The 140588-nt window shown below is 40.6% G+C and overlaps 2 protein-coding genes across 2 annotated transcripts; both read left to right on the top strand.

Moving 5' to 3' along the window:
• The first annotated feature begins 20396 nt into the window (after nucleotides 1-20396).
• On the top strand, nucleotides 20397-123146 carry TMEFF1 (transmembrane protein with EGF like and two follistatin like domains 1). Its single transcript, XM_069575557.1, has 10 exons — nucleotides 20397-21076; nucleotides 48519-48628; nucleotides 64898-65027; nucleotides 69907-69933; nucleotides 72524-72620; nucleotides 92028-92176; nucleotides 93920-93985; nucleotides 107758-107881; nucleotides 117984-118142; nucleotides 122027-123146. Exons 1-10 carry the CDS (start codon nucleotides 20878-20880, stop codon nucleotides 122109-122111), a joined length of 1146 nt encoding a protein of 381 aa, XP_069431658.1. The 5' UTR covers nucleotides 20397-20877; the 3' UTR covers nucleotides 122112-123146.
• A 9-nt stretch (nucleotides 123147-123155) lies between these two features.
• CAVIN4 (caveolae associated protein 4) lies at nucleotides 123156-136422 on the top strand. Its single transcript, XM_069575558.1, has 2 exons — nucleotides 123156-124066; nucleotides 133666-136422. Exons 1-2 carry the CDS (start codon nucleotides 123659-123661, stop codon nucleotides 134341-134343), a joined length of 1086 nt encoding a protein of 361 aa, XP_069431659.1. The 5' UTR covers nucleotides 123156-123658; the 3' UTR covers nucleotides 134344-136422.
• The last annotated feature ends 4166 nt before the right edge of the window (nucleotides 136423-140588 follow it).

The raw sequence follows: 140588 nt of genomic DNA, 5'->3' as shown, positions 1-140588 counted from the left end.
CACAGTCTTGGACAATGGCTGCTAACATCATAATTGTCCGTAGGACGTGAGTCAACGGGGCTCAGCTCAGTGGCTAAGCTTCCTTTCATCATTTTGGAATTTGGGTCTCAGGGTCTGTAAATGCAGTAAAGTACATATGTACTCATATATGCATATGCACTGCATAAAACGTAAATGGATATCAATTTATTATATGCACTGAGCATATTTTAAATACCTTAGAGGAACCAATTATTAAAGGGAACCCATGAAGACTCGTCTTCTTTCAAAGGAAGGATGCTTTTGTAAGGATTTGTGTTCTTAGTTGTTTTTTTTTTTTTAACCAAATGGACCCTTTAGAGAAGCAGCATCTGGAAAAAGTCTCAAGCTTCATGGATTTATGGGAGACAAATTAGGCCAGAGAATGGCAGGTCCTCAACACAGATGTGAACCGACAAAAGTTTGATTCGCTTCATCTATTGGTCCACCTGAAAATCTCCTTAACATGCTGATTCTGGCATAGGGCTTGAGACTGTGCATTTCTTACAAGCTTCCAGGTTATGCCAGTTTTGCTTGTCTGATCACCATGATTCTGTGCAGCAAGGTTTTAGAGGACCCTGGTCTTAAAAAAAAAAAAAAGCACCACCATTGGGTTAGGTACATTTTTGTATACAGCACTGTGCCATATATTATTATTCTCTCAGAATTTGCCACCTAATCACACAAATAACAATGTGGAACAACACAAAAAGAGCTCACACTTATAATGGAATTGTAAAAGGATTGAACTAATTCCTAACTGAACAAATAAAGGATAATTAAACCAGCAGGCTAAAGCACGTGTTCTACTGTTAATGGTATTTAAGAGTTTATAACAGTTTTCAACCTTGAGTTGCATTAGAAGCAGTGTTTTATAAAAAAATTTGTCTCCACGGGTTCCATTCCCAGGAGATTCAGTTTACCTGGTTTGAGGCCTGGTCTTCTATATTTTGGGAAGCTTTGCAAAGGATGATGATGCCCAATTGAGACTGAGACCCACTGGTGTCGAGTTCACAAATGTGTATGATTTGGTCCTTAGTCCTGTGAAATCCAGCAGGAGTGAGGAAATGATGCTCAGAAGAAACACTTGCACCAGGCTGAAACTAGTGAATGGCAAAACAGAACCTCAGTGCTAGGTCTCTTGACTTAAATAGCCCCACCTGCCTGCTCCCACCCCATCCCTCAAAAGCTCTGTCATGGAATTGCTTTATCCTGAGAGCCAGATGACATCTACAGCTTACTCGTAAGGCCTCCACTTATGAACAGGTATATCCCAATGCATTCCACTTTTGAGTAGTTCTTTACCTGAGGTGGAAATGCAATAAACATCTCTTGGCAGGTGCTGTAGAGAATTGATAGATGAATACTAATACATCCCCTGCCCTGCAAAATCATGGACATAGCCCGGTAGGAGAGCTTGTACACAGCTGTCATGTATTTGATCAGTGCACATCTAGAGCATTTGTAGCTCAGCAGAGAGTGAAGAAGCTTGAAGGAAGGCCGCCTGGAGGAGGTAGCATTTGAGCTAAATTTTTAGAGCTGGTATTTTGGTAGGTGGAGATTCAGAAAGGAGAGCAAATTCACTAGATGTAAGATCCTGTTGAAGATTCGTGCAGTGAGACATGTAATTGGGAGGATGTGGGGCAATTTCCAAATTTGGCAGTAACATGATCAAAACGGTGCTCCAGGAGGAAGATTAGAAGATGGAACTGAGTTTAGAGAAGACGAGTCCAGAAGACAAGGTAGGAGGGCTTGGCTGTAGTTAGGATGAGATGATAGGAGGACCTAGAGGAGGCTGTAATGCAAAACGAGGGAGACCAATGTGAAGGGCGGGAGTGGAATCACTCAGGCTTGGCAGCAGATTTCTTTTGTTGAAGCAGATGACTAAGGTTTTGAAGTCGATGCCTGAAAGAATGATGTTGATTGAAAGCCTGGGCACAAACTAGTGCAGTTGCTGCCACTCACCCTGGAACACCAGCTCCTCCTATCATCTCCTATTTGGCTGTCACCTCTTTGCACTGACTTCTGCCACTTCAGCTGCCCGTGCTGCCCCTTGCACCTGTTCAGCTGACATTTTAACCCCTCCCCACTGGGTCCTCATCACCCGACTCATTTGGTGCTGTCTCTGCCATCAGTACCTCCACTGCAGCTAGTGGTGTTATCAGTCACCATCTCTTATAAAGGCTTCACACTTGAAAGGTCAGGAAAGACTGTCATTGACCCTTAACAACTGGGGGGCTAAGGGCACCAACACACCCAGCTGTGGAAAATCCGCCTGTAACTTTACAGTCAGCTCTCTGTATCTGCAATTCTGCATCTGGGGATTCAACCAACCGCAGATGGTGTCGTATTATGGTACCCAGCTATTGAAAACAATTTGAGTATGAGTGAACCTGCACAGTTCAAACCTGTGTTGTTCAAGGGTCAACTGATTTCTTTTATCTTGGGCTTCAGTTCTCTCCTAGTTGGCACCCACAAATTTCAGGGTATTTTTAAGTGTCCCTTGTTGTGTAAAGATGCACTGATTGAGAGGCTAATTCCCACGTATGCCTGTTACAGCCACTTTACAATAATCAAACATAGAATCCTACATTATGCATTAAAAATTAGGAAATATTGTAGGAACTTTTCAGGGAGAATCTTAAAATACATTGTTTTTATTTTTATTTTTTTTTTAAGACAAGAGCCAACAGAAGGAAAGAGGCATGGTGGGGCAGTGTATTTGAGTTGTCAACAGCTTCTGCAGTGTCAGGTCAATTACATCAGCACTTGGTCTGGACCAGGGGAGAGGAATGGTTCTGCCTCCTGGGAATGTCAGAAGGACCTGATAATTATATTTGGCAAAGCCATGAAGAGTGACTCTGTAATGTCATTGGAAAGAATTACTCCCTTAATAGCATCTCTAGATGTCCGAGCTGTTCAGATGGCATAGCACTTCTTTTCTGCTGCGACTTTCCTTTCCGCTGGGCTGCTTCCCAGCTGCTCCTCTTGTTCTTCTTTGCCCTTTTCTATCTTCTGCCTTCCCAGCCCTGTTTCTGCAGCCCCTCCTTCTGCACCCATGACAGTCTCCGCTGACCCTGTTTTAGAGTTGGAGTCACCTGAGAATGTGTGTGAGGGAGACGCTTGCCAACACCCAGCATATTGAACGTGTGGTATCAATAAGGTGAAGTGTGTAGCCTTACACTACCCATAATATCGACCATCTGCTTCCTTGCGGCATCCGCTACTTCTGTGTTGGTGGAACTCAGATGTCACGGGAAAGGTCACCGGTGATTCATGACTGCAACAAATTCTTTTCTTAATTGTGCCATATGTTATGCCCTTTAACACAACTTACTAATCTCTGCCTCGGTTTCTCCATCTGTGAAAGTGGTGTAATACTTATCTACCTCCCTTGAATGTTGTAAAGATTAGTCTCTGTTAGTAAAGCACTTTTGAAATAAAGAGTGATGTAAAGCGTTTTAACATTATTGTTGTCATTGTGACATGGATGCAACCCTATAGAGATGCTGCTCTGTAGGGGAAGAACCCCAAGGATACCCTGCTTTAGGAATACCCACTATAGAAAAGTTCCATAACAGATACCAGAGTGATTTGGGGGGGGGTATATGAAAAATTTCACCATACCGTTTCTTTAAACAGTGCTTTGGTTCATTTAGAATGAGATGTGATTATAGAAGAGTGATTTATGTAAGATTTTTAAAGAACATATCTATTGAACCTCTATTACCTCATATAATAGTAGGGTTTGCAAGCTGATTATTAACCTAACAGTGCAGTTTATCATCATTAGGTGGGAAACTTCTATTTGTACATTCTCCAGATGTCCAGATTTTGTGCGTGAAGGTTTTTTCACTGTTGCCACTGATTAGAGTAGACAGAATGGGGCTCCTGCTACTCCTGAGTGAGGGGATCAACAACTCCAGTTTCACTTGAAAAATATTCTCACAACACTGCCAGTGTGGAGGGAAGACTAACCATGTATGTTCATCAGAGTGGGGGGTTCTCTAGCCATAAATTTGAGTTCCCTGTCATAACTCCCAGTAACTGTCAAGAGATTTAATTAGGTTCTGGTCTGAGTTTTCTCTTTTATGGGTTTGTTGGGAGAAAAAAATTACAAACCCTGCTGTTTAAGAAATTGGTTGTTTTTAATCAAAAGGACCTGTTATAATGGAACTACTGTAAGTAGCAGAAGTTAAGGTACCAGGGAAATCCCTGGTGGTCCAGTTAAGATTCTACGCTTCCACTGCCTGGTGCCTAAGTTTGATCCCTAGTAAAGGAACTAAGATCCCACAGGCTGTGCAGTGCAGCAAAAAAAAAAAAAAGAAGAAGAAGAAGTTAAGGTTCCAGTTCTTTTTCGCCTCATCATCTGGTTTAGCTTCTAGAACAACCAAGAAGGAAACTTTGCCCTGCTGGGAGGTGCATGTGGTTCTGGATTTTTATCCTTGAACCTCAGAGAGTTTTTGGGTGGGCTAGTGTTATACTTTCTGCAGGAATGGAAGGTGGTCACTCTAGTCACTCAGCCTTTGGGAAGTGTAGGGGCACTGCTGGGGTCACTTGGAGCCCCAAGCTGCAGGGGTAGGAGCTGTCCAGGGGAAGTCCTTCTCCAGGAGACGGCAGAAGGACGAGAGGGCAAGCCCACCTGGGAAAGCACGTTTCAAGTGTCAGTGTGATAGCTGCTAATATCTCCTTGGCCAAGGCAAGTCATGTGATTGAGCCAAAAGAGATGGGGAGGGAAGCAGACGCCTCTTAAGCAGGTGAGGGGGAGGACTCCCTGGTGGCTCGGATGGTAAGGAATCTGCCTGCAATGCAGGAGACCCAGGTTTGATCCCTGGGTCAAGAACATCCCCTGGAGAAGGGAATGACAACCCACTCCAGTATTCTTGCCTGGAGAATTCCATGGACAGAGGAGCCTGGTGGGCTAAAGCCCACAGCATTGCAGAGAGTGAGACATGACTGAGCAACTAAGCATGAAGCTGGTGAGGGGAGGAGGTGAAAAATTTGAATGGTAATCTTATCTACCACAGAGACACAAGTGGGGAGGCTATGAGTGGAATACCAAGGAGTTGACATTAGATGATAAGCTGAGAACAGAGAATTTAGGGGAGAAATGCATCCCAGTTCCTACCTCTTTTTCTTTTTTGGAGGGAGAAGCTTTAAAATAGTGATAATAATAGAATACATATCCTAGGGCTGTTGTATTAAATGAGTACTTGTATGTATTTAGAACAAAGCTTGGCACACAGACACTTTTTTCTCTCTCTCTCTCTCTCTCAAGATCATATGGCTTCTAAATGGGGCCAGAGAGATTTGAACCCAAGTGGCCTCGCTCTGGAGCTCATGCTTTTAAGAATCAGGATATAGTCTTTCTTTTCAGAGCCTGCATTCGAGTCTTTGCTTTACAAAGAACTTTCCTGAACTTCCCTGGTGGGTCAGATGGTAAAGCATCTGCCTACAATATGGGAGACCCAGTTCAATCCCTGGGTCAGGAAGATCTCCTGGAGAAGGAAATGGCAACCCACTCCAGTATTCTTGCTTGGAAAATCCCATGGACGTAGGAGCCTGGTAGCTACAGTCCATGGGGTCACAAAGAGTTGGACACGACTGAGCAACTCCACTTTCACTTTCACTTACAAAGAACATGCCCTCCTGAATATTAGACCATCATCTGTAAAAAACCTGCTTTCCAAAATGATTACATGAGAATATAAACATGAAAGGGCCACACAAACTATACAACCCCCCCCCCAAAAAAAAACCCTGCACCTTTCTTCTGATATTCTGTGTCATAGGGCAATCCAAGACTCTCTTCTTCCATCATGAAACTTCATCTTAATTTCTCCCTCCAGCCTTCCCACTCTGTGACAATCCCTGAACACATTCATCACCTCTAGGTTTCAGAGCCGGGTTCTGTGAAATTACTTCTGTTGATCCCTCTACCTGGAATGCTGTCAGCCTTTCTACAACCTCTCTCCATCACTTGCTGAAGTGTTACCCATCCTTCAAGGTCAAGTGACACCAGGACACACTCCTGTAACCTGGGCTCTGGACCCATTCATCACTCTCTGGATTAATATAATTCCCTTGTGTGTAAAATAAGGGTGTTGGAGGAGAGGATCTCTAAATTCCCTTCCCCTGTTCTAACTCATCTGATTCTGAAGTTAAACTAATCTTTTCACTTTACTGCATGTAACACAAGTTTTCAATTTACCATTCTCCTTAAAAGATAATGTGTATATGTGTGTGTGTACGCGAAATTGCTTCAGTCGTGTCCAACTCTTTGTGACCCTATGGACCGTAGCCTGGTAGGCTCCTCTGTCCATGGGATTTTCCAGGCAAGAATACTGGAGTGGGTTGCCATTTCCTTCTCCAGGAGATCTTTCCGACCCAGGGATCAAACCCGAATCTCCTGCATTGTAGGCAGACGCTTTACCATCTGAGCTACCAGGAAAGCCTGATAATGTACACATAAATGGAATTAAAATAATCCATTCAAGTAGATCAACTTCAAAGTTGAAAGTGCTATTTGTGAAAGTTATTGAATTAGCATAATGATTATACATAAACTGTTTCTAAAATAAACCAAATACAAGCAATGCAAGAATTTCTATATAAGGTGTACATAAAGGTTGTTGGTTCCCAAAATGTAATTTTCCCAATAAGATGTAATTAGCTGCTGTTTACTTTAGCTCTTTTAAATTGCCCACTTGTATAGATTATAGAATCCTTCTATTTTACAAATTGCCCTGTTCTAAGGCAGTAATATTGGAGAAAGCAATGGCACCCCACTCCAGTACTCTTGCCTGGAAAATCCCATGGATGGAGGAGCCTGGTAGGCTGCAGTGCATGGGCTCGCTAAGAGTCAGACACGACTGAGTGACTTCACTTTCACTTTTCACTATCATGCATTGGAGAAGGCAATGGCAACCCACTCCAGGGTTCTTGCCTGGAGAATCCCAGGGATGGGGGAGCCTAGTGGGCTGCCGTCTCTGGGGTTGCACAGAGTCGGACACGACTGAAGCGACTTAGCAGCAGCAGCAGCAGCAGCAGCAGCAGCAAGGCAGTAATATACCCAGAATGTGTAGATTTTTGTATATGCTTTTAACACTTAATCAGTTGCTTGCAGTAGATGATATCTGGTGTGAACATCCATGGCTGCCTGGAAACCTACTTCCAAGGATGGAAGTTAGCATTCGTTGAATGTCTTTTATGGTCCCTAAGGGTGTTCATATATTATTTTATTCTTAAAATACTCTGTAGGAGTAGGAATATTATCCATATTTTAAAGATAATGAAATGAAGCTTAGAGAGGTTAAGTGTCATTCAAAGTCAGATACCGAAAGTTCTACAGATGGTTACACAACGATGTGAATGTACTTTACATCACTGAACTTTACAGTTAAAAATGGCGAAGATGGTAACTTTTATGGTATTTCACTGCAATAAAAAGATTGCGTATTTAGCTCAACTAGATTTAGATCCTGAGTTAGTATGATTTGATTAGTTTGTTTATGGCTGGTTATGTTTATCAACATCTGTTAGGAATGATGAGCCAGAAACAAAATGAAGCAGAGAGAAGAGCTATACGAGGTTAAAGGTAACAGCAGTCGCAAAGGTGGTACCCAGTGCTTCTGACAGCAAGCTGAGAATCAGTGACCAAGGGGAAAGAGAGGTCACCCATCTGTCTTGTGGTGCTTCTCAAATGTTAACGTGCATTAGAATCACCTGGGCATCTTGCTGAAAATGTAGATTCCGATTCAGTAAGTCTGGAGTAGAGCCAGATTTTGCATTCCCGACAAGTTTGCAGGGGCTCGTGATTTTGCCAATCTATGGACCAAACATTGAGTAGCAAAGATTTTAAATCACAGTAATTTCCATGGCAGGCTTCCCTGGTGGCTCAGTGGTAAAGAATCCGCCTGCCAATACAGGAGACACAGGTTCTATCCCTGGGCTGAGGAGATCCCCTGGAGAAGGAAATGGCAACCCCATCCAGTTTTCTTGCCTGGGAAATCCCATGGACAGAGGAGCCTGTTGGGCTATAGTCCATGGGATCACAAAGAGTTGGACACGACTGAGTGACTAAACAACAACATCCTCGGTGGCTCCCTAAGTGTTTCAGATCTCTTGCATCAGAGAATCTGGTGTGCTTCCCCAAAGCAAGTTCTGGACCAGTACCCAGACCTACTGAAATCAGAATCTCTGAGGGCAAGACTGGCAATCTATGCTTTTAACAAGCTTCCCTGTCGCTTGGTAGGTGTAATAAAGCTCAAGAACCATTGCTAACAGGACATCACAATAGTATGACTTCCATTCCCATTTCCAGTTTGTAAAGTCTTTACCTATCCTGTTTCTCCTGTGCCTGGACCACAGGATGACAAAGGCAATATTATTACCCCTGCTTTGCAGATGAGCAAACAGACACCTCCACAGGTTAAGTGCTATACACAAAGGTCTTCAACTCCCAGAGAGTTTTCTTATTATTTTGTGGCCCTCTCTCCCATTTTACCATATATTCACTTATACTCCTACACAAATTAGAATTTCTTTTATGTCTAAAAGGCTTTGCAGAGCAGTTTTCTTGCTGTGATGCTTTTAAAGATTTCTATCTAATTTAGCATATTAAGAAGCACAAAAAGCTATCCAAGGTCATGGCAAAAAAATATGTTTGAAGTAATGAAATAAATTGCATTGAATTTTTAAAAAATCCTTTTTTTAATCCTTCACCTAGATTCACCAATTGTTAACAGTTTGCTTTTCTTGCTCTTTGAACCACTTGAAAGTTGCAGACTTTGACACTTCACCATTTAATTCTTCAGTGTGCTCCTATATCCGCAATTCCATTATTACATGGAAGAAAATTAATATTAACTTAGTAATATCTTCTGAGTTACCACATAATATCTATATGTAGTCTACATTCACATTTCTCTAGTTGTCTTAAGAATGTCTTTTATTGCTGTTTATTTTCTCAGATCCAATCAAGGTTTATTGCATTTGGTTGTTTTGTGTCTTTAGCCTAATTTAATTTAGAAGAAACCTCTTTCCTTTATTATTTCTCCTGACATTAAATTTCTTTTAAAGTCCAGGCCTCATCAATGTGCCCCATGTTCTGGATTTATTCAATTACTTCCTTGTGATTAGATTCAGGTTAAACTTCTTTGGCAAGACTATCTTCCAGATAATGTCACCTATCTCTCATTACATCCTTTCTGGAGCTGTGTGGTCAAAAGCTGCCCCACTGTTGGTGAGGCTAAATTTGATCACCTGGCAAAGGCAACATCCACTAGATTTCTCCATTATAAAGTTCTCTCCTTTTGTTTATAGTTAATAAGTTGTCTGTGGGGTGATATTTTAAGACTACATGAATATCCTGTCCCCTACAACCTTTCACCCCACAGTTTTAGCACTGATTGGTGATCATTACTCAAATCAGTTATTTCATGGAGATTGCAAAATGGTGATTAAATCACTCTTGACCATTTGCCAGCATTTGAAATGGCAACCCACTCCAGTATTCGTGCCTGGAGAATCCCAGGGACAGAGGAGCCTGGCAGGCTACAGTCCATGGGGTGGAAAAGAGTCAGACACAACTGAGCGATTATCATTTTCACTTCTACAGAATAGAAGGCATGCTAGATTGGAGAGAATCTGAATTTAGGTTACCTCGAGCCACACTGACTACTCAGAAAGCAAAGGATCCACTTTGCCCAGACTTTCTTAAGAGACCATTTCCCTTAGAACTCTAAGTCAGTTTAAAGAAAAAGTAACTTTTTACATAAGAATGAGAGAATGCAACTGCCCACAGTAAAGATGGTAATGCAGATTGGAGTGGAACAGCCTAGAGGGAGCTGATGGGGGAGTGTAGTGGGGCCAAAGGTGCCTTCAGCTACCTTTGGATGCATCAGCCCGCCCCCCGCCCCGCCCCCGCCTGGCAATATCCCACTCCGCCCTGCCCCCTTTTCAGAGAGACAATGAATCCAAGATTCATGATGTTCCTCAGGGTCTCAATACCATATCTACAACCCCCATGTCACCTTCTACTCTTCTATCTTGTTTCAAAGAAGAAAGTGTCTTCCTCAAAAGTCAGTCCCTCCGTCAGCGCTTTGAATTCCACACCTCCTTGTCTTCTCAAGAATCTTACACTCCTGATTATCCTTTTTCCTGTGTTGCACAGTCTACTCCCCAACCCCAGGATCTTTATCATCCTTTTAAATATTTTACAGTCTCATTTCAAAAAGTCCCTCCTCCACCCAGTCACCTCTAGCTTTGTTTATCTTCTCTTCACAGTCAAGCTGTCCAAACGTTCTGTTTCTACTTCCTACTCATTTCTCTGAAGGCTCCAATCTGGATCCTGCCCCTACAATTTCACCAAATGGCTCTTGCTTAGATCACTGATGACTTCAAGTAACTATACCCATTGGACACTATTCAGGACTCATTTTGCTTGAACTTTCAGCAGCATTTGACTAGGTGGGCATGTCCTCCTTCTTGAAACATTTTGTTCCTTGGTCACTGTGATCCTGTTCTTTCCTGGTTTCCTTCTAATTTTCTGGCAGTTTTTTCACAGTTCCCATCATTGGATATCCTCAGGGATTCAGCCTAGACCCTCTTCTTTCTTTATTTAAAATTAATTTTTAATGGAGTATATAGTTGCTTTGTGACCCCATGGGCAGTAGCCTGCCAGGCTCCTCTGCCCATGGGATTTTCCAGACAAGAATACTGGAGTGGGTTGCCATTTCCTTCTCCAGGGGATCTTTCCAACCCAGGGATTGAACCTGGGCCTCCCACGCTGTAGGCAGTCTCTCTACCTTCTGAGCCACCAGGGAAGCCTTATAGGCTTTCCTTTCTCCAGGGGATCTTCCCAACCCAGGGTTGGAACCCAGATCTCCGGCATTGCAGGCATGTTCTTTACCAACTGAGCTACCAGGGAAGCCCAAGAATACTGGAGTGGGTAGCCTATCCCTTCTCCAGTGGATCTTCCTGACCCAGGAATCAAACTGGGGTCTCCTGCATTGCAGGCGGATTCTTTACCAACTGAGCTATCAGGGAAGCCCTCTTTTTTTGTTTTTAATTAATTTTTATTGGAGTATATAGTTGTTTACAATGTTGTGTTAGTTTCTGCTATAGAGCAGTGAATCAGCTATATAAATACATAAATCCCTTGATTTTTGGATTTCCTTCCCATTTAGGTCACCGTAGAACATTGAGTAGGTTTCCCTAACCTGGGACCTCTTCTAATTTTATAGTAAGTCTACCTTTGAACAACATGGGAGCTAGGGGGGATAACGCCCCTCACAGTTGGAAATCTGAATATAACTTTACAGTTGGCCCTCTGTATCCACAGCTCTGCGTGTAAGGAGTCAACCAACCTTTTATGGTGTAGTACCATAGTACCCATTTATTAAAAAACAACAACAACAACTGAGTGGACTCTTGTAGTTCAAACCCATGTTTTTCAAGGGTCAACTGTATCTTATACACTTTAAAGATGTCACATCGACTTCCATGACTTCAGTTAATTTTTATTTGGTGTCTTCCATACTTAATGTGTTCCGTGTAAATCTCTCAGGAGCAACAGACTTATAAATCCAACTGGTATTGGATGTTATAGTGATAGATACCTCACTGGCCCCTCAAACTCAGTGTGCCTACAACTGAGCCCATCATCCTGTCTCCAAACCTGCTTTTTCTTCAGAGTTGGCCGTTTTAGTAAATATCCTTGAACCTAGGGATAACCATGGCTTGACACTTTCTCTCCTTCACTCCCACATCTAGTCAGTCACCAAATTCTGTTGATTTTACCCCCTTCAGTTAATTCCTTTACTTATCCTCATTTTCCCTAGTTTCAAGCCACCATGATCCCTTACCTGCACTACTGCAATTTTTCTCCTGTGGTTTTCTTGGGTACGTTTTGCCTTTCCAATCCATTATGCACACTACAGCCCAAGCTATTTTTCAACAATGTCATTGGGATATAATTAACATACCTTACGGTTCATGCAGATAACCAAGTACTCTTTTTTTTGAAACTGAAGTATAGTTGATTTACAGTGTTTCATAACCAAGTAATCTTTTAAAGACATAAATCTGAGCAGGATGTTCTCCATTCATAATCATAGGATCAAATATGAATCCTAACTCTGGCTTAAAAGGCCCTATGTGGTCTGGTCTCCAACTTCATCCTTTGTGTCATTTGCATCCTCAGTCTTCAGGCTTCAACCACAGCTGCCTTTTCTCTGTTTCTTAAACTTGCCATATTCTTATCATTTGCAGGTTGACCGTCTTTCACAGAATACTGTTCCCTCCCTACTCTATTTTAACTCTTTATCAGCCTTCCAGGAGTGGCTAAATATCCCTTCTTAGGGGCAGCTTTCCTTATACTAGTACCCAGCCCCTTGGAGTTAGGGCCCCTGTCTGATGCTTTCACCCATCCGTCACAAAATCCTTCATTATTGAAATCTGCCATCTAAAATCTGACTTCCTGTTAGACAGTAAGACAGGGACTGTGTCTATCTGGTTTTCCCCTGCCTCTTCACTGCCTAACATGGTTGCCTGGCATGTAATGCGCAATCTCTCTATATTGTTGGATGAATGGCACTACTGTCCTTCCTCTCCATGCCCTACTCTGATCCCTGCTCCCATTGTTGTTGAAATCACCACTATCAGAGCTGCCCAAGGTCTCACCACTCTTGTTCTGCTTTAAGAGAAACAGCTTTAGTGTGGGGTCTTGCTGTTTCACCTTTACAACTCCCTTCAGTAGGAACCCAGACTAAGAGCCAAATCTAACTATGTTGATCCCGATGATGAATTCCAAGGCCATCAGACTGTAGGGAATAATTTTCAACTGGTTGCCAAGGGAGAAAGAGAAAGAAAATCGATGACTTCATTCAAGCTCACATGTACATGTACTGATGAGTTGCTCTATACGGGGATGTGTGCATGGATACACACATGTAAATGTGCATGTACAAACACAGGGTCCAGCTGTCACACTCAAATATGCAAGCATACACACTCTCAGAGGCAACCTTATATATACTCATTCCCTACATATGCACACAGAGAGTAAAAGGACATATGCTTGGCACTTATGCATATATACAGAGGCAAGCTGATATACACTCATTACATATATACACATAGCAAATGACATATGCTCAGTACATATGTGTACATTCAGAATCAAGCTGACATACTTAAACATACACAGTGGTAAAAGAGAATTATTTAGATCCATTGACTCACTCTAATTCCTCCCTGTACTTAGCTCCTTGCCTTACTTCTTTTTCATGAGTCTTCAACCCAGTGGATGCTCTTCTCAAGTTTCCAAGCTCTTGTCCCTTCCCTTTGACCCACATGGCTAATTATCACAACTTTCCCTTCTAGTAGCTGGGCTGCCCCTGCCAGTCACCCAGCTGCATTCTTGCAGGTCTCTCTAGCAGCCAGCCAGATCAGATGAGCTCCTTAGACTGCCAACTTTAAGGGTGCCCGTAGGCTTTGGAGTCAGAGAGACCTCAGTTTGAGTCCCAAGTCCTATTGCCCACTAGCTGTGTGACCTTGGGCAAATAATTAATTTCTCCAAACCTCAGTTTTCTCATCTACAGAATGAGAATAATAATAGCACCTTCCCCATTAGGTTTTTGGGAGCATTACATTATATAATACATGTGGAGTTCTTAGCCTAATTTAGTACATTGTAAATATTTAATAAATAATTGGGTAGAGGTAGCAATAAGGAAATAAATGTTAGCTATTATGAGTGGCAGTAGCCATTAACTGTATTTACATACTAGGCTAAGAGCTCCACATGTATTATATAACGTAATGCTCCCAAAAACCTAATGGGGAAGGTGCTGTTATTATTCTCACTCTGTAGATGAGAAAACTGAGGTTTGGAGAAATTAATTATTTGCCCAAGGTCACACAGCTAGTGGGCAATAGGACTTGGGACTCAAACTGAGGTCTGACTCCAAAGCCTACGGGCACCCTTAAAGTTGGCAGTCTAAGGAGCTCATCTGATCTGGCTGGCTGCTAGAGAGACCTGCAAGAGTGCAGCTGGGTGACTGGCAGGGGCAGCCCAGCTACTAGAAAGGAAAGTTGTGATAATTAGCCATTACTAAACATTGTTCTAAGGACTTCCCTGGTGGCTCAGACGTTAAAGCGTCTTGCTTACAATGCAGGAGACCTAGGTTCGATCCCTGGGTCGGGAAGATCCTCTGGAGAAGGAAATGGCAACCCACTCCAGTACTCTTGCCTGGAAAATCCCATTGACAGAGGAGCATGGTGGGCTACAGTCCACGGGGTTACAAAGAGTCAGACACGACTGAGCCACTTCACTTCACTTCAAATATTGTTCCAAGCACTTTATCTATGCAAACCCATTTTATCCTTACCACAATTCTATGAAGTAACTAAAAAATTTATTTCTGTGTTACAGATTATGAAACTGGGGCCCAGAGAATTGAAGTAACTTGCCCAAGGTCATTAAGCTTGCAAGTGGCAGAGTTAAGATGCAAAACTAGACAGTTTGGTTTCAGAGCTTACACTCTTATTTACTATGCTATAGAGAAGATTCTTGAGAGTCCCTTGGACTGCAAGGAGATCCAACCAGTCCATCCTAAAGGAGATCAGTCCTGGGTGTTCATTGGAAGGACTGATGCTGAAGCTGAAACTTCAATACTTTGGCCACCTCACGCAAAGAGTTGACTCATTTGAAAAGACCCTGATGCTGGGGAGTATTGGGGGCAGGAGGAGAAGGGGACGACAGGCTGGATGGCATCACTGACTCGATGGACATGAGTCTGGGTAAACTCTGGGAGTTGGTGATGGACAGGGAGGCCTGGCGTGCTGTGATTCATGGGATCGCAAAGAGTCGGACACAACTGAGCGACTGAACTGAACACTTACTACAATTTATGGGTGATTGTCCGAGAAGCTATTTTTTGGTACAATCCTTTTATGAGTTAAACCTTTGGAGAAATTTTTGAATTGCAGCTTAACATTTCCATCTGCTGAAAGATGGAGAAAATATGCATTCTGTATTCAGAGCAATCCTGAGCAACTGAATGACAAGAAGACCTTCAGGAAAAATCCAGAGGTGGCTCCTCAGTCTCTTTACCCACTCACAGGGACTGTTTGGGTGAGGAGCCTTTCAAATATACACAATTACAGTGGTGAAGCCTGTTCTCAAGGCAGAGTGATGCTACCTCTGTGGATTCCCACAGCACTTTTTGTTCAAATATCTGTAACCTCAGCCTCCTTGGCTTCTGCCCATCTATAAAACTGAGGGCCATTAAGGCCATGTGGGTAACAAGAATGATACCTTCAACTGGAGTTGTAATTACAAGCAATGTAATCACAATAATCGCTGTTTATGATGACAAGAAGCCCTAACAAAAGTCTCCTGATGCCTGGGCGGGGGCCCAGGATGGCTTGTGCATACCTTTGTACACCCTGCAGTATTGGCACCCTGGTGCCAATCTTTGTGCCATCTTTTATCAGGTGATGGATGATGCTTCTCCACCTGTTCATGCTTGTGACGTGATGGGGCTTTGGAGTCAGAGGAGCCAGGTGACTACAATGTCCTAGCTTTGTGGTTTAGGTAGGTTACTTAACCTCAGGAGCCTCGGTTTCCTCATCTATAAAACGGAACTAATACCTACCAACAGGGTAGATGGGAAAATTAGTGACAAGTAATAGGAAGTGCCTGGCAGTACCTGGGATGTAGCAGGTCTTCAGAGAATTATAGTTACTATTGTTATGGCTCAACCCACCAGTGATATTATGGGGTCTCTGCGCTAGACTATAAGTTCCATGAGAAGCAGCGACTTTGTTTCGTTCAGTACTATTTCACAGCATATAGAACAGTGTGTAATTTATAGTAGGTGCTCAGTGAATATTTGTTGAAGTTTACAACCAGTTGATCTTGTTCTCTGTCCCCACTATGCTGGCTGACATTCAGACGAATTCATAGGCCCTTGCTCTGATTTTTCTTCTGCCTGGAACACTCCCCTCTTCACCTAGTTAACTTATCCTCCTGATCTAAGCACGAGTACAGTTCTTTCAGAGAAACCTCTGACTTTGCCTTCCATAGCCTCTGTTAATACTGTTGCAATTTTACTTTTGTTTGTATAACTGATTAATATTTGATTGTGAACTTCATAAGGAGAGGGACCTTATCTGTTGTACTCATCACTGTAAATTTTCAGGGACCGGGGTAGACCTTCAGTATAAATTTGCTGAATGAATGAATGACTTCCATTGTTGTTGTTTTTGACTGTACCATGCAGCTTGTGGGTTTTCAGTTCCCCCATCAGAGACTGAACCTGGTCCACGGCAGTGATAGCCCGAAATTCTAACCACTAGGCCACTAGGGAACTCCCTATTCTTTTCATTTTTAAAAAATATCCCTCTGTCCAGGAAGTGGTGTCCAATTCCGAGGTGGGTCAGAGGTCAATCCCAGGTTTGCATCGGTGCTGCGCCATAAGTCATTCCAATGTTTTTGAACTGAACTCAAGTACTATGATTCTCTCCTACCAAGGCCAATTTGTCAGTCCCAGAGTTCTCATTACTGCTTATCAGGGCTTTATTATGCTGCTAGACCCTCTAGCATGAGGTCTAGAAAAGTCAGAATTTTGGCTGGGTTAGGAGTGTGAAGTAGGATTTGCCATTTATTCCTCCTTTCCCCACCCCCCTCTATTTCTATCTAGTGTTTATCATACTGTGTTGTAGTGATTGATTAATTTTTTAAATGTATCACCCCCCTCATCCCCTAGCAAGGCAGGACTAGCTCTTGCTCCCAGAGGCTTGAAAGAATGCAATGAGATTTCTTGAAGGAATGCAATGTTTTCCATGAATGAAGTTTTACTGAGGACAAAAATCAGCTCAAAGGAGAGGGCACTACCTCTGTGGTTTTTTTTTTTTTTAAACCTGAGTCAGTAAGTCTCTTTTTGTTTAAGTTAATTTGGGTTCCGTTTTCTGTGACTTGGAACTGAAAACATTCTGATAGAGCATAATCCATGGTGTTCAGGTATAGAATCTGACAGATGATTGTTAAAAAATGTTTATTCCATAGTAACTCCTGCTTACCTCTCTAAGAAGAACAGACTTCTCTACCTCTGTCTCTAGGCTCAGCTATGAGACTTGCTTTAGCCAGTGGCATCATAGCAGACATGTACAAAGAGGGGTGTGAAAAGTGCTTGCACAGTTGGTTATGCCCCTTGTACCTCTGCCACCTCCATAAAAACTGGTTCCCTTAGGTTCTGCCCCTTCAGCTGGGGCCCCAAAGTGCATACGCCTGGAGAAGATCAGAACTCAACCTGCACACAGGAGCCAAGCCCAGCTGGAGCCCAGCCACTCAGCCAAGCCTACAGTCAACCCCCAGACCTATGAGAAATGAATGTTTGCTGTGGCAGGTTGCTGCCATTTTGTGGCTGTTATGGAGCAATCACTGACTGATAGGCCAGAGGTTTCCAAACTGGCAGTGTATGTGAATTACTTAGACAACTTTAAAGTAAATAAGGGATATTTGAGCTTCCCCCAGAATTCCTGGAGTCATATTCAGAAATCTATATTCTTTTAAAACTGACTGGGTGATTAAAAAATATATATATGTATTTTTGGCTGCTCTGGGTCTTAGTGGCAGCATGCAGTGAGCAGGCTGAGTTGCTCTGCAGCATATGGGATCCCAGTTCCAAGACCAGGGATTGAATCTGCACCCTCCCCCCACCCCCCCCCCCTCTTCCACTGGAAGGTGGATTTCTAACCACTGAACCACCAGGGAAGTTTCCTCTGGGTGGTTTTTATGTAGTGAGTTCCCCACTCTTTTGCTGTCTGAGTGGGTCACCAAAGTTAAGGCATGTGATGGGGATTCTATTAGATGACCACTAAGATTTTTTTTAACTTTAAAAATTTATCGGGGTATAGTTGATTTACATGTTAGTTTCAAGTATATAACAGAGATTCAAAATTTTTATAGATTATATTTCATTTAAACTTATTATAAAATGTTGGCTATATTCCCTGTGCTGTTCAATATATCCTTGTAGCTTATTTATTTTATACATGGAAGTTTGTACCTCTTAAGATCTTTTTTCCTCTCTGAGACTGAATGATTGAAGTCAGAGGACTCCTGTTTCTGAAGTACAATCCTTTTCAATTTGAAAACTGAGAAATCTGTGTTAAATTTTTCTTACCTGATTTGGAGAAAGATGCAGAAATAAATGATCTGTGATTTATGGCCATAGGGTTTTTGGTTTTATTTAAGGATTGTCTCCTCATAGTATTTCTTCCTGGACTATGGTTAGCAGTCAAATGAAAATTAAAAGCAGAAGACGGGTTTGGAGAGCCAAAACACATGGCAGGAAAAAATCACTGGGGAGGTCATGTTTAACGGAGTAGCTGTTGAAGGAATGGTCTGAGAAGGAGCCTTTAGCTGTGACTTGGCAGTCAGGAACCCGAGATCACACCTAATGGAGAAGCTGGTTGATTTTCATCTGTAATGACTGCCACGCCACAGCCCAGTTTAGAGGTTTGAGGCAATCTTAGTAAAATGTTTCAAATGTGAATTTATATAAAAAGCATGATGAAAATATAATTTAAAAGAAAATAGCTTTTAAAAGTTTTAACAAAAATTTTCATTGAAAAAAATGAAAAAAAAAAACCCACAGAAAAGTATAAAGGACAGGGGTCTTATTCATAAGCTCACTTTTTAGAGATAACCACTGCTAATATATCGCTGTATATTCTTCTGAACTTTTTTCCTATGTATATGTACACACACATGTCTATTTCATAAAAATAAGATTTTCTTACACATACTCACTGGTATCCTTTATTCCATGTCAGTAAACACTAATCTAATCATCCTTGCTAAAGTGCATAATACTCCACTGCAAAAAGAGGTACCATACTTCAGTTCCCACAGATGGACATTTAGATGATATTTACTATTATAAAAAGGCTGTGATGGATATTCATATAGACATTTTGTGCTCTTGTCCAATTATTTCTTTAGGATAAATTCCAATTCTTGGAATTGCTAGATTAAAGGATAAATGTTTTAAAGGTTTCTGATACATAGTTCAATTGCTCACCTCAAACATAAATTAATAAAGCAAGGTTTTGTCATTTCTTTTGGGCTTCCCCTGTGTCTCAGCTGGATAAAGAATCCGCCTGCAATTCCGGAGACCAGAATTTGATCCCTGGGTTGGGAAGATCCTCTGGAGAAGGGAAGGGCAATCCACTCCAGTATTCTGGCCTGGAGAATTCCATGGACGGTATAGTCCATGGGGTAGCAAAGAGACACGGCTGAGATGCTTTAACTTTGTCATTTCTTTTATCTCTTTTAGTCATCAGGAAAAGAAAGCTTGTCGGCTTAATCTGCCTTTTACTACTTACTGGGTTTAATAAATCTTTTAATATATTTATTGTCTGTATTTAATGTGCATAAGACATTAGCGCCCCACTTTTTTTTTTTTTACTCTATCAACCTTTTATTCCTGATATATATTAAGTGTTGTCTCCTATTTACATTGAAGATATTATCCCTAGTGTGGTTTTGCCTGTGGCAGCTTTCCACACATTAAAAAATTTTATGAGTCAAATTCATCAGTTTTTCAACGAGATTTATAAATTCCTTTTCAGGTGAGAGGCAGCATAATAAAATGAAAAAAGTAGAGGAATTTCAAACAGTTCAGTCCATCATCTTACTGCTGTGGCTGGGTCTCACTCATTTCGCACAATGTGCACTGGGTTGGGAGGCGGATCACTTTTCCTCTTTGACTCTCAACTTCCTCCTCTGTAGAAGAGGGATGAGAGTGAAAACTCCTGTGTAGGGACGTAAGAAAGAACTGGAGGGAATTTGTCCAGGTCTTGTATGTAGCAAATCCTATCTAAATATTAGCTATTCTTAGTGGGAGAGGGCAATACAGAATTTTAAAAACTATTTTAAATTCAGTTGGTGTTTGTGGGAACAGGGTCACGGGTGAGGATCCCGGTAATTCAGCCATTTACCCCCATCTCTAAGAACGACAAAGCTGGAGTCAGAACGTGAGTTCTAATTTTGGGGTCCTGGCCGTTTTCCTCGTAGGTGACCTTGGACAAGTCACCTTCACTTCTCCGCGGCTCAGTTTCTTCACCTAGGCAATAGCTGTATAACAGCCCACCTGCCCCCGGCCAAACTGCTGGGTCAAGGAAACGCTTCAGAAACGCTCACAAAAGGGCGGCAAAAACGTCTGTCAGGGTCACGTCTTCGGAGCCTGCTCGGCGCCCGCCGGCCCCAGGTGGCTGGACCGAAGGGCGGCCGCGCCCCCCAGCCCCCGCCAGTGCTCCCGCCCCGCCGCAGGAACAATAGCTCCCCCGGAGGCGGCGCCGGCCGCGGGCGGGGGCGGGGCTGCGGGCGCGGGCGCCAGGGGTGTGCGCGGGGCGGGGTCGCAGCCACCCCTCCCGCCGGCGGCTCTGTCACGCGCCCCGCACCGGGCGGGCCGGGGTCTTTGTGACGCGGCGGCGACGGCCGCGGACACAAAGGGAAAGCGAGGAGTCGAGCGCGGGGCTGGGCCTGCCCCTGCCCCGCGACCCCCGCCCGCCGCGCGCGCGCGCCCGCTCGTTCCCCGGCATCGGTCTCCCCGCGCGGGCTCGCCCGCTCGCGCGCACTCGCCCCGACCCTCCGACTCCGTCCCGAGCGCGGCTGGCCCGGGCCTGGCGGGCGCTGCGGGTGGGGCGGGGATGCTGAGGGGCCGCTCCCCGGCGCAGCGGCGCGGCTGCTAGGAGGCGCCGAGGCAGCGGCGGGGCTCCCGGCGCGCGGCTGGATGCCCCGGGCCTGCGGCTCCCTGCGCTTCCCGCCGTCCAGGGGCGCCAGCCATGGGCGCCGTGGCCGCTGAGGCGCCGCTCCGGCTGCCGGCCGCGCCTCCGCTCGCCTACTGCTGCTACACGTCGGTGATTCTGCTCTTCGCCTTCTCTCTGCCCGGGAGCCGCGCGTCCAACCAGCTCCCGGGTGGCGGCGGCGGCGGCGGCGGAGGAGACTGTCCCGGCGGCAAAGGCAAGAGCATCAACTGCTCAGGTAGGACCGGCCGGAGCGCGCCTCTGCGGCCCCTCCTTCCTTCCGCCCCCGCGCCTCCTCCCGCCCGGTCCCCGCGACGCGACCCCGCCAGGCCGGGGCGTGCGGGTCCGGGAGCCGGGCCGAGGATGAGCGAGGGCACCGGGCGGGGCGCGAGCGCGCGATGCGGGCTTGGGGACCCGCGTGGGGCCGGGGAGTGGCCGTGCGTGCGTCCGTGTGTGCCAAGTGGCTGGGCGCGGGCGGCCGGGCGTGTGGGGAAGGGATGAGGCCGGGTCGGCAAGTGGGAGGCAGCCGGCTGGGGCTCCCGGTGTGGTCGTGGGTGTGCACGCGGGAGCGCATGTTTGTGTTGTGAAGGCTCAGGGGAGGGAGGGGGGCGGCCCCAGGCAGGGCTTTTCTGTGTGCTTGTGTGACGATGAGGGGCCAGGGGAGTGACCGTGCGCTGGGGAGGTTCCTTCTTCGGGGGCACTGGGGTCTCTAAGGGGTCCTGTGGGAAAGAGGAGCGGCTGGCCCAGAGGTCGCAGATCGGCCATGGAGCGTGACTGTGTGTGTCTTTTGGGTTGAGAGGTGGGCGCTCCGGGCTCAGAGTGACCGCGGGTCTGTGGATAGGAGCAGAGAAAGTCCTGGGGCCATGGAAGTGACCCTCTGTTGTATGCGTTGTGCTGGGTGAAGCCAGGGGCTCAGGGATGTGCCGGGGTATACATTGAGGAGGAAGGAAGCGGGTCCTGGAGTAAACCCCATGTGTGTGGATTCAGAGGGAGGTTAGCTAGGGAATCATCATGCTGTGTAGGATGTGGGTAACAGAAAGAGGTAATTGGGTCCCCGGGAGTGCGTCTGTGTAGAAAGGTGTGCCCCGGGTTAAGGTGGTGTGTGAAGAGGGAACCGGTTCCGAGGGAATGGTCCTGTGCGTGCGTGCAGGAGGGCTTGGAGATTGGCAGCTGCGGGAGCAAGGGAGTGACCTCTCCCCTCTCTCCAAGGCCGTCTGCCCCCCCACAGCTGTTGCAAACAAAGAGCTTGCTGGGGCTGTAATGGACGAGACTGGGGAGGAGGGGATCCTGGCAGTAAAGTTCCCTCTTCCTTTCACGACGGGTCCCAGAGGAGCCCTGGGGCAAGGAGAGGCTTCCAGGTCTCATTTAGGGGTCCGTAGGTCCTCCTGGAACTGGCCTGGCAGATGCTGGTGATCATAAGCCACAGCCTGGCTAACTTGCCCTTCTATCAGTTCTCATTTTCCACTTGTTCTTTAAATCAAGGGTGGGAGAAGAGGCATGGAGGTCGGGGGTGGGGCTGAAGAGAGATTGGAAATCAGTTCACAGAGAATCCTTTGGTTAGCCTGCCAGACAACCTTTGTACCCAAAGGTCTCTTGAAAGGGGCATTGTTCCTGGGGGAGTGAGGGAGCAACTGGGCCTCGGCACAGATGTTTATGCTACCCTAAATCAAAAAAACCTTTGGCTTGCTGTTTAGGTTTGAAGGTCTGAAATCTTTTAGTAATTTTCATAATGGCATATTTTATGATGGGGGAGGGGTTATGAGCACAGTAAACAATAGCATGTCCATTAAAAGCTTTTCCATCCATGTAATAACTTTTTCTTTATTTTTCTAATGTTAAGTAGAATATGGGATAATGCTTTAATATATAAGCACACTTTAATGGTTAAGAATAAAAGTCATTAGTATGTTAGCATGCCCTTTTGTAACAAATATTGGCTATCAAACTTCTAAGTGATCACACCATGTCAAAATATTTTATGGGATAATGTGCTGTGGTTATTTGTTCTTGCTGAGCTAATTTGTCCTTAGCAAAATAAAGTGTGTATTGATGGATGTTTTCTGGGTATGCTTGCTAACTCTGGTGGATAGTACAAGTTTTAAAAAAAAGACATAGAGGGCTGAAAACCCACATGGTGTGGAAAAAAGGAATGATTTGGGGATTGTGGCCCTTGCTATGCAACTATATGATTTGGAGCAAGTTACTTAATTTTCTTAAGTTACTCTTGTTAAAGGGATTTGGATTTAATAGTATCTGAGCCTTATTTAAAGGGTATATTGATATTTTGATATGTATACCAGTAAATTAAGCTTATTAAATAAAATGTTTCTAATGCTAAGATATACTTGAATAACTCTGGGTCTAAAACTGAGAGTTCTAACTAAATGGTATTTGTAGATTCTTGTCCTAATTGTTCCTAGGATGAAGATCTGGGAGTAATTCATATGGAAAATAAATTTTTTAGAGTTGATTAATTAGAGAGCTGTAGTACTGCAGTTTGGACATTTGTTGTTGCCATTTAGTTGCTCAGTCTTGTCTCTTCTGTGACCCCATGGACTGTAGCCTGCCAGGTGCCTCAGTCCATGGGATTTCCCAGGCAAGAATACTGGAGTGGGTTGCTATTTCCTTCTCTACGGGATCTTCCTGACCCAGGGATCAAACCAGTGTCTCCTTCATTGGCAGGTGGATTTTTTCCCCACTGAACCACCAGGGAAGTCAAGTTTAGACATACAGTTCAGTTCAGTTGCTCAGTCGTGTCTGACTCTTTGCAGCTCTGGACTGCAGCACGCCAGACATCCCTGTCCATCACTAACCCCCAGAGTTTACTCAAACTCATGTCCATTGAGTTGGTGATGCCATACAACCATCTCATCCTCTGTTGTCCCCTTCTTCTCCAGTCTTCAATCTTTCCCAGCATCAGGGTCTTTTCAAATGAGTCCCTTCTTCACATCAGGTGGCCAGAGTATTGGAGTTTCAGCTTCAGTATCAGTCCTTCCAATATTCAGGACCGATTTTCTTTAGGATGGACTGGTTGGATCTCCTTGCAGTTCAAGGGACTGTTAAGAGTCTTCTCCAACACCACAATTCAAAAGCATCAATTCTTTGGCACTCAGCTTTCTTTATAATCCAACTCTCATATCCATACATGACTACTGAAAAAACCATAGCTTTGAAAAGATAGACCTTTGTTGGAAAAGTAATGTGTCTGCTTTTTAGCATTCTGTCTAGATTGGTCATAACTTTTCTTCCAAGGAGCAAGTATCTTTTAATTTCATGGCTGCAGTCACCTCTGCAGTGATTTTGGAGCCCCCCAAAATAAAGTCTGTCACTGTTACCACTCAAACTACTGCACAGTTGCACTCATCTCACACGCTAGCAAAGTAATGCTCAAAATTCTCCAAGCCAGGCTTCAACAGTATGTGAACCCTGAACTTCCAGATGTTCAAGCTGGATTTAGAAAAGGCAGAGGAATCAGAAACCAAATTTCCAATATCCGTTGGATCATAGAAAAAGCAAGAGAGTTCCAGAAAAATATCTACGTCTGCTTTATTGTCTATGCCAAAGCCTTTGACTATGTGGATCACAACAAACTGTTGAAAATCCTAAAAGAGGTGGGAATACCAGACCACCTGACCTGCCTCCCGAGAAATCTGTATGCAGGTCAGGAAGCAACAGTTAGAACTGGACATGGGAAAACAGACTGGTTCCAAATGGGAAAAGGAATACGTCAACGCTGTATATTGCCACTCTGCTTATGTAACTTCTATGCAGAGTATATCATGAGAAATGCTGGACTGGATGAAGCACAAGCTGGAATCAAGATTGCCAGGAGAAATATCAATAACCTCAGATATCAGATGACACCACCCTTATGGGAGAAAGTGAAAAAGAACTAAAGAGCCTCTTGATGAAAGTGAAAGATGAAAGTGAAAAAGTTGGCTTAAAACTCAACATTCAGAAAACTAAGATCGTGGCATCTGGTCCCATCACTTCATGGCAAATAGATGGGGAAACAGTGGAAACAGAGACTCTATTTTTTTGGGCTCCAAGATCACTGCAGATGGTGACTGCAGCCATGAAATTAACAGGCACTTACTTGCTCCTTGGAGGAAAAGTTATGACCAACCTAGACAACATGCTAAAAACTGGAGACATTACTTTACCTTTGTTGGTAAAGCTATGGCTTTTCCAGTAGTCATGTATGATGTGAGAGTTGGACTATAAAGAAAGCTGAGTGCTGAAGGATTGATGCTTTTGAACTGTGGTGTTGGAGAAGACTCTTAAGAGCCCCTTGGATAGCAAGGAGATCCAACCAGTCCATTCTAAAGAAAATCAGCCCTGAATATTCATTGAAGGCCTGATGCTGAAGCTGAAACTCCAATACTTTGGCCACTTGATGTGAAGAAAGGACTCATTTGAAAAGACCCTGATGCTGGGAAAGATTGAAGGTGGGAGAAGAAGGGGACAACAGAGGATGAGATGGTTTTATGGCATCACTGACTCAATGGACATGAGTTTGAGTAAACTCTGGGAGTTGATGATGGACAGGGAGGCCTCTCATGCTGCAGTCCATGGGGTTGCAAAGAGCTGGATACGACTAAGCGACTGAACTGAAGTGATGGGACCAGGTTCCATGATCTTAGTTTTCTGAATGTTGCGTTTTAACCCAACATTTTCACTCTCCTTTTTCACTTTCATCAAGGGGCTGTTTAGTTCTTCTTTGCTTTCTGCCATAAGGGTGGTGTCATCTGCATAAGGGTCATCTGCATATCTGAGGTTATTGATATTTCTCCCAGCGATCTTGATTCCAGCTTGTGCTTCATCCAGTGTAGCATTTCTCATGATGTATGCATCTATTAATGCAGCTTGAGATTGTGTATTGATTTTTTTAAAAATAGCTTTATTACCCGGCATTTCCCACATAAACTGGTTTACTCCTCTACATGTTTGAGTTTTAAAATTTAAATACTGGCCTTGACTATCTGTTAATTTTCATTTTGGGTTTTTGACCATTGTTTTAACCTATTCTGACCTTTCTGAAAACTGATTCTGTCAGGCTATGTGAGTTGGCTCACTCACAGCCCTGTGGCCCTTGTAAATGTGAGGAGAAAGTCTGCGGCTTCATTAAATTAATAGAAGTTGTTTAGATCATCGAAAAGTATGGAACTCTGTGATATTTTACTGTAGACTTCTTTCCAAATTGGTTGATGTTGATACATTAATCAGCCAGATGTTCAACCAGCTATGTATCTTCCTGATTGTATATAACAGATTTTTGAGCTTCTGCTGTTAACATTTTCCCAATTTGTTCACCGGTCTATCATTTAAAAGATTCTGTCAGATTGTCTTGTTAGAATCAGTATATATATATATATATATATATATATATATCTGTATCATCCCTTTTCCATTCTTAGTAGTCATATCAAAAAGCAAATGTCCTATAGTCTGCCTTAATCGAGAGCCCATGGTGGCTTTTTCTTTTCATTGTGTTACAAAGCTTATTGACCCATTCTAGAGTTTTTCGGTGGATATGTGGCAGCTTTACCTATGGATGTTTTTTCTGGGTTTGTTTTTTCTTTTTTGAAAATTGAGAATACATTCTTTCCTTTCTGGTCTTCTGGCATCTTGTCAAGATAGCTTAGATAATCAGTAGTCCGATCTTAAAGTTTTTTTTAGCATTATGGAATGTGATTTGTTTGGATCAGAAGCAGATTCCTTTGAACTAGCTCTCTATTCCATTAATGTCTGCTTTCCACGTCGCTTCCCTTAGATGTTAGCTCCATTTTATCAGGGTCTGCCTTCGCAGTTTTTGAAGGTCCTGTTCTTTGGTGAAGATTACTAAAGCAGAGAAGAAACTGAAAGGGTCTGCATGTCCCTGTCGCCTCTTGATGTTACAACATCTTTGCTAAGCAATGAGCCCTTTGTTTATCTCTTGTTCAAAACAAGCCCTTTAAAAAAAAAAAAAAAAAGTTGTTCTCTTGTCTAAGTTTTCTACTTGTTCTTGACTTTATACTTATCGATTGTTGTCTTGTTGTTTGTGCTTGCTATTTTTTAATAATTTTATTTATTGTTTTTATTTTTGGCCGCACTGGGTCTTGGCTGCTGCGCAGGCTTGTCTCTAGCTGCGGTGAGCTGTGGCTGCTCTGTTTGTGGTACATGGGCTTCTTACTGTGGCGACTTCTCTTGTTGCAGAGCGCAGGCTCTAAGCTGTGCAGGCTTCGGTCGTTGCAGCTCCCTGGGTCTAGCACAAATGCAGTAGTTGTGCTGCACGGCTTACTTGCTCCACAGCGTGTGGGATCTTCCCGGATCAGGGATTGAACCTGAGTTTCCTGTGTTAGCAGGCAGATTCTTTACCACTGAGCCACCAGGGAAGCCCTGTACTTATTATTTTTAAAAATCTACCTTACCAGAGAGGTTTCATGTTCATCCAAAGATGAAAATGTTTGGAAATACATGATTTATGTGAAGAAAAATTAACCTTGAGCCCAGGAGACCAGGTGGCCTTAGCCATGCTGCTTTTTTCTTTTTTCATTTGTAATGTGAAGATAATGATAACAGTGCTTTTTGGCTTTAGGGTGTTAGAGAAGAACAAATGAGGCTAAACATGTGAGACATTGCTATTTTAGGGAATGGGGTTAAAGAGAAAGGAAAACGTTTAAAGAGACCAGCAAGCTGCATTGGTGCAAGATGTAAGGTGGAGAATTTGAAATAGGTTTTTAAAATGTCACAGCAATCCAGATCCTCTGGATTGTGGTGTGGTTAAGAATGATATAAATGTATGATATAAACTTCATATTAAGAGAAGTTTCTCATTGAGAAATTAAGGAAATAATCCCATTTACCATCACATCAAAAAGAATAAAAATATCTAGGAATAAATCTACCTAAGGAGACAAAAGACCTGTATTCCAAAAACTCTAAGATGCTAATGAAAGAAATTGAAGATGGCACAGAGGGAAAGATAGATGGTGTTCTTGGGTTGGAAGAATCAATATTGTTAAAATGACCATACTACCCGAGGCAGTCTGCTGTCAAATTACCAATGGTATTTTTCACAGAAATGAAACAAAAATTAAAAAAATCTATATGCAAGGACTTCCCTCGTGGTCCAGTGGTTGGGAATCTGCCTGTCAATGCATGGGACACGTGTTTGATCCCTGGTCTGGGAACTAAAATCTCACATGCCTCAGGGCAGCTGAGCCCCTTGCACCTCAGACCCTGTGCACCACAACAGGAGAACCACTGCAGTGAGTAGCTTGTGCTCGCCCCAGCTAGAGCAAGCCCACGCACAGCAGTGAAGAGCAGTGTTACGAGGACAACCCAGCACGGCCAAAAATAAATAAATAAATACGTAAATAAATAGATGTTTAAAAAATTCTCTATAGAAACATAAAAAGCTCCCAATAGCCAAAACAATGTTTAGAAAAAACAGGGGTGGGGGTGGGGCTGGGGCTGGGGCTGGGGCGGGGTGGGGAGAAAACCAGCTCCCTGACTTCAGACTGTACTACAAAGCTACAGTAATCAAAACTGTATGTTACTGGCACAAAAACAGATATATAGATCCATGGGATAGGATAGAAAGCCCAGAAATAAACCCATACGCTTACGGTCAAATAATCTAGGACAAAGGAGGTGAGAATATACAGTGGAGAAAAGACAGTCATCTTCAGTAAGTGGTGCTGGGAAAACTGGACAGCAACATGTAAAAGAATGAAACTAGAGGGAATTTCCTGGTTTGTCCAGTGGTTAGGACTCAGCGCTTTAACTGCCAGGTTAATCCCAAGTCAGGGAACTAAGATCCTGCAAGCTACACAGTGCTGCAAAAAAAAAAAAAAAAAGAATGAAATTAGAACATTCTCTAATAACCATATACAAAAATAAAAATGGATTAAAGACCTAAATATAAGAGCAGATACTTGGATACTTATAGAGGAAAACATTGGCAGAACACTCTTTGAGATAAATTGAAGCAGTATTTTTTTTGATTCATCTCCTAGAGTAATGGAAATAAAGCAAAAATAAACAAATAAGTAAGTGCCTTGTTAGAGGCAATTCAGGATTTTGGGGAATAAAAAGTGAATTTTTTGTAATTGGTATAATATTTTGATCAGGACACGTCTAATTCCCTGGTATGTAATATGTGAGTGTTGAATCTTGATTGAGTACCCGCTTCAGTTCAGTTCAGTCGCTCACTCTTTGCGACCCCATGAATTGCAGCACGCCAGGCCTCCGCGTCCATCACCAAATCCCGGAGTTTACCCAGACTCACATGCATTGAGTCGGTGATGCCATCCAGCCATCTCATCCTCTGTCGTCCCCTTCTCCTGCTGCCCCCAATCCCTCCCAGCATCGAGTCAACACTTCGCATGAGGTGGCCAAAATATTGGAGTTTCAGCTTTAGAATCAGTCCTTCCAATGAACACCCAGGACTGACCTCCTTTAGGATAGACTGGTTGGATCTCCTTGCAGTCCAAGAGACTCTCAAGAGTCTTCTCCAACAGTTCAAAAGCATCAATTCTTCGGTGCTCAGCTTTCTTCACAGTCCAACTCTCACATCCATACATGACCACTGGAAAAACCATAGCCTTGACTAGATGGACCTTTGTTGGCAAAGTAACATCTCTGCTTTTTACTGTGCTGTCTAGGTTGGTTATAACTTTTCTTCCAAGGGGTAAGTGTCTTTTAATTTCATGGCTGCAATCACATCTGCAGTGATTTTGGAGCCCAGAAAAATAAAGTCAGCCATTGTTTCCACTGTTTCCCCATCTATTTGCCATGAAGTGATGGGACCGGATGCCATGATCTTCGTTTCCTGAATGTTGAGCTTTAAGCCAACTTTTTCAGTCTCCTCTTTCACTTTCATCAAGAGGCTTTTTTAGTTCCTCTTCACTTTCTGCCATAAGGGTGATGTTATCTGCGTATCTGAGATCATTGATATTTCTCCCGGCAATCTTGATTCCAGCTTGTGTTTCTTCCAGCCCAGCATTTCTCTTGATGTACTCTGCATATAAGTTAAATAAGCAGGAGCCTTGATGTACTCCTTTTCCTATTTGGAACCAGTCTGTTGTTCCATGTCCAGTTCTAACTGTTGCTTCCTGACCTGCATATAGGTTTCTCAAGATGCAGGTCAGGTGCTCTGGTATTCCCATCTCTTGAAGAATTTTCCAGTTTATTGTGATCCACACAGTCAAAGGCTTTGGCATAGTCAGTAAAGCAGAAATAGATGTTTTTCTGGAACTCTCTTGCTTTTTCCATGATCCAGCGGATGTTGGCAATTTGATCTCTGGTTCCTCTGCCAGAGGAACCAGCTTGAACATTCTAAAACCAGCTTGAACATCTGGAAGTTCACGGTTCACATATTGCTGAAGTCTGGCTTGGAGAATTTTGAGCATTACTTTACTAGTGTGTGAGATGAGTGCAGTTGTGTGTAGTTTGAGCATTCTCTGGCATTGCCTTTCTATGTTCTAATATACTAGCTATTAAGGGAAATATATTAGAGGTCATCCCTGCCTTCAAAGGCCTTATGTTCCAAAAGAAGTGGTTGGTTAACCTCTTAAAAATATATGCAGGAAATTTGTTTAGTACATCTGGGCTTTCTCCCCTTTTCCCCCACTCCCTCAATAATAAGCATTTATTGAACGCTGACAGCAGCAGCAGCAGCAGCAATGGAGTTTTTAAAAGGTGTACAGTTAAAGTGATTTTTAGTATAATTACAAAGTCATACAACCATCACCACTATCTAATTCCAGAACATTTCACTCCCCCCAAATCCTGTACTTATTAACAGTGATTCCATATTCCTCTTCACCCCGCCCCCTTCCCCCTTCCCCCCAGCCCTTAACAACTACTAATCTTTTTCCTGATGTTATGGATCTGCCTATTTCGAACATTGCATATAAAGGGCATCATATAGTATGTGGCCTTTTGTGATTGACTTCTTTCACTTAGCATGATTTTTTCAGGGGTCATCCATGTTATAGCATGTGTCAGAACTTTATTCTGATACATGCTGAGTAATACTCTGTAGTATGGATATATGTGGCACCTTTTTGCTTTTCCATCAGCTAATGGACGGTGGGCTGTTGCCACATTTTGGCTGTTACGAATAATGCTGCTATGAACATACATGTACAAGTTTTTTTGCGGACCTGTGTTTTCAATTCTCGTTTAACGTTTTGAGAAACTGGCAAACTGGTTCCCAAAGCAGCTGCAACCATTTTAGATTTGCATCAGCAATGTACAAGGACACCAATTTCTCCACATCTTCTCCAGCACTTGCTGCTATCTTTTTTATTAGTTGTTCTAGTTGGAGTCCTAACTGAAGTTGGGGATCAGTGAGGTTTTGATTTGTGTTTCCCTAATGGCATTGAGTACATTTTTATGTGCTTAATGGCTATTTATATATTTTGTTTGGAGGAATTTCTCTTCAGATCCTTTCCTGGGCTTGATTTTATCCAAATCCTACAGCATACAGATGCTCCAGTGGTAAGTTTGCTCTGGTTTGTCTGTGTATTGTTTGATTTCTCTGCTTACCAAGAATCAGTTGTGTTTGTTCTCAAGTTTATTTATACCAGTGGTATAGTGAATATTAATTAATAGGCACAGATGATACAGCAGTGAACAAAACAGACAAATAAATATTAATAAATATTACTCAAATAGATGAAATGTGAATGCAAAAAGCAGCTGTTTTTATGAATTGCTTTGGAAAGACTTGATAAAGGCATGAAGCTGAAAGAATTGCCTTTCAGTGAATTAAATTGTGGTCAGTTCAGCCAAAACAGATTGGGGAAACCTTACAAATCTGGGAGGATTCTACTCCTAGAAAACTTTGCAGATATTTTAAAAGTCTTGTTCTACTGTGAAAGGGAGGAAAATGGACATTGTAGATAATGGATTATGATTGTGGTTTATCCAAGGAAGTGGAGAGCTGCATTTGGCAGACCCATACTCAAAGAAAAGGTCTTGATGCTATAATATATGGGGAAATGAATATCCACTAATACGTTTGAAGTTTAAAATGGTTGTAATATGTATGTGTCATTTAAAAAATGATTCCTTGCTCTACCTGACTTTTATGATTAATTGATCAGTGAAGGTTTCTGCTATATGAGGTGTGCCCTAAGGAAGATACTGATACAGTGTTAAGGGAATGAATAATTCCTATTCCTGGGAATCAAAAAATAATTCCTATTTTCCTGAATTTAGTGGCTCTCGAACTGGGCTTTACAGGCAGAGTAGAATGTCAGCCCCAAACTTTTGCCTGAGGCCTTTGTTGACCTTCCTTTTGCCTGGAACCTTCTTGTCCCATTTATTTATCCCCTAGCTCCTTCTCATCTTCAACTTCACTTTCAAAATGATGCCTTAAAATTGCAGCCTTTTCTGCCTCCCACCTCTTTTCCCCTACTCATACTCGAATCCTCATTTGTGTTTTTTTTTCTGTCTCCAAAACACCTTATTCTCTGTGACCTAATATGAAAAGTTGTGTTAGTTGCTCAATCGTGTCCCACTCATTGTGCGACCCCGTGGATTGTAGCCTACCAGGCTCCTCTCTTCATAGAATTCTCCAGGCAAGAATACTGGCATGGGTAGCCATTCCCTTCTGTAGGGGATCTTCCCAACCCAGGGATAGAACCCAGGTCTCCTGCGTTGCAGGCAGATTCTTTACTGTCTGAGCCCCGAGGGAAGCCTGTGACCTATTACACATGTTATTCTCTGACGACTCTGTGTAGATCCATGAGGGCAGGGAATTTTGTCTTTCGTCCACTGCTGTATCATCTGTGCCTAGAACTATATCTGACACAAAATTAGGTGCCCATCCTATATTTATTTGTGGAGTTAATGACTGAAAGAATGTAGAAACTGAGGAGAGTTGAAAAGAGTGTTCTCTAGGCTATTGGAATGGCGCTGGAATCCAGCTACAAAGATGGGAAAGCAAGGGGACTATTTGGGGATACTGGGCTGTGGGGATGAAGGCAGGAGATGAGTCTAACACAGTTGCCACTGTATTAGAGGAAGGCCTGGAAGGCTGAACTGAAGGTTTGACACTTGCTCTGAAGAGAAAGGAAAGCTTTTAAAGGATTTGAGTCATATCGTGGTTTTAGAAAACAAAGTCTGGAATTGAAAGGGAGAGGAGAGGGGCGTGGTGAAAGATGGCAGTGGAAATGAGAACTCAGAAGATTTGTTTGGCTGCACTTTATGTTTAGAAATTGAATTGGTTGTTAACCATTTGAAAATCTTGAGGTGTCACTTAAAAATCTGGATTTTGGTCTGCCTTTTCTGAACTTATCAGGGCTTCCCTAGTGGCTCAGTTGGTAAAGAATCAACCTGGAACGCAGGAGATCCTGGTTTGATTCCTGGGTCGGGAAGCTCTGCTGGAGAAGGGACAGGCTACCCACTCCAGTATTCTTGGGCTAACCTTGTGGCTCAACTGGTAAAGAATCTGTGTGCAATGCAGGAGGCCTGAGTTCGATCCCCGGATTGGGAAGATCCCCTGGAGAAGGGAAAGGCTACCCACTCCAGTGTTCTGGCCTGGAGAGTTCCATGAACTGTGTAGTCCATGGGGTTGCAAAGAGTCCCTACACAACTGAGCGGCTTTCACTTCAGTTTTTGAACTTGGAGGTATTGATAACATTAGGCTCTTTACACATGGCAAAAATTCTCCAGAGCTGTCTAATAGGGCATCAGCTCTTCAGCTTGTTAGGCCCTACCCAGCCATCCTTTTACTGACCTTTTTCTCCCTTAGCTTCTGGATCACCTCCTATAGGCGGCAGGATGAATTGTGATGCTCTTGATATGGGGTGGAGAACCTGTTTGGAGGAGGGTCAAATTGCTGTGTAATCCTTCCTTCATTGCTGTTGCTCACAACCAAGTTGAATGTAAATCCTTTTTTCTGCAGTTTCTGACCCTTCCCATCTGAGCACCTCTCCTGCCCATAACTCCTTGCAACTTCTGCTTTATTCTGTCCTTTCCCTACTCAAATCTTGCCTTGAATCTGCCTCCTACTTCTTCCTATTTGAAAGCTACCCTGCTATCATCTCTGACTGTATACCAATTTCCTTGAAATGTTCTCTAATGATATTTTAAAATCATATTTAGTTTTCCTTTATCAATTTTATATCTTAGTTTTGGTACTTCCCCTTTTTTAGCTTTCCCTTTTTTTTCTCTTTCTAAATTCTTGAAGAAGAAACAGAACTTTGTTTCTATTTCCTTAAGACCACAGGAATTTATGATAAATTTCCTCTCGTTGTTGTATAGCTTAGGAATTTAGATGTTTCTGATAGATTGTTTTGTGGTTTTGCATTATGGCCTAAGAATGTGTTATATAATTCTAGGTTTTCATATAAGAACTAGGTGGGGAATTCCCTGGTGGTCCAGTGGTTAGGAATCCATGCTTTCAGTGCTGAGAGCATGGTGTCAGTCCCTGAGAGCAAGGTCTGAGAGCAAGGTCTCGCAAGCAGCACAGTGAGGCCAAAAAAACCAACCAACCAAACTAGAAATTAGGTGTGTCTCTGCATTCTAGTATGAAAACATGTTTTGTGAAAGATGCTTATACCTCAGAAAAGAAAGTGTTATTTCCTTAGCTTCTTAGTCCCCTATTATGTAACTATTAATTTTACTTAAAGTTTAAAACATTTTCTGAATTTCAAACTTAGAAATAAATTGTAGTAGTATACCCAGATTTTCCAGTTAAGGTTTCACCACATTTGTGGTATCATAGTCTCTTTATATATATAAATCTGTCTATATCTATATATTTCTATCTACTTACACCTGTATCTATATTTCATCTGTGCTGTGTGTGCTGTGCTTAGTCTCTCCATCATGTCCGACTCTTTGCACCCCATGGACTGTGGCCCGCCAGGCTCCTCTGTCCAAGGGGGTTCTCCAGACAAGAATGAAGTAGGTTGTCATGCCCTCCTCCAGGGGATCTTCTCAACCCAGGGATCAAACCCAAGTCTCCCTCATTGTAAGCGGATTCTTTACCGTCTGAGCCACGAGGGAAGCCTGATATTTTATCTATATCTATCTAAATCTTTCTTTTCTGAACCTGACTCTGCCGAGTTGGCCCCTACTAAAGGAAATGGTTTAATTTATGCTTTATATCAGTTTTATTCTTTTAATACTTTGTGTTGTCATCTATTGTGAATGAAACATTGAAGGCTTCAATTATAATAAAAGTTCATTTTGTATATTTTTGTTATTCTATTTGGGACACATACATTGAATAGTTTTTGTTTCATTTTTTTGTTGTAATTTTTATTTTTGTGTAAGATAGATTTAAAGAATATCCTGAAGTAATAATATTGCCTATTCGGTTTTGGATTTGTGTGTATCTTTTAAATGTTGGGATTCGTTTCACAGTGTAGATAACAGACCATTCTGCTTTCATAGCCCTTTTACATTAAGTGAAGTAATTATGATATTTGTGATAACCCTCTATTATTGTGATTATCTATTAAGATGTAAAATCCAGGTGTTTTTAGTATAGCTGCAAAGTTGTGCAGCTGTCACCGTGATCAGTTTTGGAACATGTTTGTCCTTTCCAAAGAAACCTCATATTCCTTAGCAATCACTCTCCAAACCCCACTCCCGCAGCCCTGGGTAACCACTAATCTATCTTTTGCTGTAGATGTAACAGCTGTGGACGTTGCGTGTAAGTGGAATCACACAATTGTGATTGGCCTCTTTCACTTAGCGGACTGTTTGCAATATTCATGCGTGTTGTAGCATGGATCAGAATGTCATTGGTTTTTATGACCAAATACTATTCCATTGTATGGAGAAGACCATGTTTTGTTTATCCATTCGTCAGCTGATGGACATTTGACTTGTTTCCACTTTCTAGCTATTACGAATAATGCTGCTGTAAACATTCATGTACAGGTTTTCCTGTGGACATATGTTTTCAGTTTTCTTGGGTATATACCTAGGAGTATTAATAGCATTACTGGGTCACATGGTAAGTCTGTGTTTAATATTTTGAGGAACTGCCAAGCTGGTTTGCAAAGTGCTGCATCATTTTACATTTTCAGCAGCAGTGTCTGAGGATTCAAATTTCTCCACATTCTGGCCAACACTTGTTTTTGTCTTTATTATAACCAACCATCTTTTAAGTTCATATGTATTATCCCTCATTTCCTTATGCATGTGATTTCTTTCAGTTCAGTTCAGTCTCTCAGTTGTGTCTAACTCTTTATGACCCCATGGACTGCAGCAAGGCCTCCCTGTCCATCGCCAATTTTGGAGTTTACTCAAACTCATGTCCGTTGAGTCGGTGATGCCATCCAACCATTCTGTCCTCTGTTGTCCCCTTCTCCTCCTGCCTTCAGTCTTTCCCAGCATCAGGGTCTTTTCAAATGAGTCAGTTCTTTGCATCAGGTGGCCAGAGTACTGGAGTTTCAGCCTCAGCATCAGTCCTTCCAATGAATATTCAGGACTGATTTCCTTCAGGATGGACTGATTGGATCTCCTTGCAGTCCAGGGGACTCTTAAGAGTCTTCTCCAACACCATAGTTCAAAAGCATCAATTCTTCGGCGATCAGCTTTCTTTATAGTCCAACTCTCACATCCATACAGGCTGGAAAAACCATAGCTTTGACTCCTGCTGCTGCTGCTGCTAAGTCGCTTCAGTCGTGTCCGACTCTGTGCGACCCCATAGACGGCAGCTCACTAGGCTGCTCTTTCCCTGGGATTCTCCAGGCAAGAGTACTGGAGTGGGTTGCCATTGCCTTTTCCAGTGCATGGAAGTGAAAAGTGAAAGGGAAGTCACTCAGTCGTGCCCGACTCTTAGCGACCCGATGGACTGCGACCAACCAGGCTCCTCCGTCCATGGGATTTTCCAGGCAAGAGTATTGGTGTGGGTTGCCATTGCCTCCTCCATAGCTTTGACTAGACGGACCTTTGTTGGCAAAGTAACGACTCTGCTTTTTACCATGCTGTCTAGGTTGGTCATAACTTTTCTTTCAAGGAGCAAGTATCTTTTAATTTCATGGCTGCAGTCACCTCTGCAGTGATTTTGGAACCTCCCCACAAAATAAAGTCTCACTATTTCCCCATCTATTTCCCATGAAGTGATGGGACCAGATGCCATGATCTTAGTTTTCTGAATGATGAGCCTTAAGTGAACTTTTGCACTCTCCTCTTTCACTTTCATCAAGAGGTGCTTTAGTTCCTCTTCACTTTCTGCCATAAGGGTGGTGTCATCTGCATATCTGAGGTTATTGATATTTCTCTTGGCAATCTTGATTCCAGCTTGCGCTTCTTCCAGCCCAGCGTTTCTCTTGATGTACTCTGCATAAGTTAAATAAGCAGGGTGACAATATACAGCCTTGACGGACTCCTTTTCCTATTTGGAACCAGTTTGTTGTTCCATATCCACTTCTAACTGTTGCTTCCTGACCTGCATACAGATTTCTCAAGAGGCAGGTCAGGTGGTCTGGTATTCCCATCTCCTGAAGAATTTTCCAGTTTATTGTGATCCACACAGTCAAAGGCTTTGGCATAGTCAATAAGGCAGAAGTAGATATTTTTCTGGAATTCTCTTGCTTTTTTGATGATCCAACGGATGTTGGCAATTTGATCTCTGGTTCTTCTGCCTTTTCTAAAACCAGCTTGAACATCTGGAAGTTCATGGTTCACATACTGTTGAAGCCTGGCTTGGAGAATTTTGAGTGTTACTTTGCTAGCGTGTGAGATGAATGCAATTGTGCAGTAGTTTGAACATTCTTTAGCATTGCCTTTCTTTGGGATTGGAATGAAAACTAACCTTTCCCAGTCCTGTGGCCACTGCTGAGTTTTCCAAATTTGCTGGCATATTGAGTGCAGCCCTTTCACCATCAGCATCATCTTTAAGATTTGAAATAGCTCAACTGGAATTCTATCACCTCCACTAGCTTTGTTCGTAGTGATGCTTCCCTAGGCCCACTTGACTTCACATTCCAGGATATCTGGCTCTAGGTGAGTGATCACACCATCGTGATTATCTGGGTTGTGAAGATCTTTTTTGTACAGTTCTTCTGTGTATTCTTGCCACCTCTTCTTAATATCTTCTGCTTCTGTTAGGTCCATACCATTTCTGTCCTTTATTGAACCCATCTTTGCATGCAGTGTTCCCTTGGTATCTCTAATTTTCTTGAAGAGATCTCTAGACTTTCTTTCAGTTCAGTTCAGTTCAGTCGCTCAGTCGTGTCTGACTCTTAGCGACCCCGTGAATCGCAGCACGCCAGGCCTCCCTGTCCATCACCAACTCCTGGAGTTCACTCAAGCTCACATCCATCGAGTCAGTGATGCCATCCAGCCATCTCATCCTCTGTTGTCCCCTTCTCCTCCTGCCCCCAATCCCTCCCAGCATCAGAGTCTTTTCCAATGAGTCAGCTCTTTGCATGAGGTGGCCAAAGTACTGGAGTTTCAGCTTTAGCATCATTCCTTCCAAAGAAATCCCAGGGCTGATTTCCTTCAGAATGGACTGGTTGGATCTTCTTGCAGTCCAAGGGACTCTCAAGAGTCTTCTCCAACACCACAGTTCAAAAGCATCAATTCTTCGGCACTCAGCTTTCTTCATAGTCCAACTCTCACATCCATACATGACCACAGGAAAAGACTTTCTTTAGTAGCATGTAAATTTCAGTTTTTATAAAAGCCGGTTTGGGAAAAGCCGGTTTGGGAGATAATGTCAACCCATTTACCTTCTCCTGCTCATCCTCCCCTTTTTTTTTGCATTGTTAGAAACATTGTTTTAACAGAACTGTTTTCATTATTCCTACTATTAGTTCCTTTATTAGCTTCTCTCATGGGAGAACTGAAACATTTAGCAGTTGGCATACTACTCTTCTTGTAGGCTGTGAAATTCTATTTAAATTTAATCTTAAAACTCTATTTACTTTTATTGTATTAGATGATTTACTGTTCACCTTTTGCTACTGTTTGCATCTATTCCTTGTTCACAAGTGTCATGTATTTTTCATGGCTCAGTAGTTTAATCATTTTTTGAAAAGTCATTTTCGGTTCTAAAGTTCTTAACGTATTCTTCTGCCTTCAGAAACTTTGGCAGGTATTACATTTTCAACCATGCCTCCATTCCTCCTATTGTTTGTGCAGGTATTCTCCGAGTCTTTTCCATGGTTAAAAAAAGGAAAAGGGAAAAACCCCACACCTTTTTTCTTTATTATAAAAGTAGTATTTGTTTGATGGAAGAAATTTGAGGAATATGAAAAATTGTACAGAGATATCTGTGATGATTGCCATTCTCCTCTTGATGTATCTTATAATGTTAGTGCTGAAATTATTTCATTTATACCAGAAAGTTTGAACTTTTTTATTTTTAAAATATTTATTTTTATTTCACTGCATAGGCTCTTTGTTGTGGCACTAGGGGTCTAGTTCCCTGACCAGCGATCGAACTCAAGCCCCCTGTATTGGAAGTGCAGTCTTAGCCACTGGACCACCAGGGAATTCCTTGAACTTTTTTCTTGATGTTAATGTTTGCTTTGGCATGTTCTGTTTAACCTGGAGCCACTACTGTTCACAGATCAGATCTTATGGAATTTTAAGTTCAGCTTATTTTTTGGTCAGCTTTTATATAACATTATTTTACAAGTGAACCTTAACTGCTGATATTTCTGTTTCAGTTCTGTTGTTCATAGCCTTGTCGTATATTTAGATACTCTATTGTTCACATGTCAGCTCAGTCTTTGTTTATTATTTTTTTCATAGATGTTTTTTCCTCTGTAAAGTGGTTTGAGATGTTTCTTAGGTTGTGCAATTATATTTACTATTGTTTCCTTCAAGTTCAGACCATAAGTGCTTCCTGAGTGAGTGAAAGTCGTGTCCGGCTTGACTCAGTCGTGTCTGACTCTTTGCGACTCTTTTCTCTAGGCCTGAATACTGGAGTGGGTAGCCTTTCCCTTCTCCAGGGGATCTTCCCAACCCAGGGATGGGACCCAGGTCTCCCACATAGCAGGTGGATTCTTTTACCAGCTGAGCCACAAGGGAAGTCCAAGAATACTGGAGTGGGTAGCCTATCCGTTCTCCAGTGGATCTTCCTAACCCAGGAACTGAACCGGGGTCTCCTGTATTGCAGGCGGATTCTTTACCAACTGAGCTATGAGGGAAACAAGTGCTTCCTAATTACCATTTAATTAAACTTAGTTTTTTAAAAAAGATTATTCCCTGTTTTATAAAATGGGGTTTAAGGTTGGGGTTGTGTCATAGTTTTGGTTTTGATGGTTTTATCCAATGGGGAGAAGTATCCTTGGTAGTTTCCGGTGGTCTTTTGTAAAGATGTCTTTTAATCTTTTTTATCCCTTGAGGGATTATTATACCCATTTTTACTCTAGGGAACTGGGGTTTCTCAGATTTAGTGCTTGGCCAGTTTCCTGTAGTTACTTAATCAAATACTTAAAACTCCAAATCTGGGACTCTTTCTATGAATAATAATGCCCCAGAGTTTGTGAAGTCCTTTTAAAATAGTTAACATCGGGCTCTTTAGTGATAACTTGCAAGTTCTTTTGTAGATTTTTGTCTCTGTGGGTGACATCTGGGTTCTGGCTACCTCCCATTCCATTTGGTATTGCAGACAGTAAGCAATAGTGGTTAGAATTAGAACTAGAAATGGGAATTACCTGGTGGTCCTGTAGTTAAGACTCAGTGCTTTCACTGCTTTGGGCCCCGGTTTGATCTCTTGTAATGAAACTAAAATCCCGCAAGTTATGTGGAGTAACAGAAAAAAAGAAATAGAAATAGAAGGGTGTTTTCTTGTGTTTAGATTTATTTGTTGATATTTCAAAATTTTTAATATAGGAACTGTACTGAATGTACTTTGAAAAGTTAAAAATACTTACATAAACATGTATATTTGCAAAATATAAATTGTGTTATAACTCTATGGTTTGTTTTTTAATTTTAGTTATTTTAAATTATGAAAGCATGATAACACATTTACAGGAGACTTGGAAAATACAGAACAAGGTTACATGTAGTTCTATTAATTATGTAGTTTTATAACCTGCTTTTTCACTACACAATGGATCTCAGTCTTTCCATATCAGTAGGTGTATTTCTGTCACATACTTTCATGGCTGCATAGTATTTCATCAGTAATTTATGTAATTAATTGCCAACAGGTGGACCCGTAGGTTGTTTTCCACTTTGCTATTATATAAAAAAGCTGATGTTACCAGTCTTGCAGGTACACTTTTGTATGTTTTGTCTTCTATCCCTATCATAATTTCCTAGTAATGGAGTTGTGAGGTTAAGACATAGAGACAGTTTAAACTTCCATATATACTGCCACATTTTCCTCCCAGAGGTTCTGTCAGTTTATGCTCTTAAAGTCGGTTTGAATGCTCAATTTCCCCGTCTTCTCCAGAGCTGATATTTAAAAAAAAAAACAGCAGCAAACACTTAACATAGCACTTCTGATGTGTCATGCACTGCTGAGTGCTTTCCCTATCTTTATTTTAATCCTTCATCAGCATTATGAGATGGGTGCTGTTGTTGTCCCTATTTTGCAGATGAAGGAATGGAGGCTCAAAGTGGTAAATTACTAAGGTGTTATGTACTTGATAAGTGACAGAGGCAGCAGAGGCAGGATGCTGATCTGGGAGGTCTGATTCTAGAGTCTGCCTGTTAAACAGCAAATTATATTCCTTGTTCTTTTTTCAAAATTTAGATGACATGATTATTTTCTCCTGTTTTTGAAGTTTTTTTGTTCTTTATTGAGATATAATCCACATAACATAAAGGTCACCATTTTAAAGTATACAACTCAGTGGTTTTTAATATATTTAGTGTGTTATGCAACCATCACTGCTACTTACAATATAATTGCAAAGTGTTTCCGTCGCTCCCAAAATAATTTCCATACCTGTTAACAGCCCCAGTACTCCTCTGTCCTTGTCCCCTGGCAGCTGTATAGAGGCTTCAGTTTGTGGATCTGTGAGAGGGAAGCACCCAGGTTTGCCAAGCCAGCCAAAAATAGGAGTAAGGGAGAGAGTGTCCAAATTTGAGATCTTTCGTAGGGCTAGAAAGTCCCTGGGTACCATTAATACCCAGCTTGAGATCTAGGTATTTCTTTTTTATCCTGGAATAGATTGTCCTCCCCATCACCTTGCCTGAAGCATCCTGACATACAGGTGTTTAGAACTGAAATAGGCAGCAGGGAATGACTGTAGGTGTTTGATTGGAGGACTGACATGACCAGAATGGTGTTTAACAAAGGGTGGTTTGGCAGTAGTGTGCAGAATCGGATGAAAAACATTGGAGTCAGATAAACTGTATGGCACGTGTGAATTTCTTTTGTTTTATATAGCTTAGAGATCTTTGTCATCTCTTCTGTGAATGCTGTTTAATATTAATGTAAACTGCTTTTGGTTTTATATCGTGAACTATTGAGCAGTTTATTTTCCCCCAATATCTTTATAGCAGAAGATAACTCATGTAATAGCGTTAATTTAGTAAACAAGTCGAAGAGAACTTAATTCCTAGTTCATCTCACTTGCTGAGACTGAAGTCAACATTAACTGGACAGATCTGCTGTTTCAGTTTTCAATGACTTGTGTCATTACAGGTATCTCTAAGATCGGTCTGGGAAAGGAAAGGAAGTGAATCTTTGTTGTATACCTTCTTGTTCTAGGCACTGTTGCTCTTTAATGCATGATCTCATCTAACCATTACAACATCTAGGGAAGGTGATTTACTCTAAAATATGAAGCACTAGCCTGTGAACCTGGCCTGTATTGGCCCTCAAACTCATGCTCTGTTCATTGTATGGCAAACTGTGTCTGGGCTTGTTTGAAATCACATCGACTCTTTTTCTCCCGTGCTCAGTTGTGTCCAGCTCTTTGCAACCACATGGACTGTAGCCAGCCAGGCTCCTTTGTGCATGGAACTTTCCAGGCAAGAATATTGGAGTGGGTTGCCATTTCCTTTTCCAGGGAATCTTCCTGACCCAGGGATTGAACCTACATCTCTTGTGTCTCCTGCATTGGCAGGTGGATTCTTTACTAGCTGAGCCACCAGGGAAGCTCCCCCTTTAAATATAACTGGTATAAAAACTTGAAAAGAGAGGAAAAAAAAATCCATGTTCCATTGGTGCAAACACAGTTGGATTTTCCTATATATGTTTTTTTAATACATTATATTGGTATATGTATAGCTTTGTCTTCTACCTTACTTAACATTCATCAGCATATTTCCATATTGTTATATAATATATACAACCTTTTAAATAGCTGTGTAATATTCCATGTCTGTGTCACACTATTTCCTGGTGTGGGATATTTTAAATGTTTAACTATTCTTAATATTTCCACTGTTTTCAGCGTAGAGATTGTGGAACTGTCATGTAGGCAGTTGGACACAGTGTCAAGAACAAACAGGGCATCTTTTGGGAGTGAAACCATCCAGCAGGGGTCATGTCAGGTTGGATTGGTGTGTAGGTTTTCCCAAATACTATTTTTTTTTCTCTTCATTTTTTTCCAAATACTATTAACATCTAGGCAATGAGAATAAACCCACTGAAATTTTCTTAAGAACATGGTACAAAGTTTGAACATGTCCTGAAAGAGAGTCAATAAGGAATCACCTAGAGATAAACTGAGTATTTCCACATGTTGTAAAGTACTTAAAGAATACTTATCATTAAATCCTATTTAAGTATTAATTTATAGGACTTTGCTCAGCAGTGCTCTGAAGACTGGAAATAGCACTGGCAAAAGCAGATGAGAATGGCTTTAATAAGGTTGGGGAAAACCAGCTCTGAAGACTTGAGTCGTGGGAGTGGAAGAGTGCTGAAAGAAGTAAGATGAGATATTACAGTGGGATGGCCAAGGACAGAATATTTTTATACATAGTAGGAGCTCTCTTGTCTCAGTGCCGTAAGATTCTGGTAGTTGGTTAATCAAGAAAGTTTTTAAAGTGAGGAGTCACAAAATGATTTGTAAATGTATTTTAACTTAAAGATATATATTTATTAAACAATATTTTGAAAGAGAGCCCCGAGTTTTTCTTTGAGAATAACTAGAGTTTCCCCATTCTTGAATAAACCACATTCATAATGCATTGAGTACACATTCCAGTTTTAATGTCTTTAAAAAGGAATTTAAAGACTTGCAGATACAAAAACCTAGATTTTTATCTTGCCTCCACCTAAGGCAACAGCTGTTTTTAAAAAGGGACTCGTCCTAAGTCTTTCTGTAGCATCCAGTTTTATTTTCATAGAAAACTTATTTTCTTTCTTATGAAGAGTTGAAACCACATAATTACAGTAATGAATACAGTTGGTGATCAGACTGTGTGACATACATAACCAACTCTTGCAGCACAAGAGGAGCTCTCCTGATTGGAGCTCAGGTACTCATGAGTGTTCTAGAGAGTGACCTAGTAGCTTTGAGGATTCACTGAGCCATGGGCATTGGTTGGCATGTTTTACAGACAAAAGCACACTTGGGTTAATCTGGAGTGTTGATTAAGTCGGGGATAAATTCTAAGAGTGACGTGGATTGAGCAGCAGCAGAAGGAAAAAGGAGTGACTGAGAAGTGGTCAGAGAGTTAGTTGGGGGAATAATTAAGATTACCAGGTTGGAGTGGGGGAGGCCAGGTGTGTCAGCTCCAGTAGACAGGTCAAGAAAAGAGCTGGAAGACTTAAGAAGAAAGGTGTGGGATCTTTAGAATAGAGTGATTTTGACCTTTGATAGAATTTTGATATGAAAGGGGAAAGAAGCCAGGCTGATGAGAGGTTAAAACATTCTTAAAGGAGGACACCCACTCTGAGCCTCCTGTTGCAATGAAAAATAACTGTAGTAATGTGCAGAGATTTTGCAGATTGCTGCTGTTTGACTCATTTTCTTTATAATGATTGTGTTGGAGAATTAAACATAAAGCCTTTTATTTCATCTTTTACAGTGGGTCTCGCCTGGTGGTGAGTTTGTTCCCTGGGGGATGTTTTGTAGTGTTGAGACATTTTTGGTTACAGCTGGTCCTACTGGCTTCTAGTGGGTGGAGGCCAGGGATGTTGCTGAGCATCCTGCAGTGAACAGGGTGGCCCCCTCCAACAAAGAACTATCTTACCCAAAATGTCAGTAGTGCTGAGATGGAGAAACCCACAATTCTGTCATAACATCTTGCAAAGTTAATTCACTTTCTGTCTCCCATAATTACTAGCTAACTCATAAGATCCCCCAGTTACCTTCTGTTTAATTGGAATGGTGGTAGGAAAGTCGCATCATTCTGGAATGCTAATGGATCTCATTTTGAACTGCAGCCTGAACCTAGTTAGTGGTGCCAAAAGTTGGGGGTTCTGGCAGTTCACGTTCATAGTAAATAGGATTTCTTCCCTTCTGGTATATTGTTCCCCAGCCTTGGAAAGTTGATGAAAATTGAGACAAGTTTTACATTTAGAGAATTATATGATGGGCACATTTACAACTAGAACTAAATATTTCTGTTTTGAATCCACTTTTCTGAGTGATTCTGTGTGTAAAATATTTCTGTTTGGAGAACTGATTTTTGGCCTTAGAAATGACTCATCCTTCTGAATTCCCACTTGGGGCTCAGGAAGGCAGGTGTGTTATCATCGTTATTATTGATAGGTAGTAGAGTGCCCTCCTGATGCCCGGTACTGAACAGAAGATGACCCCAATTCAGAATTCTTTCTTAACTGATTTTGCACTAAGGCCATAGTTCTCAAATTTGTGAGGAGTCAGGGCACTGGAAAGTCATGATACTCTTGATAAACTAATTTTTATCAAACTATGATGTAGCACCCAATTATTTAAGACTTTGCCTGGACTTCTCCTGTCCAACCAAGACTTTGTTTATCAGGCTGAGCTTTTCTGTTATACCTTGTGGTTTAGTTGCTAAGTCCTGTCCGACTCTTGTGACCCCATGGACTGTAGCCTGCCAGGCTGCTCTGTCAATGGGATTCTCCATTGGCTAGAGTACTGGAGTGGGTTGCCATTTCCTTCTCCAGAGGATCTTCCCGACCCAGGAATCGAACCCAGGTCTCCTGCACTGTAGGTAGATTCTTTACCAACTGAGATACCAGGGAAGCTTCACCTTAGTATGAATGATTATTCTCCCAAGGTGTTGTTTGGTCTGTCATGCAAACAGGTGCGTGTGAACATCTTCGTGGCAGGGAGGGTTTAGGCTCTTGATTGCAGTTCCATTGTGCTTTTAAAATACAACAGATGAAGTATTACAACTCAAAAGAATCTGAAGCCAAGATAGCAAGTCTTAAAGTGTGATCTTGACCCATGGACAAAATAAAAATTTTATTTATTGTTGTTTGATATGTCTGATTTCATTGGAACCCAGTGTGAATCTTGAAGCTACAAAGAAGTAAGAGAAATACACTAAAATTTATTTCTCAAATCTTGCAATTCTTTTTATTTCTATGGTCCCTAAAATTGATTAAGCCTGTGGTTGAGCAGAGATGTCTTGCTTTCTTATCTTCTTTTCTAGAGCAGTTCTTTATGAACATTTAGTTATGTTCCTTGGGTTTGAATGTGTACGTAAGACAGTAACTGGAACCTGGAGACCTTGTGCGAGTTCCCTGCAGGAATATAAGTAGACAGAAAAAAGCAAACCCTCCACTTAGTATTGAGCCTCAGGAGCTAGTGTGAATGTTTAAGGGGGGAAAGGGAAGAATGAGCGAAAATTGAAAGATGAGGCAAACCAAGAACATAAAGCCTCCAGAGCCAAGGTGAAAGGAATCGAAGGATGGTCACCTCTGCCTTGAGTGCTATGTGAAACATTGAGAGCGGCGAAACAACGGCATTAGTTTCCTGTAGTTTTTGTTTCTGCTGATCTTCTAAAAATTTTTTTTACACATATGCTTGAACTTTAGAGCAATCCAATTCTGTGCACCTGAGATCCATTTAAGGAAAAGAAAAAAAATTTTTTTGTAACCTATAGTTACATAGACATGCTTGCTTTAGTGCAATGCTTGGTTCAGGGTGGTTACTCAAATAAGTACCCTGACTCTCCACTCCTTGGGTGTTTAGGTACTAGACTATCCGTTCCTCAGAGGGTCAGCTGGGAGTGGGAGCCGTGAGACAAATGGCAGAGACATATTGCAGAGCCCTGAGGACAAATGGGGCTGAGAGCGGCAATGGTCAACCAGGGGCGCCTGTCCCTAGATAGAGAAATAGAACCTCCTCACGTCAGTCCACTGAGGCCTGCTTTGCCATTTAGAAGTAGAAAACAACCAGGGATGAGGGACTGCAGGAGAAATGCTTTCTGAGATATGCTTGCCAAGACCTCATGTCCATCTAGAGCTGCAGGAAGGAGGTCTTGTGTTCTTCGCAGAGTGTCTCAGCTGTTGAGCCACAGAGTCAGGAGCTAACCTGGGCTTCTCTGCTTCCAGACTCATGAATTCACCTCCTCATTGGGATGAGTTGTCTTTTTTTTTTTTTTTTTTAATAATGTTGCTTGTTTATTTTTTGGCTTTGTTGGATCTTTGTTGCTGCGTGGGCGTTTCTCTAGTGGTGGTGAACCAGGGCTGCTGTCTAGTGGTGGTGTGTAGGCTTCTCATTGCAGGGCTTCTCCTGTTGGGGAGCACAGGCTCTAGGGGGTGCAAGCTTCAGCAGCTGCAGCGCGCAGACTCAGTAGTTGTGGTTCTTGGGCTCTGGAGCACAGGCTCAGTAGTTGTGCCACGTGGGCTTAGTTGCTCTGCCGCACGTGGGATCTTCCTAGATCAGGGATCGAACCTGTGTCTCCTGCATTGGCAGGCAGATTCTTCACCAATGAGCCACCAGGGAGGCCCTGGGATGAGTTTTTAAACAACCATTTGTTGATTGTTTATATAAGTGCATTTGTTGTTGTAGCTCTCATTCCCACTAGGGAGGATATGAAAATTGGCTTTGTAGTGGTTTTCACCCAGTTCCATGTGATTGGCAGCTTTTCTGTAACCTGGAAGCAATTTATTAGGTTTCCTAGAGAGATTATTTTGATCGTTCCAGAATAAGACTGACAGTCTTGGAATAAGCACAGAATGACTGCAGAATACTTGTATTGTTGATAGGCTCTGCTTCCTGTGGTAGTAAAATTATATCAATCATTTAAAAATTTTAAATCTATGAAGATTTTGAACCTCTTTCTTTGCATATAAATGCCCCATATATACTTATGGTGTGAACTACTGTATATATCTATTATGTGAAATTCAAGCTTACTTACTGTATCATTCTTTTGTAATTGAAACTGTTTATCTGTCTAGAGTGAATAATGATCACCCAAAACTTTTTCTGAGTGCCAAAAAAGTCAAGATTTTTTTTCAGTTATTCTTATTGGCTGCCCTTAAAAGTAACTCAGTCACTAGAAAAATAATCTAAATTATTAAGATAATAATAGTAAGAAGACTGTCTTAAGCTCTTGGCAGGCAAAATAAAAAAATTCTATGGATTTCCCTTTTGAGAATTATGTGAAATCCTGACATTTTGAGCTTTATTTTGCTTTGCTTTATGTGATTTTAGGCACATTACTATGCACAACTTTTTTTGGGGAATCTTGAACATTTTGTGTCCCGTAGAACTTAATTTTTGTATGTTGTGACTTATTATACTTGTCGATGAGATATAAGGATTTTTTTCTTTTATTTATAAATGCACATTTGGATAAAAGGGACACACACACACACACACATATATATATATGAAACAATTTTTGCTCTTTTACAGAATTAAATGTGAGGGAATCTGATCTAAGAGTTTGTGATGAATCGTCATGTAAATACGGAGGAGTCTGTAAAGAAGATGGAGATGGTTTGAAATGTGCATGTCAGTTTCAGGTAAGAAAATCAAACCTTTTCTCAAAAGTTTTAACATTTGTCATATTTTGTAATTCTACATTTTTTAAAATTAAAAAGCTTATTAAAACACCCTGAACCCTACAATAAATTTGGGTTCACAGCCCACCGATTCTTGTCAAATGAAATGCCACTGTTTGTACCTTCCATTCTTTTCTTGAATGATAAGGACAGACTGGCTCTCATAGAATGTGAAAATGCCTTGAAAAAAATACTAAAAGTTTTATTCAAATGTAAGGTATAATCGTCACTGAAAGGAAGTAAGGTACAGATTGCAGTAGAGTCACTTATTTAAAATGTTGGTCTTTTTATCCTCTTTCCTTCTCTTGTCTTTCTCTTTCCCTTATTTGCTTATTTCCCTTATTTGCTGCTGTCTCACCCTAACCCTGGAGAAGGAAATGGCAACCCACTCCAGTATTCTTGCCTGGAGAATCCCATGGACAGAGGAGCTTGGTGGGCTACAGTCTACTGGTTGCAAAGAGTCGGACACGACTGAGCGACTTCACTTTCACTTTCACTTTCACCTTATTTTGGCCAAAGAACATGACTGCCTCAGGGTAGATCTGAGTTAGAGATGGACTAGAAAGGGGGAATCTCAGACTAAGAGTGCGAATATCTTTATTTTTCAGATGCTGTTTTAGTTGTGAGTTTGTTGTCCAAAAACAACAAAAAGAATGGAAGTGAAATGTGCTACATTTTTTTTTTCTTCTTTTGATTGTGTCACATGGCTTTCGGGGTGTTAGTTCCCCTGACCAGGGACCATTGTTCACAAAGTGGTCCCTTATTCAGAATTTGTGATGAAACAAAAAAGGGACTGGAAATTTTAAAATTCATTATCTTATTCTAATTGTACCTACCATTTTGGATTTTAAAGGGAAGAAAGGGAACAGAGATTAGGAATAAAAGCAAAGGATAGTCAGTATTTCTAGAAACCCTATACAGCTTCAGGCATAATTCTGTATGATCCATCTGAAAATAGATAGCATATTTCCCAACCTTTCTTAGGATAGTGTAATGAGAATCAGAATCAGAAAGAGACCTTGATTATGAAGCCTTTTTGAAAACTGTTAACTGTCAAGTTTATTTTCATTAAAAGAAGTAGGAAGTTTAAGTAAAGGAGGAAGGGGTGGGGAGTATACTGATGACCAGCAAAAAATGTTCCTCTTGGTCAGAAGGGACTTTATAATCCACTGGTTATTGACAATAGCCACCTTTGAAGTGGCTTAGCTAACCTTGTGCCCACCCCTCCATGGTTCCTCATGTAACAGTAGGCAGGCCAGTGTAACTGCTGTATATAAAATAAATAATCAGCATGGGCCCACTGTATAGCACAGGGAACCCTACTCAATATTCTGTAATAACTTACATGGGAAAAGAGTCTTAAAAAGAATGGATATATGCACATATAACTGAATCACTTTGTTGTACACCTGAATTAACACAGCATTGTACATCAACTATAATAAAAAATAAAAATTAAATTTAAAAAATAGGCAGTGTTATGTCTGCCTGCCCTCTTGCTCCCTAAACCTTCTTAAGAAGGACAGTAACTAAAGTGGGCTTCTTTCCTTAAAAGGAGGTGTTGATGTACATGGTATATACCAAGCCCTCATGTACTTTTATTTCTTCTTGTTCTTCATGTTAGATACATTTTACTTACCTACATCAGGGTTCACTGATCCTTTTTTCTGTCATCACCATTCTTCCATTCAGTGAATCTCTACTTTCAGATACTTTATTCTTAGAATTTATATTTTCTGTTTGAGATTTCTTGTTTTTTCATTCCTTACAAGCTTATTTTCCTTGCGCATAGATATTGATGCTTAAAAAATCTTTGCCAGTTTCAACATCTGGGACATCTCAGGGATCATTTCTATTGATTGTGTTTTCATTTGAGAATGGATTGTGTTTTCTTTTTTTTCCTATTTATTCTGACTGTATCCTACACATTGTGAATGATGTGTTTTCTAGTGTTTGAATTACATTGCTCTGAGTATTGTCATTTTTGAAACAGTTGAATTGACTGAAAAACAGCAGACTTTGTCCTTCCTGTTTGAGCAGCAACACAAATATTGTTTATTTCAGGCTTAGCTGGTCTGCTTGGAGTGTGCCCCATGAGTGCTTGGTTCAAAAGTCAGCCACAGAATCTGGGGCTCCCTGCTTTCTCTCTCCTTTCTGGGACTTTCTCACTCACTTCCCAGTGGCTTTGGTTGCTCTGAATTCTATCCTCTGGGTCTTCATGCAACAAAGATTGCAGGTTTTCGCTGGATATTTTAGCTGTCCTGGGTGGGGAAAACTGGGGCTATTCCCCTCTTCCAACTGGTTTTTATTTCTTTAGGTTAAGGTCCTTGATGTGGAGTTGTCGGGCCAATGGAATGCTCATGTACAGATTAGCATTCTCACCAAGAGCAGTGTTACCAGGCTGCTTGTTTCGTTTCAGCCTCTTGGTAGTGAATTTTGTCAGTCCTTTTAAATTATATAAATCTGAAAGGCAAAGAAACTTTTTGCATTTGATTACTGGAGAAATTGGAAATGTGCCATAGATTTATTTGCCATTTTTTTGAATTAATATTTCATATTCTTTCTATTTTGGGGAGTATTTCCTTTTTCCCTGTGTTGATCTGTAAAGATACATGTGTATACTGTATCAATAAAATATAATGTACTGTTTGTGGTATTCTTATGATATTGCTTACTGTGCTGAATATTTTATATCCATTAACTCCTAAATATTTTATATATATTTATATATAAAAATTAACGTAACTTAAACTCTTATGAGAACCTATGATGTAGGTATCATTTTGATACATTTTTTAAAAGTGTGGTATTTGCCATAGTAAACAACTTGAACATTATATAAGGAAAAAATGTCTTCCACTCCAGACTACCAGTTGCTCTTCTCAGAGGCAACATCTGTTAATTCTTACATTTCCTTCTAAAAATATTCTGTGTTTTACTAATACATAATTGTTTTAATTTCTTTTAAGTACTAAGTCACTTAGGCATGCATGGTAAGTCACTTTAGTCTTTTCCGACTCTTTGCAGTCCTATGGACTGTATCCTACCAGGCTTCTCTGTCTATGGGATTCTCCACGCAAGAATACTGGAGTGGGCTGCCATGCCCTCCTCCAGGGGATCTTCCCAACCCAGGGCTCAAACCCACATCTCTTATGTCTCCTGATTTGGCAGGCGGGTTCTTTATCGCTAGAGCCACCTGGGATATATGTAATCCATATAAACTAAAGTACCTTAGAGATGGTTACTTTTTAGTTTATATGGATTACAAAGAAAGCTTTATATATTTTAAAGAAGTTATCCTAGTGTTATTTTCATTTTATGTTTTTTTTATATAAAGTTTTACATTTTCACTTCTTGTTTATCTTTGTCTTCATGATTTTCATTCTCAAAGTCTTTCCTTGCAACTCTAAGGTTATAAAGCCTTTTGATCTTTTTAACTTACTTGAACAGCTAGAGAACCTTCTCATGATCTGTCTGAATCCCTTGTATTCTCACCTTGTGGCAAAGCAAGAAAGGAAAAGAAAAGTTAGGGGTTTAGATCGCTAGACATTTACCCAGAGCTTACTTAGTGGTAGGTGCTAGGAATATAAAGATATTTAAAGACAAACTACTTACCTTGCAGGAGCAAACTGCCTAAGGGCTAACAGCGTGACTTGATCCTGCTGCTGAGTGAAACTTTGACTCCTCTTCTTTATAAGCTTTTACGTCTCTTCAACTTAGACTTCCGTTCTTGCTAGTTTAAGAACAATGACCTCATGTGCCCATTAAACACTTTTCTGTGGATGCTTTAGAAGTATCTTTCAATTCATTTAAAAACCTTGGCTTATGATTCATCATGCTTTCAGTGTCAAGCTTTTGGGGAGGCATAATTGAAACACATTTTAACAGATAATAATAGAATTTTAAATTCTAAAATTGTTTTGTTTAGCCTGTTAATAGGAGCTATTACATCTTGCCACATACATAAACAAAATTGCTTTTATTAATTTTGAACAAAGAAAAATGATCAGTGTTGCATCTTTTCATTAAAACCTGAATAATGTGTAAAGAGGAATGCCTGTGGCTTTTCCTGTTTTCTTTCTTCCCCTTTGTTCTTCTGACTGGAGTTCTCAGGCTGATATCTTTTTTTTCCCTGAGTTTCATAGTATTTTCTCTAGCTAAGTACTCTGTCCTCTTATTAGACTTTTGTATTAGTCAGGATTCTCCTGAGAAACAGAGCCAACAAGGTATATAGAGAGAGAAGAGAGAAAGAAATTACAAGGAATGGGCTCACTCATTTATGGACACAAAGTGCCATGATCTGCAGCCTGCAGGTTGGGGGCCCAAAAAGGCTGGTAATGTGGTTCCAGTGTGGGTCTGAAGGCCGGAGGATCAGAGGAACTGATATGTAAGTCTCAGTCTGAGTCCATAGGCCTGAGAACCAGGAGAAAACCAAGGTCCCAGCTCAACCAAGGTCAGGAGCTCATTCTCCCTTCATTTGCCTTTTTCTGTTTAGGACCTCAGTGGGTTGGATGATCCCACCCTCATTGGAGAGGGTATTTATTCAGTTCACCCAGTTTAAATGCCAATGCCATCGAGAAATACCCTCGACAGATACATCCAGAAATATTTAATCTAGGCACCCTGGAGCCCAGTCAAGTTAATACTTAAAATTAACCATCACAGCCTTGTTAATATCATTGTATTCAGCACAGTTCCTGACACACAGTAGGTACATAATAAATGCTGGAATGGATGTGGCTGCAGAGTTGTACACCGCTGCATCTTTGTAAACTGCTTCAAATCCCTCTCCAAGTAAAGAGTAGGTATGGGGGAGAGTTCTTTCCCCTAGCAAGAGTGACAGCAAAGAGGAGGCAAACCTTAAGATAGACTCATGCCTGAGTCAGAAGTTGCATGTTGTTAAAATTGCCCAAATCATTTAATTTTTCTATAGCATAATAATAAGCTCCTAAAAGCAACTCCTGGAAACCGACCGAGGACCTGCAGTCTGCTTTTCCATCATGCTCACTCCTTGGTATGTGCTTGTTAGGTTGCATTTCAAGGACATTGCCTATCTGTTTTAAGCTCCTTGCTCACTACCACCAAGTGACGTAATAGTGAGATCCTGCTGAAAAACTGGAACATGTAGTGGTTAGTGTTAGGAATTAGCTGTGACCCTAGACAATTACTTAAAACTCAGAAATGATAATATCTATAGCAGAACCAGTGAATGTATGTTGAAAATTTAGTATGGCCAGATATAAATGCTAAAGATGGATTTCTTGTATTTAATCCTCATAACAGTTTTGTTAGGTAGATACTATTATAATTACCATTTTACACATGGGAAAAAAAATGGCATTGGTGCTAACCCATAGTTATATGAATAGTTGACCCAAGAAATGAACTTAGCATTTGACTTCAGAGCTCTGGCCCTAAGCACTAAGTAGAGTACTGGAGTGGGTTGCCGTTTCCTTCTCCACATGTGCTTTGCAGGACTGTTATATTTAAGTTAGTTTAGGACATTTAAAGTTGCAGCCAATATTTACTAGATAGAAACTCTTCATTAAATGTTTGCTATTACCATATAGATTCTCAGCCCTATCAGACTTAATAACCCTTTTTTATAACCAATAATTTGTATTCCATTTCTTTCCTAAAATGAAATTTGTAGATAATGTAGTTTACATAAACATGTAATTAAAGAAACCAATATAATGTATAATTGAAATGTAAAGGAGAAATAAAAGTAATTTATAATAAAATAAGTATTTCAAAATGTAAATGCTGGGACATGATTATATTGGAAGACAATGTAGGGGTCCATTGCTTATATCTACTTAAATGAATATTTGGATTTTTAAAAAGATCATCATCAGCACTTTCATACCAATAGTACTAGAAAATGAAAAGTAGAAGTATGGTGAATGCTAGAATAAAAACTATTAGGAGAAGCTAGAACAGTCTTATGATCTTACCGTAGTTCCTACATGAATGGCTAGAGATGCATTCAGAAATTGTATGGTGTATATAAAAAGAAATTGTATGGTATATAAACAAAAAGAAATTGTATGATATGTATGGAACCGCCCTTTCCTTTGTGGTACTTTGAGCACCCTTAGAATCCATCTGCTAAATGACAGTAATGTCCTCTTGTCATCAGTTCAGTTCAGTCCACTCAGTCGGGTCCAATTCTTTGTGACCCCGTGGATTGCAGCACGCCAGGCCTCCCTGTCCATTGCCAACTCCTGGAGCTTACCCAAACTTACGTTCATTGAGTCGGTGATACCATCCAACCATCTCATTCTCTGTCATCCCCTTCTCCTCTGCCTTCAGTCTTCCCCAGCATCAGAGTCTTTTTGAAATGAGTCAGTTCTTCTTATCAGGTGGCCAAAGTATTGGAGTTTCAGCTTCAGTATCAGTCCTTCCAATGAATATGCAGGACTGATTCCCTTTAGGATGGACTGGTTGGATCTCCTTGCAGTCCAACAGACTCTCAAGAGTCTTCTCCAACACCACAGTTCAAAAGCATCAATTCTTCAGTGCTCAGCTTTCTTCACAGTCCAACTCTCACATCCATACATGACTATTGGAAAAACCATAGCCTTGACTAGATGGACTTTTCTTGGCAAAGTAATGTCTCTGCTTTTTAATATGTGTCTAGGTTGGTCATAACTTTTCTTATAAGGAGCAAGTGTCTTTTAATTTCATGGCTGCAGTCACCATCTACATTGATTTTGGAGCCCCCAAAATAAAGTCTCTCATTGTTTCCATTATTTCCCCATCTATTTGCCATGAACCAATGGGACCAGATGCCATGATCTTAGTTTTCTGAATGTTGAGTTTTAAGCCAAATTTTTCACTCTCCTCTTTCACTTTCATTTGTCATGGTGACAACCAAAAATGCCTCCATGGGGCACCCACCCCTAAGGGGCATGAGCACCTTTGTGAGCACTGTATTAGACAGTTGTTAAGCATTGCTGAGTGAAGAGTTACTTGGCTTGAAAAATCCATAGACTTGTATTTGACATCTTGGAGCTTATGGTCTTTTTTGTTGTGTTGTTGCTAATGATACATTGTATAATTATAGAGTAACATTGACTCTTGCAGACATCATGTAAGTTTTATTGTGTACATGTTGCTGCTGCTGCTGCGTCGCTTCAGTTCAGTTCAGTTCAGTCACTCAGTTGTGTCTGAGTCTTTGCGACCCCATGAATCGCAGCACGCCAGGCCTCCCTGTCCATCACCAACTCCCGGAGTTCACTCAGACTCCTGTCCATTGAGTCAGTGATGCCATCCAGCCATCTCATCCTCGGTCGTCCCCTTCTCCTCCAGCCCCCAATCCCTCCCAGCATCAGAGTCTTTTCCAATGAGTCAACTCTTCGCATGAGGTGGCCAAAGTACTGGAGCTTCAGCTTTAGCATCATTCCTTCCAAAGAAACCCCAGGGCTGATCTCCTTCAGAATGGACTGGTTGGATCTCCTTGCAGTCCAAGGGACTCTCAAGAGTCTTCTCCAACACCGCAGTTCAAAAGCATTAATTCTTTGATGCTCAGCCTACTTCACAGTCCAACTCTCACATCCATACATGACTACTGGAAAAACCAAAGCCTTGACTAGACGGACCTTAGTTGGCAAAGTAATGTCTCTGCTTTTGAATATGCTATATATGTTGATCATAACTTTTCTTCCAAGGAGTAAGCGTCTTTTAATTTCATGGCTGCAGTCACCATCTGCAGTGATTTTGGAGCCCCCCAAAATAGTCTCCCACTGTTTCCACTGTTTCCCCATCTATTTGCCATGAAGTGATGGGACCAGATGCCATGATCTTCGTTTTCTGAATGTTGAGCTTTAAGCCAACTTTTTCACTCTCCTCTTTCACTTTCTTTTTTTTTTTTTTTTCTTTATGAGTATTAACATTTTATTTTATTTATTTTTTTTTAATTTTAAAATCTTTAATTCTTACATGCATTCCCAAACATGAACCCCCCTCCCACCTCCCTCCCCATAACATCTTTCTGGGTCATCCCCATGCACCAGCCCCAAGCATGCTGCATCCTGCGTCAGACATAGACTGGCGATTCAATTCACATGATAGTATACATGTTAGAATGTCATTCTCCCAAATCATCCCACCCTCTCCCTCTCCCTCTGAGTCCAAAAGTCCATTATACACATCTGTGTCTCTTTCCCTGTCTTGCATACAGGGTCGTCATTGCCATCTTCCTAAATTCCATATATATGTGTTAGTATACTGTATTGGTGTTTTTCTTTCTGGCTTACTTCACTCTGTATAATCGGCTCCAGTTTCATCCATCTCAACAGAACTGATTCAAATGAATTCTTTTTAACGGCTGAGTAATACTCCATTGTGTATATGTACCACAGCTTGCTTATCCATTCATCTGCTGATGGACATCTAGGTTGTTTCCATGTCCTGGCTATTATAAACAGTGCTGCGATGAACATTGGGGTACATGTGTCTCTTTCAATTCTGGTTTCCTCGGTGTGTATGCCCAGAAGTGGGATTGCTGGGTCATAAGGTAGTTCTATTTGCAATTTTTTAAGGAATCTCCACACTGTTCTCCATAGTGGCTGTACTAGTTTGCATTCCCACCAACAGTGTAGGAGGGTTCCCTTTTCTCCACACCCTCTCCAGCATTTATTGCTTGCAGATTTTTGGATCGCAGCCATTCTGACTGGTGTGAAGTGGTACCTCATTGTGGTTTTGATTTGCATTTCTCTAATAATGAGTGATGTTGAGCATCTTTTCATGTGTTTGTTAGCCATCCGTATGTCTTCTTTGGAGAAATGTCTATTTAGTTCTTTGGCCCATTTTTTGATTGGGTCGTTTATTTTTCTGGAGTTGAGCTGCATAAGTTGCTTGTATATTTTTGAGATTAGTTGTTTGTCAGTTGCTTCATTTGCTATTATTTTCTCCCACTCAGAAGGCTGTCTTTTCACCTTGCTTATAGTTTCCTTTGTTGTGCAGAAGCTTTTAATTTTAATTAGATCCCATTTGTTTATTTTTGCTTTTATTTCCAGAATTCTGGGAGGTGGATCATAGAGGATCCTGCTGTGATTTATGTCTGAGAGTGTTTTGCCTATGTTCTCCTCTAGGAGTTTTATAGTTTCTGATCTTACATTTAGATCTTTAATCCATTTTGAGTTTATTTTTGTGTGCGGTGTTAGAAAGTGATCTAGTTTCATTCTTTTACAAGTGGTTGACCAGTTTTCCCAGCACCACTTGTTAAAGAGATTGTCTTTACTCCATTGTATATTCTTGCCTCCTTTGTCAAAGATAAGGTGTCCATATGTGTGTGGATTTATCTCTGGGCTTTCTATTTTGTTCCATTGATCTATATGTCTGTCTTTGTGCCAGTACCATACTGTCTTGATGACTGTGGCTTTGTAGTAGAGCCTGAAGTCAGGCAAGTTGATTCCTCCAGTTCCATTCTTCTTTCTCAAGATTGCTTTGGCTATTCGAGGTTTTTTGTATTTCCATACAAATCTTGAAATTATTTGTTCTAGTTCTGTGAAAAATGTGGCTGGTAGCTTGATAGGGATTGCATTGAATTTGTAAATTGCTTTGGGTAGTATACTCATTTTCACTATATTGATTCTTCCAATCCATGAACATGGTATATTTCTCCATCTATTAGTGTCCTCTTTGATTTCTTTCATCAGTGTTTTATAGTTTTCTATATATAGGTCTTTAGTTTCTTTAGGAAGATATATTCCTAAGTATTTTATTCTTTTCGTTGCAATGGTGAATGGAATTGTTTCCTTAATTTCTTTTTCTACTTTCTCATTATTCGTGTATAGGAATGCAAGGGATTTCTGTGTGTTGATTTTATATCCTGCAACTTTACTATATTCATTGATGAGCTCTAGTAATTTTCTGGTGGAGTCTTTAGGGTTTTCCATGTAGAGGATCATGTCATCTGCAAACAGTGAGAGTTTTACTTCTTCTTTTCCAATTTGGATTCCTTTTATTTCTTTTTCTGCTCTGATTGCTGTGGCCAAAACTTCCAGAACTATGTTGAATAGTAGCGGTGAAAGTGGACACCCTTGTCTTGTTCCTGACTTTAGGGGAAATGCTTTCAATTTTTCACCATTGAGGATAATGTTTGCTGTGGGTTTGTCATAGATAGCTTTTATTATGTTGAGGTATGTTCCTTCTATTCCTGCTTTCTGGAGAGTTTTTATCATAAATGGATGTTGAATTTTGTCAAAGGCCTTCTCTGCATCTATTGAGATAATCATATGGTTTTTATTTTTCAATTTGTTAATGTGGTGAATTACATTGATTGATTTGCGGATATTGAAGAATCCTTGCATCCCTGGGATAAAGCCCACTTGGTCATGGTGTATGATCTTTTTAATGTGTTGTTGGATTCTGATTGCTAGAATTTTGTTGAGGATTTTTGCATCTATGTTCATCAGAGATATTGGCCTGTAGTTTTCTCTTTTTGTGACATCTTTGTCAGGTTTTGGTATTAGGGTGATGGTGGCCTCATAGAATGAGTTTGGAAGTTTACCTTCCTCTGCAATTTTCTGGAAGAGTTTGAGTAGGATAGGTGTTAGCTCTTCTCGAAATTTTTGGTAGAATTCAGCTGTGAAGCCATCTGGACCTGGGCTTTTGTTTGCTGGAAGATTTCTGATTACAGTATCAATTTCCGTGCTTGTGATGGGTCTGTTAAGATTTTCTATTTCTTCCTGGTTCAGTTTTGGAAAATTGTACTTTTCTAAGAATTTGTCCATTTCTTCCACGTTGTCCATTTTATTGGCATACAACTGCTGATAGTAGTCTCTTATGATCCTTTGTATTTCTGTGTTGTCTGTTGTGATCTCTCCATTTTCATTTCTAATTTTATTGATCTGATTTTTCTCTCTTTGCTTCTTGATGAGTCTGGCTAATGGTTTGTCAATTTTATTTATCCTTTCAAAGAACCAGCTTTTGGCTTTGTTGATTTTTGCTATGGTCTCTTTTGTTTCTTTTGCATTTATTTCTGCCCTAATTTTTAAGATTTCTTTCCTTCTACTAACTCTGGGGTTCTCCAACTCTTCCTTTTCTAGTTGCTTTAGTTGTAGAGTTAGGTTATTTATTTGACTTTTTTCTTGTTTCTTGAGGTATGCCTGTATTGCTATGAACTTTCCTCTTAGCACTGCTACCTCTTTCACTTTCATCAAGAGGCTTTTTAGTTCCTCTTCACTTTCTGCCATAAGGGTGGTGTCATCTGCATATCTGAGGTTATTGATATTTCTCCCGGCAGTCTTGATTCCAGCTTGTGTTTCTTCCAGTCCAGCATTTCTCATGATGTACTCTGCATCTAAGTTAAATAAGCAGGGTGACAGTATACAGCCTTGACGTACTCCTTTTACTATTTGGAACCAGTCTGTTCCATGTCCAGTTCTAACTATTGCTTCCTGACCTGCATTACAGATTTCTCAAGAGGCAGGTCAGGTGGTCTGATATTCCCATCTGTCTCAGAATTTTCAGCAGTTTATTGTGATCCACACAGTCAAAGGCTTTGGCATAGTAAATAAAGCAGAAATAGATGTTTTTCTGGAACTTTCTTGCTTTTTCCATGATCCAGCGGATGTTGGCAATTTAATCTCTGGTTCCTCTGCCTTTTCTAAAACCAGCTTGAACATCAATCAGGAAGTTCACGGTTCACGTATTGCTGAAGCCTGGCTTGGAGAATTTTGAGCATTACTTTATTAGCATGTGAGATGAGTGCAATTGTGCGGTAGTTTGAACATTCTTTGGCATTGCCTTTCTTTGGAATTGGAATGAAAACTGACCTTTTCCAGTCCTGTGGCCACTGCTGAGTTTTCCAAATTTGCTGGCATATTGAGTGCAGCACTTTCACAGCATCATCTTTCAGGATTTGAGATAGCTCAACTGGAATTCCATCACCTCCACTCGCTTTGTTCGTAGTGATGCTTTCTAAGGCCCACTTGACTTCACATTCCAGGATGTCTGGCTCTAGGTGAGTGATCACACCGTTGTGATTATCTGGGTCGTGACGATGTTTTTTGTACAGTTCTTCTGTGTATTCTTGCCACCTCTTCTTAATATCTTCTGCTTCTGTTAGGTCCAGACTGTTTCTGTCCTTTATCGAGCCCATCTTTGCATGAAATGTTCCCTTGGTATGTCTAATTTTCTTGAAGAGATCTTTAGTCTTTCCCATTCTGTTGTTTTCCTTCTCTTTCTTTGCATTGATCACTGAAGAAGGCTTTCTTATCTCTCTTTGCTATTCTTTGGAACTCTGCATTCAGATGCTTATATCTTTCCTTTTCTCCTTTTCTTTTCACTTCTCTTCTTTTCACAGCTATTTGTAAGGCCTCCCCAGACAGCCATTTTGCTTTTTTGCATTTCTTTTCCATGGGGATGGTCTTGATCCCTGTCCCCTGTACAGTGTCACAAACCTCATTCCATAGTTCATGAGGCACTCTTATCTATCAGATCTAGGCCCTTAAATCTATTTCTCACTTCCACTGTATGATCATAAGGGATTTGAGTTAGGTCATACCTGAATGGTCTAGCGGTTTTCCCTACTTTCTTCAATTTAAGTCTGAATTTGGCAATAGGGAGGTCATGATCTGAGCCACAGTCAGCTCCTGGTCTTGTTTTTGTTGACTGTATAGAGCTTCTCCATCTTTGGCTGCAAAGAATATAATCAATCTGATTTCGGTGTTGACCATCTGGTGATGTCCATGTGTAGAGTCTTCTCTTGTGTTGTTGGAAGAAGGTGTTTGCTATAACCAGTGCATTTTCTTAGCAAAACTCTATTAGTCTTTGCCCTGCTTCATTCCGCATTCCAAGACCAAATTTGCCTGTTACTCCAGGTGTTTCTTGACTTCCTACTTTTTCATTCCAGTCCCCTATAATGAAAAGGACATCTTTTTGGGGTGTTAGTTCTAAAAGGTTTTGTAGGTCTTCATAGAACCGTTCAACTTCAGCTTCTTCAGCATTACTGGTTGGGGCATAGACTTGGATTACCGTGGTATTGCATGGTTTGCCTTGGAGACGAACAGAGATCATTGCGTCATTTTTGAGGTTGCATCCAAGTACTGCATTTCGGACTCTCTTGTTGCCCATGACGGCTACTCCATTTCTTCTGAGCGATTCCTGCCTGCAGTAATCGATATAATGGTCATCTGAGTTAAATTCACCCATTCCAGTCCATTTAAGTTCGCTGATTCTTAGAATGTCGACGTTCACTCTTGCCCTCTCTTGTTTGACCACTTCCAATACTTTGATTCATGGACCTGACATTCCAGGTTCCTATGCAATATTGCTCTTTATAGCACTGGACCTTGCTTCTATCACCAGTCACTTCCACAGCTGGGTATTGTTTTTGCTTTGGCTCCATCCCTTCATTCTTTCTAGAGTTATTTCTCCACTGATCTCCAGTAGCATATTGGGCACCTACTGACCTGGAGAGTTCCTCTTTCAGTATCCTATCATTTTCCCTTTCCATACTGTTCATGGGGTTCTCAAGGCAAGAATACTGAAGTGGTTTGCCATTCCCTTCTCCAGTGGACCACATTCTGTCAGATTTCTCCACCATGACCCACCTGTCTTGGGTTGCCCGGCGGCATGGCTTAGTTTCATTGAGTTAGACAAGGCTGTGGTCCTAGTGTGATTAGATTGACTAGTTTTCTGTGAGTATGGTTTCAGTGTGTCTGCCTTCTGATGCCCTCTTGCAACAGCTGCCATCTTACTTGGGTTTTTCTTACCTTGGGTGTGGGGTATCTCTTCACGGCTGCTCCAGCAACTTGCAGCCGCTGCTCCTTACCTGGATAAGGGGTATCTCCTCACTGCAGCCCTTCCTGACCTTCAACGTGGGATGGCTCCTCTAGGCCTTCCTGCGCCATCGCAGCCACCGCTCCTTGGACATGGGGTTGCTCCTCCCGGCTGCTGCCCCTGCCCTCGGGTGTGGGGTTGCTCCTCCTTGTCGCTGCCTTGGCCTCGGGCGTGGGGTTGCTCCTCTCGGCCGCCGTCCCTGGCCTCGGACACGGGGAGCTCCTCTCGGCCGTTCCTGCGCCGTTGCAGCCTGGCACTCTAGGCTGCTGCCCCTGACTGTCCAACTCTGTGCGACTCCATAGACGGCAGCCCACCAGGCTCCGCCATCCCTGGGATTCTCCAGGCAAGAACACTGGAGTGGGTTGCCATTTCTTTCTCCTATGTATGAAAGTGAAAAGTGAAAGTGAAGTCACTCAGTCGTGTCCAACTCTTCACCACCCCATGGACTGCAGCCTACTGGGCTTCTCCGTACGTGGGATTTTCCAGGCAAGAGTACTGGAGAATGTTAGGGGAAGAGAATAAAGGAATGTGATCCTTGGAAGAACTGGAGGAATATAGGAAGGCATCCTAAAGTAAAATTTGAGTTTTAACTAAAGTTGATGTAGGAATCTGGTGATAGTGTATAGCAAGTCAACTTGGTTATAAAATATTTTATTAAAAATGGTTTTTACCAGTGCTTTACCTGAGGTAGTGTGCCAAATTCATGGTTCATAAAATAAGTTGACCACTTTTTAAAAAGTAAATGAATGATGAAAGTAAGCCTTGCTCATTGCAGAAAGATTGAGAAAAACAAAATCATAAACATGGAAATAAAAAAATATGGTGACGAGTAATGTGAAAAATTTATTGACATTTTCTTCTAGGATTTACTCTCTGAATATTTATTTTTATAAATAATTCAGATATATGTATAATTTATCTTCTTGCTACATTTTTATTTTATATTATCATATAATTTAAGAAATTTGCATTCTGTTTTGTGGACTAGATAATGCATTTAAAAATGGCACAAAATTCTCGGAAGTTATATACATGGTATTATCACTTGCTTTTCATCTAGCATCATGTTTTTATGTCACACAGTATTCTTATAAAGGGTAATGCTCAGTGACTCTTTGAATATATATAGCGTGCTTCAAAATGAACATTACCTTATTGGATACTTAGATGTTTTTCCTGTATGTTTTTCTTATGAATACATTTCTATTTGAAATGACTGTAATAACTTTTCATCTATCGTAGTTTCCTTCAGATAGATCCTTAAATGTGTAATTCTAGATCAAAAGCCTCAGTGCTTTTTTAGAACTCTTAAAATGTGTTATTAAATTGCATTCTTAAAAGATTAAGCCAGTTTAAATTACAGCAGGGCTATTGGTATGCAACTAAATTGAATTTTTTGTTTGTCTAATAGCCAGTTTTATAAGGTTAAAGTAGCATCTTATTTTTGTGTACAACTCTATCTTTCTGTAAATTTGTCTTTTGTCCATTTTGTATTAATTGGTACTGTCTCTGTTTTAATGATGATAACTTGTATCATGTTATACTATTTTCTCCCAGATTTTAAAACTTTAGTCCTATATATTTTTTTTTTTTTTATTTTTAGTTTTTTATTTTTTACATTATATTTTTGAAATATAGAAGTTTTAAAGTTTTTTAAACATACCAATTCAGTGTCATTTCTCAAATCTGTATCATCTTTTTTCTTTTCATCTACCAATTCTTCAAGGTCCAATTCACGTTTCACCTTCTCTGAGGAGGCTTTCTTAAATACCTTATGTCTTACAGTAATAGGTGTTAGATATTTTACTTATTATCTGTACTTTTGATTTAGTTCAGTTCAGTTCAGTTTGCTCAGTCTTGTCCGACTCTGCGATCTCATGAATCGCAGCACGCCAGGACTCCCTGTCCATCACCAACTCCCCGAGTTCACCCAAGCTCATGTCCATCGAGTCGGTGATTACATGATCGTATATATACACACACACATATATTTCCTCTTTATATGGCTCTCCAATAAGATTGTACAGTCTCAGAGAACAGAGCTCATGTGTCTTCTATAGCATTTACCTTGAAGCCTTTTACACTAGAGGTGTTGAATAAGTGAATTTTGATAGTTTACATCATTAGTGCTTATTCCAACCATTGGAAAGAATCTCCTCTGATATTATCTCCTTGGATCGCTAGCAAATGATGTAGATATGATAGAGATTTTCATTCTCATTTTTATGGGTAGTTGATAGTTAAAATATTTTCATTATAAATGTGAAAAAAGGTATGAGAAAGTAGCACAGTTCTTCTTTTTAAAAACCAAATAAAAGAACAAACTTCTGTAGTAGAAGTGTGTTGCAATACTATAGCACTGCATTCGTGAATATGAAACAAACTGTCAAATAATTCATGTGTCGTTCTGAGAATTTATTTTTGTTTCTTTTGCAGTGCCATACGAATTACATTCCTGTCTGTGGATCAAATGGGGACACGTACCAAAATGAATGCTTTCTCCGAAGGGCTGCTTGTAAGCACCAGAAAGAGATAACAGTAGTAGCAAGAGGACCGTGCTACTCTGGTATGGGTGATACTCTTCTGAAGAAATGTTAGAAGTGGTTCCGCGTACTAAGATGAAGTTTCCAGTCAGAGGTTTATTCCCAAGAGTGCTGTGTGGATTGGGATGATAATGTGGGAAGTGGGCGGGGGGTTCTTTTTGCCCCCATTTCATGTTGCTTTTTAACTCCGGGTGGTTTCTCTTATTACCTCTTCTGTGGTACTTCTCAGGATGTTTTTAATGCTTAATACTATTTTTGGTGGAGACTTTGCATATCAGTTTTGCCTTATGGTTGAACATTAGGCAGAATAAGATTTGGGAGGGTAAATGCTATGAGATCCATTTTGTTAATTTTTATTTTGGTGCGAGGTAGAGTGGGGAATATTGTGGAAACTCAGTGGCATCCCAGAAAGTGTTTGTCCAAGCTCTTCTCTTTGTGTCTTTTCTGTTTGCCAGCCTTTGTTACCAACTTCCTCCCAGTTTTTGTGTTTACTTCTCTCTTCCTTCCTGAATTATTTGTTGTTGTTGTTACTTAGTTGTGTCTGACTTTTGTGACACCAAGAACTGCTGCATGCCAGGCTTCCTTGTGCTTCACTATCTCCCGGAGTTTGCTCAAATTCATGTCCATTGAGTCAGTAATGCTATCTAACCATCTCATCCTCTGTTATCCCCTTCTCCTCCTGCCTTCAATCTTTCCAGCATCAGGATCTTCTCTGGCAAGTCAGCTCTTTGCATCAGGTGGCCAAAGTATTGGAGCTTCAGCTTCAGCATCAGTCCTTCCTATAAATATTTAGGGTTGATTTTGTTTAGGATTGACTGATTAGATCTCCTTTCTGTCAAGGGATTCTCAAGAGTCTTCTACAGCATCACAGTTCAAAAGCATCAATTCTCCAATGCTCAGCCTTCTTTATGTCTTCCTAAATTGGTAGTGGTTAATTTTGGAAGGCATTACTGTAAGAAACCAGCAGTAATGCCTTGGTTTCTTACTTGTGTTTGTATTTGGGAGCAGGGATGCTGGTGAGATATTATACTAGAATTATTGTATGAAGGTTAGCAGTAAATGTGGAGGCTGTTCTTTATATGACTACTCCATTTCCTTTCTTTTCCTGTATACTACAGTGCCTGTGTTGAGAGTTTTTATTGAGGCTCCATTACATAAGTGTGACTGATTAATTGTCCATGTGGTTGATCTCAAACTTGGTCTATTAACACCACATGACTCAAAGCCTCTACTCTGAACTATGTGGTTGATCTTTCTGGTGTGAGCCAGCCCCTACCCTAAGAATATTGAGTGTGGCCAGCCCCACCCTAAGATCTGATGTGGTCAGCTTCCTTCCTAAACATCAGTTGCCTTCTAGAAGCTGTGGGCCAAGGCCAGATCTCTCTTTGGGAAAGGCCAAATTCTTTTCCATACCCTAAATAATTAGGTTCCTTTAGGCCAGTAGACTGTCATTTGGTATGGTTCTCACATACTTTTCTAGGTACATTATATTTCAGACTTGATTTAGAAACTAAAAAGGAATATGGAGTTCTTTATAATCCCAAATTAATTATGCATCATTTATGAGGAGTTTAAGATGCCAACTGCTTTGATAAACAATGAATGTTAAACATGGGGAGGCAGAGTGTTAGGCTGGAAAGAGCACTGCACTAGGCTTAGAAAGTCTAACTTAAATTAACTTCATCTCTGGTTTGCTGAATGACCTTGCTCAAGTCACTTAGCTGCTCTGAGCCCCAGTTACATACCTATATGGTTAGATAGTTATCATTTCCTGCAGTTAAGTGAGGGTCGAATGAGCTAAGCTGTAAGGTGCTACTTTGATCTTGTTATCTGCTAGGTGGGGGTCTGTGTTCTGTCATTTAGTCTGGTGTAGGTCCTGTTTGCTATGTTAGAAATAGCATTCTCCTTTGCTTATTTGAGAACTCCTTTTTTTAATGCTTTAATATTGAGCTTAAATCTTTTCTCCTCTCTGAAATCTTTCTCCTTTGGCATCTCCTGGCAGTTTGTTCATGCTTTGTGCATATGTCTGTGTATACATCATACTTCATTTATCCAACACAGATGAATGTGTTTATCCTTTAGCCAAATCCTGTTTCTGAACAGGAAAGTACTATGTCTTCCCTAGAGAGGATGTCATAATTCCAGGGTTGGAGTCGGGGAAAGCGTGTGTCTAGTGAAAATCTAATCTACAGAAAGAGCTCAACCTCATTATCAGAGTAGTCACAATATATTTATTTCAAAATTTTAAATGACCCTTATGGGAGGCAGTGAGATATTATATTTATTAAAATTGGACATTGGTTGAAAAAAAGGTTGGTAGTGAGTATCTCCTGCACTGTGTCTGTCTTATTTATCAATTTGTACCTATTCCTTTTACTACGTTGTCTAACATATAATATGTACCTACTGCTGCTAAGTCGCTTCAGTTGTGTCCGACTCTGTGCGACCCCGTAGACGGCAGCCCCAGGCTCCCCCATCCCTGGGATTCTCTAGGCAAGAATACTGGAGTGGGTTGCCATTTCCTTCTCCAATGCACAATAGTGAAAAGTCAAGTGAAAAGACTGCAGCCTACCAGGCTCCTCCGTCCATGGGATTTTCCAGGCAAGAGTACTGGAGTGGGGTGCCATACCTAGTCAATGTATATGGAATAGAAGGGAAAAAGAGAGTTTTCCTAAGAAAAATTTGGTAATAAAAATAAGTCAAGTTCCCTTCTTGTCTTTATTCCTGCTCTTTCATCCTTTCTTTTTCTCTGCATAGAGAAGATATTTTTCATGGTTGATCGGTCAGTGAATACACTATAAGGCTTTGTATAAAATCCCATGAAGCATTGAAATTCAGTTCAGGTCAGCCGCTCAGTTGTGTCCAACTCTTTGTGACCCCATGAACTGCAGCATGCCAGTCCTCCCTGTCCGTCACCAACTCCTGGAGTTTACCCAGACTTAATGTCCATTGAGTCAGTGGTCCCATCCAACCGTCTCATCCTCTGTCATCCCCTTCTCCTCCTGCCCTCAATTTTTCCCAGCATCAGGGTCTTTTCAAATGAGTCAGCTCTTTGCATCAGGTGGCCAAAGTATTGGAGTTTCAGCTTCAACATCAGTCCTTCCAGTGAACACTCAGGACTGATCTCCCTTAGGATGGACTTTTTGGATTTCCTTGAAGTCCAAGGGACTCTCAAGAGTCTTCTCCAACACCACAGTTCAAAAGCATCAATTCTTCGGCTCCCAGCCTTCTTTATAGTCCAACTCTCACATCCATACATGACCACTGGAAAAAAAAATAGCCTTGACTAGACGGACCTTTGTTGGCAAAGTAACATCTCTGCTTTTTAATATGCTGTCTAGGTTGGTCATAACTTTCCTTCCAAGGAGTAAGCGTCTTGTAATTTCATGGCTGCAGTCACCATCTGTAGTGATTTTGGAGCCCCCCAAAATAAAGTCAGCCACTGTTTCCCCATCTATTTGCCATGAAGTGATGGGACCAGATGCCATGATCTTCGTTTTCTGAATGTTAAGCTTTAAGCCAACTTTTTCACTCTCTTTTACTTTCATCAAGAGACTCTTTAGTTCCTCTTCACTTTCTGCCACAAGGGTGGTGTCATCTGCATATCTGAGGTGATTGATATTTCTCCCGGCAATCTTGATTCCAGCTTGTGCTTCTTCCAGCCCAGCATTTCTCATGACATACTCTGCTTATAAGTTAAATAAGCAGGGTGACAATATACAGCCTTGACGTACTCCTTTTCCTATTTGGAACCAGTCTGTTGTTCTATGTCCAGTTCTAACTGTTGCTTCCTGACCTGCATACAGATTTCTCAAGAGGCAAGTCAGGTGGTCTGGTATTCCCATCTCTTTCAGAGTTTTCCACAGTTTTTTTGTGATCCACACAGTCAAAGGCTTTGGCATAGTTAATAAAGCAGAAATAGTGTTGAAATGGCTGATAACTAAAAGGTGTATTTTTTCCAATCCCTCTTGTTTCTACCATGATTGGGACTTTGATTATTGTCTTCGAGAGATTGAGGGTGAGGGGGCAAGGGAGAGATATTGTGAAGGATGCCCCCTAATCTCGAGAGCTATCTGATAGACTGGAATGCATTTTCATGTAAATTCTCCCTAGAAAGGGCTGGATAGAGTGTCAAGTTCATTCATCACTTGCTATCTAGGCTCCAGGCTGATGATGCTACAGTCTTGCCCTCTTTTCAACATGCTCTGTGCCATATATTGGTTCTTTAAGGATTATAAAATACATATTTTAAATTAATTACATTTTACACTGGTTTCTTGCTGGTAACTTTGAGGGAGGCTCTTTAATTTGATTAGTAACAAGTTTTTCATCGACACCTTGGTGAGATTCCTTCTGGTAGGGTTTCCTGGAGGAAGTTAATTTCATCAGTATTAAGAAAGCCTCAACCCTGAGGTTCTTTCCTTCTAAACCTTAGGTTTATTCATATCTTTTGGCCTTTATCCACAGCTTTAATTAAGGTTTTTGGAGCAAGACCCAAAGCTTTTCCTCCCTTTGTATTAAAAGCAGTTTACTTATTATTCCTTTAAAGCTTTAGCAAAGTTAAACATTTCTTCTACCTTTTAAGTGAGTTCATTAAAATTATTTTTATTTAGCCATTTACTTTATAATATTTATTGATTTTTACTCTGTACAAAGCACCTGGGTATTTTCTGAATGAGCTGCAAAGATTATGAGGTATAGATTATGTATCCAAGGAATTTATATTTGGAGAAAGGTACAAAATAAGTATATAAGAATAAATTGTTGGATATCGACAAAAATGAGAAAAGGGACTATCTGAGAATGGATATCACAGTTTGATTTTTGATAAGAAATTTTACTATTTGGTAAGATCAGATTCTGGGAAAAGTGTTGATACTCATTCTTTATTTTTCTTCTTAGATAATGGCTCTGGATCTGGAGAAGGAGGTAAGTTTCAAATACCCTTTCAAAGGCCTTTTCTTCTTTTGCATTTTAAAAATGGCTTTACTGAGATAAAATTCACATACCATACAATTTGCCCCTCAGTTCAGTGGCTTTTAGTGTATTCACAGAGTTGTACATTAATCACCACAGCCAACTTTAGAACATTTTCATTACCCCAGAAAGAAACCCAGTACCACTCAGTCATCATCCCAACCCCTCAAGTTCCCCTTAGCCCTAAGCATTCCTTTTTCTCCTGCATTTATTTTTCATTTTAGATTTGTTGTCAGACAAAGGGGAAATGTTGCTTCAGTTAAATTGAAGTTACACCAAAGGGCCCTCTCTGTAGGATCATCCCCAGGTGATTTTAGCTCGGATCAGAGTATTTGTGACTCTCTTCCGTTGCTTGCTTACACGTTTTGTGCTCATAAGGAATTTTCAAGGCACGAAATTAAAAAAAACTAATATTTGGTAATAGCATATAACAGAGTTTACTCTGAATTATTAGAATTGATTAGAACAGATAGCATACTTGGTCTCAGCCATAAAGCCGAGAAATGATGAATTATTAAAATTGAGAATGACTAAACTATCTCATAATCTAATGAGACTGTAATTCTTAATGAGTATCCACTGAATGCAAAATAATGTTTCAGGTGCTCTGTGGATCCACTAAAAGAAAAAACATCTCTGGTAAAATTCACATGTATGCAAATGAAAACCATGGTTATGATCCTTCTAGCACTATCTGAAACCTTACTCCATTCCCCTATGTTTCATAGAACCCTAAAACTGTAGAGTTGGAAGGGACTTTAAAGGTCACCTAGAGAGTAGAAGTTCAGAATGGACTGGTTGGATCTCCTTGCAGTCCAAGATCCAACCAGTCCATTCTGAAGGAGATCAGCCCTGGGATTTCTTTGGAAGGAATGATGCTAAAGCTGAAGCTCCAGTACTTTGGCCACCTCATGCGAAGAGTTGACTCATTGGAAAAGACTCTGATGCTGGGAGGGATTGGGGCCAGGAGGAGAAGGGGACGACTGAGGATGAGATGGCTGGATAGCACCACTGACTCGATGGACGTGAGTCTGAGTGAACTCCGGGAGTTGGTGATGAACAGGGAGGCCTGGCGTGCTGCGATTCATGGGGTCGCAAATAGTCGGACACGACTGAGCGACTGAACTGAACTGAGAGAGTAGAAGAACTGTCCTGAGGAAGAAGTTCAGGGATGATGGTTTTAGCTTAAAAAAAAAAAGATTAAAAGTTGTCTAAAAATAGATTTTAAGTGGACATAGTCAAGCAGAAATTTCGTGATCATGTGTGAAAGATGAGTTCATAAATTCTAGATCTTAGAACTGGAAAGGACTTTAAAGGACCATGTAGTCTAGTCCCTGTGGTCAGATATTCAGTCAGAAAATTGTCATTGTTACTATATGAAAGAAATGGAAGTTGCTCTACATATTTGTTTTATGGTACAAATATTGGATGTCTTGCCCTGAGAATGTTGGTTGTTGGTAAATTTTTTTTTTTTTTCAGGGAGTATGAGTTAGAAATGCTAAGTGGTTTGCTCAGATTAATACACAAATTCTAGTGAGCTCATGGTGGCTGTGTGAATTTTAGATCTCATGGTATTTCTGAGGCTTAGAAATAGTTAAGATTATGCTCCCTGGAATTGTTTGGGAGTATGCATGAGAGTTTGGGTAAAGTGTAGGTAGGTATCCAAAGTGGCAAGTTTAGAAACAGTGCCAAACAGGCACTTAGGTCTGTGTGCTTTCCTTATAACACCTTCTCTGCTGATAGGCACCCCCTCAATAAGATATGCTCTCCCAAACCACACTGGGACATCCTCTAAATAAATCATAATCCCTAAATTGGCTTTAGAACTCATCTCCCTGACCAGTTTGAGATGATCATAATAGGATCCACTATAGCTGAGACCCACAGAAATGAGGTTCCCTAACTGTGAAATATGAGCTGATTTGGGGGCTGGTGGTATGCACTAATCTTGTGCTGGATCATAGGAGACCCATACACTTCAGCATTCTTGTTATTATTGACAGGGCTAGGTGGCAAAGTAGGAAAGGGTAAGTACTTTGTAAATAGACTCTTTTTCTTTTTAAAATTTGGAGACAGTTTTTAAGGCAGGTGTGAAACTGCTGTGAGGACAAGGCAGTGGTTAGACTCTGCTGTGTTGAGTAACTTGTTTGTTGAATCACTTACTGCTAATAGGATTGCACAGGCTGTTTCAGTAGGGTAATCACTGGACTGAATTTATTGCTCATGTTTATTTCCCCTCTCTTATTTCATGTTATGGTAATTCTTTTTAAGAATTAATGAGACCTAGCTTATTGTTCCATGGTACTTAGGCTAAGGGATTATTTTTCTGGCCCCAATATTTGTTTTTTTTCCACAGTATATGTTATACTCTGTATTGACAGCATTTTTGGACTCAAGCATCAATAGCTTTTTAGAACTGATTGTTTTCAAGAGCCTTGCATACATTTTCCCCAGAAATAGGATAATGGCTGCTGAAAACATGAAGCAGGTCTGGAAAGGATCCCAGCTTTTGGTTGAAAATTTAATTTTTCTTTTTAAACAGAAGAGGAAGGGTCAGGGGCAGAAGTTCACAGAAAACACTCCAAGTGTGGACCCTGCAAATATAAAGCTGAGTGTGATGAAGATGCAGAAAATGTTGGGTGAGTTGATTGAGGGAAAGGGATACACTTATTTGGAGGTTAATTGTCAGCATTATTGTGTTATAGAAAGCTTATCTTTTAACCTGCTTTGGTGTATATTGTGTGTGCCTTCTTTTTTGTTCACTGTTAATCTATTGACTTTTAAGTTGATATGATACTATAGCTATTTAAGTCAGTTTAAGTGTTGTAGAGTGGAAATCCACTTGTAACTTTTTTTCATTTTACCACTCCCTTTCTTCACTGATAGTTTTATGCTGTTATAAAACTGATATATTTTATACCAAGTGCTCATTTTATTCATCAGAATTACTCTTACTTGAATTACCTTTTATATCTTCAACTAGAATCATGATAAACAGTTTTTCTTGTATTTTTATACACAAACTTTTAATGCATTAAGAAAACTCCAAAGCTTTGAAAATTTTAAAGACAGTAAGTAAATATAATAAGTAAAAAGTATTTCTGGAAATCTCACCTGGACAGACCGACATTTTGTTTTGTTTTCTCACTCATGTTCAGCTTTCACCAAGGTAGGCTTTGTAGCTGACCTGTATTGTCCATCCAGTTTCCCGTGCACTCCCCCTGAAAAGGTGCAGAGTAGTAACGATACAGACCTCACCAACTCAGCCATGTTTGTTCCTTTCATCAGGTTCCTGTTTGTTTATCCCCAGGCTCAACCTTCCTTCATTTCCCTGTGGTGCTTGCTTTCTGCATAGTTGGTTCTAAAAGCTTTAATACTGTCTTTAGGGCCTTATGTAGCACAAATGGACCCTCTTCACTTCCTCAATTTCCCCTTAGTGCGTATTTTGAAACACTTATAGAGGTTTGCACTTTCTTTCTTACTCATATGTATTTTCACTGTGCATTTCTATGTTTTATTCAGTCCATAAATGCATATTTGAGCCTTTTACTGATCAATGATAATATGGTTTGATTAGCATTTATGCCTGGAGTGACTTTTACAAATCAGGGTCACTGTGTTTTCAGTATTTTGATACAGAATCAGCTATTTGTCTGGCACTTGGTAAAATTAAATGTCTGATAATTTACTTGATATATATTTCAAAGTAGGTGAGAATTGGCAAAAGACAAATTCAATAAAAAGTTGAACAATTCAGCAAACCCTGTTTGCTCTGTTTCTGCATATGAGTCACTTGTTGACATGTCCATCTGTTTCAATCAGAGTGGATTGATTTGTGAGAAGATGTTTCCCAAAGTAGATTTTGGCCTGTAGAACATGAGAGAAATGATAGCAATGTGGACTTGCAGAGAGGACAGGTAATAGATACTATGTTCTTTTTTTCTCTTTTTGTACTAAAGATATGGTATGATGAAACACCTGTGTGTATATATGCGTGCCTGTGTGTGTATTTTTGCAAATATTTAGTTCTTTTCTGTGTTTTTCCTCAGAACTGTTCTAAAATCGTGTTCAGAGTCAGAATAGCTGTCAGTGATCGATCGACGTGGCCTGTGGATCTTTTTTACTCCATTTCAGTGCCTCTCTCCAGTCCTCTTTTACGCATTTCTCTGCTATCATTTTTCATCCCTTAATTGAAAGAGAGAGAGATCTTTTGCTTGGAAGTAGAACTGATTCTGTGTAATCTCAGAGGTAGCCTTTTAAGTATGACATCTGTATAAAATACACATCATTCTGTGTACACCTCCTCTTGATAAGATATGTAGTCTATCCTCAATCAGAGCATGTCTGTTGTATAGAAACACACTAAATTCATTTTGTGTGTGTCTATTTGAGAACTTGTAACTGCTGTCCTTGCAGGTACATGCTCTAAGGAAACGAAAGTGAGTATAGACATGGGAAGGGCTTACCAATAAAAGGAGCAAGCAGGCTGAGGAGCCTCCTCAGGAGCCCATGGATAGATTGGGACAGGCAGCCAAGACCAGGCCAGGAAATTGATGCAATAATAGAAGAACATTAAGGAAGTAATTTGTGCCTCTACCTAGAAAGCAAGTTACATATATACATAGTAATAACAGATATTAAGTGAAACAAAATCCTATAATACTTAACCTTTACTAAAAATAATGTACTCCTATATTTCCTATAGTGATTATGACTTAGAGTTTAAAAAAATATTGCTCTATAATGTAACTATAATAGATACTTTATTTCATGTTACATTTTTAGGTATGGGTATTCACTGAAAAAATATTTTGAGGGCTTCCCGGGTGACTCAGTGGTAAGGAGTCTGCCTGCCAATGCAGAAGACATGGGTTTGATCCCTGATCTGGGAAGATCCCACATGCTTAGGAGAAACTAAGCTCGTTCACCCCAACCATTGGGCCTGTACTCTAGAGCCTGGGAGCCAAAACTGCTGAGCCTGTGCGCCACAACTCCTGAAGCCCTCGAGCCCATGCTCCGCAACAAGAGAAGCCCCTGCAGTGAGACGCCTGCACGCCACACCTGGAGAGCGCCCCCTGCTCTCCGCAACTGGAGGAAAGCCCACGCAGCAGTGAAGACCAAGCACAGCCAAAAATAGAAAATAGATCAAAAATTATTTTTAAAATAAATAAAAAAGTATTTTTTAATCTTCTGTCATTGTGAAATATCTTTCCTGTCAAATAAAATGCTACATATCAATATAATCTATCTGGTTTTCAAAGGGCAGCTAATCTTTTTTTTTCGCTTTTGTACGTGGCTAATTTATTCTTGTTTTTAAAATTTCTTTTTTTATTGAAGTATGGTTGATTTACAATGTTGTGTTAGTTTCAGGTGTACAGCAGAGTGATTCAGTTATACATATATATATTCTTTTTCAGATGCTAAAACCTTTCTCTTGCTTTAAAAGCTCTTTTTTCCTTTGCGAAAAGGGAAAGAAACTTGACCATTTGTGGGAGGGGATAAATGGTACCATGTTAAGTTAATTTTCTTCTGTTAAGAGAGGTGCTAGCGTTTTATTTAGCCATTTAAATGGAAATTGATTTAAATAGATTGTCTTCTTAAACAGATTATACAGAACATAGTCTAACTATTCTTAAAGTCATATATTGTATAATGTGTTACAGTTTTCAAGCATGGCTACCTAAATAATTTTTTCAGCTCTTTATGGCAGTATGTCTGGTTGGTAGGGCAAGGATTTATTACTCTGGTTTTACAGGTGGAGGTGAGTGCAGAAGAACCGGAGTGGCTTGTGATTAAGAACAGAACCAGAACACAGGTCTCGTGACAAGGGATTTATCTACCATGTTGTGATGCATGTGTAATACCATGGTGTTCTCAGAGGCCCCTGATGTTCTTAATGCTACTTGTTCCACCTCTACTTAAGGGTCTGTTCTGCCTTGTTTTTTGGGTTCTACATCTGTTTATAAAAATGATTTTTCTTCTCCCATGTCAGGTTGTTCCCTTGCGTCTGGGTGCTGTCAGTATGCCTAGTCAGTGATTCTGATTGTAGATGACTCCAACTTATTAGTTGCTTCTCTGCTTCCCCAAAATAGGAAACCATGTGCTTATAGGAACGGTATCTAATGTAGGAATAAATTCTAAATGTAAAATCAGAGTAAATAGGTTCTTAGTGAGGTGCATGAACTTCATATATTGTATGACTGTTTTTTCTCTTATCTGCTCAGTGGCTATATTAATTATAATTGAAATGAGTTTTGCTTGTGGGAGGCTTTTTTCGTCTTTCTTCCTGAAGCACAGTGTGACTCTCTGATGGCATTGGAGCTTTTGCATGGGTTTGTGATATCTGTTTTCATTGATGTTTGCCCTTTGAATTTATACCTAGACCTAGATAGTTGAGGTTCCAATAAATTTGATGCCCACATGGAGAGGTTTCAGTATTTCATTGTGACTGTTTTGAAATATAGTGGCTAGATCTTCTCAGTCTTAAAACTTGGGAACAGTATCTGCTTTATAGAAAATTAGATTTCTCCATATTCTTAGCAACTGCACTCCCTCTTTATCTAAACAGTATCTCTTAAAAAAAAACACAAACAACCCAGTATCTCTCATCTGTCCAAGGCTGAGGTTATTGCTCTAAGATAGTCCTCAACTATTTGTACAGTGGGACCAAATAATCATAGAACTCCTTCAGCCAGGTAGACCTTTTATGTACCTGACTTAAATCCCTGCCATGAATGATTTGAGGAGTTTGTAGAATCATCTGGCATAGTGTCAGTATAGGTGAGCTATGAGAATCCTGCAATTACTCCTTTGAACTTTGTCTGCCATGTGCTTTATGGAAATAGTCCCTGCTCTTCTGGCTTTTTGATGTCAGTCACTTTGGAGATGGTGTTTTCCTTTTCCCCTGAGGGACATAAGCTCTCAGAGTTGCTCAGAGAAAGAATCGTGTAGGTGTGCAGTGTGACAGACAATTTGAGAAGCAGGTATTAGTAATTCACCTGATAGACGTCTTTTTGTTATACCATCATTTTCTGTTTGGAGAGTTATTGGCCATAGTCACAGGCTGATGAGTCTCTCCCTCAGAATGTGCAATGAAAATTTTCCCCTCATTTAAACAGAAAGAATAATGTTCTATATCTGTGTTCTCGATCAGTCCTCCTTTCTAGAAACTGCACGTAATTTTTTTTTTAAACAACCAAAGAAGTATTTTCCTACTGTTATCTTCTCCTCACCTCTGATTTCCTCCTAATCAGAGATGACAGTAATTTTTGTCATTTCACATGGCCTGACTATGGATATTTAGAATAGTAGACTTTTAAAGCTATTTAGGTTTAGTAAATTTCTGCCATAGCCCCTTAGACTTTAATGGAAAAATAATTGTATGTTGTCTGTTTTCCTCTGGTAATGGGAAATAAGCACTATTAAACATTATTCTGTGCTGAGTATAACCCAGACGTTAGCAATGATAAACTCCTTTATCCAAAAATATCTTCCTGTATTTCTGCACAGCTGCCAGTAATGGTTTCTTTTGAGAGGTTGGATTTTAAAATGTAGAACACGGTATTCTCCGTGGCCTCCTGCAGTTTTCTGAATGCTCTGTTGCTCTTTGATAATTTGCCTCTGTTATTTTCTCTGCCTAAAGTCCCACCCCTGTATGTCTATTTGTTTAATTCCTGCTCTTCCTTTCAGCTTGGATATAAGCATGACTTCAGCACCTCTTCCTAGCAGCATGCCTTGCTCTTTCTGCAGTCCCTATGAGATAGATGACTAATGCTTGTGTTCAGACAGCCTCCGCATAGCACTTAAATTGTTGGGACTGCTAACAGATTGTGGATTCCCTGAGGACAGGGACTTTGTCTTGCTGGTTTCTACAATGGATGAACTTGCCATGCGGTTCGGTATCTTAGGTTCCCTCTGTAGGTCTTTGAACTGGCAGTTCACACGGGGCTTTCTTATTCACTTGGAGCTGCACAAGGGGTCATAGTGATGGTTTAACGTGTGAGAAGGATTAGTAATATTGTGAGGAACTTGGAGCAGGTGAATTTGTTGCAGGCTTTGTTAGGTGTTTGTGAAATCTACATAACATCACGTGATTTACTTTAAAATGCCAGTGATCATAAAACTTAACCATATCTTGAAGGAATGACACTTTCTATGTACAGTAAGTAGAAAGAAAGAGACAGGATAGATATTTTTCAATAATACCTTTCAGATGTACATAGTATTTGATGATTTCAAAGGGCTTTTTACAGAAGCTTATTTGATTCTGCCACCAGCCTTTGAGGTATTATCCCCATTATTAAAGACTCAGAGTTGTGATTTGCCAAAATCCTCAAGCTAAATCAGAGAAGTCATTGAATGTATTCATTTATTTATGTATGTATGTCTGCATTCATGCCTTTGAAGTTCAGTGTTAGAAATTCAAAAGCTTTACAAGGCTTTATAGGTACAGGTCTGTTTTCCACCCCAGTCCTCAGCTACCCAGTTGTCTTCACTAGAGGCAGTCACTGTGATCAGTTTCTTAATCTCCCAGAAGTATTTTTCCCATGTACAAACAAGTAAGCACATGTATTCTTTCTTTCCTTTTTATAAAGTAATGGCAGCCCACTACACATTCTGCTCTTCAGTTCAGCCGCTCAGTCACGTCTGACTTTGCGAGCCTGTGGACTGCACCATGCCAGGCCTCCCTGGAGTTGGTCCATCACCATCTCGTGGAGTTTACCTAGACTCGTGTCCATTGAGTTGGTGATGCCAACCAACCATCTCATCCTCTGTTGTTCCCTCCTCCTGCCCTCAATTTTCGCAGCATCAGGGTCTGTTCAAATGAGTCAGTTCTTCGCATCAGGTGGCCAAAGTATTGGAGTTTCAGCTTTAGCAACTGTTCTTCCAATGAACACCCAGGACGATCTCCTTTAGAATGGACTAGTTGGATCTCCTTGAAGTCCAAGGGACTCTTAAGAGTCTTCTCCAACACCACAGTTCAAAAACATCAATTCTTTGGCACTCGGCTTTCTTTACAGTCCAACTATCACATCCATACATGACTACTGGAAAAACCAAAGGTTTGACTAGATGGACCATTGTTGGCAAAGTAATATGTCTCTGCTTTTTAATATGCTGTCTAGGTTGATCATAACTTTTCTTCCAAGGAGCAAGTGTCCTTTAATTTCATGGCTGCAGTCACCATCTGTAGTGATTTTGAGCCCCCCAAAATAAAGTCTCCCACTCTTTCCACTGTTTCTCCATCTATTTGCCATGAAGCAGTGGGACCAGATGCCATGATCTTTGTTTTCTGAATGTTGAACTTTAAGCCAACTTTTTCACTCTCCTCTTTCATTTTCATCAAGAGCCTCTTTAGTTCTTCTTCACTTTCTGCGATAAGGGTGGTGTCATCTGCATATCTGAAGTTATTGATATTTCTCCTGGGATCTTGACTCAAGCTTGTGCTTCCCACAGCCCAGCATTTCTCATGATGTACTCTGCATATAAGTGAAATAAGCAGGGTGACACTATACAATGTTGACGTACTCCTTTTCCTGTTTGGAACCAGTATGTTGTTCCATATCCAGTTCTAACTGTTGCTTCCTGACCTGCATACAGGTTTCTTAAGAGGCAGGTCAGGTGGTCTGCTATTCCAATCTCTTTCAGAATTTTCCAGAGTTTGTTGTGGTCCACACAGTCAAAGGCTTTGGTATAGGCAATAAAGCAGAAATAAATGTTTTTCTGGAACTCTCTTGCTCTTTAGATGATCCAGCGGATGTTGGCAATTTAATCTCTGGTTCCTCTGCCTTTTCTAAAACCAGCTTGAACATCTGGAATTTCATGGTTCATGTACTGTTGAAGCCTGGCTTGGAAAATCTTGAGCATTACTTTACTGGTGTGTGAGAAGAGTGCAGTTGTGCAGTGGTTTGAGCATTCTTTGGCATTGCCTTTCTTTGGGATTGGAATGAAAACTGACCTTTTCCAGTCCTGTGGCCACTGCTGAGTTTTCCAAGTTTGCTGGCATATTGAGTGCAGCACTTTCACAGCATCTTCTTTTAGAATTTGAAATAGGTCAACTGGAATTCCATCACCTCCACTAGCTTTGTTTGTAGTGATGCTTTGTAAGGCTCACTTGACTTCACATTCCAGGATGTCTGGCTCTAGGTAAGTGATCACATCATCGTGATTATCTGGGTCACAAAGATCTTTTTTGTACAGTTCTTCTGTGCATTCTTGCCACCTCTTCTTCATATCTTCTGCTTCTGTTAGGTTCATACCATTTCTGTCCTTTATTGAGCCCATCTTTGGACGCAGTGTATCTAGAATTTTCTTGAAGAGATCTCTAGTCTTTCCCATTCTATTGTTTTCCTCTATTTGTTTGCATTGATCACTGAGGAAGGCTTTCTTATCTCTCGTTGCTAGTCTTTGGAACTCTGCAAAAGATACACTCAAATGAGTGTATCTTTACTTTTCTCCTTTGCTTTTTGCTTCTCTTCTTTTCTCAGGAGGTAAGCCCTCCTCAGACAGCCATTGTGCTTTTTTGTATTTCTTTTTCTTGGGGATGGTCTTGATCCCTGTCTCCTGTACAATGTCACAAACCTCCATCCATAGTTCATCAGGCAGTCTATCAGATCTAGTCCCTTAAATCTATCTCTCACTTCCACTGTATAATCATAAGGAATTTGATTTAGGTCATACCTGCATGGTCTAGTGGTTTTCCCTACTTTCTTCAATTTCAGTCTGAATTTGGCAATAAGGAGTTCATGATCTGAGCCACAGTCAGCTCCCAGTCTTGTTTTGCTGACTGTATAGAGCTTCTCCATCTTTGGCTGCAAAGAATATAATCTGTCTGATTTCGGTGTTGACCATCTAGTGATGTCCTTGTGTAGAGTCTTTTTTTTGTATTGTTGGAAGAGGATGTTTGCTACGATCAGTGCGTTCTCTTGGCAAAACTCTATTAATCTTTGCCCTGCTTCATTCTGTACTCCAAGGCCAAATTTGCCTGTTACTCCAGGTGTTTCTTGACTTCCTACTTTTGCCTTCCAGTCCCCTATAATGAAGCATACTGTTCTACTCTTTATTTAAAACTTTTTTTTTTTGGTGAAAAGTACATTTTGCATACAGATGTGTTTAAAATATAAACATGCAGTTTAGAGAATACTTCACATAAGTAGCTAACACTTCGGGTCCAAAATAGAGTATTGCCAAATTCGTAGTACCGAGCATTGACCTAGTTGGCACTGTTAGATGAAGGCTTACCGAAAAAGACACGTTGAACAGTCTCTGTCAGAGTCTGGCTTTTGGCTTCCTGGTTTATAAGAGTCCCTTCTGGGGAAGTTGGTGGGCAAGACCCTGAGAAAGTCATCGGGAATGTCATAGGACTCGTGGTTGAGGCGTCTGGCAGGATTCTAGCGTCACCAAGTGTGGATGATTGGCAGCAATGTCGTCTCAGTGGGCTGCTCTGTGTTTTCTACTTCCTCACTGTAGCTGACCCACGTTCTCAGGAGCATGTCAGTTAGATGAGTGTGCTTGTGTGGTTCAGGCAGTTGCAGGAACTTCATCACGGCAAGTACAGATAAGAATCTGAGCCAGGCTTACTGAGCATTCTGTCCTCTGGCCGAAAAGAGGGCAGTAGGCATCCTGGTAATGGCAGCCAGCAACATGACTGTGCACAGAGTGAAACTGTTTCATTGTGAACTGGTTGCCCTCTTAATATAGCTGTCATCTTACAATCTGCCTTCAACGTTGTGTCTTTTCCCACCACAGTCGATTCTCCAGTTTTCCTGCGCTGAGAGTCTTACAGTTCAGTTTTCCTGCACTAGCTGAGTGTCTTACAGTTCAGTTCTCTTATTCTTTACTTGGAGTCAGCACAGACCCCACAGGTCTTAGACCTGCAAATTGCCCCCTTTTTAGGACACCAGGTGCAAATGAGGTAGGTCCCTTGCACTTCTGCCCGGGATACTAGTAATCTGGATGTTCCTATGACCTTCTTTAAGGTTCCATAGTTTGCTAAAATGACTTTGAATTAAGGAAGGAGCTGAGTCATCTCATTAGCACACAAAAGACGGTTGTCTCTCAAAGTTACAAGGGTTTTAGGAGCTCTGCCAGAAACAGACCTAATAATATTTTTTGTTAAACTAGACGCATCATCCTAGAAATTCCTTTACCTCTCTTCTCCGCAGCATTTTTTTTTTTTTTTCAATTTTGCCTTCTCCCATTTTAGTATATCTTTTAGTAGCTTCTTGAGAAAGGGTACAAAGTGAGACCGTCCTTTTTACTTTTGATAATTTATTTTATTTACTTTTGGTTGCACTGGGTCTTCGTTGCTGTGTGCAGACTCTAGTTGTGGTGATGGTGGTCTCCTCTGCTTGTGGTGCGGTGGCTTCTCTTGTTGTGGAGCACAGTCTCGGGGCATAGGCTCAGTAGTTGCACACGCAGTCTCGGTAGTTACAGTGTACTGGCTGAGTCTCACTGCGGCATGTGGAACCTTCCCGGACCAGGAATCAACCCATGTCCCCTGCATTGGCAGGTGGACTCATATCCACTGGACCACCAGTGGAGTCTGAGACCTTATGTTTAAGGTCTATTTATCCTACACCTAATACTTGACTTAAAACTTGGTGAGTGCATGCTTCTAAGTGTGAGATAATTTTCCCTCAGAATTGTGAAATCATTGCTATATTGTCTTCTAGCTTCCAGTTGAAGTCTGAAGCCACTCTGATTTCTGGTCCTTTGTATACTGTTTTCTCTCTCTCGAAGCATGTAGAATCTCCTATTGGTCCTCAGTATAATGAAATTTCACAGTTCCCAGAAACTTACTGACTTCTGATTTGAGAAAATTTCTTCAGTTATTTCCTTGATGACTTCTTTTCCTCTCTTTTCTAATTTTGCTAGTTCTGTCCTTTGGATGTTGGGCATTCTGCACTAGTCCTGTAATTTTCTTGTCTCTCTTAGTTTCTGTTAATTTTTTTCTTTTTTTTGCTGTCCTTTCTGAGAGATTTCTTGAACTTTTATTTTCCAGTCCTTTTTTGAGTTCATCGTTTCTCGTATACTTTTTATGTTGCTCTTTTTAACAAAAATTATAACATTCTGTTTTTGTTTATGACTATAATACTTTTTTCTGCCGGTTTATTATTGGGATTCTGTCTGCTGTAAGGATGAAATTTTTCTCTTATTCATTTTTATTCAGTGAGTTTTAATCTTTTATTTTTTGCAGTTATATGGCCTTATAAAATGAATTAGAGAATGTTCTTTCTGTTCTCTGGATGATTCTGTGTAAGAATAGAATTACCTGTTTATTCAATGACAGAATGCAGTCCACTGGAAAAGGCAATGGCAGACCACTTTAGTATTGCCTTGAGAACCCCATGAACAGTATGAAAAAGGAAAAAGATAAGACACTGAAACATGAACTCCCCAGGTTGGTATGTGCCCAATATGCTACTGGAGATCAGTGGAGAAATAACTCCAGAAAGAATGAAGGGATGGAGCCAAAGCAAAAATAACACCCATTTGTGAGTGGGACTGGTGATGGAAGCAGGGTCCAATGCTGTAAAGAGCAATATTGCATAGGAACCTGGAATGTTAGGTCCATGAATCAAGGCAAATTGGAAGTGGTCAAACAGGAGGTGACAAGAGTGAACATCAACATTCTAGGAATCAGTGAACTAAGATGGACTGGAATGGGTGAATTTAACTCAGATGACCATTATATCTACTACTGTGGGCAGGAATCCCTTAGAAGAAATGGAGTAGCCATCATAGTCAATAAAAGAGTCTGAAATGCAGTACTTGGATGCAATCTCAAAAATGACAGAATGATCTCTGTTCATTTCCAAGGCAAACCATTCAATATCACATTAACCAAGTCTGTGCCCCAACTAGTAACGCTGAAGAAGCTGAAGTTGAACAGTTCTATGAAGACCTACAAGACCTTCTAGAATTAACACCCCCAAAAGATGTCCTTTTCTTTATAGATGACTGGAATGAAAAAGTAGGAAGTCAAGAAACACCTGGAGTAACAGGCATATTTGGCCTTGGAGTACAGAATGAAGCAGGGCAAAGGCTAATAGAGTTCTGTCAAGAGAACACACTGGTCATAGCAACAACACAAGAGAAGACTCTACACATCAACATCACCACATGGTAGACACCAAAATCAGATTTTTTATATTCTTTGCAGCCAAAGATGGAGAAGCTCTATACAGTCAGCAAAACAAGATGGGGAGCTGACTGTGGCTCAGATCATGAACTCCTTATTGCCAAATTCAGACTGAAATTGAAGAAAGTAGGGAAAACCACTAGACCATGCAGGTATGACCTAAATCAAATCCCTTAGACTATACAGTGGAAGTGAGAGATAGATTTAAGGTATTAGATCTGATAGATAGAGTGCCTGATGAACTATGGAGGTTTGTGACATTGTGTAGGAGACAGGAATCAAGACCATCCCCAAGAAAAAGAAATACAAAAAACCAAAATGGCTTTCTGAGGAAGCCTTACAAATACCTGTGAAAAGAAGAGAAGCAGAAAGCAAAGGAGAAAAGTAAAGATACACCCATTTGAATGCAGAGTTCCAAAGAATAGCAACGAGAGATAAGAAAGCCTTCCTCAGTGATCAGTGCAAAGAAATAGAGGAAAACAATAGAATGGGAAAGACTAGAGATCTCTTCAAGAAATTCTAGACACCAAGGGAACATTTCATCCAAAGATGGGCTCAATAAAGGACAGAAATGGTATGAACCTAACAGAAGCAGAAGATATGAAGAAGAGGTGGCAAGAATGCACAGAAGAACTGTACAAAAATGATCTTCATGACCCGGATAATGACGATGATGTGATCACTTACTTAGAGCCAGACATTCTGGAATGTGAAGTCAAGTGGGCCTTCAGTTCAGTTCAGTTCAGTCGCTCAGTCGTGTCCGACTCTTTGCGACCCCATGAATTGCAGCATGCCAGGCCTCCCTGTCCATCACCAACTCCTGGAGTTCACTCAAACTCACGTCCATCGAGTCAGTGATGCCATCTAGCCATCTCATCCTCTGTCATCCCCTTCTCCCCCTCCCCCAATCCCTCCCAACATCAAAGTCTTTTCCAATGAGTCAACCTCTTAGGAAGCATCATACGGACAAAGCTAGTGGAGGTGATGGAATTCCAGTTGAGCTGTTTCAAATCCTGAAAGATGATGCTGTGCAAGTGCTGCACTCAATATGCCAGCAAATTTGGAAAACTCAGCAGTGGCCACAGGACTGGAAAAGGTCAGTTTTCATTCCAATTCAAAAGAAAGGCATTGCCAAAGAATGCTCAAACTACTGCACAGTTGCACTCATCTCACACGCTAGTAAAGTATTGCTTAAAATTCTCGAAGCCAGACTTCAGCAATACATGAACCGTGAACTTCTAGGTGTTCAAGCTGGTTTTAGAAAAGGCAGAGGAACCAGAGATTAAATTGCCAACATCTGCTGGATCATCTAAAGAACAAGAGAGTTCCAGAAAAACATCTATTTCTGCTTTACTGACTATGCCAAAGCCTTTGACTGTGTGGATCACAATAAACTGTTGAAAATTCTGAAAAAGATGGGAATAGCAGACCACCTGACCTGCCTCTTGAGAAACCTATATGCAGGTCAGGAAGCAACAGTTAGAACTGGACATGGAACAACAAACTGGTTCCAAATAGGAAAAGGAGTACGTCAACATTGTATATTGTCACCCTGCTTATTTAACTTCTATGCAGAGTACATCATGAGAAACGCTGGACTGGAAGAAACACAAGCTGGAATCAAGATTGCTGAGAGAAATATCAGTATCCTCAGATGTGTAGATGACACCACCCTTATGGCAGAAAGTGAAGAGGATCTAAAGACCCTCTTGATGAAAGTGAAAGAGGAGAGTGAAAAAGTTGCCTTAAAGCTCAACTGTCAGAAAACTAAGATCATGGCATCTGGTCCCATCACTTCATGGGAAATAGATGGGGAAACAGTGTTAGACTTTATTTTTTTGGGCTCCAAATCACTGCAGATGGTGATTGCAGGTATGAAATTAAAAGACGCTTACTACTTGGTAGTAAAGTTATGAACCAACCTAGATAGCATATTCAGAAGCAGAAACATTAGTTTGCCAACAAAGGTCTGTCTAGTCAAGGCTATGGTTTTTCTAGTAGTCATGTATGGATGTGAGAGTTGGACTCTAAAGAAAGCTGAACGCCAAAGAATTGATGCTTTTGAACTGTGGTGTTGGAGAAGACTCTTGAGAGTCCCTTGGACTGCAAGGAGATCCAACCAGTACATTCTAAAGGAGATCATCCTGGGTGTTCATTGGAAGGACTGATGTTAAAGCTGAAACTCCCATACTTTGGCCATTGATGTGAAGAGCTGACTCATTTGAAAAGACCCTGATGTTGGGAAAGATTGTGGACAGGAGGAGGAGGGGACAATAGAGGATGAGATAGTTGGATGGCATCACCGTCTTGCTGGACATGGTTTGGGTAGACTCAGGAAGTTGGTGATGGACAGGGAGGCCTCGCGTTCTGCGGTTTATGGGGCTCAAAGAGTCGGATATGACTGAGCAACTGAACTGAATGATTGGAATGAATCATTCATGTGTTCATGCATCCTTTTTAAAAAGATCACCTAGATCTGATAATGTCTTGGAGGACATTTTCAAAATTGATTTTATTTCTTCAATGAATGTATCAGCATTCAGCTTCTATTTCTTTTTTGATCAAATTTTAGTAGTTAATTTGGTTTTATTCATTTCAGTTAAGTTTTCAGATTTGCTGACATAAAGTTGTTCACAATAGAATTCTCTTATTTTTAAAATCACAATCTGTAGTCTGTTCTGGTTTAGATACTTTTTTTTTCACTTTTTCTCATCCTGCTTTGTTGATTTGAAAGTTGATTGTTGATTCTTTTTTTTCCCTTCTTTTTAGTCTTTGTATTTTTGGTCATACCAGATAGCTTGTGGAATTAGAGATCGAACTCAGGCCCTCAGCAGTGGAGGCATGGAGTTCCAGCCTCTGGACAAGCAAGGAATTACCTGAAGGTCTTTTCAGAGGACCAACTTTTAGCTTTATTGATCTTCTCTGTTGTAATTTTGTTTTCTGTTTCTGCTGAAATGTGTCTATAAATCTAATATTAATATCCATGTACTCCGTATTTTCCCCTTCTTTTTTTGTTTTCACTGGGTTTATTCATTTCTCTTTTTGTAATTTCTTAAATGGATGTTTAGTGATTTAACTTTCTACTGTTCCTTCAAGATTTGAGACAAAACTTGAAAACGGTGAGGGATTAAACTAAGTGGTTGTTTGAGGGAAAAGTGTTTCAGGAAGAGGGGAAGCCCTGAGGCAGGAGTGTCCCTGGTGAGTTTGAGAGAAAAGCAGGGCCAATTTAGTGAAAAGATTTTTCATGATATAAATGTGGAAAATAACTACTTAACTCCTTTTATCTGTCGCTTTGCCTGCTGAGATGTCTGTTTCATGTGACAGCTGTGATGAGTGGAGAGAACACCCTCTCAGTCACTCATTCGGTTTGTGATCTTAGGCTTTTTAACTTCTTTCATATTCAACTTCCCTGTTCATAATTTGCTGTCATGATTAAAGAGACAAATATGACTATCCCCGCACAGTAGGTAGGGAATAAATGGTTGTTAAGTGTCTTGAGTTTGGCATGTTTACTGAAGCAATTTCTTTCCACGTTAGTGCACTCCCGTGCTTGGGCATCCTGCCTTCTGCTGCCGTCGCCAGCCTGCATTCCCCAGGAACCACTCCAGTCAGTGGTGTTAGTGGCCGCTAGGGTCTAATGCTGTTCTCCTTGCTCATTGCTTCCCTGAGCTGGACATTCCTTACGATGGGGGTTTCACTTTCTTTCCTCACGTGCTACTGGAAATAGTAGCGGTGGTGGTTCTCACAGCTCTTGGTCTTGTGTGCAGTGTTTCCGTCCCACTGTGGAGTGGACCTTTCCTGCATGTGATCAGGGCACTTCCTGCTGGGCTTCCCTGGCGGCTCTGTGGTAAAGAGCCCACTTGCAGTGCAGACATGTGTGTTCGATCCCTGGGTTGGGAAGATCCCCTGGAGAAGGAAGTGGCAACCCACTCCAGTGTTCTTGCCTGGGAAATCCCATGGACAGAGGATCCTGAATGGGCTCCAGTCCATGGGGTTGCAGAGTCAGATACAACTTAGTGACTGAACACAAGCCTCGGCTGAGTCCCTTGTTTCTCCTCACTCGATTGATATGATATTCTGCCTTTGTTGCTGAGCCTTTTCTCATCCCTGAAACTGTTCTATAATTCTTTCTTTTGTTGGCCACTGTTTCTATTTAATTGCCATCCCAATTTTGCCTACTTTGATCTCTTAAACCTGGAGTTGGCAGTGTTTTTCTGTAAAGGACTAAATGGTAAATATTTTATATTTTGAGGGCCACATACTGTCTCTGTCACGTATTCTCTGTCCCCATCCCTTTAAAAATTATAAGAGCCATTTTTGACTTGTTAGTAAATATTCAAAGTTTTTTTTTTTTTAATTGTGAAACAGAGCATGTATTGAAAAGCTTTTGAAAACTTATACATTTAGTTTAACATACAAAAATGAAACAAACTGTGACACCTACATCCCAAGCCGTGAAATACAGGGTATTGTCAGTACTTTAGAGCTGCTTCCGGTGATCCTCCCCCATTGTGTGTTTGTTCTGCCTGCTCTGCTGCATTTTGTGGAAATCATTCCTTTTATTTTTCTCTATAGTTCTATCACATGATAACCCTCCTAACAATAACTTGGATTGGCCAAAAAGTTTCTGTAAGATGTTACAGAAAAACTCGAATGAACTTTTTGGTCAACCCAATATTATATGGCTTTTGTTTGGATTTGAATTTTGTATAAGTGGAATCATACTATGTGTACCTTCTTTTGGAGACGGCTGTGGCACCCCTCTCCAGTGCTCTTGCCTCTTGAATCCCAGGGATGGGGGAGCCTGGTGGGCTGCTGTCTATGGGGTCGCACAGAGTTGGACATGACTTAAGCGACGCAGCAGCAGCAGCAGTACCTTCTTTTGCTCAGAATTATGTTTTTGAGATTTGTTTGTGTTGGTGCTCGTAGCTGCTTAATTGAATCCAGTTGCTTGACTGTTCCACATCTTTTTATAGTCCATTTTAATGTTAATGGACATTTGGATTGTTTACAGTCTTCTGTTCTCATGAATAATGCTCTGTGACCACTCTTATGCATATCTTCTGGTGCACATATGTAAGAGACTTTCAAGGGCCTCACTCAGTAGTGGGATTATTGGACATACGCAAGTCTGGCTTTGCTGGTAATGCTTGTTTTCCAGAGTGGTTGTACCGGTAAGTTCTCCTTGCAGCAGAACGTAAGAATTCCCTTTGGTTCTCATCCTTGTCAATACTTTGTATTCTCTTAATTTTTGCTGTTTAGTGAATGTGATGGTATCTTGTGGTTTTCATTTACATTTTCTTGATTATTGAACAATTTGAACACTTTTTTACATATATTCATAGATGCTTCCAAGTCCTATATCTTTTTTCAAGTTAATTTATATACGTATTTTGCATATAAGTTTAACATGTATATTTCAATTTATCACAGGCTGAAGTTCATCAATATTTCTGTTCTTAAAACACTGTAATTTCAGTCCCTTCCAATTTGTATGCCATCATTAATTTACTGTTTTTTTTAAATTAGCACAGAGCTTTGATGTCATTGTTTTATATTGTCAGTATTTTGTTAATATTGCTTATGTATTTATACTTTTGTTCTTCATTTCTGTTTTCATATCAGGTCTTTCTTGTAGGATCATTTTTCTACTGACTTTATAATTCCTTTACTGACAGTCAGCAGGTGACAAACTCTAAATTTTTACTTCTTCCACATTACTTTTATTTTACATTTAATCATGAAAGATAGTTCTTTTTATATAAACTCTATTTTATCTCAGCACATTGCAAATATTATTTCACTGTCTTTTGGCTATAAATAAACATTTTGGCTTCAGTATTACCTTTGAAGACACCTGTCTCTCTTCTTGATTCTTTGAAGGTAATCTTTTCTTTTTGGCTGCTTTTAAAATATTATTTTGTTGCTATGTTACAAAAATTCCAGTGATATTTCACTATCTGGATTATTTTTTAATAATCCTGTTTAGAATTTATTAGGCTTCTTGGATATTTAGATTAGTATATTTCTTTAGTTTTAGAAAGTTTGAGAAACTGAGAATATTATTCCTGCCTTATTCTTGTAACTCATCTGAAACTCCAGTCAGATTTTTATTAGATCTTGTAACTGTCTTCCACATCTCTTAATCTTTTTCTTTTAATATATCCTGTCTCTTTGACTCAGCCGTGGTTTGGGCATTTTCTTCTGACCTGTCTTCCAGTTCATGGATTCACCTTTAGTGTATCCACTCTCCTTTTAAATCTGCCCAGTGAGTTTCTTATTTCTAATAATACATTCTTTATTTATTAGAAGCTTTTGTTGGTTCATTTCCGCATCAGCTTGCTCTGTCCATGTGTGTTATTTCTTGTCTGTTGTGGGTGTGGGAGTGAATGAGCGTGTGTGTGACCTACTTGTGCTTCTCACAACTGTATCTTGGAAAATATTTGAGGTCTAGGATAATAAAGTTGGGTTTCTCCAGAGAGGATTGCTTTTACTTTTGTTAGTTGCTTAGGGCCCATTCCAGTCATTGACTCTTAAAATAAATTCTGGGCTTGATTTTTTTCAGAACATCCAAGTTGTAGTTTAACTTGTAATTACTCATGTGAAGACTGGCTTGTAGTTCTCAGGGAGATGGTTTTTTCCCCTCTCTTCAGTACTGTGGCTCAGGGAAAGATTTTTTTACCCCTTTAAACAGTCAATTTGGAATATGGCAACTCACTTCTCCTCTGCCCTCATGCCTTTTTTCCACGGTCTGCAGATTCACCACCTTAGGTAGGTCAGTATTCTTTGTCTTCTGTTCTCAGAGGCCTGCAAAGTCAAAAAGTTGATAACTGAATTTACCTAGTTTGGCACATGCCTTCAAGGTGAAAATCAGCTTTGGCAAAGTTAATTGATCTTTTTCTATTCTTGTCTTCATTTAACTTTTCTTGAATATTGCTTGTTTCTTGACATCTTACAGGTGCATTTGAGAATGTTTTAAAATATATGTTATTTTCATTAGAAGGATTAGTACAGGTTCCGAGTCCACCATATTGCTGGAAAACAGAGAGTCTCTATGGTTTTTAGTTTTGTATTCCCAGTTAAGATTTTACTGTCCTTGAGAGGAGTGACCATGCCTTGTACTTTCTTGGCCTTCTCTAGAAGGCAGTGAGTGTTCAGTGGATATAACTCAGTTATACAGGTGGATGTGTAAGTCAGAAACGTTTTTGAAGGACTTCTATTTTACATGTTTTATATCTGTTTTTTTTAATCTTCCCCATTATTTGGGAAGGTTAGGTGTATTATTACTACTTCTGTTTTATGGATCAGTAAACTGAGTCTTGGAGAATATGGACACAAATCTGGTTATTTGTTGGACTAAGATTTAGATTCATGACTTTTGACTCATAATTCTGTATCCTTTCTGCTATACCATGTTGCTTTTTAATTAATATTATTGATATTTGACATATCTTGATTATTATCTCTAGATATGAAAGTTCTAAAGAAGTGACTCCATTAGTAATAATCTGGATGAAATTATCTCTCGATTCTCACCTGAAAGAAATTGTTGGCTGAGCATTCACTTTGCTTAAACTGTTATCAGTGACTTAAAATAATGTATTGACTTCTGTTATAGAAAGTAGAAAAAAAGAATTGCTTACAAACTACTATATAAGATAAATAAGCTGCAAGGATATATTGTACAGCACAGAGAATATAGCCAATCTTATATAATAACTTGAAGTGTAATAAAAGTATTAAATCACTGCATTGTACACCTGAAACTAATATAATCTTGTAAATCAACTGTACTTCAATAAAAATGTTAAAAAGTTTTAAAAAATTGCTCAGTTTTGCTGTTGCAGCGTTGTGAAAATACCTTTGTTGTAAAACATAAATAGTTTTTTGTTTTTTCCAACAGGTGTGTATGTAATATAGACTGCAGTGGATACAGTTTTAATCCTGTGTGTGCTTCTGATGGGAGTTCCTATAACAATCCCTGTTTTGTTCGAGAAGCATCTTGTATAAAACAAGAACAAATTGATATAAGGCATCTTGGTCATTGCACAGGTAAAATTAATCTAGGGATTTGTCTTTAATATCACATGTCTACAGTCTTATTTGTATATTTTGGTAGTGTTCTGAATATGTAAAATGAAAAATCTTTGATGCTTTATTTTTTATTACTGTGTATTTTAGAACTTCTTTGTTTTGTTACTAACTTAGCTTTTTAAAAATTTGCTTTCACTATCTTAAGACACAAACAATGCTTCTTGATTGCTTAGTTACTAAGCTGATCCTAACGTGAACTTATAGCTATATTTATAGTTCTTAAGAATTGTCTCAAATTTGTAACGATTATAGTTGTTTAGAAATGAGTTTATTTTAATTATAGTAAAACTAAATATTAACATTTTTTTCATCTTTTGTTCTAGAGCGTAATAGTTTGTTTTCATGTTTTCTCTAGGTTTTTACCTCTACATATTTTATACTGTTAAAGATTTTGGGGTGAAGTTATAGAATATAAGGAAAAAGTATTACTTTCAGTTTAAAATTCTTTCCCCCTTCTTGCTTTTTGCCGTAGTTTAAGAACCATGGTACCAACTAAGAATAAGTTTTTGTCTTCTATTCCTGCTAAAAATACCTGGTCACAGAGGCAGAGGTTTTCAATCTTTTTTCCTAGTAAGACACATATAGGCAAGCATAATGTATGATTTCCCAGTAGCAAACAAGTCCAGACGCTTCCTGATGGCCTAGGGTTATGCATCTTTCCTGCTACTAGGTCTAAGTGCCCTCCCTTCTGACCACTTCCCCACCTTTTTGCGTTTATTAAAGGGCTGTGTTTTCATGAGCTTAGGGAAAACATAGCTAAGAGGAAAAGGTTGCAAGCCAGAGTTTGCTGCTTTATACTGATAACAAGCTATTTGTGAAATACTGAACAACTGATTGAAATGTCTGTGGTCTAAGCTACTGAAGAATGCCCAAGAAACTATTCAGAAGATATCTAGGTGTGCATGGCAGCGGAAACTGTTTACTGACAGAGACCCCTTGTAGGTGGAAGTAGTAGTATGGTTTGCTTTTCTTTCTTGGGGTGGCATTTGTAGTGTAGGTTAAAGTGTATTCTTGAGGAAAGCATGTCTTTTCTGAGGAACTGGTTTGTGGTTGAATGGTACTACCTGGAATTTCAAATTCAGAAGAGTTGGTCAAGCTTGAGGATTTTGTTAATTGAAATTCATGCTTTTAGAATCCTGTGGAGTGGTTTATCTTGGTCCCCATTTACACCTGACTGTACCTTCCCTTGCCCCCATTGTGCACTGGGAAAACCGAAGCTTATGCTTCCCAGCAGGTGTTTATGGTTCATGTAGTCTTCCTGTCCTAACATAATTCACCAGTAAGGGGTCATGTTTATAATAAATTTTGTCTGATAACACAGTTGATATTCCACATTTATATTAACGTATATTATATTTCCAAAGAAACAGTGGTGCGAGAAGGTAAATCTTGAAACCATTGTCCCTTGGAGAACCGGCTAATCCTTTCTCTTCAGGGTCTATGTGATTTCAGTCTCACAGGGAAGACTTTTTAAGGAGATCATATTTTAGCTGAAGTTTCAGTGAAGTTAGACTGTTCATGCAGAACGCATTTATATCTGAGTGCTGAGACAGAAGTGTTACAATAGATCAAGTGAGTGGTAGCTCAGGCAAAGTGGACAGAGAATTGGAAAGGACCTGGAGCATTTGGAATATTTAGGAGTTTCATGGTATGACTTAAACATCATATGTATCTTAATTTTCAAATCATTTTCTCTTACAGACACAGATGACACTAGTTTGTTGGGAAAGAAGGATGATGGACTACAGTATCGACCAGATGTGAAAGGTACTGAATCACAATTTCCTGAATTTTGGCCAAGTGTTGAAATATGGTCACTAGCTGTCCTTAGTAGTTCTCGATCCATTATAATGACCTTTCCAGCTTTGCTCTATGGCAATATACATTATGCAGTTAAATTTTAGTAATAATATTGACTGTGCGCTTCTCAGTTTACAGAGTACTCTCACATCTGTGGTTTTTTAATTGAAATTTTCACTGTGAGAATTGTAGATTCACATGCATTTGTAAGAAATTATACAGAAAGATCTCTCATCTTTGCTTTTAAAATCGTCTTTGCCTCTCTAGAATCTACTGTTAACACTTAACCTCTGTGCATGGTCTTTGAACCTAGTTCCCTCTGCCTGGAACTCTTCTTTGCCTAGGAGTCATCCTTTCGGTCACCTTAGAAGTTATTTCTATTTGGGAACTATCCTTGACTCTTAAACCTAGATTGCGTGCCTCTCTTCATACTCTGATGACTAAGCCCTTAACCTGCTCTAAGTATAATTGTCTGTTCTACTCATCTGCATCCCTCTCTGGACTGTGAGCTCTGCCATGTTCACTTTGGGATTCCTAACACTTAGCAGAACGTCTGGCACTTACCTAGGGGCTCCATGCCTGTCAGAAGAATGGATATAGCTTAAAGAAACTGTAGGATTTATTCATACAAAGTCTTTTATTTTAAGGTCAGATCAGAGATTGGATTCTAGTTCCCTTGACTGCAAGTCCAGTGTGCTTTAAGTTCTCATTTTCATATTCATTATTTCATTTGTGTTTTGCAACCACTGTGATGGGTAGGGACCAGTGAAAATATTGAGTCTCATTGATGTTATAGCTAGTGAACCAAAGCAGGTCCTGATCTTAGGATCCTAGACCAGGGTTTCTGTATATTTGCTTTTACATGTATCTTCTATGCCATTTGTTTGGTTATACTAATGGGCAGTTTTTTAAAAAAATGTGTGATCTACCTTTTAGGCCTAATTTCTAAAAAATACATAGAATGAGAATAACAGGCCCTATCTCATAGAGTGTCATAAAGGTCAAATGAGATAATGCATGTCAAGTGCTTTGAATAGTATCTGACATACTCATAAGTGTGTAAGAAGTGGTAGCTGTTATTATCATTGAATAATTTGTATTTCTGTCACTTGAGTCATATTAAACCTGAATCAGTTATATCCCATGAGCCCCTGAAATATCAGTTTCCTATGTTGATACAAAGTGCTGTGTTTAAAATAGGAAATCTTTGTATTCCCATAGGAGATATAATAGATCAATGCTAGTTTCATTCTTTATACTGATAGTACATGACCAGAATAGGAAAGTTCTTTTTCAGTAGGTAGAAGCTCCTGCTTAAGGCAATTTGGGGAATTGTGTATACCCAAAATACTTGTCTGTCTTTGATAATTTTACAGGGATAATTTAGTGCCTAAGCCATTTTTGAGATACTGAACATTCTTTACGCATAAGAATTTGTCTATAATGCAAATGAAATTATCATAATCAGTAGATGTAATTTATTAAGTGCCTTTTTTTACTGGTTGTTTTACCAGAAACTGTTGGTGGATAGAAAGATATGTAATACATGACATCCATCTTTAAAGAACTTGTGACACAATAAGAAATGAACATAACCTTCTTCTAACAAAGTGAAAGTTGGTTATTGTTATGAATGCAGTGCTTTGAAAAAGTTAGGATAAGAACTCAGAAAAAAAGAAATTACTATTTGGTGGGGATTGGTGATGCAGGTGGAGGTGCAGGTTTGATCCCTGGGTCAAGAAGATCCCCTTGAGTAGGAAATAGCAACCCACTCCAGTATTCTTGCCTGGAAAATTCCATAAACAGAGGAGCCTGACAGGCTACAGTCCATGGAGTTGCAAAGAGTCAGACATGACTGAGCATGCATGCAGGAGAGTGGGGAGAATGGTGAAGATCTAAGAAACACATAGAAGAGGTCTTATTTGAGCTGAACCTTGAAGGGTGGTTAGGATTTGAAGAGGTCGAAGGGTATTTAAGGAGGATGGAAGAGCATCAGCAGAAGTATGAATGCAAACATTGGGATAGAATGTATTGGAGAACGATGAGGAATCCTTTTTGGCTGGAGAGAAGGGATGTAAAAGGCAGAAATGGAAGGCAAGTATGGAAAGGTAGCTTGGGGCCAGATTGTGTACAGTCCTTTTTTTTTTTTTCGTCTGAGTCTTCACCACTGCACTGCCAGAGAATTCCCACATGTACAATCTTGAATGCTCTGTTATCCTAGGGCATTTAAACTTCATTTGTAGGCAGTGGGGAAATCATAATATATTTGGAAAGGAAAGGCTACAGTATTAACCAGCTGAATACATTATACCAGGCAGGACTTGTGCTTATTATGTACTTTGGGCTAGAGACAGAGAGATCAGTTAATTAGGCTCAAAAGGAATAGATTCCAACTTAAGATATGGAGGATAAAAGAGTTAAAACTAGGATGACTTAGATGATGGATTCTGTTTATTGAACTAAGAATATTGGGAGGGGAAAGGTGTTTGGGGTAAGTAAGAAAGGAGTTGATGGTGGAGATGATTAATTTTACTTTGGGGTTTGAGTTGCTTGTGAAACTCACCTGGACGACTTTGTTTTTTAGCATAAGTTTACGAGTTAGTCCTTGGATATCTAGGTGGTAACTGAAGTGATGAGAATGAGTGAAAGAGATTATAGAGCTGCATTGTCTAGTAGAGTAGCCACTGGCTACATGTGGCTATTTAAATTTAAATTGGATAAAATGAAATAAAATTAAAGGTTTTTGTTTCTCAGTTATACTAGCCGTATTTTAAATCCTCAGTAGTCCCATGTGACCCATGGTTACCATATTGGACAGCACAGATACAGAACATATCAAGAGCTGCAGAAAATTCTGTTGGACAGCACTCTTATTTTTAAAGGAAAGGAGGCTAGGATGAAGCAGAAAGAAGATCCAGAGGGAAAACATCATAAAGAGACTAGTGGCACAGAAGTTGAAATAGAAAGACTGACTGCTAGTTTAAAATGCTGCATAAAGGAATTAGAGGACAAGCCTCAAATTTGAAGATGTCAGAAATGTAAAGTTGAACTCTTGGAAAAGTGTGCTTTCAAGATGGAGCATTTAAATGTCCAGCATGGTGGTGAGTTAGTGCTTTTTCAGGCTATTGGAAAACCTGTGGTAAATGTTGAAATTGCAGTGTTAGAAGATTTGTTGTAGATATGTCATAAAGGATATAGCTCAGCATAAAGGCTGAGCATGAGGTGTATGGGCTTCCCTAGTAGCTTAGCTGGTAAAGCGTCCACCTGCAATGCTGGAGATCCCGGTTCAATTCCTGGATTGGGAAGATCCCCTGGAGAAGGGATAAGGTTACCCACTCCAGTCTTCAGCTTCTCTGGTGGCTCAGATGGTATAGAGTCCACCTGCAATGCAGGAGACCTGGGTTTGATTCCTGGGTCAGCAAGATCCCCCGGAGGAGGGCATGGCAACCCACTGCAGTATTCTTGTCTGGAGAATCCCCATGGACAGGGGAGCCTGGAGGGCTGCAGTCCATGGGGTAGCAAAGAGTCAGACATGACTGAGTGACTAAGCGTGCACATGTGTGTGTGCACGTGCACACACAGACACACACACCAGGTGTGTGGGAGCTGGGTATGTGACATTTTAAAAACTTGGTTGCAGAAAATTTCAAACATGAACAAACAGGATAGTATAATGAACCCTTATATACTCAACCACTATCAACAGTGAACAGCATTCTGTCATCCTTGTTTTGTCTGTATACCTTTACCCGGTGGATTATCATTATTCTTATTTTACAGATTTTTTTGAACTGTAATTTATATACATGGAAATGCACAAATGTTAGCCACTGACAAATGGATAGACCCCATCTGTACTACACCTTATCACAGTCTTTGCAACGTTTCCATCTACCCAGAAAGTTCCTTTGTGGCAAATGACATTTTAATAAGTGGCCATTTTTATCCAAGGATATTTTCATACAGCCTGAAATCCACTGTAACACCTTTTAATCGCCAACACATTCTCACTGCATTCCTGAGCATCACCTCACCCCAATCCTCACCTCACCTTCAATTTCATCCTCTCAGCCTCTCTGCTGATCAAGGATACCAGACACACCAAGATATCAATATTGTTGGTTCCATTATTTGGTGATTAATGTTTATATATTTTAATACAGCTCATTTGATATGCCCTTTTAAAAATGGTCTTGATAAATTTGCCTTATCAAAAGGTAAGCCTGAGCCAGTTGCTGCAGTCACTGAAGGAGGGGGAGAGCCGATGTTGTGGAGTGTGGAGGAGAATCACAGTGAAGATGGTGAGAAGGCTGTGTAGGTGGGTGGCACAGAACCCTACGGGGAGGAAGGTCGTTGAGAGATGAGAGTGGGATGCTGATCTGGAGGTGACAGGTGGTGAGCACAGCAGGGGAAGGGAGGGGGTGAAGGGGTGTAGGAGTAATGTGATTTTGTTCCATCAGGGAGTTGAAAGGAGTGCTTCCTAAGGGAACCGCTGAGGAGGTGGATGAGTTTATGTGCGTTAGAAAAGGTGTTTCACTGGGCAGAGTGGAAAGACTAGGAAAGAAAGAAGCCGGGTTAGGGTTGGTCATATCTACTCCCTGGACTTGAAAGGGTAGGGGGTGTTGGGGAGTAGACGGGAGTTTCTGCCTAGGTAAATGATTCTCTGCTGGGGTCTGAGGAGACTTGGGTTAAAGAAGGATGTGTTAGTGATGAAGCTTGGAGTGAAGGTTGGTATAGGGGAAGCAGGAAAGAGTATATTGAATTTTTGGATTCAGTATATTGGCTCTGTGGAAATAGAGAGCCCTCGAGTTACTAATGCAGTATTGATGTTGTTGTGCCCTCAGTAGCCTCTTCTAGGTGCATGTCCTGGTTGTTAACAGCAATTCCTGGTGCTTTGTTTGGGTGGAACGTGGATGGACCAAGACAGAGTCAGTGACACTTGCCTTTGCAGATAAGCCATCTGGAGTCTTACCACATCGTCACTTAGAACCATACTCTCCTTTGTATTCGAAAACGCTGCCGCTGGTGGCAAATTGGGTTCTGAATGCCTCTGTAGGGTGGAAGGCACTGCTGGGTGTCTGAGCTTTTTATATTGTGTGTGTGCTCATGCACGCACACATTGTTCAGAGACTCGCAGTTGCAGCTGTTATTCATGGAGCCTGTCACCACTTGCCTGAAGGCATTGTTTGCACAGGACCGTGCCCAGTTCTTGCTGTGCAAGGCTACATCTCTGCTGTGGTTTCTGAAACTGTGCTTCATTACGTCTGTAAAGCCTTTTAATCTTTCCTTTTTGAAGTTATCTAATTAACATGGCCTGGAGAGCAAGTGCTTGAACATTCCACTTTTGTCTGTTCCCCACCTACCTTGGTGAAGTCTTGTGATGGTTAAGAGCTTGTGCTCTGAAGTCAGACTTGGTCCATGCTGTGGACCATAAGGCAGTGTGGCCTGATTTCTCTGAGCCTCAGTGATCATATCTGTGAAGCAGGGGCAGTAATACCTACTGCCTAGGATTACTTTGAGCATTAAATGATGTCACTGAATTCCTTATTGATGTTATTATGGTGTTTTTTTTCCCTAATTTCATTGTTAGTAGCCTGGCTGTGCTAAAGGTTCTTACCATGGGTAAGTCTGCCGGTCCCTATGTTTAATGTGGCTCTTGAGTGACAGTAGGCTATCCTTTTAACTGTTTTTAATCAAGTACACTACTGTGTGCCAGTTGCTTTCACATATTTAATCCTTACCACAATCATGTTACCACCATTTTGCAGATGAAAAAGCTGAAACTGTGGCTCGTGTAGAATGGCAGAGCAGCGACCAGCATTCAGACTTTCTGACCCTAAGCCCTGGTGCTCTTTCTTGTTCATGACAACTATTCCAGTGCATGTTCTCTTCAATTTCCTTCAGAATATTTAATCTACTCTCAGCTGCCACCTTGGTGAACACTTATACTCTGGCTTTACTCTTTCTCTAAGAACTAGTTCACATACTCAGCTACCTGTGGGTCTTTACACCTACGTTTAGCTTGTACTGCTTTGCCTGAACTTCCAGGAACTGCTGTCTTGCCTGGGACATGATGGATGCTTAATAAATACCTTTTGGAGGACTGGAGATCTCAATTTGAACTCAGTTTACTACATTCTTTCTACTGAGCCTCCTGTCATTAGGCTTATACAGAGTTTTTCTTTCAGTTTTTAAAGTTGTGAAATATATATAACAACACCACATGCTGTCTTAACCATTTTTTAAGTGTACGGGTCTGGTGGTATTTGATAAATTCATGATGTTGTGCCACCATCACAGCATCCATCTCTCGAAATCATTTCGTCCTGTGAAACTGGAACTATAGCCATTAAGCAATAACTTCATTTCCCCCTCCCTTCTGCCCTTATAACCACCATTCTGCTGATTGGTGCTATAGTTTTGACTATTCTACATAACTCATATAAGTAGAAATTATGCAGTATTTGTCTTTTTGTCACTGGCTTCAGTTAACATTATGTCCTCAAGGTCTGTTTGTGTCATAGCATATGTTGGAATTCATTTCCTTTTGAAGGCTGAATATTTCCTAGTGTGTAGAATATTCCCTACAACTCATCCATTTTGTTTATCCATTAATGGACACCTGGGTTGCTTCCATGTTTTAGCTATTGTGAGTAATGCTACCATGAATATAGGTATATAGCTGTCTCTTGGAGACCTTGCTTTCCATTTTTTTGGAGGCGGGGTGGTATCCAGATGGATCATGTGGTATATCTACTTTTAATTTTTTGAGGAAGCACCCTACAGTTTACCGTTACATTTTCTCACCACCACGCCCAAGGATTACCATTTCTTCTTACCATTGCCAATACTTGTTATTTCCTGGTTTGGGAATAGTAGTCATCCTTTTGGGTGTAAGGCACTGTCTTGTTTTGATTCGTATTTCCCTAGTGATTAATGGCTTCCCAGGTGGTGCAGTGGAAAAGAATCCGCCTACCAATGCAGGAGACACAAGAGATGTGGGTTCAATTGCTGGGTTGGGAAGATCCCCTGGAGAAGGAAATGGCAACCCACTCCAGTATTCTTGCCTGCAAAATCCCATAGACCGAGGGTCCTGGCAGGCAACAGCCCATGGGGTTGCAAAGAGTCCGACACAACTGAGTACAGATGCACGATGCGGTGATTAATGATGGGGGACATATTTTCATGTGTTTATTGACATTTTGTTGATTCTTTTTGAAGTAAAATTGTTTTACACAATTCTGCATTGAGCCATCTTTAGCAAAGAGGACAATTCTGTTGTATTAAAAACTTAAATGTTAGTGGGTTGGTGGTTGCAAAGTAAATAAAGGGTAAAACTAGGGAAGTTTGACATTAAGAAAAAAATTGGTGGGCAGTGAGGTAGGTGGTGAACAGACATGGGGAAATCCACACAAAGATAATGAAAGAGAGATTTCATTCAACATGAGGAAAACTTGATAATATTGGAATTAACTATATTATATTGAAGAATATAAAGCATATCAAGGAGAGAGAAGAAAGCCTTCCTCAGTGATCAATGCAAAGAAATAGAGGAAAACAATAGAATGGGAAAGTCTAGAGATCTCCTCGAGAAATTAGAGATACTAAGGGAACATTTCATGCAAAGATGGACACAATAAAGGACAGAAATGGTATGGACCTAACAGAAGCAGAAGATATTAAGAAGAGGTGGCAAGAATACACAGAAGAACTGTACAAAAAAGATCTTCATGACCCAGATAATTACAATGGTATGAGCACCAAACTAGAGCCAGATATCCTGGAATGTGAAGTCAAGTGGGCCTTAGGAAGTATTACTACGAACAAAGCTAGCGGAGGTGATGGAATTCCAGTTGAGCTATTTCAAATCCTGAAAGATGATGCTGTGAAAGTGCTGCACTCAATATGCCAGCAAATTTGGAAAACTCAGCAATGGCCACAGGACTGGAAAAGGTCCGTTTTCATTCCAATCCCAAAGAAAGGCAATGCCAAAGAATGTTCAAACTACTGCACAATGGCGTTCATCTCACACGCTAGTAAAGTAATGCTCAAAATTTTCCAAGCCAGGCTTCAACAGTATGTGAACCGTGAACTTCCAGATGTTCAAGGTGGATTTAGAAAAGACAGAGGAACAAGAGATCAAATTGCCAACATCCATTGGATCATTGAAAAAGCAAGAGAGTTCCAGAGAAACATCTACTTCTGCTTTACTAACTGTGCCAAAGCCTTTGACTGTGTGGATCACAATATACTGTGGAAAATTCTTTAAGAAATGGGAATACCAGACCACCTGACCTGTTTCCTGAGAAATCTATATGCAGGTCAGGAAGCAACAGTTAGAACTGGACATGGAACAACAGACTGGTTCCAAATAGGAAAAGGAGTACGTCAAGGCTGTATATTGTCACCCTGCTTATTTAACTTCTATACAGAGTACATCATGAGAAACACTGGGCTGGAAGAAGCACAAGCTGGAATTAAGGTTGCCGGGAGAAATATCAAAAACCTCAGATATGCAGATGACACCACCCTTATGGCAGAAAGTGAAGAACTAAAGAGCCTCTTGATGAAAGTGAAAGAGGAGAGTGAAAAAGTTGGCTTAAAGCTCAACATTCAGAAAACGAAGATCATGGCATCTGGTCCCATCACTTCATGGCAAATAGATGGGGAAACAGTGGAAATATTATCAGACTTTATTTTGGAGGGCTCCAAAATCACTGCAGATGGTGATTGCAGCCATGAAATTAAAAGACACTTACTCCTTGGAAGGAAAGTTATGACCAACCTAGGTAGCATATTGAAAAGCAGAGACATTACTTTGCTAACAAAGGTCCATCTAGTCAAGGCTAAGGTTTTTCCAGTGGTCATGTATGGATGTGAGAGTTGGACTGTGAAGAAAGTTGAGTGCCGAAGAATTGAGGCTTTTGAACTGTGGTGTTGGAGAAGACTCTTGAGAGTCCCTTGGACTGCAAGGAGATCCAACCAGTCCGTTCTAAAGGAGATGAGTCCTGGGTGTTCATTGGAAGGACTGATATTAAGCTGAAACTCCAGTACTTTGTCCACCTCATGCGAAGAGTTGACTCATTGGAAAAGACTCTGTTGCTGGGAGGGATTGGGGGCAGGAGGAGAAGGGGACGACAGAGGATGAGATGGCTGGATGGCATCACTGACTCGATGGACATGAGTTTGAGTAATCTCCGGGAGTTGGTGATGGACAGGGAGGCCTGGTGTGCTGCAATTCATGGGGTTGCAAAGAGTTGGACACGACTGAGCGACTGAACTGGACTGAACTGATATTATGAGTTCCTTATCTCTAAACATGTTTAAGTAGAAACAGGATCATGAGGTTATAACTAAAGAAATTCCTTCATTAGACCAAATGACCTCCAAAGACCCTTACACATCTGAGTTTCTGGTTTCATTTACTTTCCAAAGCATCTGGACACTGTCTTTTTTTTCTGTGTTCCTATTATCTGTTCCTACTGCTGAGCTCAAACTTTTCAGTGCCAGAGTTTGGATTGTGTAGTAACCTCGTAATTGGTCATCCTGTCTTCCTTTTTTCTTCCAAGTAATTTTAATAGCTTTTTGAGATGCAATTTACATACCATTAAGTTCACCTGTTTAAATAGTGTAATTCAGTGTTTTTTTTTCTTTTAGTATATTTACAGGATTATACTAATATCACATGTACTAGCATTATAATCTAATCTTAAATCATTTTCATTACCCGCAAAATAAACCTCACACCCATGTCACTCTCCATTCCCCCCTAACCATCAGCCCTAGCCCTAGGTACCCGCTCTCGGTTAACTTCTTATGTAAACCATGGCTTTGCTTGTGTTGCCCTCCAACTTGGTCCTCCTTGTCCATATGATTAAGAAAATGTTTCTCATCTGAGGTTTAAATTTTTCCATGCTCTGACTTCAACTTATTTTCACAACTTTGACTTAAACTCTTGTACAGTCTGAATGTACAGTTCTTGCTAGGTCCACTTACCTCTTGTTCTTGAGAGTGAGAACAGGTACCTCATACCTGCTTTTTGGTTCCCACCGTTTAACTATCTGAATCTGTCCATGCTTTGAGACCTAACTTGAGTCCTACCTTCTCTATGAGTCCTTCCCTGGGTTATTCTGCCTAAGATGAAGTTCTCCTTTCAACGTGAACTTCCATAGCACCTGGTACTATAAAGCCTTCTTTTGGTGTTTTATTGTCTGCTATTGTGTGGGACCTCTTCTCTCGTGTTGTTCAGCATTTTGTGTGTGTATGTTGAAGATAAACTTCTTGTGGGCAGGGACTGTGACCACATTTCCCTTACCTGCTCTGTAGCTTAGCTGAGCATATGGATGTGCACAGAAATAGTATGTAAGCGTAATAGAATGAATAGTGTTGGCATTGAGCAGAATGCTGAATTTGGACTCTGTGACAGACAGAGATTTCAAAGTCTTAATAGACACATCCACTTTAATATGGCTTTGCTTTGTCTAGAGCTTGAAACCACATTCTTTCATTAATCATTCAGTGAATGCTGTTGGTGGTGTACTCTTTATTCATTTCTCATAACCCATTCTTAATTTTCTTATTGCTATCATGCATCTAAATTCTCTGATCACTTTCAGCTCTGCATTACTTTGCTGTTTTTAGGACTTTCTTATGGTAGGTTAGTACATTGCCACAGCTTTTGTAGACCAATGTGGTCTGTTTGTTATATACTTTATGCAACTTTATTTCTATAGGCTGATACCTAACCTCAGTCTATAGTCCCATTATTATATACTTCATGGTATACCACAGCCTGAAAATATCATGTTTTGAGAAGTTGCAGGATGATAAGCACTGTGGGAGACAGTTGCATTCCTCAAGTCACTTCATGGCTTGATTGCAAAGGTCGAATACTACTCTTGGTTTGAAACCATAGCAAGAACATTATTATGGTCTAAGTGTCAGGAGTTATACAGAAATGGATAATACAGGCATCTAGATCCTCAGGGAGTTCATGGTCTCATGGTAGAGACCAATTTAAATACCTAAATAGTTATGACAGTGTTGTGAGTGTTGTAGCACAGAAGTGGGTTAGGATTGTAGGATTGCTCAGGATTGTAGCCGCCCAGAAGGCTTGATTTCTTTGCCACAGCGTAATTATGGTTTGGGAGCTGGAGGAGCCCCTGTAAGCCCTTTGAGGACAGGATATATCTTAACTGCTTTTTTATCCCAGCACCTAGCAGAGTCCCTGGCATATGGAAGGTGATGAATAAATGATAAATGAATAAGCCACCTATTCTGTGCTGTCTAGCATGGTGGCTACCAGCCACATGTGACTGTTGAATATTTGGAATGTGACCAGTTGGAATTGAGGTGTCCTGTAAGTGTGAAGTGCTCTCCAGATTTTGTAGATCTATTTAAGAAAAAGGAATATAAACTATCATTATTTATCTGAATATATGTTGAAATGCTATTTATTTGATATATTAGGTTAAATAAAATACATGATTAAAATTATCTCGTCTACTTTAAAAAATATGAAATAAAATAAATAAAAAATAAAAATTTTCTTTTTAAAAATAGAAAAAAATTTTCTATTACTAGAAAATAAAAGATTATGTATGTGTCTTATGTTATACATCTTTTTATTATCAGCATTTTGTTTGGTTTATTTTAAAAATTATTTTATTTATTTATTTTTGGCTGTGCTGGTTTTCATTGCTTCTCATGGGCTTTCTCTAGTTGTGGGGGGCTGGCTTTTCACTGCAGTGGCTTCTCTTGTTTTGGAGCACTGGCTCTAGGGTGCTCAGGCATCAGAGTTGTGGTATGTGGGTCAGTTGCCCCATAGCATGTGGAGTGTTTCTGGACCAGGGATTGAATACCTGCACCGGCAAGCGGATTCTTAACACTGGACCACCGGGGAAGTCCACTGTGTTATACTACTGATGGACTTTGCTTATCTCATTCAGCTCTCTTAGAAGAAATTATTTGATTAAGGTTACACAAAATAGCAGAGATACCCTTAAAATGGAGATCTTCTGTGTTGGATTTCCCCTTAGTTTAATTATCTTTCTATGCATAAATTTGCACAATGTTGTAAATACATAAAATTTGAGGTAAAATGGCATGAATTTGGTCTTGGGAAGCTCTTATCTTTGAACTTAATCATTAAGATTAATAGTCAAAAAGATTCTCCTTTCATATGTAAATGTTGATCTCCAGAAAAACGTGCATTTTCAGTTCTCAGTTTTTTCACACTTGGTACACCTATTCCCAGTTCTCCCTTGCTTTTTGATATCTGTATATACACGTAGTCTCTTATTTCATTCCTTCTTAATATGTTTCTACTAATAATTCTTCAGATTATATTAACACTTTGTGTGTATTTGAGGGAGATAAGTCTTGGCTGGCGCATGATGTGTTACATAGAGAGCTGGTGGGTTTAGTGGCCTGTACATGCATTAATTATCTCAGATAATACAGTTGTGAGATCTCAGGCTTCGAGAGGGTGGTATGCTCAAGGTCACACGAGATTATTATTGTGAGATTATTATTAGTAAGAATCTGTAATTCACAGAATAATACACAGAATCTGTAAGCTGGAATTTTATAAAATGGCAGGAAGCTTGGGAGTTTTTCCTACACATGGACAGGCCTGTAAACATTGGGGAACTCTGGGTACATAGAGCTGAGGACTAATGTATTAGGTAAACGCCAGAAAAAAAGTAAAACATTCATTCTAGGCTGTGTGAATATGTAAATAAGTATGCATATGTAAGTATATGGAGGTAATGAAGGACAAGGAAGCCTGGCATGCTTCAGTTCAGTTCAGTCACAAAGAGTCTAACATGACGTAACGACTAAACAACAAGTATATGGGGAAAAGAGACATGGAAATAGAGAATGAATTAAGGAAAGAATATCGTTGGTTTTGAAGACTGGATCCCCATGCCTTCTTCTTTCCTGCCCTATTCTATCTCTGCTTCCTGACTCTTCCCATTTTTGGTAGTGAAATTACTTACCACCCTCCCGTTTTCTTCAGTCCAACCCAATTCGGTTCAAGTCAGTATACTTAAGTCCAAACACATATTCATTAACATGTTTACAATGGTTTTCTTTGGATAGAGAGATTTGGGGCGGTTTAAAATTTCTTTTTTATTTGTTCTCTGTATCATTTGAATTTTTTTTTTTTTACAGAAACATACACTAAGAAAAACAATTTAAAAAGAACAGAGAACTATTTTCACTTGGGAAAAAATCAATATGCTTGATAGTTTTCATTCCAAAGTAAACCTTTCACCCTAAAATTTCAGAATCTCATACTTGTTCTCTGCCTTACCAGTGTCCTTTGGCCTCAATTTCATAGCCTCAAGGTGAATGGCTAGAGTAAGTCAATTCCCCAAAAGCCAGTGCTACATACCCCATCTCTGACACAGAGGTGAGATTTCTTCTGGAAGTAATATTTTTTTTAATAGCAAAGATGTTGAGTGTTTTTATTTTTTCTGATTATTTTTAAACAGCAGTTGCTCATAGTGGTCGCATCGGGCAAATATTTTTAAATGCTTTGAATCTAAACAGTCTACCTGCTGTGTTTGTGGCTTAATGAGACCTTGGTTCTTGTCTAGCCTCCTATCTGATAAATTTCCTTCCTAAATTACCCAGCAAGGGGGGAATTTATTTGTTGTCTTAGAACCTTTGAAAAGTCCACATTTTTCAATTTGCTTTTCATTATTTATTGACCTGGTTTATGTTCTTTTAAGATGCTAGTGATCAAAGGGAAGATGTTTATATTGGAAACCACATGCCTTGCCCTGAAAACCTCAATGGTTACTGCATCCATGGAAAATGTGAATTCATTTATTCTACTCAGAAGGCTTCTTGTAGGTAAGTCAGAGTACCTCCAGATCAGAGGTGAGACCTTTTTTCCATCTTTGGTCACTGCTCTGTAGCAGGCAATGAAATGTGAACTAAAAATATCACTAAAATGTAGTATTTATTTGCAGTTGAGTTAAAAAAAAATCATTAGCAGCATCATTTGGAAAAAGCTGGCAAGTAATATGCAAAAAAAAAAAACAAACAAAAAAACAAAACCAACAAAAAAACCACCCAGATGTTTATTAGGGTTTTGAGATAGGCTTAACCTTTTTAATATTATGCTATGTATTTTTTAATATAGAACTATACCCATAGACCAACCTTATTTTGATTTTTAGGCAGTCTGTCACAGAGTGAGTGTGTTAAGAACTGAGAATGTTCTTAAACTTTATGGTCAAGTTTCAAATAAAGTTTATAATGTATTTCTCAAAATAAGGGGAATGAGCATTAGAATCAGGTGTAATATGAGGGATGGAGACAGACAGGGTGTGAATCTTCAACTGTGTGATTTCAGAGAGGTTGTGTAAATAGAGCTGAGATAAAACTAGATCTCGAATTTCCTGATGCTCACCCTTATGGCCTTAGTGCTTTTGCTGTTCCGTGTCTGTACTGATAACACTTCTTGCTGCTGCTTCTGGGAGCTTGTCTTTCACCTCTGGTTGGTCTAGCTGTCAAGGCAGTGTTTGCAAACACTGGGCGATTGGTCTTATTCTTCTCACTCCTTCCCCCTGCAGTTTGACCAGTGAATCTTTTTTTCAAGAAGTAAAAGAAAGCTTGTGAAATCAAGTCTCCTGGTTTCTGTTTCTTTAACTTCATTCCCCTAACTTCTCCCCAACCCTGCTCCGTCCCATTATCCTCCTACTTAAAGAATAAAACAAAACACTGTAAATTGTTTTAATGGTTATTAAGAGTTCTTTGTTAAGCTTTCAGCTTCCTTCTAATTGAATGGTTTCCTGTCTTTGAAGGAGCTAATACCAGCCTCGCCCCCAACCCTACCTCTTTGCCTGTACATTAAAAAAAAAAAATATAGCCATGCAAGGGAGAACAAAATAAAATCATACGGTGGATTCCTTATGCTTGTCTCATAGTGACAGACATATCTCAATAGAAGTTCCGATCATGTTGTCCTCTGAGCCTGGGGTGTCTTTTAAGATACCTAAAAGGGAGGGAAGGAGAGGTTGATGTCTAAGCCTCATGAGCCTATTTGCAGGGCAGTGGAGATGTGGACATAGAGAACAGGCCTGTGGACTCAGTGGGGGAGGTGAGGACGGTCTGAACTGAGAGATCAGCATGGAAACGCATACATTACCATATGTAAAACAGATAACAAGTGGAAATTTGCTGGGTGACACGGGGAGCTCAACCCAGTGCTCTGTGACAACCTAGAGGGGTGGGATGGAATGGGAGATGGGAGGAGAGGTAGAAGGGTTCAGGAAGGAGGGGACATATGTATACCTGTGGCTGATTCATGTTGATGTATGGCAGAGGCCAACACAATACTGTAACGTAATTATCCTCCAATTAAAAGAAATGATAATGATAGTTATTTCCCAGTGTTGTTAATATATGCAGAGTACTTATCACAATGTCTGTTACACAATCTGTATTTAATAAATAGCAATGGATATTGATATTGACAATATTGATATTCCTAGGCTATAGGCACTGTTAGGTTGGGGGCTCTGTTTTGCTAACCATTGTCTCCCCAGTGCCTGGCATATGGCCTCTCCCAGTAGCTACTCAGTGAATATTTTTTGAATGACATGTGATGGTGGCCAACTTTTCCCTCTTCTTCAGACCAGAGATGTTTCTTAAATGCTAAAGAATCTCTTTTCTGCATATTGTAACTCCAAAAAGCAGTTGATCTTTGTCTTTTGTCTAAGCATCTGCAGTGTCCACAAGAACCAGGGCCTGGCATCACATGGATTTCTACTGATAGGTATATTTGTTTAGTAGCAGTAAATAGGCAGGGATGAACATCCTTTAGCCACAGTCCTGTTACTAGGTTAAAATCTTTTAGCATTATATCACTATTAATTTGTTTATTTATTGCCTTTGTTGTTCAGTCACTACTCTGTGTCTGACTCTTTGCCTACTTTGTACCAAATCCTACATGGCCCTGGGGTCTCGAGTTCAAATATGACAGAGATCCAGCCTTCAGAAAAACTTAGTCTGGTGGCAGCAACTGACAAATAATAATTTAAAAGTGATACTATATGGAAAATGCTATCATACATAGATATACATGAGATGATTTGAGACTTCAAGAAAGCTCTTCAACCTTAAGTGGGAGGAGGGGCAGGTCTTATGAGGACATTTGTGCCATACCAGGAGATTGTCCTTTAATTAATTAATTAATTTGACCACACTGCATGGCTTGTGAGATCTTAGTTCCCCAACCAGAGATGGAACCCAGGCCCATACAGAAAGCACAGAGACCTAACCACTGGACCTCCAGGGAATTCCCATGTCCTTTATTTTAAAGGCAGAAACCATTTAAGGATTTACATAAGAAAGATAGGGGCAGATCTGAAAGCCATCCGGGTAGCTAGGTGAAAAACGGATCGGAAGACTGAAGGTTAGGAGCCTGTCTGTTAGTGAGGAGTGGGAGCCTGAGCCAAGTAAAGGCCTTACAGTGGGACTGAGATGCGGGCATGAGTTGTAGAGGGAAAATAGGTGGTGACTCCAGAGGCTTTGGTGGCTGGTTGGTAAGAGGATGGGAATGTGGGAGTTGGGGGAGGGTCATGGGAGGGAAGAGTCAAGAGAGTCTCCTGGGTTTCTAGCTGATGTAAAATTGAGGAGGGAAAGGAAATAGGGGGAGGAGAATGGAGGTTTAGGGGGTCATGTTGCACTGAGCTTAATAATGCTTGATCTCAAGTGTCTGTGGGGCATCCACTGACCTAGTAGGCTCCTGGGTATCTGTGGTTTTGGAACTCATGAGGCAGGTGCATGTTGAAGATGTGTTTGGGGATCATTCCGTCTTTAGCGTTGTTCAGTCACTTAGTTGTGTCCGACTCTTTGCGACCCTATGGACTGTAGCACGCCAAGCTTCCCTGTCCTTCACCATCTCCCAGAGCTTGCTCAAACTCTCGTGTCCATTGAGTTGGTGGTGACATCCAACCATCTCATCCTCTATCATCCCCTTCTGCTCCTGCCTTCAGTCCTTCCCAGCATCAGGGTCTTTTCTAGTGAGTCAGCTCTTCTCATCAGGTGGCCAAAATATTGGAGCCTCAGCTTCACCATCAGTCCCTCCAATGAATATTCAGGATTGATTTCCTTTAGGACTGACTGGTTTGATCTCCTTGCAGGCCAAGGAAATCTTGAGTCTCCTCCAACACCACAGTTCAGAAGCATCAATTCTTCGGCGCTCAACCTTCTTTATGGTGCAACTCTCATTCGTATATGGAGGAAACCATAGCTTTGACTATATGGGCCTTTGTTGGGCTTTAGCATATCCCATCTAATTCCTACAGCAATCCTTCCACACACAGGGCCTCCAGTTGATTAATCTCTCACCTTTTCAGTGCATATCCTCATTGCCTCCTTAAGAGTGAAGTCGCTCAGTCGTGTCCGTCCCTTTGCTACCCTGTGGGCTGTAGCCTACCAGGCTTCTCCGTCCATGGGATTCTCCAGGCAGGAATACTGGAGTGGGTTACCGTTTCCTTCTCCAGGGGATCTTCCTGACCCAGGGATTGAACCTGGGTCTCCCGCATTGGAGGCAGACGCTTTAACCTCTGAGCCACCATTGCCTCCTTACTCAGCTTAATTCCGTGGTCAATTCTTGTAGTCCCTCCCTTGCTTCATCATATGCTCACTTGACAAAACGATCACCCTGGTTCATTCCAGCTTCCCGCCTGCTGCATACCTACACCCACCAGGCTTTAACTGGTCCTATGCACCTGTATACTCAGCAGGCCCTGCATGCTGCCAGCAGTCACTCTATAACTGCGGTCCTTCATCCTCCTCTCCTAGATAAAATGACTGCTTTTACCATCCACCCTCTCTTCAGACTGTCAGCCCCTCCTCTCATCCTCGCTCCCAGTTAATGATCTAGTTTCCAAGTTCAGTGAGAAAACTGAAGGAGTATGATGAGAACACTCAGGCTTTTTACTGTCACCGCCAGCAGTGCTCCCCATTTTTCTTCTTACCATATATTGTTTTATTCATATATTTTTACACATGTATAAGTTACTTTTTATTTCCTTTATCTTGAAAGGTATCTCTCACTGTCCCTTCTATCAGCTACAGTCCCATTTGTGTCCTTTCCTTTGTAGAAGAACTGGAAATAGTTGTCTGTGGTATGTCTCCAGTTTCTCACTTCCTATCTCATGAATTCACCCCAGTGAGCTTTTGCTCCCCAGCACTTCACTGAGACTGTTCTTGTTGCTAAATTCCTCAGTCAGTTTCTCAGTCTCAAATGACTTTTGAATAATCAGTGGCATCCAGCCTCCTGTGTGATAGACATTCTTCCCTTGGTTAAGGGATTATACTCTCTTGGTTTTCTCCTTCCTCACAGGCTGCTTTTCTTTCAGCCTCCTTGCCTGAGTCCTCTTTTGCTTCCTGGTCTCTCAGTGTTGGCGTGCGACCAGGGTCCAGCTCTGGTCCTCTTCCTTAGTGAGTCCATCCAGCATCAGGGCTTTACATGCTGTATGCTGATGACCCCCAGGCCACTCTCTCAACTTGGGACTCTCCCTCACTGCCGTTTTTCACATGAGCGTCTGACACCTTACGCTCAATAGAACCTAAGCTGATCTCCAGATCTGCCCTCGCTCTCCTAAACCTGTTCTGCCTCTAACTTCTCCATCTCAGTTGATGCTGACTTCACCTTTTCTTTGGTTTAGACAAAACACCTCTGATATGACTTTGACTTGTCTGTCTGTCATACTCCACATTTAGTCATTTCAGGTGTCCTGTTGGCTCCGTTTCAGAATATATCCAGCATTTGATGACTTCTCATTATCACTGCTACTCCTAGTCCAGGCACCATTTTTCCCTTCTGGCATTATGCAGTAGTCTTCCTGATTGTATTCTAAATAGTCCATATTCAACACAGCAGCCAGAGTGAGACTTTAAAATAAAAGTCAGCTCTTGTCTTTCCTTTGCTAATGCCCTTCCAGCGGCTCCTTCATCTCCTGAGTGAGGAGCCCTTCGCACGCGGGCCCCTTCACCTCTCTGTGTTGGTCCTCTCCTTCCCTTTTGCTGGCCCATTCCAGCCACACTTGCTTGGACATACCATGCACTCATGCGCCCACCTCAGGGCCTCTGCACTGATTCTTCTTCTGCCTGTTATGCTCTCCTTGCACTTGTCCACACAGCAAACTCCCTGACCCCCTTCACATCTTTACTCACATGTCTTCCTGAAGCTTGCCTTGACCATCTTCCTTAAAGTTGCAGGGCTCCCTTCCTGGCCCCGTACCTGGCACTCATGATATCCCTTAATTCTTTCTCTTTGTTCTCTTTTAATTCTACCTTCTAACGTAACCATTTAATTTGCTAATCGTGTTTATTGACCCTCCCTCCCCTACTGGAGGATAAACAAGCCAGGGATCTTTGTTCCCTGATGGATCCCCAGTGCCCACCTCAGTACTTGGCACATGTTGGGTGCTCAGTAAGTAGGTTAAATATATGAGCGAATGAGTCAGCCCATGAGGCTGTGGGCATGATGAGATTACCATGGAGGGTATGGACATGAAAGAACAGGCAAGAGAGAACCAGATCCCTGGATCTGCCTTTAATTAGCAACAGAGGAAGTAGTGCTAACATGAAATTGAATACTCCAGTTATTTGGAGAGTATAACCCAATAGTCAGTTGCAGGAATGATATCCAGGGGGAACTGCACGAGTGACACATGGTCTACACATTCTTTTTGATACTCTGACCTTTAATTTTTGAATTAAGCTTAATTGTCAACTGCATATCTAGGACATTGTTATAGCTCCCTGTGGAACTATTTTCTTTCACTAAGCTTTGACTTTGGGCTCTTAGCCTGCCATGAAATATATTCTTTTGAAAAATCCTATGAGACTTCATTATATTGTTGAATTTATTATAGCTGTATTGTTGAGGATGATGCTCTCTGGATGAGAAAGTACCCTTTCTGGGGCTGGGGGACCAGGCTGTGTCTCTAGTGGGGACCTTAGTTTCCCGACCAGGGGTTGAACTCACACCAGCGAAAACCCTGAGTCTTAACTACTGAATTGCAAGGAAATTCCCGGAAAGTACCCTCTTTATATGAGGACTTATGAGATCAAGTTCCCTTAAATTTAATAAAAATAGCAACTGATTTGTTTTTTAAAAATGAAATAAAGTTGGTTTGCAATATTAGTTTCAAGTATACAGCATAGTGATTCAGTATTTTTATAGATTATACGCCATTAAAAGTTGTTATAAAATAATGGCTGTAATTCTCTGTGCTGTACAGGTACTTGTGGCATATCTATTTTATATACAGTAGTTTGTCTCTCTTAATCCTATACTCCATTTGCTCTTCTTCCCTTCTTCCTCCCCACTGGTAACCACTACTTGTTTCCTGTATCTGTGAGTTTGTTTCTTTTTTGCTATATACATTCTTTGTTTAATTTTTAGATTTCACAAAAACAGTGGTATTAGACAGTATTTGTGTGACATTTCGCTAAGTGTAATATTCTCTAGGTGCATCTGTGTTGCTGCAGATGGCAGAATTTCATTGTTTTTCATTGCTGAGGAATATTCCTTGGTGTGTATGTATGTTTATCCGTTTGTCTGCTAGTGGACACTTGGGTTTCTTCAGTATCTCGGCTATTATAAGTAATGCTGCCCTGAACGTTGGGATGTATGTATCTTTTCAAGTTCGTGTTTTTGTTTTTTCTGGATAATGCCCATGAGTGGAATTTCTGGGTCGTTGGGTAGATCTGTTTTCAGTCTTTTGAGGAATCTTATAGGTTTCCATAGTGACTGCACCAGTTTACATTCCAGCAATAGTAGTATACAAGGGTTCCCTTTTGTCCACATTCTTGCCAACATTTGTGATTTGTGGACTTTTTGATGATACCCATTCTGACAGTTGAGGTGATATCTTAGTAAAATGTTGAGCATCTTTTCATTAGCCATCTCTGCTTTGAAAAAAAAAGTCTGTTCAGGTCTTCTGCCTATATTCTGATTGGGTGGTTTTTTTGATATTGAGTTATATGAGCTATTTGTATATTTTGGATATTGACTGCTTATTGGTAATATCATTTGCAAATATTTTCTTCCATTCAGCAGGTTGTCTTTTTCTTTTGTTATGGTTTCCTTTGCTGTGCAAAAGATTTTAAGTTTAATTAGATCCTAGTTGTTTAGTTCTGCTTTTATTTTTTTGCCTTGGGAGACAGATTAAAAAAATATTGCTATTATTTATGTCAAAGTGTGTTCTACCTGTGTTCTCTTCTAGGTGTTTCATGATTTTCAAGTCTTATATTTAGTTTTGATCCATTTTAAGTTTATTTTTGTGTATGGTGTGAAGAAATACTCTAGTCTCATTCTGTTACATGTATTTGTCCAGATACAGTTATTCTTTTGAGCAACTGACTTGATTTCATTTTGTGGAGATTGTATTTTATATCAATGATTTTATCTCTTTTCCTTTTCCCCTCACCTCTCATCTCCTGTCCCACTTCTTTCCTTTATCCAATGGTTTTTAGTGTATTCATGGAATTGTGCAGTCACTACAGTCAGTTTTACATTTCATCATCCTGAGGAAACTATACCCTTTACCCCCAAATCTCCCCATTCTCCTGAGCCTTAGACAGCCACTAATACTCTTTGTAGATTATCTATTCTGGACATTTTATTTCAGTAGATTATATTCATATAGTATGATGTGGTCTGTGTCTGTCTTTGACTTAGCATACTGTTACGTGATTTATTCATGTAGTGTGTATCAATATTTTGTTCCTTTTTGTGGCTGAACAATATTTCATTAGATGGGTAATAACACATTTTTTAATCCACTTACCAGTTGAAAAATAATTAGATTGTTTCCACTTTTGGGTGTTATGGATCATGTTCCCTTTAATAATTGTTTGCAAGTTTTTGTGTGGACATGTGTTTTCATTTCCACTGGGTAAATGCCTAGGAGTTGCTGGGCCAAATGCTAACTCTGTGTTTAACTTTTTGAGAAACTGCCAGAATGGTTTTTAAAAGTGGCTGCATCATTTTTACGTTCCTTACAGAATCCTTGCCAACACTTGTCATTTTCTGACTTTTTGATTCCTAGTTGGTATGCTAGACATCTTCTTGTGGTTTTGATTTGCATTTCCATGATGACTAATGATATTAGTGCTTATTTGTCATGCATCTATCTTTTTTTGAGAAATGTCTATTCAGATCTTTTGTCTATTTTGTACTTTTCCCCTCTTTTTTGTTAATGAGTTGTAATAGTTTTTTATATACTTTAGATACAGATCTCTTATCAGATACATACTTTGCAGAAATTTTCTCCTGTGGGTTATCTTTTCAATTTCTTTCTTGATAGTTTCCTTATGTACAAAAGATTTAATTTTGATTTAGCCTAGTTTAACTTTGTTATTGTTTGTGCTTTTGATGGTGTATGAAGAAATCATACCTCATCTAAGGTCCTGAATATTTACTTTCTCCCCGCCACCCCAAGAGTTTTATAGTTTCAGTTCTTGCATTTAGATCTGTGATCCATCTGAGTTAATTTTTGTGTATGCTGTGAGGAAGAGGTCCAACTCTTATTCTTTTGTATGTGGATGTTCAGATGTCCCAGCACTATTTGTTGAAAAGACTGTTCTCCCATCAAGTTATCTTAGCTCCCTTTCCAGATATTAGTTGACCATAGATGTAAAGGTGTATTTCTGGGCTCTCAGTTATGTTTGTGATCTCTGTATCTGCCAAACTGCTATTTTTGTCTGCTAGGAGGCTTAGAACCAGTATGGAACCTCTGGCAGGTGTCTGGGACCCCCAAGGGTAGGATTTGTGGATTCATGTCCCTCTGGCTTCCCATTTCTGTGCTTTCGGGTTTCTTTCTTGCTATGCGTATGTGCGTGCGTGTTGCTCAGACATGTCCGACTGTTTGCGGTCCTATGGACTATAGCCCGCTAGGTTCTTCTGTCCATGGGATTCTCCAGGCAAGAATACTGGAGTGGGTTGCTGTTTCCTTTTCCAGGGGATCTTCCCAACCCAGGGACTGAACACGGGTCTCCTGCATAGCAGGTGGATTCTTTTTTTTTTCACTCTCTGAGCCACCAGGAAAGCCCCTTGATATGTGTTTTTTTATTAAAAATTATTTTTCTGTAATGAAATGTGGGAAATTAATAAATACTCTATCCTTAGACTTCTAATGTTTTATTAATCAGTTGTAACCAAAGGCTGGTGAATTTACACATTTCATTTCTGTCCATTCTGTCAACTAAAAAATGTGAGTTTTCTTTTAAGTATCTTAAATGTTTCTCCCTATCAAATTATCGTCAGCTGATGTTGTTGCCTTTTTATTTACTCTTAATTGGAATTCAGATAATTTCTAAGATTTGTACCTATTTGATTGCTTAGCTGTGTTTCTGTCATTAACAACTTATTTTCATCTCTTCCCCTTGTTCTTTAAATGATTATATACACTGAGAAGTGTCTTGCATATAATTTGGTGTTATGTTCAGAGAACTGTAAATGCCTATAAAACTATGTATTCAGTAATCCCACTTCAAGTATCTAGCCTAAGGGATAACCCTAAATATAGAATGCACAGTCATCATAATATCTACCACACCTAACTCATAATTCCAAAAAAAAGGAAAATAGCTGATACGTCTAAAAGCATCGAATAGGTAAGTTTGCTGTATTTTAGCCACTGAATGGGATATTGTGAATCCACTTTTAAATGGCAGTAACAAAGACTACTTAGCAACTTTTAAATTAAAGTGATATAATGATAAGTGCAAGAAGCACTTTGTAAAATATTCGTATCCAAAAGAGTATAAGGAAATACAATAAGGGCAGTGTTTTTTCAGATGGTGGGAGAGTGCCTGATTTGGTGTTTTTGTTTATCATTCTTTTGTATGTTTTCATTTTAAAACCTGGAATTATGAAATTTATAAATCTCATAGGAGTCCTTTTTTTCTTTTTCCCCCTTTTCAGATGTGAATCTGGTTACACTGGACAGCACTGTGAAAAGACAGACTTTAGTATTCTCTATGTAGTGCCAAGTAGGCAAAAGCTCACTCATGTTCTTATTGCAGCAATTATTGGAGCTGTACAGATTGCCATTATAGTAGCAATTGTCATGTGCATAACCAGGTAGGTAATGGCCTACAAAATACCAACTTTCAATTAGGGGTGGGTGGCTGTTAAAGAATCCTGAGGCACTCAAAATAATGGGACTTGACATCTACCAGTCTATTAGGAAGAAATCTAGAATTAGTTCTCTAAGGTTTCCATGTCCATCGTGCTGCTTTAGAATTTGGTCAAGAACTCATTCCCAGGGTTACAGGCAGTTGTAGGCTCAGGCAGAGGAAGCTTGAGGGTACTCGGTGGCATAAAGGAATTTTGAGATCTTAGAACTGTGTGTCTGCTTTAAGCATCACCTTCAGGGACAGTGATGGTAGCAGGATGGTCTGCACATGCATTGAAGAGCCAGGCAGGAATTTTCTAAGTCCTGCAGAATTGATTGGGTCTTGTGCCCTAAGAATATACTTTATGCTATGTAAATACAAGAAGGGAAGAAATCAGAGGTTAAAGAAAACTGCTTTTTAAATATGTTGTCTTAGCATTACTTCATTTTCTGGAATACAGTTATAAGTAGTAAGCTTTAAAATACTCTGTCATAACTAAAACCATGGGGAGTTTATCATAACTGAACCCCAAAGTAAAGGACATACTTGGAGAGCAGTTGGCCTAAAAAGAGGTGTTTTCCAGGCTGAGTGGAAATATGTAAGTCATTACTGAACTGGACCTTGGAGAACTCTAAGAAAATTAAGTTTTCATCTGGTTCATCTTTATGCTTCTGAGTCTCAGGTCTTTTCTTCTTGCTTACCTCTTCCTATCTCCTTTCAGTTTGGTTTAGACTCCCATAAACATCATCTATATACATTTCTGCATTATTCTGGGCTGAGGGTTGGGCTATATCAAGTGCAGATATTGGCAGGCCATAATGGATTTATGGCTCTTCTATCTGAAGTCTGGGGAGAAGCCAGACCTTCTGTGGTCTCAGCCATCTGGAGCTAAAATGATGAATCTAGCAATGATGACAAACTCTTCTCTGAATAACATATTTTTCAAAAAATACAAGTGCTAGAAGCCAGTGGACTTTATTCTATAGAACAGATGATCTGCCCTTAGGCAAGACTACTGAATATGAAATTGGGCAGTAGATTAAAGTAGGGACATAATGTTATAAAAAATAATGACAGCAGAAAGAGAATATAGAAAAAATAAACCCACTATGTAACAGCAGGGCTGCCTGTGGCTGTTTAACATGGGCTCAGAGGTGAAGCAGTTTGCTTGTGGTCCTCCAGCTAGTAAGTGAAAGGGTCTGGATTTGGATTTGGTGCTGCCTGATTGCTAAACCATTCTTCGTACCATGGAACCACCAAGAAGAGGGGGGATCCATGTTAAGTCATCTTGGGAAATATATTTGCTAAGTATGATCCTCCTGTGGGAGTGCGATTCAGACTTGATTTTGTAGCAGTTCAGGGTTTTGCAACAGAGGAGGGACTTGGTGTGAATCATTTTCCCAGGGCATTAGTTCTGTGTGTCATCTGAAAAATTTATTGGAGAGGAAATGTGAGGTTTTGGAAGACCATTTAGGACGTTGTTAGAGTAAAGCAGAAGTGGAATAACAGATGATTTGGAAGGTGAGTAAGGTAGAGGTAAGGGAAGATTTTGAGGCCCAGTGATTGTTAGTTCCTTAAAGATCGAAGGATGTTAGAGTCAGCAAGAAGTTCCTTTGTATTCAACCCCTTCATTCTAGAGAAGTGAGGAAACTGGTGCCCTAGGTTGGGAAAACTTCACCCAAGAGCAGAGAGATAGTTAAGCCCTTTGTCAATCCTATCCAGCCTTTTGTCCAGCTCTTTGCCTCAATTCCCACTGTGCCATAAGCCTTAGCTACTAAATTAAAATTAAATTGCAGGTAGTTTTTTAATTAGTGGTGGTTGTGGTTTAGTCGCTAAGTCATGTCTGTTTCTTGCGACCCCATGAACTGTAGCCCGCCAGGCTCCTCTGTCCATGGGATTCCCCAGGCAAGAATACTGGAGTGTGGCATTTCCTTCTCCAGGGGATCTTCGCGACCCAGGGGTTAAACTTGGTCTCCTGCCTTGCAGGCAGATTCTTTACCAACTAAGCTACCAGGGAATTCAAGTTAGTAACCTCTAGTTTATATCCCAACACTCCAGTACTCTTGCCTGGAAAATCCCATGGACGGAGGAGCCTGGTAGGCTGCATGCAGTCCATGGGTCGCTAAGAGTTAGACATGACTGAGCGACTTCACTTTCACGCATTGGAGAAGGAAATGGCAACCCACTCCAGTGTTCTTTCCTGGAGAATCCCAGTGACAGGGGAGCCTGGTGGCCTGCCGTCTATGGGGTCACACAGAGTTGGACATGACTGAAGCAACTTAGCAGCAGCAGCAGCAGCAGTTTATATCCCAAGTCCACTTGCTGCCTTCACAGACACATAGGCATTGCCTTATATTTATTTTTAACTGTTACAGTGTCTTCACTACCCTCTGACTCTATGTCTGAAGGGTCATCTCATTGAATTTATCATAGATCTCTTCCTGAGGCCTTTTTATGATGGCATTTTCACCCCTAGAAGGTCTTGCTCCCTTGAATTGAGGATATTATAATTATGCACATGGACTGACCTGCACTGCATTTTTAAGGAGTGTCTCTCCCACAGTCCATTGCGACAGCTGTTCACTTATCCTGTGGTGACTGTTACATGTGAGGAATCTTCCTTTAAAGGGATGTTCCCACTGACACATTTATCAAGACTGCAGGAGTGAAATTTTCTTCTCTTAGGCTTGGCGTCTTAAACCCCCTTATTGTGTAGATGGAAAAAACCATGGTCTCAGGAACTTGGCCCGTGTCACGGTGAGTTTGTGACAGTTGAGGAAGATTGCCGTCCCTCTCAATCAGTGTTCCCATATGTGAAATGGAGTTGATTCCAGCCCTGTCTACCTCTAAGTGTTTTTATGAGGATAAGTAAGGTAAAATTTGTGAAAAACAGTATGTAAACTGGAAGTGTCACCATCAGGGCTTTTACATCAAGACAAAGTAGTGCTCTTGGAAAATGAGTAAAAATCTGGAACTTCAGGGTGGAAGTTCTCATTGTCTCAAGACTTTCTTACCAGTAGATTATAAAGTTCTTGCTGGAAGAGATTTTAGAGGTTAGTCCAACTCTTAATATTTTGCTTATAGAAAAAGGGGGTTGCACAGCTAGTTTCTAGCAGAGCCTAAACTCCGAATTACTGGAGCTCATCCAGCTTCCTTTATTCCATGTTGTGTAGTGTATAGCACTTTGTGCACAGTGAGAGCTGATTGCGTTTACATTCTAGTGGGTGGGCACATGGCATGACAGGCTTCAAACCACTGCAGAGAAACATGCACAGAACTGTGAGAGCCGACTGAGAAGTATCTCTTATCCCCCGGTTCTGTCCTGGGTTTTGTGGTTTGTCCCAGCAGGGTGTCGAATGACTTCTTCTGAGTTACTGTCTAAAATAACTAGGCATTTCCTGTATTTTCTGATTTGAGGGATAAGCACATTTCTTCCTGATTTCTCCTTCATCTAAGCTGTCCTTGTCATTTTGAGGGTGTTGTCATGCTCAGAGAAAGTACATAAGCAAGGATCCTTTCTGCTGTCACAAGTTTCCATGTTACCAGTCACTGCGGTTTGGCAATTGCCAGGCCAGAAGAAGGGTGGTGATTCCTCTTGGGGTTGCACATGCAGCGGGAGGCCCTGGGAGTGAGCTTCATTTGTGTTTACACCTGCATTGCATGTCTAACCCTCTTACCTCCCAGCTTTGTAGGAAAGGCGGCAGTCTGACATGATGGTCTGTCATCAAATTGCATCTGTTTCCGTTTCATGTGACCATTTGCAATGTGGCTTTATGTGTGGAATGTGTATTAACCTAGAAACATTTGAAATATCCTAAACAAAATGACATTTTCCTTTTTTCTTAACAGAAAATGCCCTAAAAATAATAGAGGACGACGACAGAAGCAAAACCTAGGTCATTTTACTTCAGATACGTCATCCAGAATGGTCTGAACTGGTGACTTTTATATGTACACTGACCATGTGATGTACATTTATTATGTCTTTTTTTAAAGAACGGAAATATTTATTTCAGAGGCCTTATTTTTGGACATTTTTAGTGTAGTACTGTTGGCTCGTATTTAAAATATTCAGCTACAACAGTTTTGGACTGTTTAGTAGTCTTTGTTTTATGTTTTTAAATACAGAAATTGATTTCACAAATTTGTACCACATGGTAATTCTAAGACTTGTTCTTTACCCATGGAATGTAATATTTTTGCAAAGATGGACCACTTCACAAAAGGTTACAAAGTCATACCCACTTCTTCCACAATGACCGCAGCAAATGACCAAGCATGAACTAAAGGTAAAGATGTTTACAGATTACTTTTCTTACAAAAAAAAAAAAAAATCTAGAAGACACTGTGTTTAGACATTTCAATGTTTTTGAGATTTATTAACTGATTTTTTAGACACTGCCTATCGCATGAAATATAAAGTTGTGTGTGTTAGATGTAAAATATTTATAAGATGTATGGACTGGAATTTGATCATTCCTCTCTTTGAAAAAATAATTCTGAATTAATTTTTGAAAGTATATGGTAGCAATGATGAAACGGATCACGGAAAAGTAGACTTAGATGTTGTGAAAATAGTCTGTTTAACAAGCAGATTGGAATAAAGCCGACTGTCATTTAAACTACTTTAATATACATTCATTTTTAAAGAGAGTATTTGTTTTAACATAAATAAACCAATGGTATCAGTGTTTGTGAATAAAATGCAAAAATGATTGTTAACAATTGGTGCTCTTTGTGTGAGCTTAAAAATCATCTCAGACCTCTATCCAAATTTGTTCTGTAGTGATAGCTATACTAATAGATTGTTGATGTTTAAAGATCTGAAGTGTGAGTAGAATGTGTTCAGCTGTTTAACATGTAGTTTAGGTATTCAGAAGTATGCATGTAGAATTTAAGAATATGTTCAAAATATTAATTTTAATATTTGGTTTGGAAAAGCATGTTATAATATAATGTTTTCACTATATGGCCTCTGTTTTGGTGTGTTTATTTACTGCATTCTTTGATATTGATATATCAGTACATTTAATATGTGAGATTAATGGAAAAAACAGATTTCTGTTCAAAATTCCCAGTTGCTTTTTATAAATAATGTTTGAAATTGTCTAAAGGCAAAAGGCTTCACCCATCACTTAAAGTTTGCTTGTTTAGTTATTTGGCTTCTAGGCTTAATATTAGTAACACGGTGGCTTTAGGGAACTTTTCTTTTTAAAAAGCTTCCCTCTTCTACCCACACAGTCTTATTTGAGCCCCTTAGTCAGTCAGTAAGCATGTTTGGAACAGCACCCAGTGCTTTGCGAGGGTTCATATTGCAGAACAGTCATCTATGGGTATTTGTAGTTACAAATACTTGACCAGCCTCCAGGGGTGGGGCTTCCAACCCTTTAAGCAACCCTGTTGCCCGTTATCAAGCTAACTTTTTGCCCTCAGTGCCAGAATTGATTGTGGTAAGACATCTTTCACTGAGAACTAATTAAAATGGAGCATAATAGGTCAGCTTCAAATGCTGATAAAATCCACCAGAATCGCCTGTCGAATGTGACAGAAGATGAAGACCAAGATGCCGCTCTCACCATTGTGACTGTGCTGGACAAAGTCGCTGCCATCGTGGACAGCGTGCAGGCCAGCCAGAAGAGGATAGAGGAGAGACACAGGGTGATGGAGAACGCCGTCAAGTCCGTCCAGATCGACCTGCTCAAGTTTTCACAGTCACACAGCAACATGGGCTATGTCATTAACAAGTTGTTTGAGAAAACCCGAAAGGTCAGTGCTCACATTAAAGACGTGAAGGCCCGGGTGGAGAAGCAACAAACTCATGTTAAAAAAGTTGAAGCTAAGCAAGAAGAAATAATGAAGAAAAACAAATTCCGTGTGGTCATATTCCAGGTAAGCTGTGTGTTTAACTCAATGACTGCAATCTTTTGCATCCTTTAATGGCCAGCGTGTCCTATCCGAGTTTCCAGTGTTACATGGTGACTGTTGTATACATGTGTGTGGTGGAGTTCTGTATCAGCAGGGATCTCAGGATAAAGCCATTTCTCTGTTAACTGGTGTACTATCATGTCCGTGTTTTGAGCTTCTCAACCATTCCATGTAATATGAACTGTGGATCATAGCTGAGTCTATTTCTTGCCTTTGAAACTTAATATTGGTAATCCGCTTTTGGGATATTAGCCATATTAGCATGGTGCCCTCTCACAGCCTTTGAGAAGGTTAGAACTAGAAGATAGCGAAGAAGCCTCCAGTTTAAAACACCTCTTTGTTGTATGGAAAAAAAAAAAAAAAGAAACTGAGGACCTGTAGCCCCACAATGTGGTTCTTTCCCTTGCTATGGAGAGCCTGGAAAGCCCTAAACAATAAAAATGTAAACTTTGCAGAAATTAATTTGTCTCTTGAATTTTTTGCATATAATAATGTGTAAGTCACAGTTATAAGCAAAACAGTATTTCTTGACAAACAATCAGGCAGTTCTTTTTTTTTCTTATAGTTATACAAGCATAGGAGTCACTTAAGTAATTCCTTATATTTGATTATAATGCCTCTTAGCTGATTTTATATGGTAGTTTTTATGTGGCATTGTGTATTGAGCTAGTAAGTTCCTATCTTCCTATCTTATCTGCACTTGACCCTCATGTTTTTTGAGATAGGAATGCATCCATGGCAAATGCCTAAAACCTATTGTATGTTTTAAAACTATTACAAATCAAAAGGGAAAAGCTTGAACTCTCATGGTAGAAAAATTGGAAAGTCATTATCAGTCAGTTCACAGAACACCAAATAAATGAGCAAAATTCCACTTTCACCTATTTAAATATTTACAGTTACTGAAACATATTCTGAGTTTAAGAATAGGAAATAACAAGCACTTTCATTTTCTGCTAGTAGAATATTAATTGGTACATTTCTGGAGGGTGGTTTTGGTAGTATGTGTTAAGAACCTTAAAAATTCACAAACCTTTTGGCTTCAAAATTTCACATCAAAGAACTTGTTCTATGTGTAAAATCAGGAATATGTGCAGGGATGTTCACTAGTGCATATTTGTAATGTTATCATGCTGTATTTTTTAAATGGGTGGATGCCCATATGCATACGGGAAAAGCCTAGGAGAATAAAAACAAATTGAAATAGGAACACAGTTGGATTATGTAGGCGGGTATTTGTAAGATACCAGGGATGTGGGCCATTAATGCCCCAGGGGATTCTTTACACTTTAGTCAGTTCTTTGTAGCCCACTGTTGACTGATAAGGTTATACTGGCATAGTAAGTGGTATTTAGGATTTGTTGTGAAGAGCCTGTTAGTTATTTAGGAGAAAGAATGAGAAGAGAAGGTTGCTGATTTCAGAGGTAGGCAGGTTGGACTATGCCATCTGAAGGGCTTTGCCATTTCTTCCCCCCTGCCACACCCCCCAAGTCCCTGAAACTCCTTCTCCAGACTTTTTGGGAAAACACACACACACACACACACACGCATCTGTCATCTTACTATCAGGAGCCTTTGGCAGTGTATGTAATGGGTCTAGATTTAGTACGAGAATATCGTCTTCATTCTTGAATTCACTTTTCCAAGGGCATTAATAGTCATCGGTATATCTCACGCTCCACTTGCATGAGGCATGCCAGGAAACATTCTTAGTATCCAGCATTTCTTCTGAGAACCTTTCTGTGAAGAGTAGACCAGGTAACAATCAAGATTTCAGTTCAGTTCAGTTCAGTTGCTCAGTCGTGTCTGACTCTTTGCGACCCCATGAACTGTAGCACACCAGGCCTCCCCGTCCATCACCAACTCAGGAGTTCACCCAGACTCACGTCCATTGAGTTGGTGATGACATCAAGTGATCTCATACTCTGTCATCCCCTTCTCCTCCTGCCCCCAATCCCTCCCAGCGTCAGGGTCTTTTCCAATGAGTCAGCTCTTCTCATGAGGTGGCCAGAGTATTGGAGTTTCAGCTTCAGCATCAGTCCTTCCAATGAACACCCAGGACTGATATTTTAGAATGGACTGGTTGGATCTCCTTGCAGTCCAAGGGACTCTCAAGAGTCTTCTCCAACACCACAGTTCAAAAGCATCAATTCTTCGGCACTCAACTTTCTTCACATTCCAACTCTCACAGCCATACATGACCGCTGGAAAAACCATAGCCTTGACTAGATGGACCTTTGTTGGCAAAGTAATATCTCTGCTTTTGAATATGCTGTCTAGGTTGGTCATAACTTTCCTTCCAAGGAGTAAGCGTCTTTTAATTTCATGGCTGCAATCACTATCTGCAGTGATTTTGGAGCCCCCCAAAATAAAGTCTGCCACTGTTTCCCCATCTATTTCCCATGAAGTGATGGGACCAGATGCCATGATCTTAGTTTTCTGAATATTGAGCTTTAAGCCAACTTTTTCACTCTCTTTCACTTTCATCAAGAGGCTTTTGAGTTCCTCTTCACTTTCTGCCCTAAGGGTGGTGTCATCTGCATGTCTGAGGTTATTGATATTTCTCCTGGCAATCTTGATTCCAGCTTGTGCTTCTTCCAGCCATCGTTTCTCATGATGTACTCTGCATATAAGTTAAATAAGCAGGGTGACAATATACAGCCTTGACGTACTCCTTTTCCTATTTGGAACCAGTCTGTTGTTCCATGTCCAGTTCTAACTTCCTGACCTGCATATAGGTTTCTCAAGAGGCAGATCAGGTGGCCTGGTATTCCATCTCTTTCAGAATTTTCCATAGTTTTTCATGATCCACACAGTCAAAGGCTTTGGCATAGTCAATAAAGCAGAAATAGATGTTTTTCTGGAACTCTCTTGCTTTTTCCATGATCCAGCAGATGTTGGCAGTTTTATCTCTGGTTCCTCTGCCTTTTCTAAAACCAACTTGAACATCTGGAAGTTCACAGTTCACGTATTGCTACAACCTGACTTGGAGAATTTTGAACATTACTTTACTACCGTGTGAGATGAGTGCAATCGTGCGGTAGTTTGAGCATTCTTTGGCGTTGCCTTTGGGATTGGAATGAAAACTGACCTTTTCCAGTCCTGCTGGAAAACACTGCTGAGTTTTCCAAATTTGCTGGCATATTGAGTGCAGCACTTTCACAGCATCATCTTTCAGGATTTGAAATAGCTCAACTGGAATTCCATCACCTCCACTAGCTTTGTTCGTAGTGATGCTTCCTAAGGCCCACTTGACTTCACATTCAGTGATCACACCATTGCGATTATCTGGGTCATGAAGATCTTTTTTTGTACAGTTCTTCTGTGTATTCTTGCCACCTCTTCTTAATATCTTCTGCTTCTATTAAGTCCATACCATTTCTGTCCTTTATTGAGCCCATCTTTGCATGCAATGTTCCCTTGGTATCTCTAATTTTCTTGAAGAGATCTTTAGTCTTTCCCATTCTATTGTTTTCCTCTATTTCTTTGCACTGGTCGCTGAGGAAGGCTTTCTTATCTCTCCTTGCTATTCTTTGGAACTCTGCCTTCAGATGCTTATATCTTTCTTTTTCTCTGTTGCTTTTGGCTTCTCTTCTTTTCACAGCTATTTGTAAGGCCTCCCCAGACAGCCATTTTGCTTTTTTGCATTTCTTTTCCATGGGGATGGTCTTGATCCCTGTCTCCTGTACGATGTCATGAACCTCCGTCCATAGTTCATCAGGCACTCTATCTATCAGATCTAGTCCCTTGAATCTATTTCTCACTTCCACTGTATAATCATAAGGAATTTGATTTAGGCCATGCCTGAATGGTCTAGTGGTTTTTCCTACTTTCTTCAATTTAAGTCTGAATTTGGCAATAAGGACTTCAGTGGCTTAATAAAACAGGAGTTTCTGAAAAGTCCGAATTGTCTCGTGTGTGTCTGTTAACATACAATTCTTTTAAAAAGTTGTTTCTATAAACTGTTTATTCCCTGAAACTTGCTATTTTTTTCTTTTCTTTGAGCCCCAGCAGTTATTAGAATGAATAAAAGATGGTATGAAAAAGCAGCTAAGAGGCATAATGCTGTGAAGAGTCTGTGAAATTAAGTTGTGCAGAGTAAGCAGCCCCTTGTCAATAAGCAGTAGCTATCTCATGTAGTTGGGAGTGCTTGTGAAAAAAAGATACAGGCAACTACCAGTGGATTTGGGGATTCTTAGATGTTGGAACACAGAATACAGCATTCATATGGTTCTTTGTAGCAGTTATAATTCTTATAATTTTTTTTGGCTGCTCCACTTGTGGGATCTCAGTTCCTTGACCAGGCACTGAGTCTGTGAAAGAGACAGAGCCAAATCTTAACCACTAGATCACCAGAGAATTCCCCAAATTCTTCAAATTTATTCTTATAGTTAATATATGTATATATATGTGTATATACACACACACACACACACACAGCTTTACTGAGACTGTGCCTTCTACTAAAATTAACTTGAAGATGAGTAATTTAGCTGTAACATGCTTACCTTTCCATTTGGGTTTTTCCTCAGAAAGATTTCCCTGGATATATCTTTCGGTGGCAGACTTTATTGGTACTTTATCTCCCCCAGTTGTGTACAGTGGAGCTTTTACCTAATCCTGGACATTGGCTTTGGAAAAAAGTATCTGCTCTGTATCATACAATTATGATTTCTTTTTGAACATGCTTTCACCTTGGTGACCTTCTCATCATGAAAGCCAGGAAGGAGGATTATCATACCTTCTAACAATTTTGCTTACTAATCACATGCCTTTGCTTCCCAAATGAGGTATTAGGCCTTTCCCTAATGATAAGCTCTGGACTTATCAATATTCAGACTTCTCCTAGCTGTACTACTTTGATAATCATGGCTACTATACTCCGATTCATAGTACTTGTTTTGTTATAAAACTCATCTTCTTACCTAGAATTTTACATGAAAAGATGCATAATAATTATACTTGGAACTCAACAATAATTCAACCCTAATTGTTTTCAATTATTATTATAGTGTATTCACCACTAACTCATGATATCTCTGAAGCATAGGCATTACAACAAATAGATTCACTTAACAAGTTCTTTCTCTGACTTCACCTCTGTTTTGTTTTGTTGTTAAGCCTAATTTTGTAGAGTTTGTTGTGCACTTGAAGGAGGGTTTGTGATTTCTGAGTTGAGCCAGATCTGATTTCTCTACAGCAGGATTGTGAAGGTTTTTCTCACTGAACAGTAATGATTCTTCAGCTTTGTTTCTAATACCTCCTCAGTCTACACCCACACAGGCAGGGCTGCTGAAGCCACTCCCTGTAGCAGGTGGTCAGGAAAAGAGAGGAATAAAGTTGCAGCTTCTAACTGATTCATCAGAGAGCTATCAGTTACCCACCCTGACTTTTTTTTTTAAGCTACTAGACTGTCCAATCCTATAGCCTAATAATTAAATTTTAAGTAAATATCCAAAGAAATAAAGTTCCAGGGATTCCTTCTTGACTATCGGGCTGATAGGTTTTGGAATGTATATGAATATACATTCTTACATAGTAAATTTTTTTGGTTGAACAGATTTAATCTGGATCTTAAAGTAAGGGCACAGTTTTTTGTTAGTTTGTTTTGTTTTAGATGTATTCATTTTTTGTCTGTGCTACACAGGGCTTTCTCTAGTTGTGGCAAGCGGGGGCTAATCTGTAGTTGTAGTACGCTACAAGGTGGCTTCTCTTGTTGCGGAGCACAGGCTCTAGAGTTCGTGGGCTTCGGCAGTTGTCACACACGGGCTTGGTATTCCCAACTTGTGGGCTCTAGAGTGTGGGCTGAGTAGCTGTGATGCATGGACTTAGTTGTGGACCAGGGGTTGAACCAGTGTGTCCCCTGCATTACACAGTGGATTCTTAACCACTGGACCCCCAGGGAAGCCTGGGAGCATAGTTTCTTTTTAAAAAATTCATCGGTTCAGTTAGAAATCTCATGATCTTTCAAGTTTTTCTGGTTTAGTTTTAAAAGTAACCTGTAAATAGTGAATTGAGGTCCTTTAGCAGCTGTGTTTTTGGGCTCATTCTCAAGGTTACTAGTGTCTGCCAGTTCAATCCATTTCTCATCCTTACCTTTTGACACATTGGCATAGTTATTCCCTCTCTCTCTTCTTCTCTTTTGCATATTTGTAGTCTCCCTTTCTTCTTAAAACTTCTTTCCCCTGGGCTCCTGGGGGTGTCCCTCTCTCTTGGGTTTCCTCCTGCCTCACTGGCTGATATTTTTCCATTTTGATTCTTTCTCATCTCTTCCTTCTTATCTTTAGGTCCCAAATCCATTTATCTGTCTATAACACCAAAATTCAAAAATTTCTAAAAATAAATTTTTTGTAACTTATTTGGTAGCAAGACCTAACTTGACTTGAACTCATTTGAAGGCAAACCCAACCTCAAGTAGCATGAGGCTATTTGTACTCTTTATGCCACCCTGGAATGAATGTTCGTATTTTTTTTTCTTCCCAAGATCTCACTGGGAATGTTAGATATTATTTTCCCAAATCTGAAATATTCTGATTTTTAAAAGGTACTTTGCTTCCAGGGAGTTTTGAGTAATGGAGTGTAGACCCACTCACTCAATCTCTTGGTGGTCTCTTTCAACTGGTCATGATTTTTAGTTTCATCTTTATGTTAATGACTCCTAGAGATATAAATCTCTAGTCCAGACCTCTCCTGAATTGCAGACTTATATATTCAACTGCTTACTTGTCATCTCTGCGTGCATGTACAGTGGACATCTTAAAGTTGGCATGCTCAGCATCTTAGTCAGTATCCTTCCCCTCCAGTCTCTGCCTCCCACTGTCTTCCCAATCTTCAGTTCAGTTCAGTTCAGTCGCTCAGTTGTGTCCAACTCCTTGCAACCCCATGAATCATAGCACACCAGGCCTCCCTGTCCATCTCCAATTCTCGGAATTCACTCAGACTCACGTCCATCGAGTCTGTGATGCCATCCAGCCATCTCATCCTCGGTCGTCCCCTTCTCCTCCTGCCCCCAATCCCTCCCAGCATCAGAGTCTTCCAATGAGTCAACTCTTCGCATGAGGTGGCCAAAGTACTGGCATTTCAGCCTTAGCATCATTCCTTCCAAAAAACATCCAAAACTGATCTCCTTTAGAATGGACTGGTTGGATCTCCTTGCAGTCCAAGGGACTCTCAAGAGTCTTCTCCAACACCACAGCTCAAAAGCATCAATTCTTCGGCACTTAGCTTTCTTCATAGTCCAACTCTCACATCCATACATGACCACTGGAAAACATAGCCTTGACTAGATGGACCTTTTTTGGCAAAGTAATGTCTCTGCTTTTGAATATGCCATCTAGGTTGGTCATAACTTTCCTTCCAAGGAGTAGGCGTCTTTTAATTTCATGGCTGCAATCACCATCTGCAGTGATTCCGGAGCCCCCCAAAATAGTCTGCCACTGTTTCCAGTGTTTCCCCATCTATTTCCCATGAAGTGATGGGACCAGATGCCATTATCTTAGTTTTCTGAATGTTGAGCTTTAAGCCAACTTTTTCCCAGTCTTAGTAATGCAAATCTGTCCTTCATTTGCTCAGGCCCTGGACTTGAGAATCATCACCCTCGATGTCTCCACATGTCAGTCTAGCAGTGGATCCCATTGACTGCTGCCTTCACAGTGGATCTGGAATCAGACCGCTTCTCACCACCACCTCTGCCAACACCCTGACCACCTCTCACCTGATTGAGCTCAGTGGTCTCTACCTGCTCTCCCTGCTTCTCATTACCCTCGGCTGCCTCATTTCAACAGGGTGACCCTTTTACAGCATGAGTCAAATCATGTCACCCAGAACATTTTAGAAGGCTTCCTATCACACTCCTGGAATAAGAGCCACAATCATTATTGGCTACAGAGCCTTATGTGCGCTGGCCCTCTCGCCCCCTCTCTTACCTTCTCTCCTTCTGTTGACCCTTGATCATTCTGCTTCAGTCATGATGCCTTCTTTGCTTTCTCCTTTCCTCCCTGGGATATGCGTTACCTTCAGGTCTAGGCTTGGATGTCACCTTCTTAGTGAGACCTTTCTGAGCATTCTCCCCAGTCACTGTGTATCCCCACTCCCCATTTTATTTTTTACCTTAACATTTATTACCATCCAACATACTATATAGATAACTCGTTTATTTCTCTTTCTGAGAATACAGGTTCTTTTACTGTTTTACTCACAGGAGGCTCTCAGTGCCCAGAATATTGACTAGTACATTGTGGGTGCTTAGTAACAATCTGTTGAATGAAGGCATGTGTTTCTTTGTTCCAGCAGGCATTTGTTGAGCATACCTACTATGTGCAAGGCACTCTGATAGATGCTGGGCATAAATCATAAATAAGATACACCTTGGCTTTCATGGAACCTATTAATTTAGTGAAGGCCCCAGGGAGACATACATAAATGAATAGAGCTCCAGTTCAATTCAGACTGTGAAAAATATTGTTAAGTAGATGGTTGGATGGCATCACTGACTTAATGCACGTGAATCTGAGCAAACTCTGAGAGATAATGAAGTACAGGGAAGCCTGGTGTGCTGCAGTCCATGGGGTCACACAGAGTCGGACATGACTTATTAAGTGAACAACAAGTACTTTTGTGTCATTTGGGTATAAATTGGAGACAGAATTGGTCTCTTGGGGAGATTGGGCATGTTTGACTTGAAGATTTTGTTCACAAAGTTGAAAAGAGCATTTAAAGGTATTTAATTAAGGTAGCAAAAACCACGTATATGAAGATGTGGAGGGATGAGAACGGCATGTGTTGGAGGGGCTCAGAGTGTTTGTGTGGCTGGACGGGAGGACTGGGAAAGCAGGTGTAGTTCAAACCAAAGAGTTATCTAATTATACTACAGAATTTGAACTCTTTGTCCTTTGAGTATTGATGAGCTCCCAAATGTTTTAAAGTAGAGGATGGATGTGATCAGATGTATGTTTTAGGAACATTTCACAGGAAATACTTAGGTGATACGGTGGTGAAGGTATTTCATAAGTTCAGGGCTAAGATTGCGGAGCCTGAATTAAGACATTGGTAGAGGCAAGGAGGAAGGAAGAGGGAACAGAGTAATTACTAGATGGTAAGCAGTGTTACCGACAGTGCTTGGTGATGAGTTGGATGTTGGATGAGAGCAGGGAATATTTGGGACAGTGATTCTGAGGTTTCTCTCTGGGTGACAACTGGAGGTATTAGTGCTGAGAGGTCCGGGAAAGGGTGACGGCTGGGCCTTGATTTTTGGATAAGTTAGAGATGCCTGCGTTACATCTAGGTGAAGAAGTCTGCCTGCCAGTTAGAAATGAGTCTTCATCTTAGGGGAAGGGGAGAGGTGAAGGGAAGATTTGTTGAGTCTGCTTGCCATTGGATTTGAAGGTAGAGCAGTGGATAACGTTGCTCAGGGTGAGCTTGGGAGATGAAGAAAAAGAAACCTTTAGAAACACCAGCATTTAAGGAGCGGGTGGAGGATAAGCAACCTGTGGAGGAGATTGAAAAGGTGTGGCTGGAAGGTCCAAGAATCCATAGCTAACATGCTTGCTTTCTCTCTCCTTCAGGAGGAGGTTCAGTGTCCGACGTCCCTTTCTGTTGTGAAAGACAGAAGCTTGATTGAGAGTCCAGAGGAGGAGGACGAAGTCTTTGATACCCCAGTTGATCTGTCTTCAGATGAAGAATATTTCGTTGAAGAGAGCAGGTCTGCCAGGCTTAGAAAGTCAGGCAAGGAGCGCATTGATAACATCAAAAAGGCCTTTTCCAAAGAAAACATGCAGAAGACGCGGCAGAATTTTGACAAGAAAGTGAACAGAATTAGGACTAGAATAGTGACCCCAGAAAGGAGAGAGCGGCTGAGACAGTCGGGGGAGAGACTGAGACAGTCGGGGGAGAGGCTGAAGCAGTCAGGGGAGAGGTTTAAGAAATCCATTTCCAATGCAGCTCCCTCAAGGGAAGCTTTTAAGATGCGTAGCCTTCGGAAAACCAAAGATCGAGCTGTGGCCGAGGGTCCAGAAGAGGTCCGGGAGGTGGGGGTGGACATCATTGCCAGGGGCGAGGCTCTAGGCCCCATCAGTGAGCGCTACCCCGAGGTGCTCAGTGAAACAGACCCTGAGGAGGCCAGTGCCCCGCGTCCTCCCCAAGAATGTGGGGAGATCTCGACCCCCGAGCCTCTGAAAGTTACTTTTAAACCCCAGGTGAAAGTAGAGGATGATGAATCTCTTTTGCTAGATTTAAAGCAGTAATTATAAAGAGGAATTAAATATAATTGTAAGTCTCCTTAATCATACAATCTTAGTTTAATTAATAGAGTCATTTACATGTATATGCCATATAGGAAAACAAATGATATGCTTGTTTCATTTCTTAGGTTTTAAATCTTCAAGATAATAAGTTATTAATATACATTTCCTTGTAATCTCCTGGGGAATTCTTTTTTTTTTTTTCCTCCCCTGGAGAACATTTTTTTTCCCCTCTCCTCCCCCAGGGCTTATTTGATTCTATCAGCTTCCTCTCTTAGGTCACTCTCATGGCAGCTGTGGATTTTTAAGTTCATTTCTCTTGCCCATCAAAAAAAATAGTTTCCTAGTGAGGGCTAGTTAGGTATTTGCTGCTGCTGCTGCTGCTGCGTCGCTTCAGTCATGTCCAACTCTGTGCGACTCTGTAGACGGCAGCCCACCAGGCTCCGCTGTCCCTGGGATTCTCCAGGCAAGAACACTGGAGTGGGTTGCCATTTCCTTCTCCAGTGCATGAAAGTGAAAAGTGAAGGTGAAGTTGCTCAGTCATGTCTGACTCCTAGCGACCCCGTGGACTGCAGCCTACCATGCTCCTCCATCCGTGGGATTTTCTAGCCAAGAGTACTGGAGTCGGGTGCCATTGCCTTCTCCAAGGTGTTTGCTAGTCTGCAACAAATGAAGGGCAAATTTGTGGCCATGATTTATTTGCAAGTCAACTCTTGATTTTGGTCTAGATTAATACAAGGTGAATAACTCATGTGTGGATTTTATCTATCTGTTCAAATCAATAAATTTGTTAGTAAATTGGCAGTCACACCCCTTTTTGATGCCTTTGCATAAAAACATGGAAGTGCTGGACTTGAGCACTCGGTTCTGGCATCAGAGCCTTGCTTATAGCAAGCCACTTGGCAAGTCGTCTGCTAATCGTCTGATTAGTGAAATGAAGAGAGTTCACCTGTACTGCCCACCCCAGAGAACTGCTGTGAAGATTAATGAAATGTTACACATTCTGGGGGGAGCAAGAACCATTTCCAGAGAAAAAAAACCCCACTGGTTCCTCAAAAACAGAATTGAAATAATCATATCTTCTGAAAAAGCCATGAGCTCCAAGCAGTAAGGACCTAGGTGGGACAGACACTAAAGTTGGTTTTCCTTTTCACAGAATCATGAATGAAAAATAAAGGTTTGTGTGACATCTTTTTCATCAGAGACTAAACCCAGATCTTGGGTTTGAGTTGGGTCTTAAAACATTTCCTGGAAAATTCTTCTCTGATTATCTTCTGCACAGATCTCTGGTGGACTAGAGCAGCATGCTTGAGCATCATGAACTCAGCAACTGTGCTGTACCTTCAAGAGGCCTCTCTAAAGCCAGACCTTGTGCAGTGTTTGGAAATCACCTCAAATGTTCTGATTTCTGGAGTGAACCCCTCAAGGCCCACCTGTCTAAAACAGTGTTCAGGGAGTTCATCACAGCTGCTTTGGGAGGAAGCCAGATTCTACCTGTCAGTTAGCTGTAAATCTTACCTGATCAGCTAAGTAGCTGATTCAGAAGTAGATATTATTGTTAAAGAGAAAAATGATCATACTGGTTCTTCAATTATGTATGTTTAAACCTTTTGATTTGAGAAAGGGAAGAAATGGAATTATGGAATTTGAAGAATCTGAAGACTTTTGGACAACAGTTAGCTTTCGGATCAGTTTTAGATGCTCTGGTAGTAACTAAAAATTGTACACGCACACACACAAATCAGCTTTAAAATATTTAACTGAGTTACCCAGCTATTGGGTTTGGGAGTTTGATTCAGTATCATTTCCTCTTCACTGTGCATGAATACATAAAATTGTGAATTATTCATCTCATTATCTTTTTATAAAGTATGTACAGCTTTGAACAATACTTCAAAAGGAATAATTTTTAAAATGTTATGGTTTAGCAAAAGCTTGGATGCCTAATCAAATATTTCCTTAAAGCCATAATAAATTTGAATTAAAAAAGATATTAATACAAAGTTTGATGTCATTGTCCTATTTGTAAATATTTTTGCTGATAATAAAAGCAAACAATATGGCATGAATCTGATATAGTAACCCTGCTTATGATAGATATGTTTCTAGGTTAAGCAGGATGTAAAGAAGTTATAGGCTGTGTTCTTTCTGGCACCATGCAGAGTAATGGAGAAGGAAATGGCAACCCACTCCAGTATTCATGCCTGGAAAATTCCATGGACAGAGAAGCCTGGTGGGCTGCAGTCCATGGGGTCACAGAGAGTAGGCCATGACTGAGCACATCAGTACAGTATGCAGAGTAAATATCAATTGAACTAACATTTTTTTTTTTTTGCAGATACCACTGTCAAGTAATTTTTGTCAAGTCCTTTTGTTTACTGACTCATTATATAACCAGGCTTTACATGTTAATGGAATGTTTCCCACATAGGTACATCTGAATTTTGATATAAAAGACATTGTAGCCTGGTCAACTCTTCATCATGGTGGACTTTGAACAATTTCCATGTTCCCAGAGGTTCATTGTAACTTTTAAAATTTCTTTTAGGCTGTGCTAGGTCTTCCGTGATCTACTGGCTTTCTCTAGTTGTGGCTAGTGGGGGCTGCTACTCTCTAGCTGTGGTGTGCCTTCTTCTCGCCCTGGGGGCTTCTCCTGCTGCTGGGAGAACATGGGCACAGTAGTTGTGTTGCACAGGCTTAGTTGCTCCATGGCCTGTGGGATCTTCCCAGACCAGGAATGAGACCCATGGCCCCTGCATCGGCAGGCAGATTCCTGACCACTGGACCACCAGGGAAATCTGATTCATCGTACTTTACACTGCTTGTTTGGCACTAGGATTTTCCCCTCTGTGTTCCTTCTGTCTTGGAACATCTCCTCCCATGTTTAGAGCATTCCTCAATTCCGTATTCATCATTTTTTCTTTTACCCTGTTCTCTTGACACAAAGAATGTCTCTTTATTATATAGACTGCAAAATCAAATATCTTCATTTAATGCAAGGAATAATCATCAGCATTTTCTCTTCTTAAAGTTTCAGACAACACAGAACAGATTTTGTGCTTATTGTACTCTTCTGTGGTTTTGAAATTTTTGTTAGATTTTAAACCGTTTATTGTGATTGCAGCCATGAAATTAAAAGATGCTTACTCTTTGGAAGGAAAGTTATGACCAACCTAAACAGCATACTAAGAAGTAGAGACATTACTTTGCCAACAAAGGTCCGTCTAGTCAAGACTATGATTTTTCCACTGGTGATGTATGGATGTGAGAATTGGACTGTGAAGAAAGCTGAGCACCGAAGAATTGATGCTTTTGAACTGTGGTGTTGGAGAAGACTCTTGAGAGTCCCTTGGACTGCAAGGAGATCCAACCAGTCCATTCTAAAGGAGATCAGTCCTGGGTGTTCATTGGAAGGTCTGATGTTGAAGCTGAAACTCCAATACTTTGGCCACCTGATGAGGATAGTGGACTCATTTGAAAAGACTCTGATGCTGGGAAAGATTGATGGCGGGAGGAGAAGGGGACGACAGAGGATGAGATGGTTGGATGGCATCACCGACTCGATGGACATGAGTTTGGGTAGACTCCAGGAGTTGGTGATGGACAGGGAGGCCTGGCATGCTGCAACTCATGGGGTCGCAAAGAGTCGGACACGACTGAGCAACTGAACTGAACTGAACTGACAAATAAAATCATTGGCAGGATGTATCCCCTTTTCCTTCTGTGGGGGAGAACAATGCATCATCCATAGACACTCAGGGCCTGGAGCTCTCTCTTAGCTCTTCTACAGAACAGACAGAAGAGAGGAGGGGAGTGCAGCTCTGTCTCCTGCATGAGATGGACCCAGAGGCTTTTGTCTCAGGGTCTGCATGGCCTGGGTCTAGCTCAGAGTTTAGTAGAAAAGGCCCAGTGAGAAAAAGTGGTAAGAGGAGCATGATAATTCAGCATGATAATACATGCTGAGCATGTATTTGTGGTGTGTGTAAGCTCCCTTGAGCAAGTTTTCATAAATTTAAAACACAAACTAAACTACAGTATTTTCATTTTGACTTTATTCTTTGCCTTCCATGTACACAAAAGGGTTTGGTTCAGAGCAGTCAAATTCATTGTGATTGAGCTGGAGAGTAGGCCATGTTATGTAAAATATTTCACAGAATTTTGTAATTTGTAAACTTTGTAATTCCCCTTGCATGAAATTACTGGAGCTGTTTTTCTTATGAGACGTGTTTTCTACAGCTTTTATTGAACCCTACTACAAATATTTTAAGTTCCAATCCCCAGATAATTGCTCTGCCCTGTCTGAGTCAAGACCAGGGGCAGTGACCACTGTGGTCTCATCTTGAGTTCTGTTGGAACTGGGGACGTGCTAGTTAATCTGGTCTGTAGTGGATGAAAAATGAAGAAGCCTGAGAGCTGAGTTTTGTGTGTCATTCTTGTGACCACTTCTCAGTGTTGTGATTTCTGAGGATTTGCAGCTGTCCTTAGCAAGTCCGAGTCCTTCAGTGAATTTCACGGGTGGATAGGAGATGGAGGCTTGCTAGCTCTTTGGGCGCATCTCTTAGGATGGCCAAGGATCCCCAAGAGGACAGAAGAGTGGCAGAATATCCTCAGGCTTTGAGTTTACTTTGGGTATCTTCTCTAAATTAACTGTGCTAGTCAAGGGCTCTCCCAGACTGCCCTGCCACTTGTTGCCTTTGCTCATGCTGTTCATTTCCCTTTCGGCCTGGGAGATGAGTTTCGAGTTCAGTAATAATGTCCATCCATGAAGAAGGCTGAGCGCCGAAGAATTGATGCTTTTGAACTGTGGTGTTGGAGAAGACTCTTGAGAGTCCCTTGGACTGCAAGGAGATCCAAACAGTCCATTCTGAAGGGAATCAGCCCTGGGATTTCTTTGGAAGGAATGATGCTAAAGCTGAAACTCCAGTACTTTGGCCACCTCATGTGAAGAGTTGACTCACTGGAAAAGACTCTGATGCTGGGAGGGATTGAGGGGACAGGAGCAGAAGGGGATGACCGAGGATGAGATGGCTGGATGGCATCACGGACTCGATGGACGTGAGTCTGAGTGAACTCCGGGAGTTGGTGATGAACAGGGAGGCCTGGCGTGCTTCAATTCATGGGGTCGCAAAGAGTCGGACACGACTGAGTGACTGAACTGATGTCCTACTTTTAGCTTTTCATGGTTACCTCCCACCCCTTAGGGAGGGCATGATTATTTACTGCATATATCCAATATACATAGCACCTTTGATCTGCCAGATTCTGTGTGAGGCACAGAGGATTCAAATGTGAATAGAACACAGTCCTTAATCCCTCTGCTCCCCCGCCCCTCCCCTTTCTCAGCCCTCATCTCGGCCTCACTGCTTCTAGGAGACTGTCAAAAATTTTGTAGCTTGACGAGGGCTGTGTATAAAATGATGAAACTATAGAGTTGGAAGCTGTCGATATAGGATTTTAATGATACGTCTGTCATACAACTTATCATTGTATTTTAGCTCATTTGTGTGACTGTCCCCCAGACCAGACTGTACTTCTCAGGGGTAGGAGCTCTATTCTGCTCTTCTTTGGGTCTGCAGCATATATCCTGTCTACAGCCTCCCAAGTGCTAGCCATCATTGTTGTTCTGTTGCTAAGTTGTGTCCAATTCTTTGTGACCCCAAGGACTGCAGCACACCAGTCTCCCCCATCTTTCACCATTTCCCTGAGTTTGGTCAGACTCATGTCCATTGCGGAGAAGGAAACGGCAACCCACTCCACTATTCTTGCCTAGAGAATCCTATGGACAGGGGAGCCTAGTGGGCTGCCATCTATGGGGTCGCACAGAGTCGGACACAACTGAAGCGACTTAGCACGCATGCATGCATTGGAGAGGGAAATGGCAACCCACTCCAGTATTCCTGCCTGGAGAATCCCAGGGACGGAGGAGCCTGGTGGGCTGCTGTCCATGTGTTCGCACAGTCGGACACGACTGAAGTGACTTAGCAGCAGCAGCAGCATGTCCATTGAGTCAGTGATGCCATCCAACCATCTCATCCTGTCATCCCTTTCTCCTCCTGCCTTCAGTCTTTCCCAGCATGGGGGTCTTTTCCAGTGAGTCAGCTCTTCAGATCAGGTGGCCAAAGTGTTGGAGCTTCAGCTTCACCATCAGTCCTTCCAGTGAATATTCAGCATTGATTTCCTTTAGGATTGACTGGTTTGGTCTCCTTGCTGTCCAAGGGACTCTTTAAGAATCTTTTCCAACACCACAG

Source organism: Ovis canadensis, chromosome 2 (assembly GCF_042477335.2).
Source record: "Ovis canadensis isolate MfBH-ARS-UI-01 breed Bighorn chromosome 2, ARS-UI_OviCan_v2, whole genome shotgun sequence".
NCBI classification, from domain to species: Eukaryota; Metazoa; Chordata; class Mammalia; order Artiodactyla; family Bovidae; genus Ovis; species Ovis canadensis.
Note: the sequence above shows the minus strand (reverse complement) of the source record. Positions and strands in the feature narration are given on the sequence as shown.

Bases quoted from the DNA above. Each gene is read 5' to 3' on its own strand.
- TMEFF1 (XM_069575557.1), top strand. From the start codon at position 20,878: ATGGGCGCCGTGGCCGCTGAGGCGCCGCTCCGGCTGCCGGCCGCGCCT. The intron at 21,077-48,518 runs GTAGGACCGGCC...GCTCTTTTACAG, and splicing joins CAAGAGCATCAACTGCTCAG to AATTAAATGTGAGGGAATCT. The intron at 48,629-64,897 runs GTAAGAAAATCA...TTTCTTTTGCAG, and splicing joins AATGTGCATGTCAGTTTCAG to TGCCATACGAATTACATTCC.
- CAVIN4 (XM_069575558.1), top strand. From the start codon at position 123,659: ATGGAGCATAATAGGTCAGCTTCAAATGCTGATAAAATCCACCAGAAT. The intron at 124,067-133,665 runs GTAAGCTGTGTG...TCTCTCCTTCAG, and splicing joins TCCGTGTGGTCATATTCCAG to GAGGAGGTTCAGTGTCCGAC.